This window comes from Argiope bruennichi, chromosome 6, assembly GCF_947563725.1.
Source record: "Argiope bruennichi chromosome 6, qqArgBrue1.1, whole genome shotgun sequence".
In the NCBI taxonomy this organism is placed as follows: domain Eukaryota; kingdom Metazoa; phylum Arthropoda; class Arachnida; order Araneae; family Araneidae; genus Argiope; species Argiope bruennichi.
This window is the reverse complement of record NC_079156.1, coordinates 110,903,049-111,047,227: the sequence shown is the minus strand read 5'-3', so window position 1 is coordinate 111,047,227 and position 144,179 is coordinate 110,903,049. Positions and strand designations below refer to the sequence as shown.

Here is a 144,179-nt window from a genome sequence, read left to right as displayed (position 1 = left end):
GTATTTATAGCAATAAGAATCATCGGAAGCAGTCTCTTCGAAACTTTCTCACATAAAATTGTTTTCTTTTTCCCACATAAAATTATGGACCTCAGACAAGGCCGTAAACTCTATAGCGCTGCTCAGATTTTTATTTTCAGAACTCGGCATTTAAGTACATAGTGCTTCGAGCATAATAAATAATTTTCTTTATTTCGGACATAATAAACAATTTTTAAACGCCTTTTTCAACCAATTTAAATCAACCAAATAACCGATTTCTATTAATATTAACACATAATTACAATTTTAGTATGTTGTGTTGTGATTTATGGCACTTTTCAAGCCCGGTGACAGTTATCTGTCAGCGATTTCTGCCCAATGAGCGTCTCTTGTTTTTTCAGTAGCGCCAATTAGGGCCAAGAGTACAACTTAGAAACTCACACATGTCATAACTCTTTTTACGGGGGGGGGGACTTCATTCATGGATTTCATTCACTCATCCACAGATCGTAATTTAGACCCAAATCAGAGAACGATCATCTCTGAGCAGTATCCTCAGTGGTACTCTCGACATGGAGGAATTTGTGATTACGACAGATTTAAACGTGCGCCAGCAACCACACACACGAAGAGTCTTCGGCCGACGGGGTTCGATCTCGCTACCCAGAGGATGAGAATCCAACGCCCTACCAACCAGGAAATCCCGGCCTAAAAAAATGTTACAATTTTAGTAACACAATCATAGACAAGCTTAGATAAATTTCATCTATTTAAGTAACTGTGTTCTCTAATTATCACATTTACAAGCTTGTTGATGGACAGATAGACAGACACTCAACTCTTTCACAGATTTACTTCAAAATTTGATGGTTGTCTACATTTTCCATGCCTTTAAAACTGCATATCATATTTCATTTATCCAAGTTCTACGTATCTTCGTGTTACTGAGCTTATCCTTATGCGAAAATACAAATCGATAGTTAGTGAACAAGGAAAATTTGATTCAAAATTTGATACGAGTTTATATTTTAGATGCTAAAAATGTATTCGATGTTTTATATATATATATCTATTTCTTTGCATTTTGTAATTATCTTGTTCACTTGTACTTGTTCAAAGACATGCAAAGAAATTTCTTTGAATTGATTTCGTTCAAAATGTGATAGAAATCTATAAATTTGTTGTAAAGACAGAATTTCATCCATCTAGTTTAAAGCATTTTTTTTGTGTGCTTGTGTGTTACCATATTCATGGATGAATGGAAGGCAAAACTTCAAAAATGTATTTTTCGAACTCATTGAATTCTAAAAGTGAAGATTCATTAATCTCTTCTGAATTTTTCGACTATTACTATGCTTTCTCGTATACAAGAAAATGAAAAAAAATAATAAAAAATAGTAGGTAATGCGAAAATATAAATTGACAGAACAGCCAACATCGAAAATTTAGTTCAAAATTTGATGGAAATCAAATTTGGCATGAAGACGACGCATTAAATTCAATCCATCTAGCTTAAAGTGATTCTGAATCATCATACTCACAGAAAACAGATAAATAAAATTCCAAAAATATATTTTTCATACTCACTAAGGTCTACTCCTGTAAAGATTTGTCAAAATTTAAGTTCGAATCTTTTGATGATTCCAATGCTTTCTCTAAATAAAATGAAATGACAATACAAGAAATCATAAGCCGGTAAGGATTAGAGATTACTTAAAATCACGTAAAAATTTGTCGAAACGTCAATATTTGTCAAAATCTAAGTTCGAATCTTTTGAAAATTCCAATGTTTTCTCTAAATAAAATGAGAAAATTAGCGAAATATAGTAACATATAATGACAATACAAGAAATCATAAGCCGATAAAAGTTAGAAATTCTTTAAAATCACGTAAAAAATTATCAAAACCTGAATATTTGTCAAAATCTGAATTCCAATCTTTTGACGATTCCATTGCTTTTTCTGAATGAAATGAAAAATTACCAAAATTTCGTTATATATAATGACAATGCAAGAAATCATACACCGATAGATTCCAAGTGGATTTTCATTCCTTAAAATCACCTTGGAATTGTGGTTAAAATGTGTTTTACTTAAACCTTTCTAACAAACCAAGTCTTCGATTATTGTTCTCTGATCATTTGAATATTAATATATGGTGCTCACCCCTTTTTGTGAGGAATAAATTGACGAGCGGAACACCTGTTACCACCGAAATATCATCACAGGGCTTCCGAAACCCTAAACAGTTTTATCTGCCCCTAGCACTTCTTAATTGTGGGCTCAGCTGGCTGCAAAAAGCCGCCCATTAGTCCAATACCGACCCGACCAATGGGAGCAGAGAAAAAAGTGGCTCACAATTTAAGGTTGCTTTTTGCCTAATATTCCTCTCTATTTTCACTTAGTCAGCTCTTTCTTTTCAGCTACGACGAAGAAAATCTGAAGCGCTTGTAATTGTTGTTAGTATTTTTCCTTTTTCCAGCACAGACTATTTTTTTGGAAAGGATTCGAAGTTTTTTGGTGAAAGCTATGCGGAAAAACTAAAATACAGTTGAAGACAATGGTTAAAATGAGCGATATAAATTAAAGACGGTTTTTATTCAGATATTTAGAACACGAAATTGAAATCAAATGAATAAAAGTTCTTTTTTAAATAGTTTTTAATTTAATAGAAGCACATATTCTAAGATAACTTTAAAGTTTTTAATGTAAATATCAGAAAAATAATTTTGAGAATTTTGTTAAGTTTATACTGTTTTAAAAAATATTGTATAGTTTTATTATCATAACTAGCCGCCTTTGGAGACCAGCCGGTTTGACAATTTTGATGCTCGTTAAAATTTTCAATTAGATATTTTATGTAACTTCAGCTCCCATAAAATTTCTACTTTATATTAAAATGGAAATTATTAAACTGTAATTAATATAAAAACATTCTTTACTGAAACCAAGCATTTTTTATATGATTACAAAAAAGCAGAGTCGTTCAGCATTTCAATCTTATGTGCACAACAGAATATCTTTCATAATTTATGTAATATCTCAAGAATTAGTCAAAAAAATTTCTTAGACTCATCATAAAATTCATCTTTTTTGGGGCGAGGGGTTATTTTCAAAAGGATTTCAATGACGTGAATAATAATCTTTTATTTTTTTCGGTCTATAAATATATCTCAAAATGTCTAACATATCTAAATTTTACACAGTCCTCTGGTACTAAGAAATCGTATTTTGCAAAATATTTTTGACACTACTTTTAAATAAATAAACGAACGTTTCTATTTTTTTTCTATTAAATCTGATCGCTTTATCATATTTTTATATTAGCTTAGAAGAATCAACATTTTTGTAATCTTGAGAAACCCTGGGCCCTGATTGCAGTATCATCTTTGAAACGGTCGATGAAGTGCTCTAAAATCACCCCTTTTTATTGAATAGTGATATACAAATATTCATAAATCAGTCAGTTTAAGTGATTGATTTTCTTCATTGGAGTGCAACTCTTTTTATTTAAAATATAAGTGTTTCAAGAATATTTTGCTAAATATAATTCACAGCCCACAGAATCTAGATAAAAGCTAAACATTCTTCATTTATTGGAGCATTTATAGACTCAAATTACATATAATACAATTATTTACTTCATCTGGACCATTTTAACACATATATTTCTATTATTATAGGTTTACAAATTAGCCTTTGGGCCTTGAATTGAAAGGATATATATATTAAACCATGTTTCCCTTAAATAAAGCTGATTTATTGAATTGATAAAGTAGGTATTGAAAAGTATCATAGAAAACTTTGTCTTTTATTTTTTATAAAATATTATATTTCTTATTTATTTCGTTTCATTCAGACATTCGTGCTGAAAATGACACTTTTCTAGATTTGCAATAATATTTAACTTATTTTTTAATTTGAGCTTTCGCCAATGTGATGGCAACTCGTTGATAAGAGCTAATTTTTTTCCATGCACTCGTAACATGCTCGAGCAGATGAAATTTTATTTTAATTCTTTATGCAATAAATTGTTAAAAAATATAATTTAATAATTTTTTTAAAATTTCATTAAAAATCGAAATTTAATTTTAAAAAAGACATTAGTATCATTGAAAAGATTATTTTTTGAACTTCAATATGATCTAAAAATCAATTTTGTGCTGTAATATTTTCGGAAGTTATAGCAGAAAAACGCCAAAATCTCGCCTAATTATTAATGAATTAAAATTATAATTAAAAATTTTAAAAAATCGCTCCTACTGGCAGATTTCCGACTTCCAAGGTGTACGCGTGGTAGCTATAAGGTCGACCATCTGGCCTGTAGAACGCCAACACATGCACATATATTCAGCTTCATTATAAGCATAGATATAGATCAAATTTTTTTAGAAAATTCAGATTATTAAAAAGCGTGCTGAAATAAATTCTTAAGTAATTTACAAAATATTACAGATTACCAGCATATGTGTAATTACCACTAAGTTTGTAATAACAACCTTATGGTTATATTTAGCATTAAGTATTACAACGGACAAATAATTTTTGTATTTGAAATGGAAATGGATACATTTTAGATGCATAATGTCATTACTAAACTCTTCATTACAAATTTTATTAGAACGTCGGAATCTAGCTCTGCATTTAAAACAAAATGAAAAGGAGTTCATTTAATATAAATGAATTCCACACAATGTAGCAACTATACTCAATGACTGCGCTGTTATTAGACACTTTCTAAGCTAATAAAATGAATGAAATAAAAAGAAAGTAAGAAAGTTTAGGAATGCGACTTATGCAACATTCTTATGAGTCAAGAATGAACAATAAATCTAATTATTGAATCAAATTCTATTTCAATTTAAAATCCAAATGCATCAATAAATTGCTTTGAAAACTGAACTATGATAGAATGAATTATTCAGCTTAAATAAGTCAAAATTAAGCGGCATGTTACTATTTAGATCGTTCTGCCTTCAATGGATAAAAAACATCAACACCGCTATGTTTTTTAAAATATTCAAAGCTACTGTATTCTTTATACTCTTTTTTTAAAATATAGTTTTTTATAATCTGTAAAGAATAGTAAAGGAAATCGTAATTTGGGAATAGTTTATGAAACTTTATTATAATTGCATTACTATAAAACAAAAGTCAATGGTGCAGTTATGAATAGGGTGTAATTTAGAAACTGCGGGTTGGAACTGTGGTAATAGGAACTGTGGTTGAGTCCTAAAGGTCATCACCGGCCACGGTACAACCCTTCCTGAAGGAAGTACGCCCCGTCATCGATGGGAGAAGCCAGATCCTCCTTCTTTTTTGTGTACCCTCCAGGGTGGGGAGATCCAACCATCATACCGAAAACATCTCATCCTCATTTCGAGGTGCTCCCCCCCCCAGGGGTATTGCATTATTATAAAACAAAATTCAACAGCGTAGTCAATAATAGGTGAAGAATTAAGGATATCACTTTTAAAAATTTATAAAATATTCACGAATATTATGCAAAGTGATACAAATATAAAAATATAGCACAATAACAGCGCAATAATATTGCTTTTAAGCAACCAGAAAATTGAAAGCAAAATTTCTCTTTTTTTAGTGGATGTTTTTTTTTAACTTTTTGTTTTTGTTTCGTTTTCTATTTTCCTGTTTTGTTGCATGTGTTCTTGCGTAAAATAAGACTCGTTATCTTTTATTAAGTTAGACTTTTAAATGTACCGGCACCCACCAGATTTTGGATTTTTTCATGTGTGGATTTCACAAAGAATGCACTGACCCAGTAGCGCTGACGTGAAACAAAAGCGCATTAATCACAAATTTACAAGTGACTAGGCAGCAAAGTATGCATGCGACGACATAAGTTAACTCGCGAACGTTCAACAATGTGTTTCTATAATCCCTCCTTCATAATTAAATTTTTAATCGTATTATCATATAGAAATGGTCGATATTACAAGAAACTATAGTGAAGTATTTATCGCGCATTATAACATGCTTGGCGTAGAAAGACTGAACGATCGCCCAAATTGTAGAGAATCTCAAAATTGGCACCTTAACAAAAGTAATCCAGTCAAGTTTCAAATTTTAATTTTTTCTGAAACCAAAAAATATTAAAAGAAACATCGAAAATAGAATTTCCTAAAATATAAATTTAGAGCAAAAAAATATAAAAAAAGAGTTAAATTATGTCTCTACTAATAGTAACTGTGTGTGTGTGTGTGTGTGTGTGTGTGTGTGTGTGTGTGTGTGTGTGTGTGTGTGTGTGTGTGTGTGTGTGTGTGTGTGTGTGTGTGTGTTTAAACTTGGAGAGAGAAATGTGCTCGCCGAAACTATTTTTTTTTAATTTGTATTTTAAAGTAAACTGAAAGAAGCTTTTTCACCGATAATTTTTGAAAATATTACGAGAAAAATTATTTTTAACATTGTGCAATAAGAATCTTTGCTGCAGAGCAGAAAAATAAAATGAATGAGTGAAAGTCGACAGGTAGTTAAGCAGGTTCTCGCTTTTCTCAATATGTAATGTACCGGTACTAGGCAAATTCAAGCATTTGAGGGATGTAGTTAATGCAATGCATTCGAATTACCTGTCCTGAAGAGGTTCTCATGGCTTTCAAGAACAGAACACTCATATTTGTTCGTTCTTTAATATGATTTAAAATATGGAACATTATAAACATAGTTTATATAACAGCACTACCAGAAGCTCTCCGATAAGTCTGTAACACAAATGACAGTGTGGGAAAGGAACGCAGTTTAACGTTATTGAAAGAAAGTGATGCAAAAGCTTGATAGCAAGCATTCGATGTACTTCAAATATTGACCTTGTATCTCCTTTTCTTCATGATTAGCAACCATCAACTCTGCCTTCAATCAAAGCCTTGGGAATGACAATGCTGCACTTGTAGGTATGAAAAACAATGATATGGACTATGCAATAGAAGGCAGACGTATATCTGAAAACAATTTATCTATCATTAGGGTACAGTGTTCGACAGCTTTAAAAGAAATTGCTAAGCTTTTCTTATTGTTATGATACGCATCACAGGTACTGCATAAATTATATGTTTTGTACTACTTAAGTCATCTTACATGAAATAAACATATTTAAAGATATTTGATTAGAAAAAATGCATTTAATATTTACTCCGAATTCTTTTATTTTTATTCTAAAAGCTCTAAAATATTTTTTTTTTCAAATATTCTTTTTCGCATTGTAGCCCTTTTATGGAGATGGTCCGTCTTGGAGTTCAATCGCTTCCATTCAGATGACACTATGAAGTCTAGGATGAATTAAGACCCATAGGGAAGCAAAAGTAATTCACTTTTGGGACTCTTTTTCCAGTAATAATTAAATTTTATCAATTTCAAATTATTCTTTTTGTAAGCAGTTTAAGTAACGGTGTTCCCACAAACAAAGAACAAAACATTTGATTTAGGGTCGCCTTAATGTGAAGTGACTTCAGCATTTCGCCCTTAAGAACATTTAAATGCAAATTTTAAATAAAATGCAAGAAAAAAAATTACAAAAATTGCGCAATCAAAATATTTCAGCAAAAGGTGCGTCAGATTGAATTATGATTTAGCAATTTTTTTTTCTGCAGTTAAGTTTCTGTCTAACAAGGAAAGGGCAAGGGTGGGAAATCTGATTTAGGAATGACTTTTAGTATAATAATAGTAGGTGTTTAAAACGTTCTTTCATTCATTGAAGTTTTAAAACACAATAGCCAATCAATTTAGGGAAAATGGACCACACATTTTCAGCATAGCTTGTATGAAAATAAAGTGTCGCTGCCGTTGAGCGCCCAAAAAACGCTATTCGTAATTCATTGGATTAGCCTTCATGAGGCTTTCGATCCTGGAAATACCTCTTTTTTTATTTGTTTCTTTTTCGAAATTAATTTAACAATTTCAAATGATTTTAATTAAAATGCTTTTCACTTTTTATCAAAAAATAAATATTTATTCTCCTAATTGTAATTTAATTTTTAAAAGAAAAATTATAAATTTACATGCGTTTTTGAAAAAAAAGTATTCAAAATTACTTAAATTAACAATTTAATTCACTCATTTTTGTATGCAAAATAAATGTTTTATTACTTAATACTTAATTTTTATTTAAAAGAAAAAATTTTTATGAACATAGATAATTCATTTATATTGATAACTGAATGAGAAGAAGCATATAAAAAATGGTAACATTTTAAGAATAATTAAAGATTTCTAAAGTTTAAACTTCAGAAAATGAAAAATAATTTTCAAAACATTATAATAATTTAAAACTTATAAAACTAATGGAATTATAAAAATTATAAAAGTAAATAAATTATAAAATAATTAAATAACGCAAATTATTTCAATAAAATCAACAATTTACAGATAATTTCAATTAATATGTTACTAATTTTTTATGCAAAAAATATATGTTCATTTATACGGTACTTAAATTATAATTATAATTTCATTTGTAAGTGCTAAAATAATTATAAATTTAATCTAAACGATGAAAATTATTTAAATAACTTTTATAATTATAACTTTTATCTTAAAACTTTTAGCTTTTATAAATGAACTTGACTCTTATCTTCTATAAATAACTTTTATCTCGAAATAATTTTAAAAATTTAAATTTTATTAATGACAGATTATTTGCCATAGCTCAAAGTTGTATTTATAAAGGAAATTAAAGAAAGCAGCAGATAATTTATTTAAATATATTGGCAAATATTCTCAATATTAATTATTGAAAAGAAAAAGTAGAAAGCAGGTGTTAAGAGAATTCGGTACACTCAAAATTTCTTTTTACAGTTTCGAAAGAATCTGCTTTATTTTGCTGCAATTAAATGTAAACTGTTCAGAAATTTAAATTTTCAAAATATTTTTCCTATTCAGAAATGTAAAGATTTTAAAATTTTCTTTAAAAGTTACCATACTTTTAAGTGCTTCTTATGATAATGTTGTCAGTATTTGCTGACCAGATTTTTTTGATGAATCCTCTTAATAAACTTAAGGGAATCAGACATCCGATTTTAGATAGATAAATTAATTTCAGAGACAGAAAAAACGTTTACTTAAAAAATATCAGATTTTTTTCACTTTTGCTATTTTTAATTTTTTTTCTGATGTTTTAAAAAATAGATGCCTAATTCTATTAAAATACTGCCTAATTCTATTCGATATTTGTGAGTTCAAAATCGTTTCAATAAAATGTGTTTCAGCAACTCAGAAAAACGGGTTTAACGATTCAACATAGTAATATTATAACTAAGCGAGCTAATATTAAAACAGTTATTTTTCTCAACAATAACCAAACTTTTTTAAGCAAGAAAGAAGATATTATTGCTTTATTGATTTAAGATTATTTTATTGCTTCAACAGTTAATAATTTCTCTAGCTTGGCTTACTATTATTACAAAAAAAAATTAAAAATAATTATAATTTATTTCAATGTTTTACAGACACTATATTTGGTATTTTTATATATAATTCTTAATTTCTTTCCTTCAAATGTTTATTAATGCTTAATAATATTTGTAAACGATTTAAATAAAATATAAATTTAAAAAACCATTTGAAATAATCAAAGTTTCTATAAAAGCAAATTGAATAAGAATGGGTTTAAAAACATCTAATACGAACTTCTATAAGTACTATTTTTACAAAAAGTAAAATTTTAATTAAAATTTGGTTATCTTGTAATTAAAATGTTTTAGTAAGACACACAGTCATTCATTTCGGTGTTACTAACGAATTTGTCAACCAAATAACAAAACCATTTTTTGCAATAGGTTTATTTGGGAAATCTGATTGACGCATTTTACACCTCTTACCATTCATTACAAAATGATGTGCTTTTCTGTAAATTCGTTGCATTTCCAAATCTAGAAGAATTAAAGTAAGAAATAAATTATGATTTTCAAAAGTTGATTTCCTTTTCAAAAATGGATAGATGAACAGGTACACATAGATTAGTAAAAGGTTTAAACTTACAAACAGGCATTGAGCAAACAATAAAATTTTTATATGAGTCCTTTACCTTACTTAGAGCTAAAAAAATTGGTTACCGGTAAAAATATTGTTACGAATCTGTAATGCTGCTTCCCAGCATAGTTGGTTCCATAGGAGGTCCCAGAGCTTGGCGACAAATTTGGCGACCATTTGGTGACGAATTTGGCGACTTTGGCACCAAAATAGATTATACCCGAAACATCGAGACTTTTCCCGATCCGTCCAGTAGGAACGGAGATACGCCTCGAACGTTCCTGATTGGTTGAGAGGCTTCTAGCCCCGCCTCCTGAGACCTATAAAAGGAAGTGCCCGCAGCTGCCGGGCAGCAGTGAATTGGGTTGCGAACCAGTGGAGTTGAAGAGTAGTCGTGAACCGACGGTGAGTCGAATGGTGAACCAGTGGTGAATTGAGTAGTCGGAAGAGACAGAAAAGAGTGGTCGTGGACCAGGGAAGTCGTCGTAGTTGTGAACCGACGGTGAATTGAGTCGTGGACCAGTGGAGTCGAAGAGTAGTCGGAATCAACAGAAAGAACTGGCCTTCCAGAGATTAGCGGAGCAGCGACGGTGTCAAGTGAGTGCTGAATTAAGTTATGCGCTACGGTCTCCATTAGTCTGTTGTGTGCTATTGTCTGCACGTCTCGGCTGAAGATAATTGTGTGCTGTATATAGTTGTCGTCTTTGTGTTGTCCTGTGTGTCTTCGTGTAAATAAAAATCGTTGTTTCATTTTCTACTGCCACCTGCTGATTGAGTTTTCTCCACACCATATAACTCCGACTATCCAAACGAACCCCGGGAAAATTTCGTAACAATATATATTAAAGCAGTGGAAGAGGGCGTGGTTCTTGATATCGCATCTGTAAAAATAACTTCTTGTCTCACAAAATATTTGTCCAATCCCTTTCAAATTTTCAAAGAATTCAGACACAAGTCTAGTAATAATTTTAAACAAAAAAAATTCCAAAACAGCATTTTCATCGATTTTTATGGCACCGAACTCCCTCCCATGGAAAGCATAGGCACAAGGTCTAAACTTTTTGAGGTGTGATACTGTATGCTTCGTATGATGCCCAACGTTTTGAAGAAAGAGAAAAAAAAAATTTAGACTAAATCATATTTGTTTTCCAATCCATCCAGTTAACTTAATAAAAATTGTCTTGAAGATAATTATTATTTGCCAGCTGTGCAAGATATCAAAATGTATCTTTTTCCCAATCTTTTTAAGATAATTACTATTCTCGCTCTCGCATACAATGTAAAATTAATGAAATATTATTATGATATTAATAAAGAGAATTAATATTTAGCATCTTTTAAATTAAATCTGTAATTATTTTTCAAGCTTAAAAATGATATTATTCTTCAAGTCTTCGGAAAATGAGCATTTATTTTTGCATTATACAGGAGTTACATATTAATTAAAATTGCATGGAAATTGTTAATTTCGTTAAAAAAAAGTATGACTTTTTTAAGGAAAACGAATCCGTATATTTATTATTTTTCTTCTAAAAATTACTTTACAATTCGATGAAATTATTCTTCAAGTTCTTGTTCTTGCGTACAGCCGACCACCCCGCCACCACTGAACGTAGCAGTATCGACAGGATTTGTTGTGGCCGACTGCTATCTTGAGTATTGTCCATCTTTGCATTGACCGATTTGTCAAACTGACATTCTCCTCGAGGTAATTGGCCACAAAGTGGTCAATTTTTGTCCTTCTTCCTTATCAACAAACTCTCAAATAGTTGGTAAAAAACTGATAATTTTTGACATCATGTCCTTCAGAGTTTTAAGATTACCTGGTACCATCAGTACTGTACTTAAGTCATTATTTATAATTTTCAGATTTTTTCTTAGCTCCGAGATTTCAATACATTCCTTTAAATAGTGATAAACAGTACCGATTCCTCCACAAATGCATTTATTGTCCTGCATTCTTCCAAATCTTTGGAAATATGCAGGAAATCTCCCATGTCCTGATATAATTTGAATTGTCAGTGGATGGTATCTTCTTATTTTTATTTCTGGATTAGGAATAAAATCGAAAGTTACTCTTCCGTTTTTGGACATATACCATCTGTCAAACCATTGCAGCTTTATTTCTTCTCTTAATTCCCATTTTAAGACACCATTTGATTTGGGGACAACCATATCAACACCCTCTTTCTGTGCCGCCAACTTTGCATATTGATCCGCCTTTTCATTACCATATATCCCAATATGGGCTTTAACCCAATTCAACTCTATCCACTTGTTAGTTTTTACACTTTTTATCTTTTCTTTTATCGTCCATATTTTCTTATTACAATTGTGAGAAGATTGTATGGCTTGTAGGACGGAAAGAGAATCTGAAAAAATTGAGCACTTCTGTCCGTCCTCCACCCTTTCACAATATTCAATGGCCATCTTTAAAGCTTGCACTTCTGCCTGGAATCTTGTGGCATGGTTCGATAATTTCACAAGACTTTTATCGATCTCTTTCCCATAGTAGTATACTACTATTGCAGCTCCTACTTTATTTTCATCTTTTGAACCATCTGTAAAAATTTCTATTCCATCCATATCTGGGATTTTAATTTGAAAACCGTGAATAAACCATTCTGCAGGATGTTGTTCGAATTTGTCCAAATACATCTCATAATCTTTTTTGCTGAAGCATTTGTTTCCTATTTTAACTTTATTACCAGAAGTTCTTATTTGAAATTTAGTGAAAATTTCCGTTGCTCTGAGGTCCATTGGCAAAATCCCGTTATCACTTGAAGGGCTTCTGTAGAAATGGTTCTATAAGCCCCAGACATAATGATGAGAGGGCGCCGTTGTATTGAATTTAATGTTTCTCTGATTTTCTTTAGATTTAGCCTATGTCCCCATGCTCCGTGCCCGAAAAGAACAAATGGCTCAATGGCCCCAGTGTAGATTCTTCTTAGATGATATTTCCTTTTTCCATAAAATTTATCCGCAACTGTCACTAGTTTATATGTTAATACATCCACTTTTTTCTTGACCTTATTAAAATGTGACGTAAATGTTAATTTACTGTCACATGTAACTCCCAAGTACTTAATTTGATTTGACACATTTATATTGTTATTGCCTATTTTTATGTTAGGCGGATCTGTAAATTTTAAACGTTCTCCAAATGTAATAGGCATTTGAATTGTTTTCCTTTCATTAAACTCAAGTTTATGAATTTTGCCCCATTTTACTAGCCTATGAATTATTTGTTTTCCTTTAATTTCCAGTTCATCCCGAGATTATTAGTAGCACATCATCGGCATACGCCTGCATAAAGCAGTTCACTGGAAGATTGATTTTAAATGCAGAATTCATAACCAAGTTCCAGAATAACGGTCCGCTGCACGACCCCTGTGGCACTCCTCTATCCATTATAAATTCCCAATTATTCTCTCCATCTTGGTAAATACATTTCCTTTCATTTAAGTAATCTTTAATCAATTCAAAAAGATTGCTCGGGCAATTCATTTTTATAAGGGCATATAAAATGCTTTTCCTCCATATGGAATCAAATGCTCCAGCTACATCCAAAGATATAACTGTTGTTTTTAGTTTTTGATTCATCGCACCTTTTATTTTACTCCATAGTGCATTTTGGGCTGTTTCACAAGAGTGGTTATATCTAAAACCATGTTGATCATGATGCAGTCTATTTTGTGCCGTTAATAAGTGCTGTACTCTTTGAGTTATCAGTTTATCCAAGATTTTACTTGCTGTTGTTAGCAAACAAATTGGTCTATAGGATTTAGGATCCTCTAAGTCTCTATTAGTTTTAGGAATTAAAATCAGTTTTGCTACCTTCCACTGATTAGGGAACGCACCTAATTCTAGGCACTTGTTGTATAACTCTAAAAGTATGAATGGATTCTTTCTGTTAATTTCAGCAAGCATCTCCATTGGGATATTGTCTAATCCAGGTGTTTTCTTTTTGGCCATTTTATTAATCGTTGTTCTTATTTCATTTATTGTAAATATTTTATCTTTTTCTTTTGTTTTATATAACTCAATACTTTTCCTCATTTTCTTCTGCTTTTTACTTTCTTGTTGGGATTGTTCCTCTTTGAAAGGGCATCTCACAATAGTTTCTATAGTTTCTTTTCTATTTTTGGTTTTTGTACCATCCTGTTTTTTGACACCGTGCAAAACTGTTTTCCTTTTCATTTTATCTGCCGCTAATTTATAAGGTAGCTCAAAAGGGTTCATTCTCGTTATTTCGCTACATAACTTTTCAAAGCATTCGATACTTTTCTTTCTTAACATCCATCTGTATATTGATTCATTCTTTTTATAAATTTGTCTTCTCTTCATTCTCTCTTCAGTGTTTTTACATCGTTGGTATATATCCCGCAAGGCTCTTGTCAGTTTTCTTTGTTTCTCCAGTTCAGTGTCCCACCAGGGGACCCTGAGATGATTTGTCTCTTTACTGTTCGATCTTTGGCTAATTCCTTGAATGAATTCTGTAAATTCTTCTACCCATACTTCTAAATCTTTTTTAGTCTTTATCCTTTGCATTGTTTCTCTTATATCAGCATATTTTTCAGCCACTTGAAAACTAATTTTTCGAATTTTCCACTTGCTTAATTTAAATCTTTCTGCTGAAACAACTTTGCCACCCATATTAATTTGAAAATCCAAAAAGCCATGGTCACTCAAAGTACTTTGGATTACCTTCCAGCCCATTACTTTGTCATGCAGGTCTTTAGTTGATAAGGTGACATCAATCCAGCTTCTTCCACGTGCAGATTGAAACGTTGGCAATGAGTTTGGATCATTCCAAATAACAAGGTTCTTCTTAAAAATGAATTCTATAAACGAGCCGGCTTTATCTTGTGGTCTATGATCGGGAATTTCATTTCCCCACAGTCGACTATGAAGATTGAAATCTCCTCCAATAAGTATGGATGATGTCCCCAACTGTTCAAACAGATTTCCAAGTTCTCTGCAGATTTCTTCTTTATTGTGAGTCGGTGGGAAGTATGCCGATACCATAGTAATTTCACTATTTCCCACTGATAAATTGGCTGTTACTATGTTTTCGCTAGTAAATCTTGTCAAAACAGAAATATCTTGGTTTCTTACTGCTATAATCGCCTTCCCGTAAGGGTGAGAAATTATTCTCCATCCAAGGGGAAGTCCTATTATTTTTCCTTTCATTGTATATGGTTCTTGTAACAAGTAAACATCTGGAATATTGTCCCCAAACAAATTTGGGAGTTCCTTTGTTGCATATTTACCCCGACCTATATTATGTTGAATAACACGCCAAGAGTAATCATTGAAAGGCTTATTATACATAGTTCGTCTGTTTAATCAACTGATCTCTCTCCCTGATAAATACAGGGCAATGTTCCGATGTTGCAATATGATACGTTCGAATCATAATTTTTGTTCTTTTGCGATATTCTTTACAGTTTCTGCATTCTGGATTTTGCTTTGTGCAATTTTTATAGTTATGCATTTCCAAGCACTTGGAGCAGCTATCTTCTTTTTGCACACATTTAGATCGAACATGCCCAAATTTGAGACATTTGAAACATCTAAGGGGTTCCACAAATTCTCTAAATCTATACGATCCGAAACCACACTGTAATCTTGCTTTATCTTTAATTATTCGGAACGCTTTGGGGTCCAAACTTATAACCCAGTGAGACGAGCTGCCTCTTCCTTTTTTCCTAAATAGAACCCGCATATTCCCTACTATGTCATTGCTTAGCTTGATTTGATTGAGAAAATCCAATTCCTCCTCCTCCCTGGGTCTCTCACTCTTTTCCACATCATATATAATGATTTGAGGCATTCTTATCTGTGGAGTAGTAGCCTTGCATACATTTTGCAAATTTGTATGACTGTTAATAGCATCTTTTAACTTTGTTACCATTTCTGGTGTTTCAACTTGAATCAGAACTCCATTTCCCATTGCTGGCTTCAAACCCATAATTTTAATTTCCATCCCCTTTGGGCTGATATTCGCTTCTAATGTCTTTCTCATTTTAATCGATGAGTCTATTGACTCTGTAATTGGTCTAACTACCAGTGTAGGCAGGTTTGCTTTAGGTCTTAGCAATGGTGTTGTTTTATTATCGTTTTCATTCGCGTTAATTATTTTTTGTTGAATTTGATTCCTTTCTTCCCCCAACAGCTTTTTAGAGGCTTGGATCCTTCTAATAAACGTTAAGCCTGGTTTTAATGGAATTTTTTTCCCGCTATACCATCACTGTTAAGATTTTTCACCACATTTGCGAATGCTGGTCCATTATTATCATCTGTTGAATTCATTTTGCTTGCTGAAGAATTTGACAAAACTTTCAAAAATAAGTCTCTCAATTCTTCTGCCGCGTTACCTTCAATCCTATATTTACTGATAATATTTTCAAATGTTTCCAATATTCCCAATGGTCCAAAGGGTTGCTTATTTTCCTCTGGTATTTCGTTTTCACTTGCATCCACATTCTTTGCTTTTTTAGCATTTGCAATACCATCATTTCTTTCTTTCTCTTTGCCTTTACGAGGAATGCACGGTCTTTTATCTTTAGGGAGATTTTCCCCTGTTTTCATTTTTACATTTTTCTTTTTCCGTTTTGTGGCCATTTGCATTTTGCTGTCCGTCTGCATTGACGGTTCAATTATCTCATTTGAATCAGAATCCGATGATTTTTTAAAGTCTTTATATGTCAATCCTTTAAATCCTTTAATTGGAGTTGGTGTATCGGGGATTATCATTCCCGCTCCTTTTGGTGAGTAAAATAAATTCTCATCATCAGTTAGAATATCGCTATCATCAGCCAAGTGTTCCCTATCCGTCTTGTTTATGTCTGATTCCATTTTTTTTCCCACAAAGTCTAAATTTCTAGTGCAACAGAGAGTAAAGCTTAAGCAATCTTTTAACGAAATGTTTGGAAAGCTTTCCCAATTTTAAATTTGAATTATAAGAAAAGAATGTAAAAAAAAAAAACTGTCCAAATAAAATCTCAATAATTTTTTTTGCACCAAAAAACTATCAAAAGTGTAACAAGAATTTCTTCTAATTAGATGCACTAAAGAGAACTGATATTTTCCAAACAATTTTGTTGTCAACTAATAATCAACACATTTAAGGACACTTTCCATAAATTGGAATTTAAAATGGGTAAAAAATCACAAAATAAGAGTCTGCACAATAAAGAAATCTTTCGATACAGAAGAACAATATCCGAGTTCTGCAAATAGTTCATGCACTGAACGCAGATATCGATAGCAGTTTCTAAAATGGTAAACAAACAACAAAATGGCTACGCAAACAAGTGGGCGTTTCTGCCACAACTACACTTCAGAAAGTCAAAAACTTCTAAGATGCTAAAGAATTTTGGAATAAAATTCAAAAACCTGTTACTCCAGGGTTTCAGCTACACTTGATCATCACATTCAACAGAAATTATCCATCATTTTTCATTTTATAGCCATATTTTGAAGAGCACAAGAAAATATCAACCACGCCGATCACTGCGGATCCGAATCCCATTATTCTTCAAGTATTCGGAAAATGAACATTTATTTTTGCATTATACAGGAGTTACATATTAATTAAAATTGCAAGGAAATTGTTAATTTCGTTAAAAAAAATTATGACTTTTTTAAGGAAAACGAATCCGTATCTTTATTATTTTTCTTCTAAAAATTACTTTACAATTCAATTTAGAGGCAAAATTTTTTCAAAAACAATAAAACATTAATTAAAATCATTTTTAAATTATTAATTTAAGCTATTTTGAATATTTTTTTAAAAAAAGGCATGTTTCTTCTAAAAGTTAAATTATAACTCAAGAATCAGGAGAATACTTATTTATTTGAGCATCCATGCCCTCCCTTTATAATTCATATTAATCTATAAGCAAAACTGGAAACTTGTGCAAAATTTAATGTTTTAAAATTTGAGTGATACTTGATTACAATTAATTTGAATAAATTCAGGTACATAATCACCTAAATCAAGTGCAGGTACAAAATTAATTTACTGAAAAATACATCAAATAGGGTCAAAGACTTCCTTCACATTCTACAATAGCTTCAAAGCAAATATTTTAGAAAGTTGCCATAAATTAAAATTTTATAAATAACTAAACTGAAACTCGAGATTGCCATGATAATTAGTTATTCTATGAATTGAAGGATTTTCCGAAACTAGATAGGTGAAATCTTCAACTCAAAATCAACTAAAGAATGGAAAAGTGAGGTAAGCTTTAAGAATCATAAAAATTTTCATAAAGCTTAAATTTTGAGATAATTTTACAAGTTTAATCTATTCAGGAGGCACAAATAATGAATTTTAAAAATTAATAAATATTAACTACAGCAAAAAAATTGAATTATAAGAAATCCTTATATGCAAGTGCATCATACAGAGACTGAAGCATGATTTACAAGAACATTTTAACATTCAAAATTATACTATATGCATGTATAATTTGGAACGAAAATTCTATACCGATAATAAAATATTAACAACACATCTTCTCACCACATTTCACTTCATAAATATTTACATAACATTACATTTTTATAAACTTTACTTTTCTCTAAAGATGTAGTAAACATTTAACAAAGTTCAATAGGTAATACATTAAAATGAATTAGTACACGATTTTTTAAAAAGTCAAGGATTTTTGTTAATGAAATTTATAAGTTCGTTCCATTGAGATTCACTACATTCATTCGACATTTTCCTTGAAAATAATGATTTTATAATGATTTTTCTTGAGAATAATGATTTAATTTTATTCCTAAAGCTATCTGAAAAATTTTTTACTCCTAAGAAGTTCATAAAAGATACACGTCTTTTCGTAAAGCGTTTCGATTACCATGATGATCATATATGATAATCAAATGATGCTTGTTAGAATTGGGCGAATTTCCGAATATGAATCGGTCGGATTTATATTCGGTGGGAAGTTTTTAATCATTTAATTAATCATTTAATTTATCAATTAATTATCATTCATTAAATCATTTAATTTAAAGATCATCGGGTGGTGGGAAGTTTTTAAAAAAATTATAATTAATCCAAGTTTTAAAAAAAATTTAATAAGCAAATACCAAAGGAAAATTTTAAAAAATCCTAGATTAGAATTTACGTTACATTATCTTTAGATTTAGCTAAATATCTCTACTAGACTTGAACAGATTTAACGAAGAATTCGATGACTTGGCAATATCTTTTACTGTATAAAAGTAAACTAAAAAAATTAATTATAGTAAATCTTAAAATACATTTATTTTAAATTTTAATTATCGAAAGAAATTTATTAATGTATCAGAGTTTCAATCAATTGTTCATTACGAGATTAAATAAATATCGAATCATGAAAGCTCGTGTAAGTTAAAACCATTGAATAGCACTAATAACAAAAATAAATTACTTTTAAAATACCAAAGATTTACAAAATTTAAAATATTTTCCAATCAATATTTTTACATTAAAATACAACTAAACACATTTTAAGAAATTTCCTACTCATATGTAAAAAAAAACTTTTATATTTGTCGATATTTCTGTGCTAACAGATATAATGATTACCTTTAGAAATACTGTGACAATAATATAAACCAATTATAGCATGCTGTTCGTGTTATGCAATAAATATAAAAATTGCTTAGAAATTAAGTAGCAATTTTAATTCAAAAAAGTAATTTTAGATTAAAAATTCATACAGACATGTGAAGCATTTGAAAAATTTCTTAGCAGTGTCTTCTTTGTATTGGATTAGTCTATCATGGTGATTCTTCTAAAAATATATATTTAATTTTTACTATATCATTAGAACTATCTTTGGTTCTATTGCATAGAAAATTATTTTTAACAAATTTCATAAGATCATAGTCACTATTTTATTAATTAGATCGGTATATATTTAAGGGTTATTTCCTGCCCTTGTTTTCCAAAGAAAGATGAATTTGGAGCTCCATATTTGCTCATTTTCCGCTTGAGAGCGCCATCTATTGCTGTAAAAAGACATTACTGAAAAAAAACCCTATAATTTTTAGACTAAGAAAGAACATTAACTAACACTGCTTCAAGCAAATGTATGTGGGCTTTCTGAAAGGCCTTCTATTCGACATGTTACAATTTATTTAATATGCTATAATTCATTGCTTTTAACTCATTTTATTTTAACAAATCTCTCACAAAAATAAAACTTTACTCGGGTTTATTTATTTATTTATTGAAAAGGCATGTCATCTGTATTTGCTTGGATCTTTCGATTACGTTTTCAAAACTTAATTACTGATCTATTTTTATATAACTAATCGACAGTGAAAATTTAATCAATCCATCTGTAGCTGTTGAGGAAAGGACATACTTTCTGAATTTCTTCATCGGTTTCTTGAGATAACATTTACTGGGTTTTTATTTATTGAGTTATGCCGTAAATATAAATACATACTCTCTGAATTTACACTAGATTCAGAAAAATACGCTTTCACATCTTTTAGTGATCAAGAGTGTATATGCTACCGTTAAAACTTCAAAGCTGTCAATGTGCAGCTTACATAGCTAATTAACAAATTTGCTCCATTAAAGTGCGAAATCAACAAGGCAAGGTGCACATTTTCGGTTTTCGTATCGTAAAGTTCAAAAGTTTGTTTCACCCATTTCCTTTCCCTCGGGCAGAGTTTCAAAAAATGTGACTCCAAACCTAAATGTACCACAAATAGGTGTGCTAGTCGAAAAAACCAATTGCTATGCGTCTCAAAATGTCACCAATACTTAATTTGCGCTTATAAGTAAACATAATTTTATCATATGTTTCGTAGTAATTTTAAATTATTTTCCCCCTATGTAACATACTTACCCCACTTACTTACGAACTATTTCTGTAATTAAATCAATGTCATATGATTGTATCAGGACTTTATTTATTGCCAATCTCTTTTCCACAAGTCACATTCTTTTTTTCCCCCCAATTCAACAGTACATCAAGTTGTTTGCTATCAATAGATATTTCGATATACCAGCATTTCATGTGATAGATTTTGACTTTTCTGTTGTTGCTGTTGTGTTGTGACTTATGGCACTTTACAAGCCCACTGACAGTTATCTATCAACGATTTAAGCCGAGCGAGCGTCTCTTGTTTTTCAGTAGCGCCGAATAGGGCCAAAAGTACAACTTAGATACTTCATGCGTCACATCCGCTTGCACAACCCCTTTTTACGGGGAGGCACATTCACACACCTCACAGATCGAATACAGAAGAAGAACAACCGTGCCCGAAACGGGACTCGAATCCGGGATCTCAGATTAATGGTTTAGTTGATTGATTGATTTAAACAGAAAAAAAACCATTAATGTGTGAAAAAAATTCTTTCTTTTTTTTTTTACATTTAATAAAAAATAGGATAATTTCTTCATACCACAGCTTCCAAAAGCTTTCACTTTCAATTTTTAAATAATATATATTTTTATTACTATGTAAACTTATCTTCTTATCCATGAATAGAAACTTGTTTTCCAAAACATCAACCATTTTCATGGACGGAGTTACTAGAGTGTTTTTATAAAAATTAATGCTAAAATAGATATTCTTTATTCGGAAGTCAAATTACTTTTTAAATTTTTGGAGGATTCACAAATTTCTGTAGGGCATGTTTTAATTTCTTGTTTGAAGAAAACAGATTTTTGAAATTATAATTTGAAAACTCCTGAAAGATTAAAATACATTTAAAAACTAATATATCGAAATGATAAACTCGTATTCTCCTTTTAGTACAATTATAACTAAAATCATAAGCATAAATTACTTTTAATTTTTTTTTTTTTTCCTTTACAAAATAGTTTTTTGAAGCAGAAAAGTGAAAAATATTTCTGAAACCTTCTGTAAAACCTTAGAGAAATTTAAATTTTAAAAAAGAAATATTTTCCGTTAAATAAGCTTAATTTATTTTTATTTTTGATATGAAAGTATTTTAATGTCATTATTATATGATTCTTATAAACAAATTTTCCAAAATCATGCTTGATGTCAAAAAGATTCATATTAATTTGATACATTTTGTTAGAACATAACTTACAGTCGTCAAATACGATGTAATTTTTCTCTTTTGGTCAGTTTTAAAACAATTACAAAATCAGTAATTGTCAATAACTCTTTCCCAAATTCTGAACAGAAAATTTACTCTAGCGTTTACTCAAAATTGTGAACAAGACCAGTATCGATCATGCTGTCATCTATCGAAAATATTATAAGTAGAGAATTAAATAAATCATCTACCTAAAGGCAGATGGCAGCACAATCTACAATACAGATTCTATTAAATGAATTTTGTCTTATTTATTTTTAAAACTCACAATCATCTCGATAAATGCAAGTGACTAGATAAATTTTGAGAATAATTTTTAAATACTGAATATTCGGAATCTTGTACAACATAAATTTTTAGAGCCCATAAAATAGTATTTTGTTTCATTATTAGATGAAGTATGAAAAAGATCAATAGAATATCTTCGATCGCTTTCATTATATATTTGTAGAAGCAACTTGTGACAACCGATGGCATGTGACCTTACTTTTTTTACCTTTGATAAATGAATGAAGTGTTTCATATTTTTCATTTACAGATAATGCGCCTATTGTCAGATAGACATTTCGAAGTTTTCATTATTTATTTACCTTGACTTTTAAGTTGATATGTTATGAAAGTTTAACAGAAATAGGATTGTAATTCGAGTTCATGACACTAGTATTGTTATTGTTGCAACACTAATTAAGCTACCAGGATAACCAGAAAAATCCATGAACCAAGGAGTCGTGATCCTTCTCCTATAAGCGCGTCTTCTCTACTTATATTTTTAAAAACAATATTATTACGCACGAGAAAACGGCAAGGTTTTAAATATTGTGAAAGTAAAAAACTCAATATAAAATTTTTCGCCTTTTTCTTTTTTTTTTTTCTTCTTTTTTCTTATAAAGTATTCATATTTGTCAATTCTATTTTTTCTGACGTGTTTAACATGTACCTTGACTATATCTATATGAAGTATGGTAAGAGAAAGCGTTATCCTCGATAATAATAAAAAAAAACACGACTGTGAATCGTCTCATTTTTGACCAAGATGTATCTGTTTTTGGAATTGCGTCTAGTCATTTGTCTGTGAAGAAAAACGATTGTATAAAAGCACAACTTGTTAGACATGAGGATTCCCCCCCCCCCACTTCAAGCATTTTCTAACTTTAATAAGGAGTTTTATTTATTTATTCATTTATTTTTTTACTTTTATAGACCATTTTTGAATTCACTAGTATTCTGTTACTGACTGAAAAAGTCGTTATGGGGTTTACTTTATCATTGACTGGCGTATTTGAAATCGCATTGAAATCAAGTCTCTTTACATCATAATCGCATAACAAACACTGTCGAGCATACCATTTTAAATTTAACTGCCTATTAAATTACGCATTGTCAAATCCTTTTTGTCTGGAAAGACAAAGGATGCACTGGATTTAAAATTAAATTGTTGCGTCATTAGTCTAGCTTCGAATTGTCCGAATATAATTTTATCATCCGTATAAAAAAAAAAAAAAACCTCCATTTTAGCAAATTGCTTTTTTTTTCTCCTTTCTTGAGTATCTCTGTATCATATACTCTGTTATTTTAAAAATCGTAATGGCTTCTTTTAAAAGTTATGTTTTGCTTACACTGCAAATATTCCACAATAATGTTATTTTATTTAGATGGATTTACTAATCCTATAAGTGCGACTAAGCAGTAGCAAAATAGGTCTCTTTTACTATAATGAATAATTCTATAAATATATAACCTAAAATAAGCCAATAGTAATAATAATTCTCGTAAAATCTATCCTTTTACCGAAATTAACAGGAAATCTTCGAGTTTTATATTTTTTGAAGAAGTATACACAGGGCATTCAAATCAAAAAGCACTGATTATAAACAATAATTGAACGAAAATAAAGTAAACGTAATATAGTATAAAGTTTAAAATTTGTTTATGCATATAATAAATCGCTCTCTGTGACTCTCCTTGATCACAATGGCAACATCTATATGGTAGTGCATTTCACTACAACGTAAAGTATTCGCAGAGCGCATCATGAGTCCACTATCAGTCTACTATTGTCACTATCGGACACAAAACAGGCATTAAGATGCAGTTACCGACAGTTTCAAAGGAAGTGAGGACCCAAGAAACGATTTCAGAAGATTTAGATATGCAAAATACGCATGTGGCTATCGAGTGTACATTGGTTGTTGAAAGCATACTACGAGGAATCCAGGGTGAATGAAATGTTGCCCAAATGACCAAGGGAAATCGCATAGGACAACACATTTTAAAATTCGTAGCATATTATGTTCACAATGTTTCCGTATTCACAAGGCAGATGTTGCTTCTTTCTTTGTCTACAAGGAAATTATAGCCATTTATAATTGGTGCGACTGTTTTCAATTATCGTGTATCTATACTCATAATAAAGCTCAATGTGTGTGTGTGCGTGTTGGCGCTCTACAGGCCAGACCGTTTAACCTACAGCTACCAAATTTGGCATGTGTATATCTTTTAGGCCGGGAATGTGCACCTCGGAACGATTTTTTGAATTTTTAATTAGAATTTTAATTAGTTAAAAACTAAGCAAAATTTCGGCGTTTTTACGCTATACCTTCCTAAAATATTATCGAACAAAAAAAAATTTACATCAAATTGAAGTCCAAAAAAATTATCTTTTTAATGATACCAGTGATTTTGCTAAATTTCCATTTAATGTTTTAATGATACCAGTGTAAATTAAATTTCTATTTTTAAGGGATTTTTAAATAAATATTTTAACCATATTTTTCAACAATTTATTTCCCCTTTATTTAAGATAAACATGATTTAATAAATATACTTTCAATTCAAGGCCCAAAGTCTAATTTGTAAGCCTTTAATAATAGAAAAACATGATGTAAATAATTACATCATGTTTACCTGGTTTATTTACCAGATGAAGTAAATAATTACATTATATGTAACTTGAGTCTATAAAAGCTTAAATAAATTAGGCATGTTTAGTTTTTATCTAGATCCTCTGTGAATTATATTTAGCAAAATATTCTTGAAACACTTATATTTTAAATAAAAAGAATTGCACTCCTATCAGCAAAATCAGTCACTAAAACTGAATGATTTATGAATATTTGAATAACACTATTCAATAAAAAGGGGTGATTTTAGACCACTTCATCAATCGTCTCAAAGATAATACACGAATCAGCGTCCAGGAGTTTTCAAGACTTATTGGCCTAAGATTATGAAAATGTTGATTGTTTTAAACTATTCTAATCAAAATTTCATAAATCGACCAAATTTGATAGCAGAAGATAGAAACGTTCATTTATTTATGAAAAAGTTGAAGTGTTAAAAATATTTCGCAGAATATGATTCCTAAGAACCAACGGATTAGCTAAAATTTAGACTTCTTAATTTTTTTTAAGTATATATTATAATATATATTAAATATATATTTATAGATCGAAAAAAAATAAAATATTTTTATTCACGTCATAATTATTCATGAGGTATTGCATAAATTTACATAAATTATGAAAGATATTGTATAGTAAACATAAGATTTAAATGCTGCTCGACTATGTTTTCATTACTCATATTTTTAAAAAATGCTTGATTTCAATAAAAAAAATAATTTTGGATTAATGGTGGTTTAATCATTTCCACTTTAAAGTAGAAATTTTACGGGAGCTGACAGAAAACAAAAGAGATACATAGTACAATATGGTTTAAGGCCTTTATGAGTAAATAATATGACTATCAAAATCTGAAGCTTAAAAATATTTTGATGAAAAAACTATTGAAAGATAAATTACATAAAATATTTAATTGAAAATTTTAACAAGCTTGAAGGTGTACGTACACACAAGAAGATTTTTTATTAAATTTTAAATTTAAAAATCCAATTTTTTCACACTAGATCATAAATATATGTTTAAACTCATTTCAGTGAGAAAAAAACCATATTACACTAATTATTAATTAATTAAATAATATTTAATGAGCTAATGAGCCTATTTTTTGAAACATGATATCTTAAATTCTAATTTGTACAAATACACAATTCTAGTTGCAAATTATGCCTAATATCAGTCTTCATGTTGTCTGCCTCCATCAAATTATAAAAATATATAGTTTTCTTTTAGCAATTTTTTCATCAACGATAAATAGAAAAAGCGAGATTTTTTTCTGTCATTTTAACTTTTAAATAGCTATTAAAAATTTATTTCTGTAAATATAACTTTGATTGAGACACAAAACATCTACTGTTTCATACAGATTATTTTGATATATAAATAATTACATTTGGTTCATTTCTTGTTGAGTTATGATTGTGTGAATGAAGCAACATAGTGGAAAAATATCATTCTTCATAAAATGAATTTAAAAAACACCGAAACTAGAGTTTTTAGTGAAAATACCTAAAAAAAAGTACTTATAACTTGAAAAATATTCCGAATATTGACAACATCTTGGTATCGTTTGAAAACTAAAGAATCAGACAACATTTTGAAGCAATTAAAAAATATTCGATATTTTGAACGATTTTCGAAGTTCCAAGTGTGTATGTACACCATAAGATGGTCGAACCGGCTGGTTGTCAGAGGTGGCTAGTATGTAATAAAAGAAAAAACAGTTATTTTTTTCAAGTGACATACTTCAACATTATATAATAATTCTTCTTGCATTACATATTAATTCTTATACAGTTTAGTCAACCCTTTCATTTAAGAATTTATTTATTTTCTTTATTAGATAATAGTTCCAACTTGGGAAATTGTTATTTCAATTTATATAAAAGCATATAGAGCCCATGAGAGGCTTATTTTTGTACGAGTGATTTTTGTTTTTTAAATTAAACAGATTGTCCCTTAATTACAGATACAAATACCAAAAATTCTCATTGTATTCTTAGAAGTTAATATGCCATTAAACATTTCTTAAACCGAGTAAAAATTCTTAAACGAAATGGAATGAGCTGTTTATGATGCTGTTATTGAAAGTAACAAATAATTAATAGCAAGATCACGAGTTCGCTGTTGCTGAAATATTCTGGAAGCCATTATATGTGTGTTAAAATCCGATGAATATAATACATCTTGATTCTAAAATTATATTCTAATATTTTCATAATATTTGCAGATTTTTTATTTTTTTGAGAAACAATTACAATTTGTAAAAGTGCAGTTATAAAGTTCTCGGAAAAAGTCCTTAAAGAATAAACATAAGTTGTGTATTGCAAGAGTGCGAGAATTAAAATTGAAAATGAATTCGGAAATACCAAACGATATTCTCTTTATTCTTCGCAGGTGCAAATTTAACATTTCTTGTTTGTGATTTGAATTCTTGAATTATTACATTCGAGTTGAAATTTTAGGAAATTTCAAATGCGAATCAACATATAATATCATAATCGAAATGGCTTTTAGTGAAATAATGAAAAATCTTTTAATTCACTACATTAGACTGGATGTGAAAGCGTTAGTGCTTATCGAAGTATGATTATATAATAGTCATAAGATACATGATTACTATATGTATAATCAGGCAAAAAAATATTTTTGAAGCTACCTATATTTAATTTTTAATCAAGAAGCATAACACTCGATTTCAGATAAGCATTATTAAGAGCAATCAAATCGATATTGTTGATTTAAATATATTGGTTACTGTTTAAATTTTTAAAATGAGATCAGCGAGTGGAATTGTTCTCTCTAAAATTTTCTTGCACGTACTTTAATTAAGGTGTTATTCTTCTCACCGCTCAAAAAATTTGGATTTGAGTACGACCACAAACGCCTTACATGGCATTGGCGAATAATAGTAACAAGATATTGATTTTTTGGCGTGAATTAGGAGTTTTCATGGGATTTTTGGCGACTATTCTAACAATAAATCCTTGGCATGCGATTAATAGTACCCGAAAGTCGAATTTATGTTTTAGACCGTTTAATCCAAGATTTAACACACAACTGCAATTGTAGCCACAAAATCATACATCAAATTTCATTCATCCAGTTCATGATAGTTTTGATATACTGTAACAGTTCATATACTGATATGTAACAGTTCAAATACTGTATAGTTCCTGATATACTGTAACAGTTCGTATACTGAAACTCATATAAACTTAACCTTAATTGCCATTTAAAATTCAATGAAATAACTTTAAGGATAAATTGGTTAGGAAAATATATATGTTTCTGTAGTAGAGTAATATGATAGAAACTTTTGCGAAGAAAAACAAATAGTATTAAATAAAGGTAATAAATGCTTACACACATAGGTATAAATAATTACATACATATATGATAACGAATCCAATCACAAATGAAAACCAACTGATTAGAAATTAATGTGTATGCAAATTGACCTAATAATTTAAAGACGTTCCTGATTGAATTGGCAGGTTCTGAGAAGCTGCATAAAAACATAGCCTTAAGCGAACTCGCAGCAGGTGACGAGACACATTTATTTTGTTCAAAAAGGCGATTCTTTATATAACGTCATCCGTATTTTGAAAACACACTTATTAGACTTCTTACGAAGCGAGTCGCTTGTTTATATATTGCGTTTTTTTGTGGTGTTGTTATCATGTGACTTGATGAATATTTTAAACCCACATTACATTTTTTGCAAATTGCTTAAATTTAAATTAATATTTCAAGACATATATTGTCGAGACCCTATTTGAGAACCACTACTCAATCTTCTTGGTCAATTCTATTTTTGTTCTATTTACTTCTCTTGATAGTTTTTACAATTTACTTTGAATTATCCTATATAAAGCTCAAAAATATCTTTGTTATTTCTACCGTAAATTGTAATGTAATTTTTGCAATGTGACATATAATATAATGTTGACAATAATGTGCATGTTGTAGAAGTTGAAATAATAAACATAGTCAAAAATAATAATATTTATGGAAGGCATTTTCCGCAACAAATACAACATTTCAAAATACACAGAACCATAATTCGAAAATACAACTAAATACTATATAACAATCATTAATAAACCATTAAATAAACTACAATATCCACATATCTTTCAAAATGACAAAGTCATTCATACTTCTAACTTAAGTAGCCCTTTCCATTTCTTGACCCTTCACAAACTATAGACTTGACAATTTGTCGGCTTTCCATAAAAATATGGTTATAGTTTTCTAATATGGAACACATGCTTCCTTTAACAAGATTCAGGTAGCACCATTGCGTCATTTTGAAATCAGGAACAATCTAGGATAATAAAATAACTCATCTTCAACTTAAATAATATCTTCTCAGATAATTCGATTATACTTCATATTGTAACAGCTTTGAAAGATCACAAAATAGCTGCTAATCCACAGATATAAACTGATAAATACAGATTACAAAGCAGCCGTATAATATAGCATGTCGAAACAGCAGATATATGTATCTGGATCAATGTTTTACATTTAATGATTTATTCATCATTAACATGTTTAATCATTACATCATTAACATCAATATTTTACAGTTAATGATTTATTCATCATTAACATGTTTTGTTTGTCTTCGACGTGGGCAACAATACAGAAATTGCACAAATGTTGTGAAAGCTTCCAAACAATAGGACTGCTAATTCTTATATATGACACAAAATATCTTTTTATTTCTATTTAAAAAAAGATATTCCTGTTGAAACACTTTTAATATTTTGGAATGGCACTTGAAACATTCTGGGAAACACAAACTTCATAAACCTTGGCATGACTGTATAAAAGTCACCGCAAACAACAAATGCAAAATGAACAATCATTTCAGTCATTTCACAAGATATGGCTTTTGACAGTAACGTGCACTCGGCTTTCATTTCATAAGCAGAGTATGGTACAACAAAACGTTCTTCGTATAAATTAGGTTCATAATCTCGTCGAAAGTGATTTGTAATGTCCGTATGTCCACGTTTTGTCGTTTTCTATGGTCTCGTTGTTGAGGCCGTCCACTGAAGACGATATGAGAGACCTGGAGGACTTCCTTTTCGTCTGCTGAGTCCGAAGATAGGGCTCCAGGAAAGCCTGAAAAGAAATAAATAAAATAGTCTTAATCAAATGTAGTAATAAACCAACAGCAGTCCACCAAACTTTCTCTCATATAAAGATGTTATCGCGAGAACATCTTGCATAACATTGGTGGACACTTGTTACGAAATATTTAACCTATGGCGTGAATTTAGCATTTTTACTGAATCTATCGTGTCATCTTTGGCGAATAAGCCTTAGCATGAGGTTCATAATTTGTGTAATGACTCAGATTATTATTAAGTAAAATTCTCTGATGCAACAAAAATTTCGGTGCACTGAAATAAGAAAGCAAATTTCGATCTATGATGATGATTTCGTGTCCGCGTTACCACGGAAAGGGGGGTCCACTAGCTTCTTGAGGGTAAAGACCCTTGAGCACCCGAGGGCAGAATTCTGACTTCTAGCTCATATGAAGATGAAACTCACACATTCGCTTGCACAACCCCTTTTTACAGGGGGGAACATTCACACACCTCACAAACAGAACAAAGATAAAGAACAACCATGCTCGAGCCGGGATTCGAACGCGGAACATCCAGATCACGGGGAAGATGCGCTACCCCTATGCCAAGACGCCGGCATTTCAACCTATAAGTACCATAATATATATTTTGATACTAGTGGCCTTTGGCGACCAGCCGGTTCGCCAATCTTAATGTTCGTTTAAATTTTAATAATTAAATAGGTTCAACCGGAGTTTAATTCCCTTCTTCGCCAAGTTGCGATAACGTGCCAAAGCTGGCAATCTTTATTATGCACTATAATTGAACATCTGCTCCTTTGCTTTTGAACATTTCGCACGATTTTAAAAATTGTGCCAAGCAGAGGGTTAAACTCCGGTCGTACCATTAAATATTTTACGCAATTCCAACTTTAATAGATTCTTCAGCAAAATATTTTAAAACTTCAAATTTTGATAGTCATATAATTCACTCATAATATTATAAAGGCCTTCAGTCATAACGTGATATGTATCTCTCTCATTTTCTGTTACCCATCGTAGAATTTATGCTTTAAATTAAAATGTAAATGATTAATCTGCAATTAATATAATAATATTTTTTACTGAAACAAAGCATTTTTTAATAATATAATTACTGATAATAGAGTCACTGAGCGTTTAAACTTTATGGGCACTAAAGAATATCTTTCTTAATTTATGTAATATCTCAAGAAATTGTCAACAAAGTTTTCCCAGATTCATCATGAAGCGATCGATTCATTAACAATGTTTCATTTTAAATGCATCAAACACTAAGAAAATAAAATGAATCGTTTAAAATAATCGGTCGAAAACAGGTTTAAAAAAACTACTTAAAAACTAAACAAAAACGATGTACTTAAAAATATAAGCATATACAAAAAATATATAACTAACATAAATACAATTTACTTACAAAAGCATGCAACTAACCTAAAAATAATTTAAATCATCCGTTGATAATGGTTGTCATGTCAACAGTCAGAACACAATGCGCATGCGTGAATTTTCTCGCCAGTTACGGTAACGCAAATGCGTGAATTTTTCTACGCCAGTTGGAGTAACGCTGTGCAGATTATACATTTTTAATTTCCTTTATTCTGTGTTATTTTAATTCAAAAGTACTTCAGAATGAATCTGAAACATGGATTAATTAACAATGTTTCATTTTAAATGCATAAAACATTAAGAAAGTAAACAGAATCGTTTGAAATAATCCGCCGAAAAATGTTCACCCTAGCCTCATTACTGTTGGGAGAAAAAAAAACTGAAGCCTTACTCATTTGGCGGTGGGGGAAATGAAAGATTATTTTGGCGGAAAAGTTGGCGGTGGGGAAAATGGAAGATTTTTTTGGCGGGAAAGTTAGTTTTTAATTAATAATTAAAATTTCAAAAAAGGGACCCCAGGTGCACATTCCCGACCTCTAAGGTATACATGTACCAAATTTGATAGCTGTATGTGAAATGACATGGCCTGTAGAGCGCCAACACACACACACACACACATTGAGCTTTACTATAAGTATATAGATATACTGTTATTTATCCGGTTTTATATATTACTGAAGCTATCGTGTCATCCTTGGCGATTAATCACTGGCATATAGTTAATAGCACCTGAAAATCGAAATTTGTACTTTAGATCGTTTTCCTACCAGAATGTAAAACTCACCTAAAACTACACTCGTAATCACAAAATCATATACCAAATTTGATGCATTTAAATAATTTACGTTTTGAATTATGGCGTTTACATGTTTCTAAAAGTACTGACAGACAAGCAATCGACCCCTTGTTGGATTTGGTTTAAAATTCGATTGGTGTTTAGATTATAGGAGTCAATTCTGTGTTCCAAATTTCATCTACCTAGATTTCTTCGTTTTGTAGTTATCGTGTTAACTTAAATTCGAAGACCCGGATAGACAAACTTCATCATAAAAGATTTGTTCCAAATGTGATAGAAATTTATAAATTCGTTATAAAGACTGCACACCAAATCTCACCCATCTAGCTCAAAACGCTTTTGAGTTATCTTAGTCACAGACAGACAGACATTTTCCAAAAATGTGGTTTTTGAACTCAGGGAGATCTAAAACATGGAGATTTATCAAAATCTCGAGTTATAATTTTTTGACCATTACTGTACTTTCTCTATACTTCATATAAGAGAACGTAACAAAACACATACATTTAATGCAGATTAAAACCTCTGATCAGGTATATTATATAGTGACGATGTTTTTAGGCTTAATTCGTCAGTTTTTAATTTATTTTCAAAAAATTTCTTAATTATACAGCAGAGATAATGTGCACGGAAAAAAATGCATTTAATAATGCCGCATTACTCCAAATACAATAACAGACGGTAAACCAGAATGCATTTAATAACGTCGCATTCCTCCAAATACAACAACAGACAGTAAACCAGAATGCATTTAATAACGTCGCATTCCTCCAAATACAATAACAGGCAGTAAGCCAGAATGCATTTAATAACGTCGCATTCCTCCAAATACAATAATAGCAGACAGTAAACCAGAATGCATTTAATAACGTCGCATTCCTCCAAATACAATAACAGGCAGTAAGCCAGAATGCATTTAATAACGTCGCATTCCTCCAAATACAATAATAGCAGACAGTAAAACAGAATGCATTTAATAACGTCGCATTCCTCCAAATACAATAACAGACTGTAAACCAGAATGCATTTAATAACGTCGCATTCCTCCAAATACAATAATAACAGACAGTAAACCAGAATGCATTTAATAACGTCGCATTCCTCCAAATACAATAACAGGCAGTAAACCAGAATGCATTTAATAACGTCGCATTCCTCCAAATACAATAATAACAGACAGTAAACCAGAATGCACTTAATAACGTCGGATTCCTCCAAATACAATAACAGGCAGTAAACCAGAATGCATTTAATAACGTCGCATTCCTCCAAATACAACAACAGACAGTAGACCAGAATGCATTTAATAACGTCGCATTCCTCCAAATACAATAACAGACAGTAAACCAGTTGGAGTAATCTTCCCAAAACTTTCTTGCATACTCTCTAATAAAGGCGTTATCCCCAATCCCGCATGAAACTTGGAGCACAAGTAAGGTATAAATGCTGAAATATTCATTTTCGGAGGTCCGCAAATGAAAGCTGTGTGTTTTATAGTATAATAAAGAAGGTCAATACATATGAATTACAAACCTTATGGCATTGTTCAGAAACAGATACGGAACAGAGTAGTTGGCGATTAATCACCTAGATACGATTGACACCAGGAAATCAAATAGTTACCGAAATTGAATGTTTTGTGATTTCAGTTTGTCTTATTTATTACTTAAAAATTAAGCTACTAATAAACTGCCTGTATACATATTAAAGCACAATAAATGAAAACATTTGGTTTTGGAAGTTGTGTAGTTAGAGTGGGGGACCCAGCAACTTGCATAACAAGTCTCTACAGACTTTAATAAGGCCAGTTTTTAGATTTTGAAGAGATCTCTAAATAACTGTACACGGGACTAATAAACGCTTTTAGACAAATTAAATTACAATAAATGGAAAAAAAAATCTAGTTTTAGAAATTATGAAATTAGAGTGGGTGACCCAGCAACTAGCATAGCAGGTTCCTACAGAGTTTAATCTGGCCACTGTTTAGATTTTAGAGACCTCTCTTGATATCTGTACACGGGACTAATAAACGCTTTTAGACAAATTAAATTACAATAAATGAAAGAAATCTGGTTTTGGAAATTGGGGAATTAGAGTGGGTGACCCATCAACTTACATAGCAGGTTCCTACAGTGTTTAATCTGGCCATTATTTAGATTTTGGAGACCTCTCTTGATATTTGTAAACGGGACTAATAAACGCTTTTAGACAAATTAAATTACAATAAATGAAAGAAATCTGATTTTGGAAATTGGGGAATTAGAGTGGGTGACCCATCAACTTACATAGCAGGTTCCTACAGAGTTTAATCTGGCCACTGTTTAGATTTTAGAGACCTCTCTTGATATCTGTACACGGGACTAATAAACGCTTTTAGACAAATTAAATTACAATAAATGAAAGAAATCTGATTTTGGAAATTGGGGAATTAGAGTGGGTGACCCAGCAACTTGCATAGCAGGTTCCTACAGTGTTTAATCTGGCCATTATTTAGATTTTGGAGACCTCTCTTGATATTTGTACACGGGACTAATAAACGCTTTTAGACAGATTAAATTCCAATAAATGAAAAAAAAATCTAGTTTTAGAAATTGTGAAATTAGAGTGGGTGACCCAGCAACTTGCATAGCAAGTCTCTGCAAAGTTTAATCTTGCCACTGTTTAGATTCAGGAGACTTCTGTTAATGCACATGGGTAATTACAAAGGGCAAATAACGCAGAACGGTTCCATTCAGTTCACTTAATACCTCCAGCAAACTTCCCTTGTTTCGAAGATTAATTAGCTTTGTTAAATCAACATCCTGTTTTGACGTTGCTCGAGAATTGTTGGGGGGTGATGTTAATTTTTGGTAACTTCAAGGCCAAACAAAGTTACAAAGAAAGCTACATAAGAATCGAACGGCGCATTTATCAAAGGAAATCCATTGTCTAGTCAAACATTCTTACAAAAGATTTCAATCTTTACATCTAATATTCATTTACGGTATTAGATCTTTAATTTTAGAAATTATAAGAGCTGGAATTAAATATCAGTTCAATTGATTATTTCACAGAAAAAGTTTAATGAAATTAGCAAACGGAATTTCAATTTTATGAAGACACATTGATCTAAAAATTGTTTAAACTGCCCGAAGCGTAGTTGCATGTCCTTAAGTTATGTCTGTCCTATGTCTTGCATGATTTACGTCTTACTTGTGTCTTTCTATCTGTAGCACTTTTTGTTAAATATTTATTTGTTTGAGAATATGTGAAAAATAAATAAATCTATTTACATTGAGGCATAACATAAAAACCCAAATAAATGATAACTCACGAAATGTTAACAAATAAAACAGATCACATAAAACTAAGAACAATGAATCACAAAATAAGCATAGTAAAAAATATTTACATTTCATAGAACATTAAAAGTATGAAATAAAAGGTGAAACCAATTAATTAAGAATTTAAAGAGGTTTAACCTTTAAACTTAAAAAGATATCTAGAAGACATTATGACCTACAGAATATTTACTGAAAAAGTTTATAAAATCTGTATAAAGAAAAATTGTCATTCGCTCTAATTGTGACCAATTTGATAAATCAAATTTAGAATGTTTTATTATTAATAACCATGTTATTAATAATTTTATAATGAATTAAATAAATAATAATTAAATATTAAATAAATAATTTTATAAAAAATAATAAACGATAGTAAAATATTTAGTAAATAATTTATAATAAAATAAATAAATAATATAAAATATTTAGTAAATAATTAAATAAATAATTTATAATAAATAAAATAAATAATAAATAATTTTTATCGAAATTATTTCAAATAATTAAGAACAATTTAATACTATAAAATTTGCAGAAATTTTCTATTTAGAATAAATACACAGTACTGCGTATTGTACAGCTATTATATTGATATAGTGTGTACAGAATATAGTAGCCATTAATATATGTTTTTTCAATATGTTCCGGGTGTACACATTTAATCGATAAAGAATTTTACATATTCTGAATTCGTGGTATACTGTGTTGAAGAAAAAGTTATAGACCAATATTTATCTATTATTTTTCATTATTCTTCAATTTTAATTCAGTTTTTGGTTGCCTTGTCCATATTCAAACTTAATCATTTCAGTCGAACTTTAAGATTTCTTCATAAGAACAATTCAATGCAACCCAAATTGTTTACAAGAATAAAATCAAAATATTATCTAAAATTTTTGGAAAATTCAATTATATTCTCAATTGTCTTGCATGAGCGCTTTTTATTTGATCGAGTTAACGCTCAAATGAACTTTATTCAATCAAATTATTTTTTTTTTCCTTCAGATTACTCGTGTTATCGCATTTTTTTTCCTTTTAAATGATTAATTCACTTAAATTGAAATTAATCTTCTTGTATTTTCAGACGATAAAATCTGCAGATCTTTTTTAATGCCAAACGATATCAATATCAATTAATATAGCACGCGTCAACTCTAAGATGATTATTCTGACCCAAATCCAAAAGATCATCTTTCGCTATTATTAATTTCAAGTGGCAATACCTCGAAGACATTTGAGTTGAATTGTTTCGAACTCGGTTCGTTTCACTTGTTATGATTTGTGAAAGTATTAAAAAAAGATTGAAAATAGGTATATGTAAAATATGAAATTGCTATAACCTCCAGTTCTCGCAAGAAAGCAATTGAAAAAACGCAATGATCCGTAACTCCAAGTGAAATCAAAATTATTTTTTGATAATTTTACTAAAATTTTAAAAATTTCATCAAAATTTTCTATTTGTTATTTTTTTTATGTTCAGTATTATCAAAGTAACCGCCATCTCTAAGTTATATAAAAGTTTCATCTGTTTATTTTCATTTATTTTCTTCATATTAAATCTTTTATGTATTTATTTTATTTCATGTAGTTATCTGAAAAGTTAGCGGGGATTTTTTCGATTAAAATTATGAACTTTTCGTGACATGAAAAAGGGTTCGCTCTAAATTTCAAAAATATAATTTCCGATATTATTATGCAGCTTTTCCGAATTAAACAACGGCGAAGTGAAATTTAAGCAATGAAGAAAGTTAACAAAAATAAGATTTAAAAAATCTGAAAAATACATTTATGGGAAAGGGGTACGATACGGCACACTTACTTCCTTGACTATACGAGACGTTGTTTTGAATTTAAAGAACTTAAAAAGACTTTACCAATTACTCTATGTATTTCTTTATCTTGGATAGACAGGTCCCAAATTAAATCTCAAAGATCAAAAGCAATAAAATTTAGCATCTAGTCTTTAATCATCAAATAATTAAAATAATCATCTGATCTATATGATATTCACCATATGCAACAAAAGGAATATTGCTGACAGTGTATACACACGAAATCTCAAAAATTCAGATATCAGAAATAGAGATCTTTATTGATTTTTTTGACAAACCCAATAAATAGCAGAGTCCTAGTAACAAAAGTGTAGATATTTATCAAATCGCGGGATATATTCGACATAGAGTAGAGTCTTAATATCGGATATATTAATTGTCAAACTTCGGAATAGTATCTGCCCAACAGTCGACAGTTTATGGGCCTATCAGAATGATAGATCATAAACATATGCATGCGAATATGAATATGATAAAAACGAAACTAGCTAGACAAATCATATTGAAAATATAATTTTTAACGCTAAAATTGTAGAGCATTTCAAACTCTGAAGAAAATAGGCCTAAAAGTAGAGCTGACTCTCCAATATATAGTTTTAGTTTAATTATTTTACCCGTCCCGTTTTACAGCACTAGAGCTATTTTGGAACAAACCTCGTAATTTTGAATCTCGGTCAGATAACGAGGACGACACCTGAGCTGGCACCCCCTCTCCACACCACACCACACCACACCACACCAACGGAAGGACTTTTGGCCCGGACGGTTTAACGTACACCAGGCCCGCTTACACGACGGTTCTGAACGCTTACACGACGGAACGAAGATGAAACCCTCCGGTTCCGAAACCGAGACCTTACCACCAGGCCTTCCTCCCATATTATACTCCATGCTTTTAGCTAAAAACTTTTCTCTTTTATTTTATTCCATATTTGAGACAAAAAACACTTCTTGCAGGACACTTGTCAAAATATCTGACCTCCGGATTCCAATCAATGTTCATGTTTTAGACCCGAGACCGAAGAACACTGTTTTTCGACTTATGCCTGATGGTCTATTTGTCGGTCTGTGAACACAATTCGGAAATGCAACCAACTGCAGTTAACTATGGTGCATGAACTTTTCACAAATGTCAATTTCTATTTAATTTTGGACAAAAATCTTCTCTGAAAAGTCTCTCTGTTCACTCGTCATGTTCAGGTGACCAAAATACCTAAAAAAAAAAAAAAAAAAAAAAAAAACGCAAACAGCAAGTAAGTTATAGATTTGTCATTAGAATTTTAGATATGCATTAAATTTGGATCCAATGCGTCCAATAGTTGGCAATGCTACTCTGTATATGTGCTAGTATGTGAATACAATAATTTATCAACGAGTAACCTATACAAATGAAATCTGGTATATGGTTTTGTCCCTAATGGTATGTGGTCTTGTCCAGTATGTATGTATTACCAAATTTGGATCCAAATAGTGAAAATGAAGATACTCAAAATCCATACTCAATTTTCTTCACTGCATTAAGAAGTAACAAAATGTGCCGCCACATTGCATCAGTAAACTAGAAAGTTAAAAATATAACATTTCCATTGTTTTGTTTCTTATATTTTTTTATTGGATGTAAATAATAAGTTGCATAACTCCAAATACAAAATGAAAGAATACTTTCATTAGATATCTTGCAACTGTAAAATTCGTCGATTTCGTGCATGTAGAACTATTTCACATTTCGCATGCAAGAAATTTCGTCAACAACAATATTTTAGAACATAACATATTTTCTACCGTAACATCTTTCGCTTTTTAAATAATCCTCTTATTGAACCCGATGCTTTATCCGATTTTTTCCCCGCAGTTTCAATTGCCCGCTGTCATAGGTTAGAAGAAAAGTAATTTAAAAAGGCTATTGCTTTCTTAAAAATCACTTTCCTTTAACACGAGTTAATCTCGCGTCTTTTCATGCAGTGAGAATAATCGCGTCTAATCCCGCTGTTTTGACTTGTCTGACATTGAAGTGCATTGCTCTAGTCAGAGGGATCACGCGAAAGGGGTCGTATGCACATTGCTTCATTAGCATTTAGACAGATTTTTTTTCCTTGCATGAAACGGGATAGTGCCCTAAGGATTCCTTGGATGAATTAAATTAACGTTACATATATATTATTACTTTCGTGCTTTAGATTACATAAATTGTAATCACTACTGCATTCGTCTTTAGTATATGTACTTGAACTTATCGCTATGCATGCGCGAAAGTATTTTTTTACCTTGTGAACTTCAGTGTTCTCTCAAGAGCCATTTACATTGAAATAAAAGTATTTCTACTTCTGATATTATATAACCTAACCTTCTGTTCATGGTCAGATCGAGAATTTCAGTCACTTTAAGCCTTTTCAGGTTAGGTCGATCATTTTGCAAAATTGCTAGGAATTCACTCGCAGCAGTTTCTTAGTTTATAATGGACATACATAGGAAAACTGCCTTCTCTCTGTGTGTGCATACGTGTGTGCGTGCGTGTGTACGTGTGTGTGTGTGCATAAGACAGTGTTCGTTTGTAGATTATATGTAGAAAATCCTAATCTCTCTCTCTCTCTCTCTGTGTGTGTGTGTGCGCGCGCGCGTGCGTGCGTGCGTTTGTGTGCATAAGACAGTGTTCGTTTGTAGATTATATGTACGAAATCATAATCTCTGTGTGTGTGTATGCGTGTGCTCGTACAAGACAGTGTTCGTTTGTAGATTATATGTACGAAATCATAATCTCTGTGTATGTGTATGCGTGTGCTCGTATAAGACAGTGTTCGTTTGTAGATTATATGTACAAAATCATAATCTGTGTGTGTGTGTGTGTGCGTGTGCGAGCATAAGACAGTGTTCGTTTGTAGATTATATGTACAAAATCATAATCTCTCTGTGTGTGTGTGTATGCGTGAGCGAGCATAAGACAGTGTTCGTTTGTAGATTATATGTACGAAATCATAATCTCTGTGTATGTGTATACGTGTGCTCGTATAAGACAGTGTTCGTTTGTAGATTATATGTACGAAATCATAATCTCTGTGTATGTGTATGCGTGTGCTCGTACAAGACAGTGTTCGTTTGTAGATTATATGTACGAAATCATAATCTCTGTGTATGTGTATGCGTGTGCTCGTATAAGACAGTGTTCGTTTGTAGATTATATGTACAAAATCATAATCTGTGTGTGTGTGTGTGTGCGTGTGCGAGCATAAGACAGTGTTTGTTTGTAGATTATATGTACGAAATCATAATCTCTGTGTATGTGTATGCGTGTGCGAGCATAAGACAGTGTTCGTTTGTGGATTATGTGTACAAAATCATAATCTGTGTGTGTGTGTGTGTGAGCATAAGACAGTGTTCGTTTGTAGATTATATGTACAAAATCATAATCTCTGTGTATGTGTATGCGTGTGCTCGTATAAGACAGTGTTCGTTTGTAGATTATATGTACAAAATCATAATCTGTGTGTGTGTGTGCGTGTGCGAGCATAAGACAGTGTTCGTTTGTAGATTATATGTACGAAATCATAATCTCTCTGTGTGTGTGTGCGAGTGCGAGCATAAGACAGTGTTCGTTTGTAGATTATATGTACAAAATCATAATCTCTCTGTGTGTGTGTGTGCGTCTGCATGTGCGAGCATAAGACAGTGTTCGTTTGTAGATTATATGTACAAAATCATAATCTCTGTGTATGTGTATGCGTGTGCTCGTATAAGACAGTGTTCGTTTGTAGATTATATGTACAAACTCATAATCTGTGTGTGTGTGTGTGCGAGTGCGAGCATAAGACAGTGTTCGTTTGTAGATTATATGTACAAAATCATAATCTCTGTGTGTGTGTGTGTGTGCGTGTGCGAGCATAAGACAGTGTTCGTTTGTAGATTATATGTACAAAATCATAATCTCTGTGTATGTGTATGCGTGTGCTCGTATAAGACAGTGTTCGTTTGTAGATTATATGTACAAAATCATAATCTCTCTGTGTGTGTGTGTGCGTGTGCGAGCATAAGACAGTGTTCGTTTGTAGATTATATGTACAAAATCATAATCTCTGTGTATGTGTATGCGTGTGCTCGTATAAGACAGTGTTCGTTTGTAGATTATATGTACGAAATCATAATCTGTGTGTGCGTGCGTGCGTGTGCGAGCATAAGACAGTGTTCGTTTGTAGATTATATGTGCAAAATCATAATCTGTGTGTGTGTGTGTGTGTGTGTGTGTGTGTGTGTGCGTGTTTGAGCATAAGACAGTGTTCGTTTGTAGATTATATGTACAAAATCATAATCTGTGTGTGCGTGTGCGAGCATAAGACAGTGTTCGTTTGTAGATTATATGTACGAAATCATAATCTGTGTGTTTGTGCGTGCGTGTGCGAGCATAAGACAGTGTTCGTTTGTAGATTATATGTACGAAATGGTAATCTCTGTGTGTGTGCGTGCGTGTGCTCGTATAAGACAGTGTTCGTTTGTAGATTATATGTACGAAATCATAATCTCTGTGTGTGTGTGTGCGTGTGCGAGCATAAGACAGAGTTCGTTTGTAGATTATATGTACAAAATCATAATCTCTCTCTCTCTCTCTCTCTGTGTGTGTGTGTGTGTGTGTGTATAAGACAGTGTTCGTTTGTAGATTATATGTACGAAATCATAATCTCTCTCTCTCTCTGTGTGTGTGTGTGTGTGTGTGTGTGTGTGTGTGTGTGTGTGTGTGTGTGTGTGTGTGTGTGTGTGTGTGTGTGTGTGTGTGTGTGTGTGTGTGTAAGACAGTGTTCGTTTGTAGATTATATGTACGAAATCATAATCTTAATTCAGATCACAGGGAATTCACGTCTATAATCCGCAATGTCGTAGCATAAATAATATTTGAAGTTTGATTCGTCTTTTCTTTTCTTTGATTTGAAAATGTGTCCGTGATTGCATTGGTATCAGAAACAGTAAAAACAAGAATATCACACTGTACCCAAGAACTCTACGAGTGAAAAAAGGACAAGTTTAAATTATTGAATAATGTATTAAAAGAGTTAATGTGATATAAATTATGCCTTAACCTTAAAAACCCTGTTATATTAGAAACTAGCCGCATTTGATGACCAACTCTTTTGCCAGGAATAATTTCAATTTACTCTGTTGTGCGAAATTTAATATCCATGTTTTTTCCAACAAAATATTTAATTAAATTATGGTAGAAAAATAATGTTTCTTAATAATTAATAAGGAATCAGGTCTGTTCATAATGCAGACAAAATGTTTCTAATGGGGTAAATTTCCATGACATTATAATGGGATTAAAATATTCATCTATCTCTTAACATTATATTTAGCTGTACTATAATTGCACATTATATTTAGGTGCACTATAATTTCATTTCTTATTCCTCTCTCTTATGCAAATAATTCAGATAATAAATAGAATATTTCTTCTGTTTGGCGCTAATTTCTTCTACAGTGGAAGAAATTGGCGCCGTTAGGTATTGAATGAAACAATGATAATGTTTTAAGTTTCATTGTAATAATGAATTTCATTATTGGAAATGATGCAAAAATGTTCCCAAGAATTTATTTATCTATTATTATTATTAAAGCAATTTTTTTAAAAAAAATTTAAACATATCTTTGAAAATTGTCAAACTTTAACAGAAATTCCAGGCAACTAAATTGGAATCATTAAAAAGTTAATTTTACGAATTCATACATAAAATAAAGTTTATTTTTGCGCATCTCTTTTTTAAACTATAAAACGGAAAAAATACCAATGTCTCTCCACGCTTTTAATTAATCAAAATTTTAATGAGAGTTTCAAAAAAACGGACCAGAGTTGCGCATTTTCAACCCTGCAAAGTATATCTACGCTAAATTTGGTGGTCCTAGATCTAACCATTTATAACTACCAAAGTAGTAGTTCTAAATCCACCCTGTAAAGTACCAACACATACTAATGAAATCACACACAATACAAATCAAATCATGTGATATAGATCAAATGGTCTATCATGTAGAGCAATTTGCGCAATTTTTACATCACGCTCGTCGCTCAACATGATAGATAGATAGACAACAACAGATAGAATGTAGTTAATAAACTTTATCGTGTTAATAAAAAAAGACTATAATTACTTAATTCTAGTTCATGTCTACAGAAGAATAAAAATGCAGTCGCTAAAGGAAAAAAAAAAATAAACCATTTATATTCTAAACGGTGGGTTTTAAAAACTTCAAAAAAACAACCCTTTCTGAAAAAGAAAAAAAAATCTGAATTTTAACAAAGCATAATGCTTTATCATTCATTCAACTATGCAAAACACAATACGAGGACTTGACAGATAGCTAGCTTACTTCGAGTCACATGCCACAACTGGTTAGTTCGCATCTTTCTGAGAAATGCTATTTAATTCTGGCAAAAAATAAAAAACTCATGTCTGGAACAATGAGAGATGCTGCCGAGAGAAATGAAAGTTATTTCTTTTTGACAGCCACAGCATTTACAGAAAATTCTTTAAAATTTGATTTTGAATTCGATAATAAAGGAGAGATTTTTGTGAACAGAAGTGCGTTGATTTTTTTTTATGAATTATACGAATCTTTTATGCTGATGTGAATGAATAGAACAAAAAAAATTGGAAGATATGGTATGCCATCTTATTTCTATATCCTATTTCAGAGATTTAAATTATTGATCATTTTAATTTTATATAAAAAAAACTCATAGAATATGTAAGATTGTCAGTATTAATAATAAAGAAGAATGTGTACGTGCGTGTGTGTGTGTGCACATTCGGCAGGTCGTTTGGCTTAGAACTAAAAATTCGGCACAAATATACTTTGGAAAGTGTGAATGTGCACCCATGAGCACTTTTATAATTATTCATTTTAATTAAATAAAAATTACTTGGATAATGTCATATTTTTGCAATAACCTTCGAAGATATCATTCCACAAAAGTTATTCTTACACCAATTTAAAAAAATATTTTTAATGATACCATTTAAATGATCCTGCAATTTTTTTAAATTTAATTTAAAAATTAATTTTGAAGTTAAAACATTTGCATAAATTGCAGAACTAAACTTTACTGTAGTAATTAAATTAAAATCATTTTTCGTTGCTGCATCAAACATTTAATCGCGATTTTCTTTATTGTTTGTTATAAGTGATGCAAAAAAGATTCTGTTTAGTATCTGTGTGATTTATGTGAGGAATAAGAAAGTGAAGTTACAATCGTACGAAAAGCAACGTGCAATTAAAAGATAAATTGTCCGATCAGTTACATTTTTAATGTCTCTATGTCGTTATGGAAATTGACTTCGTTACGAAAGTCCTTTTACACAATAAACAGAATAGGTATAAAACTATTAAAATATCATGGCTGTAAAGATATTTTCACCTAAAAATACTTTTAAAAAATTTATTTATATTTAACCATTGATATCTTAACCTATATTATCATTGGTACCTAAAAATACTTTATTGAAGGAATCGTGTTATGCATAGGGCATTGAATTGAAATTCAACAAAACCAAAATTCTCGGCGGACAAGTGGCTCGCAAAGACGACCAGCTGGCTAATTAAAGTGATAAAACTTTGGGATTCCAGTATTCATTAAAGAAATAAAATTATGGGACAATTAATGCGCATATTATTTAGTTGGAAGTAACGCATGGATTAGAGGTAATTGATTATTTTTACAACTCTCGAGTATACTTGGCGATTTTCGGACTACATCAAAATCGATAAGCTCCTTAAAACTAAATTTCAAGATTTCGGTACGATGGTTGCATTCTCGTGTTTACAATTTTCAAATTACGCCAAGATTACCAAGATAATGGGTTCACTCTTAGTTCAGTTACTTCGGTTGGCGACAGTTTGGTGAGTTTTTTTTTTCCTTGGCGATACACTTCATAACATATCGTCAAAAATATATTATGCCATTCATGTATTCTTAACATATCATAAAGGTTTGGATTTTTGTACTTAAAATAAAACAATTTAATTTCATTATTATTGGTTACAAACAATTTAATTATGAATAGTGCAAGCAAGAACTTACGCCATTTCTTAAGATAAGATTTATTGTAACGAAAACGAATAAATCACACACAAGTGTCACATTACGTGTTCACTTGATTTAAAAATAAACTCTGATCCTTTTTTATTAAATAGACTGTATAGAACGTCCTCCCCTCTACTTCCTAATATACTTAGGCAACATAGCATATTCCTTTCTATTCTTCTCTATATCTCCTGAATATATAATAGGGTTGGGGCAATATAGGGAAATATGCAGCAAACCCTCGAAGGTCATGGCAGTCGGCAATTGTCAGTGCTTCTTCCTACAAATTCCGCATGCAGTGACACAGTATGGCGGGTTTAGTGCTTCGTAGTATAATGAAGTGGTCTAAAAATACATCTCAGGTGCATTTCTTTCCGCCGACTCAATCCGATCCAAAATTATAATTTTTGTTACGGTACCTCGTTCCAAATGCTATATAATATAGAATGCCCACTCGTATCGTGACCCAATTGCTAATTTCTAAATCATTAGATATCAATATATAGTCCCTATTAGTTATATGTTTTAAATGATGGGGGGAAAATGATATATTATATTGTTTGAGTCAATAGATATATAGTTCAAATTGTTAAGAAATTTAATTTTTTAAACAGTCTCTCAGTATTATCAATGTATTTAGAAAAAGTTTCTTAACAATGCAACATTTCAAATACAGAAAATCCCATTCTTCTGCAACAAAACCCGATCGATACTTAAAAATGCTGAAAATTACTTTTTTAGAAAATTACTAAATTTTACTAATAAATTCGGTATTTCTAAAGAGATATTAAGGAATTGTTTGCAAAATGAAATTATTCATCGTTGAGCTGCTTTTTCAAACTCTCCCTTAAAATAAATGTGCAAAAGACCCTTATTTAGGTTAAAAAGCTATAACTCAGTCAATTCTAGTCATATAATGATAGGAATTTTTTATCATATTTTTAACGTGTCGACATTTTTTTACAAAATATGACTTATAGGATCGGGGGACTACATAAAAGGAATTTGTATTTTTTTGAGAAATATATTTATTGATTTAAAAAGCATAATATATAATTCTTTCCGTTATTTAAAACACCTTTCCAATGCAACTATATGTTTCTCTCTGGTGATAAGAGCTATTGGTCCACGGTAAAAATGGACACCGCGTACAAGTCCCAAATAAGCAGGCCAACAAATGGTCCCCCATATTCTTTTTATCAGATTTATTTCAAAATTTTATACATGGATAAGATATTGATGATAAACCTGCACACCAAATTTCATTCATACAGAGATTTGCATTTTTATTTGCATACGGCCAAACAGATGAACTTTCCTTTCCCGGATTAATCTAAATTTTGAGAGATATCTACAAAAATATCTACAGAATACATTCTAAATTTTATCGCTTAAAACCAGTCCGCTTTTAAGTTTTTTTGTTCATTAACAAATAAACAGTATGAGATTTATACATCATTTCAAAAGGACATTTTTCAGAATTAGATAAGTCTGAAATATAAAAATTCGTCAACATTACGCGATCGAACGTTTTGAAGATTGCAATATTTTTTTCTTCGTGCACGAGAAATTAGAAAATTGGAAGAATATGTCTTTGTTAGTTTATTTTTAAAGCACAGAAAAACTTTCAGGAGACCATCTATAAGTACCATAGGAAACTTCTATACTTTATGTGCTATAACCATGTCTGTTTACGATAGAATGTTATATAATTACAAATTCTGTTTTATAGCTGCAATTTAACTAATTTTCTTTTTAAAAGTTCAATAATCTTACTTATTCTCAATTCAATTTATACATTCAATCTATTCTTCAAATGACTTTTATCAGAATTACGTTTTCTTATAAGCCGCACAATTTGTGAAGGATCCCTCTAAATCAAAAACGTATCCATTCAAGCATAAACCATTCGTAAAAGAAATGAGTACAATGGGAATAAATATTGACAGAGCTCTTCTCACCTGATTCGTTAGCTTGGTATCCTTGAATTTGTATTTCTTGTAATACAAGACAATGGATTCTAAGTACGGGAAGGGGAAGTCGTTGAAATAGTACAAGTCGTTCATCTTTACAATGGCGTAATGGGCGATCTTCTTGTCAGAAGTCCTGAAAAACAGCAATTCATATACATAAGTCATAATCTGGAATAAAGCTTTGAAAGATTTCTGAAAAATTTTAAAGGCAAATAAGCGTTTCGAAAACAAATAAATTTTTCATAGAAATACAAAGACAGCACATCATGTATTTACAGTTCAATATCCATTGTAATCGACATTTGGAAAGCTTATTTATGCTAAATTTTCTGTTACAGTTGAGTGATATCACATAATTCTGTACTTTATATCAGTTAGACAATGATATAGACCAAAAGTATCAGGCATTCAGCACTAACTTCAGTTTTTGGACTAGAGTGATACTGATAAATAATCTCTTTAGTCTCATTCTAATTTATTCGGGTGATATCAACCTGATACAAAGTATCATTCCATGCAATATCAGTTCATTCTAGTACGCCATTCTGCCTATTACTTTGTATTAAGTATTTTTAAAATACCTTTATATATTATTTACACAAAATTTTCTGTCACAGTTGAATGATATCATATAATTTTGATACTTTGTATCAGGGACACAAAACTGATACAGATCGAAAGTATCAGGCATTCAGTACTAGTATTTAGTTTTTGGACTAGATTGATACTGATAAATAATCTCTTTAGTCTCATTCTAATTTATTCGGGTGATATCAACCTGATACAAAGTATCATTCCATGCAATATCAGTTCATTCTAGTACGCCATTCTGCCTATTACTTTGTATTAAGTATTTTTAAAATACCTTTATATATTATTTACACAAAATTTTCTGTCACAGTTGAATGATATCATATAATTTTGATACTTTGTATCAGGGACACAAAACTGATACAGATCGAAAGTATCAGGCATTCAGTACTAGTATTTAGTTTTTGGACTAGATTGATACTGATAAATAATCTCTTTAGTCTCATTCTAATTTATTCGGGTGATATCAACCTGATACAAAGTATCATTCCATGCAATATCAGTTCATTCTAGTACGCCATTCTGCCTATTACTTTGTATTAAGTATTTTTAAAATACCTTTATATATTATTTACACAAAATTTTCTGTCACAGTTGAATGATATCATATAATTTTGATACTTTGTATCAGGTACACAAAACTGATACAGATCGAAAGTATCAGGCATTCAGTACTAGTATTTAGTTTTTGGACTAGATTGATACTGATAAATAATCTCTTTAGTCTCATTCTAATTTATTCGGGTGATATCAACCTGATACAAAGTATCATTCCATGCAATATCAGTTCATTCTAGTACGCCATTCTGCCTATTACTTTGTATTAAGTATTTTTAAAATACCTTTATATATTATTTACACAAAATTTTCTGTCACAGTTGAATGATATCATATAATTTTGATACTTTGTATCAGGTACACAAAACTGATACAGATCGAAAGTATCAGGCATTCAGTACTAGTATTTAGTTTTTGGACTAGATTGATACTGATAAATAATCTCTTTAGTCTCATTCTAATTTATTCGGGTGATATCAACCTGATACAAAGTATCATTCCATGCAATATCAGTTCATTCTAGTACGCCATTCTGCCTATTACTTTGTATTATGTATTTTTAAAAATACCTATATATATTATTTACACAAAATTTTCTGTCAACCAATTGAATGATATCATATAATTCTGATACTTTGTATCAGGTACACAAAACTGATACAGATCAAAAGTATCAGGCATTCAGTACTAGTACTTAGTTTTTAGACTGGAGTGATACTGATAAATAATCTCTTTAGTCTCATTCTAATTTATTCGGGTGATATCAACCTGATACAAAGTATCATTCCATGCAATATCAGTTCATTCTAGTACGCTTCTCTGCCTATTACTTTGTATTATGTATTTTTAAAATACCTATATATATTATTTACACAAAATTTTCTGTCGACCAGTTGAATGATATCATATAATTTTGATACTTTGTATCAGGTACACAAAACTGATACAGATCAAAAGTATCAGGCATTCAGTACTAGTACTTAGTTTTTAGACTGGAGTGATACTGATAAATAATCTCTTTAGTCTCATTCTAATTTATTCGGGTGATATCAACCTGATACAAAGTATCATTCCATGCAATATCAGTTCATTCTAGTACGCCATTCTGCCTATTACTTTGTATTATGTATTTTTAAAAATACCTATATATATTATTTACACAAAATTTTCTGTCGACCAGTTGAATGATATCATATAATTTTGATACTTTGTATCAGGTACACAAAACTGATACAGATCAAAAGTATCAGGCATTCAGTACTAGTACTTAGTTTTTAGACTGGAGTGATACTGATAAATAATCTCTTTAGTCTCATTCTAATTTATTCGGGTGATATCAACCTGATACAAAGTATCATTCCATGCAATATCAGTTCATTCTAGTACGCTTCTCTGCCTATTACTTTGTATTATGTATTTTTAAAATACCTATATATATTATTTACACAAAATTTTCTGTCGACCAGTTGAATGATATCATATAATTTTGATACTTTGTATCAGGTACACAAAACTGATACAGATCAAAAGTATCAGGCATTCAGTACTAGTACTTAGTTTTTAGACTGGAGTGATACTGATAAATAATCTCTTTAGTCTCATTCTAATTTATTCGGGTGATATCAACCTGATACAAAGTATCATTCCATGCAATATCAGTTCATTCTAGTACGCCATTCTGCCTATTACTTTGTATTATGTATTTTTAAAAATACCTGTATATATTATTTACACAAAATTTTCTGTCAACCAATTGAATGATATCATATAATTCTGATACTTCGTATGAGGGACACAAAACTGATACAGATCAAAAGTATCAGGCATTCAGTACTAGTACTTAGTTTTTAGACTGGAGTGATACTGATAAATAATCTCTTTAGTCTCATTCTAATTTATTCGGGTGATATCAACCTGATACAAAGTATCATTCCATGCAATATCAGTTCATTCTAGTACGCCATTCTGCCTATTACTTTGTATTATGTATTTTTAAAAATACCTGTATATATTATTTACACAAAATTTTCTGTCAACCAATTGAATGATATCATATAATTCTGATACTTCGTATGAGGGACACAAAACTGATACATATCAAAAGTATCAGGCTTTCAGTACTGCTACTTAGTTCTTGGACTAGATTGATACTGATAAATAATTACTTCAGGTTCATTCTCGTTTATTCGGGTGATATCAACTTGATACAAAATATCATATCGATACAATATCAACTAATCCTAGTACGCAATTCTTCATATTACCTTGTATTAAGAATTTTTCAACTATCTATACATATTATTTTTTACTATTTTCTAGTATTTCTAACGCATTATTCTAAACCTTTCCTTGCAATGTTTGTTAAGTACACAGAATTGATGGGATTTTCTTTGAATAAATAAATAATTTTTGCTTTGACTATTTTTAAATTCGAAACAATTTATTACCTCAAACAACAAAATTATTATTAGTAAAATTAATTTAATATGTATAAAAATTAGTAACTCTTTAATAAAATTAATTTAACAACAATAAAAATTTGTAAATTATTAATAAAATTAAAATCAATAAAAATTAATAAATTATTAATGAAATTTTCAGAATATAACATTTAAAAACTATATTAAAAAGTATGTTTCAGTGCAGTTTATGTTTCATATGTACGATTTTAAGTATGAACTAAAAAATTTTATATTTTTAAACCTAAATATAGATATATGCTGAAATATTTATAAATAAAAAGAAAATTAAATGGTCGCTTATAAAAGTCCTTACAGTTTTCCACAGCTTTTTAGTCATTTTAATCTTCATCTTGCCGCGGAAGCCTGAAGGTGGGTTTCAGTTAGGTGATCGCAAGATTCCTCATTCGAAACCCCATTCAAAGGAAAAATCGTTGGATAAACGGTTTGGCGTACATTAAATTAATCGATCCTAAATGTTTTTCAGCTGTGTGATCTGCAAACTTTGAAAGGGAGTGCGTAAATATTGTTACGAATCCTTGATGCGGCTTCCCAGCATAGTGGGCTCCATAGGAGATCCCAGAGCTTGGCGACCATTTGGTGACGAATTTGGCTCCAAAATAGATTATACCCTAAACATCGAGAATTTTCCCGATCTGTCCAGTAGGAACCGAGTTAAACCTCGAACGTTCCTGATTGGTTGAGAGGTTTCTAGCCCAACCTCCTGAGACCTATAAAAGGAGCTGCAGGTTCCGGGGAGTGACGGTGAATTGAGTTGCGAACCAGTGGAGTCGAAGAGTAGTCGGAAGCGAAAGATTAGTCGTACTCGGAACCGACGGTAAAGAACTGGCCTTCCAGAGATAAGCGGAGCAGCGACGGAGTGAAGCTAGTGCTGAACTAAGTTGTGTGATACTGTCTGCAGTAGAATCTGTTGTATGCTGCTGTGTATGCTGTTGTATGCTGCACGTCTCGGCTGAAGATAACCGTCTTCTGTGCTGTATATAGTTGTCGTCTTTGTGCTTTCCTGTGTGTCCTCGTGTAAATAAACGTCGTTGTTTTATTTTCTACTGCCGTCTGCTGATCGAGCGTTCTTCACACCATATAACTTCCACTATTCAAACGAACCCCGGAAATTTCGTAAAAATATAATGAAACGAAGCCAAAATCGTATTGTATTGAATATTTTTCATTATTTTATAACAGAAAAATAACTGAATTCCAATTACGAATCATTGAGTCCTAGCCCACACTGGAAGGCACCAAGAGCATTTGGATGCATCGCGCAAGATTGTTTACTTATCCAGTGAGCATAAAAATTTCATGGATTCAATTAAATCTTCTTCACTGACGGCACGCACCTCCCACTGGAGGGGATGTACTGCGTTTTCGTAACGGAGATCATTCATTTATCTGGTTGCTTACGTAGGGCGTGGATATCTCATTCATGGCTGCTCTAGTGTCAAATGCTATCTAATTGCAACATTGATTTTTGCTACGCATAATGCAACATCGGCTAGAATGGATTCCAGGTGTCGTTGTTCATTTAATTTCTATCACCTGAATTCAACTGCTCAAATGATATGCTTAAAGTAAAATACTACAATTGAATTCCGAAATTATTTCATTCTTTTCTTTGCGGTGCATCATCGCATAATGTGAAACAATGTGTCATTGGATGCTAGATAATATGTGTAATGACGTTTATCGCGTAATTTAATCTTGATTCAAATTGATAAAATAAAGATACGTTTGTCCTTTTAGCTTTGATATCTGAATAAAACATTTGAAGTTCTTTTTTAATTAAAGTTCATTAGAAATTTCAACCCAGAATGTTGGTAAAACCTATCAGGGAAAAATAAATTCATCCAAATCACTAATATTAATAACAAAAAAATGAAACAATGGGATGACAAACGAAAATAGATAATAATTCAAATCTTATTGAAAAATTACAATAACGCTCCATTTTCATGCAAATGCATTCATTGACGTCATAACACGTCACCGCGCATATTACCTAATGTAAACAACCTTCTCTTTAAACATTGTTTCGTACTATCAATTTTTAGCTTAGGATTTTTACTTATCATTTTCAGATAATTTAAACTATATGTTTGGTGTACTTTTAGCAAAAAAAAAAAAAAAAAAAAAAAAACTCTTACTGCATTAAACTCCGAATTTAACTTATAATTTTTTATATTTTCCGTTGGTGCTTTTTTATATATTACAAGAAATTGACAAACATTGATAAAAGTCACCGACATGTGCGAGTGGTTTTTATCATGAGATATTATAAATTGTCCTCATAAAATAAGATGATAAAAAGTAAAGAAAATTACGCGCAATTATTCAAATATATACAATTTTAATGTTTTTAGAATTGTATTATCAGTTAAAAGATTAATTTAAATAAATTTCATCTCCTTACTTATAAATTACACTAGCATATCTTTCCCACATCAGCTCCCTTTGGGAATAGTTCGGTCCATTATAACCGCAGGTGCGGAAAGAGTGAAAATGGAGATTACGCGAGCGAGTTTTCAACATTATATATATATATATATATATATATATATATATATATATATATATATATATATATATATATATATATATATATATATATATATATATATATATATATATATATATATATATATATATATATATATATATAATGTTTTAATGAAATATAAAAAAATAATGTTGATACCAACTGTATGTTTTGATTTTCAAATAACAAACACCGCATGCCGCGCGCGCAATCTCCATTTTCCCTCTTTCCCCACCTGCGGTTATAATGGACCGAGCTATTCCCATAGGGAGCCATTGCGGGAAAGATACGCTTTTATAAATTACGTACTCCTTACTTGTTGCCATCTCGTAAAGAATCTGAGAAAAAATTACTCCGAAATTTCATAATATTTATAATAAAAAATAATATAATAAATTACATTATTATATTATTATTTATAATAAATTACATTAATATATTATTATTTATAATAAATAACATATATAATAAGTATAATAATATTTAATATTTATAATATAATATATTATAAATATTTATAATTTTATTAATAATATAAAAATATTTATTATATAATGAATATAATAATATTCATAATAAATTTTTGTATTTAATTATTTTCTAATTAAAATTAGAAAATAATTAAATACAGAAATTTATTTTCTAATGTTCCGAGTTTCTAAAATATTGATTTAATTATATTTATTGTTAAATTAAATGATAAATAGAAATCATACTTTTCATTTTTTTTAATATACCATATGTAGTAAATTTCATTTATAACAATTTTTAAAAAAAAACAGTAACAGAGTTTTTAAAAATAAAACAATCGAATATTTCACAATAAGGATATAACATTAATGCACTCAAATATTTAGCATTATTAAAAAATCATAACATAAACGGTAGGTGTGCTTTCCCCAAAAGTTAACTCGCTAATGAAGGTGTTATTACCCACTCCCTGCAAAAAAATGTGGACCATGGGTAAGGCAAAGGCGCCATGCATGATACTGATATACAATAATTACTAAATAATTATCTTCGACGTGAATTCAATATTTTTACCGAATTTATCGTGTCATCCTTCGCGAGTGTGAGGCCTGGGATGTGGTTAATAGTAACCGAAAATCGAATTTGTGTTTTAAGCACATTTTTCTCAACCTATTAAAACAAAAATCTGTAAAAAAATTACAATTGTACTCACAAAATAATATACCAAATTTGATAGATTTAAGTCCTTTTGCTTCTGAGTTATCCACTTATATACTTTTAAAATTACATAGGTCAATTTCCAAGCGGAATTGGTCCTAAATTTGATAGATGTCTACACTATAGATGTTAAATCTGTCTACCGAATTTTGTCTATCTAGTTCTCTTCGATTTGTAGTTATCGTTTTAATTTATCTTCGAACAGTTGGACAAGCACGCTGTCTTTAAATGAATTTTACTCAAAATTTGATAGAAATCTTCAAATTTGATGCAAATGTTCTATACCAAATTTCAGCAATCTAGATCAAAGCGTTTTTTGAAGTTAACTTTGTCACAGATTGATAAATAAACAAATAATTCCAAAAATATTTTTTCGAACTTATTGAAGTTTAAAACGTGGAAATTGGTTGAAATTTAAATCGTTAAAAAATAAATTTTTTGTCTATTACACTGTTTTCTCTATATTTATTAGAGCAGAAAATAAAAATGTACCAAGTATTTACCAAAATTGTACTTATCTAAACTTAACGTATAAAAATGTACTAAATGTTTACCTAAACTGAACCTGTAAAAATGTACTGAATGTTTACCTAAACTGAACCTGTAAAAATGTGCAGAGTGTTTAGCTAAACTGAACATTTAAAAATGTACTGAGTGCTTACATAAACTAAACCTGTAAAAATGTACTGTGTGTTTACCTAAACTGAACCTGTAAAAATGTACTGAATGTTTACCTAAACTGGACCTGTAAAAATGTGCAGAGTGTTTAGCTAAACTGAACATTTAAAAATGTACTGAGTGCTTACATAAACTAAACCTGTAAAAATGTACTGTGTGTTTACCTAAACTGAACCTGTAAAAATGTACTGAGTGTTTACCTAAACAGAACTTTTTTAAATGTTCAGAGTGTTTACCTAAAGTAAACCTGGAAAAATGTACTGAATGTTTATCTAAACTGAACCTGTAAAAATATACAGAGAGTTTACTTAAACTGAATTTGTAAAAATGTACGGAGTGTTTACTTAAACTGAATTTGTAAAAATATACAGAGAGTTTACTTAAACTGAATTTGTAAAAATGTACGGAGTGTTTACTTAAACTGAATTTGTAAAAATATACAGAGAGTTTACTTAAACTGAATTTGTAAAAATGTACGGAGTGTTTACCTAAATTGGGTCTTTTTTTCAGTAAAAACATTCTTTTACTTGGAAACTATTTTTAAAAGTATTGTTCACACGATATCTACGCATGAACGAATGATCACTTTCGTTTTTTTTACGCAATGATTTCCAAACTGTCCCACGAAGACTACCCGAAAAAGGAAACGGTCTTACACATCAACGAACACAGTCCGATTTTGTTCTTTTATTCTATCATGATAAATTGCAACCATAATCATAAAAAAACATAAATTATTTTCGCATAAATATCTTTTTTTTTTTTTTCATTTAGAAATTTAAACAACTATATTCTTATGACCTTCACGACCAAAATACAGACAAATTTTTAAATGAGTTCTTTCCCAAAGTTGTAAATATGTGAGATAAGCATAAAAAAAGGCAACAATTAAAATCGCTTTATTTGATTGCGATAGGATTAGTATTTGAATGCAATAATCGGGCGTGGTCTTAACACTTTTTTGCACGTTTTTTAATAAAAGTGTTATTCTAGAGAACGCCTTGCATAACATTGACGTATAATAGTTTAAAAATATTAATTATTGGCGTGAATTTAGCATTTTTACTGAATATATCTTGTGTTCCATGATGAATAATTCTATGTTTCTGAAAGTGCAGACCTAAAGACGGATACTCGTTGTTGAATTTGTCTCAAAATTTGGGCAGGTACCTGCACTATAAATGTTAAATCTGTGTACAGAATATTATCCATACAGCTTTCTTCATTTTGTAGTTATAGTGTTAACTTATAATTCAAACAGCCGGACAGACAGACTTCCACTGGACACATTTTACTCAGAATTTGATAGAACAAATTATCCCCTTTTTTTTTATTTTGGAGTCGGCTTTCACAGTACAGCTTTTGAAATAATATCTATCGTCTGCTAATGTAGTTTTATTTTGAAGTCGGCTTGCACAGTATAGTTTTTCCATTATCTATCGTCTGCTATTGTAGTTTTATTTTGGAGTTGACTTTCACAGTATAACTTTTGAAATATCTATCGTCTGCTAATGTAGTTTTTTTTTATTTAACTTTGTCACAGAAAGACAGACATGTATATTTTTCAAAAATGTGCTTTTCGAACTGCGGGTGAGCTTTGTCAAAATCTCTAATTCGAATTTTTTGACGAATGCTATACTTTCCCTATACAACGTATACTAGAAGGTAGATATGATTAAATCAATTTTAAAAAGTTAAACTATTCAATATAAACATGAATTATTTTCGTAACACATGTTTATATTGAAATAACAAGAATCAATTATAATATATAATTGATTCTTGTTTTTAAAACTGAATTCCCGGTTGTTCTTGTTGGGTTTTTTTCTTTTTTCAAAATAATTTACTGTAATCCAAATGAAGAATAGATTAAAAACAGGAGTATTGACATAAATAATTGAATAAAACTTGAGAATCAATTAAAAATGTTTAAAAAACACTTTATTATTTATATTTTTCCAGAAAATTTACCCATAAGCTACAACCTGCATTTTTAAAAATTGCTCTCTAAAAATAATGATTTTATTCCAACAATTATTGTAAACTGTTTTTAAATTTTTTAAATCTAAAATAATTTTAAGTATTTGCTTACAAAATTTGAAAGAATAGTGATCTATTATTATTAAAACTGAAAAAAAAAAAACTCAATGATAATAAATAAGTAGGCAGCACTTCGTTTTCTATATATCAAAACAGACTGTTATTTTTATCTCAGAAAAAAAATTGTTTGAAAAACAAAGTATTAATCTTAGAATCATATATTTCCACAAAAGAATTAATTCCAAAATGCACAAATATAAATTTATGCCGAAAAAAAAAAGTTGGAAAGCGCCGGAAATACAATTTTCTGGTTCAATAACTTCATTTAAATGCAATATTCATATAAAATTATAGCTATTATTTCAGAGAAATACAGCTGAATTTCTGGAAATATTGATGACTCAATAAGTTGAGATAAAAATAAAGAAATAATATCAATAACAGAATAAGGTGAAAAAAGTTGTTTTTGCGCAAAGACGTTAAAGGTTTGTGTGTTCGCTGTAAAAACTACGAAAATAGGAATATAGCAATTTTTAATCCTTAAAATAGCTTATAGTCATTTTTTAATGATTTCCTAAAACTTTTCTAAAACAAAAATTATTTAAATCTACGGTTGAAAAAAAATTCTATACGTCAAAGTTTTATACTCAAGGTAGAAGCTAAGTTTTTCCCAATTTTAAAACAATATATGCAAATTTTTGTATTTATATATTGAAAATTGTTTCCAGTAATTGTTTCCAGTCCGTTTATGTACTGTTCATTCTTGGATTCGAAGACATCCGCGCTTTTGCGCATGCGTCAGAAAATGTTTATTTCGTCAAACAAGGGGTGAGAGGGAAAATGAAAAATGATTTTTACATTTAGAAATAAGGTGAACTCGGATTCTTCATGCAAATAAGATGCGTAACAATTGCTCACATTTCTATATACCAACCCTTAGCGAAGTAGAATCATTGAAAAGTATTAGTCTCGAGATCCTGGAACGAACAGTCTCTTTCTTTTGTAACTAGCAAACTCTCAACCTAAAATAATATCAAACTGAAAAAAAAAAAACACAATCAAGAATGATTATGACTGCTAGGCGCAAATAGAAATCTAACTTTTAAAATGAATCTATAACGTCTAAAAGTATCTTTTAATGTGATTTGTCTTCTTTAACACACTTTGCTCTTCCATTTATTCTGTTCTTTCACGTATCTTTCCGTTACTGGAATGGATGTGGGATATCCCATTGTGGAATTTCTTAATAAATCTATGTTTTACAGTTTCAAATTAGGAGAGTTTTAGATAGATTCTTACAAGGAGACTACCTATTGCAATAGTTCTCATGACAAGACTTCGGGAAAATTTCTTGAGTTCTTCACCGTCATGGTCGTCCTCAGATATCTAAACCACTCAAGAAACTAATATGTATGAATATAACGCTTTGCCTATATTATCTCGTAACAGGATAACTAGAGTTATTTTTTTTTAATTTTAACTGACGTGGAATATGTTGATAGAAATATAAAAATTTCGGATGATTTCATAGATGGCCCATCTAGCTCAAAGGGGGTGGAAATGGATTGAAAATTTCATTCCGCTTTAACAATATATAAGATAGAAAAATAAATCCAATTAATCAAATTAGCACCTCATTAAAACGAACAACTTTTGTATTAAAAGTGTCTCTATCTCTAAGTGTAAGTGTCTGCAATATCTTAGAATTTAGAGGCTGAAACGTGACTTTCAAGCCCTAATATTGTTTGTTCCTAACATTAACAATTTATGTTACCAGATAGTAACTTTGATGTAAAGGAATCTACGAGGGGTGGTCCAAAAAAAGTTTACAAGGAAAGGAAAAATGCTTTATTAACAATAGACACGGGATGCAAATGGTAATTAAGAGACATATGTGCCGGTCACTTCTCTACATAATCACCAAACCTGTTGAGGCATTTATCACATCGCTGGACCAATTTGTTTAACCCGTCTTGGTAATAATCAGCTATTGAGCCAGTTCTCGGCACCTTTTTGAACATCACCGTCTGATATGAACCTTGTTTCCGATAACTGTTTCTACAATGCCGGGAAAAGGAAATAGTCACTGGGTGCCAAATCGAGGCTGTATGAGGGGTGGCTCCAGACCTCCAACCTAAACGTTTCCAGCAATCGCTGAGTCTAGTGAGCTGTATGGGGCCGGGCATTATCATGCAGGAGAATGACACCTTCCGTCAGCTATCCAGGACGTTTGCGTCGGATGGCTTCACGCAATTTTGTTAAGGCGCCACAATAACGGTTGGTAATAATGCGAGACTACTTCTCTAGACGTCTTGCCATTACTGTCGCTATGTCAGGTCTCAGTATCTGCTCGAACGACCGGTCTAAGACAACTAGCGCCATCTGTCTCCATTCTGGGTAACAATATTCCCATCCACAATTTTTTTTTTTTTTGATCGCCTTTTGTACATAGGGATTGCAATACCGGACCAAAAGTTCAATACCGGTATTCGGTATTTTTTAAATCTTAATACCGGGATACCGGTTTTAATACCGGTATTAGAAATTTTAGAAAAAGAAAGAAAATACAGGTGTTTCTTTGTTTTATTTGCCAGTTTTGTTAGAGAGTGCAAATATCACAAAAAATAATTTATAACTTATAAATTATAACAGTATATAATCACAAAAAAGTAAAGAAACATCTTATTTATTTAAATCACAAAAAAGTGTAAATATCACTATTCAGTCTGGAGTACTATTACAACTTTTTGAAATGTGATCTTAAAAAACATAATGCATCAATTGTACTGTCATTAAGCCTGAAAAGTAATTTTGTGTAAAAATTACCAGTTGTCGAAAACGCTCTTTCGGCATCTACGCTAGTTGGTGGTACCGTTAGCAATGCGCAATATACTTTTTCCAAGTATTTACCTCTAAATCCCTCATCTTCAAATAAATCGATTTCTCGTCGGATGGTTTTGGATATAGCTGATTTCTGTATTGTATTTTGGTTCGTTGAAATTTTATTTATTTATTGCTAATTCTAATTTTTGTTCAAGAGACAATTCCTTGTCACTATCGACAGTAGTGACGTCATAATCTTCGAAATTGAACCGAATTCTTCTGAATGTGGATAGGGCTGTGGGTAAAAACTTTTAAGAAACTTTACTCTAAATTTAATCAGATTTGAATTGGTTATTTTCTTTTCTTCTTTTTCATTTTCATTTTTAAAATCATTATAATTATGTAAATACCGTAAGACATTTTCTATTTCGGTATGCCTTTCTTCTGTGCGATTTTTCAATGTAATATATAATTCTTCGGATAGTGATGTGTGCTGTTCTTTCAGTGACTGCAACATGAAATTTATTGTTGCATTAGCTGTTAATAAATTAGAATATCTCCGACACAATGCCTCAATAGTCAGTTTTATTGGAAGTAGAGCTGATATAGTTCTGGATATTAAGTCGAATTCACTATCTGAAAAATTAATTTACAAATTTAAGTCGATTATTGCTTTTTGGATTGGACTTCTCAGTTTCAAAAATCGTTCCATCATTAGGAGTAAACTATTCCAACGTGTTTTAGAATCTAATATTAACATATATTCTGCTTTATTTTCAGTTAGTATATATTTTAGTAAAATATCCTTTTTAAAGGGGAACGTTTAAATATCTTAACAATTTTTCGAACTTTATAAATTATAGGAAGCAATTCTTGATAGGTTAATATTTCATCCTCATTAGCAATATCTTCTTCAACAATTACATTGTCATTATCTTCATTGTCAATATCACTCTCACTCTTACTCTTTTCAAACTTAGAATCCGAAATTTCTATATCCACAGTATTTGGATTCTTCTGTTCTTTATTTTTTTAGTATAATACATCTATTACTCCTAATTGAATTCCATGTGCATAGCACAACTGCTGATTTGCACCAATCAACTTTCCAACTTTTTTCATAATTGTTACTCCACAAATCGTTAAGGATACAATATTTTCTTTCATGGATAATCCATGTTTTACTAATTTAGATTTAAGCAATTAATTAAGCCGTTAATTAGCTAATTAATTTCGCCCGTTATGGAGACATAAAAACAATAACGCATAATATTTTGCTATGTTCGCGATACCTGAACATATAGTGGAGAAATTTAAAAAATTTCTAGTAAATACCGAAAAACCGGTATTTAAACTTGTGAATACCGGTATTACAAAATTGTACAAATGGCTCAAAATACCGGTATTCGGTATCCCGGTATACCGGTATTGCAATCACTACTTGTACATTTGCCTTCCATCTTGCAGAGAGGAATTTTTTTAAATCCAAAATTGTGATTGTTCCAGTAATAGGATTCATATTTTGTTCAACTTTTCTAAATGTATTTTATATTTAATTCATTCTTGTACGAATTAGCAGGGTTTTAGAGACGATAAAGCAAAGCAGCATCATTAACTTTCGAAAATGAATGTAATGCAGGAATATTTATATCGTTTATAAAAGATAAAATAATAATTTTTCATTTTCTCAGAAATTTAATTTAACTGACATCACTGCAGCCTGTCAAAACAATAAATATATAAGACGCAAATACAACATACAAGCTAACGAAAGTAAATATGGATAAAGCGTCATTTTATCCAACTGGTTGATTATGCATTAGTGTTATTTTTCCTTATAAAGCGAATAGATCCCATTAACATTGACGCACATCGTGACTTCAAAGACTGATATAAACACTTTGTAAAAGGCACTTTCTGAATCTCATTACATCGTTGAATACGAGCTTTCAAAAGGATCTGAAGATTCTAGATTTGAAAAATGAGAATCCAGATTGGTGAATAATTTTTTTTACTGACTTCTGTGAAAGATCATCGATTAAAAAATTCTTCCGATATTTTAATCGTGAGTTTCATCATCATTCCTACACAGAAAGCATGCATGATTTTAAACACTAGAGACGGAAGAACAAAAACAGCTACATTGTTCAGACCAAATGGATTTACATTCATTACAATAAGTGGTTCTGAATTAACGAATTGTTTTTTTTATGTATTTTTAATAACGTACTCATATGAACACTATCTTCCAAAATGAATTTTTTTAAATGTATTTTTAATAACGTACTCATATGAACACTATCTTCCAAAATGATTTGTAGAAATGTTGAAACAATAATATCCAGTTGTATATAACTTAGAATTATCCCTATACCAAACCAGTGAAAATCTGGTTATCGCCAATTCAATATAATGTTTCTTGAATGATCAATGATAGCGATTTTTCAATCAACAAAAATTTAAGTCAGTTCCTATCATATCAAAAAAAAATCCTCTGTATATTAATCTATACTTATATAAAGCTCAATGTGTGTGTGTGTGTGTTGGCGCTCTACAGGCCAGGCCGTTTGACCTACAGCTATCAAATTTAGTACATGCAGAGGTCGAGAATGTGCACCTGGGGTTCATTTTTTTTTTAAATTTTTATTAGAATTTTAATTATTAATTAAAAACTAACTTTCCCGCCAAAAAAATCTTTTCATTTTCTTCACCGCCAAATGAGTAAGGCTTCAGTTTTTTTTCCCAACAGTAATGAGGCTAGGCTTAAGATTTTTCGGCTGATTATTTCAAATGATTGTGTTTATTTTCTTAATGTTTGATGCATTTGAAATTAAACATTGTTAATGAATCGATCTTTCAGATTCATTCTGAAGTACTTTTGAATTAAAATAACACAGAATAAAGGAAATTAAAAATTTCTAATCTGTATAGCGTTACCCCAACTGGCGTAGAAAAATTCACTCATTTGCGTTACCGTAACTGGCGTTGAAAATTCGCGCATGCGCATTGTGTTCTGATTGTTGACAATATTATCAACGGATGACTCTTGATTTAAATTATTTTTAGGTTAGTTGCATGCTTCTGTAACTAAAGTATGTTTATGTTAGTTATATATTTTTTGTATATGCTTATAGTTTTAAGTTCATCGTTTTTTTAAATAGTTTTCTTAAACCTGTTTTCGACCGATTATTTTAAACGATTCGTTTTATTTTCTTAGTGTTTGATGCATTTAAAATTAAACATTGTTAATGAATCGATCTGCTCAGGATGAATCTGAGAAAATTTTGTTGACAAATTCTTGAGATATTACATAAATTAAGAAAGATATTCTTTAGTGCCCATAAAGTTTAAACGCTCAGTGACTCTATTATCAGTAATCATATTATTAAAAAAAATGCTTTGTTTCAGTAAAAAATATTATTATATTAATTGCAGATTCCTTCTTTCCACTTTAATTTAAAGCATAAATTCTACGGGTGCTAACAAAAAATGAGAGAGATACATATTACGTTATGACTGAAGGCCTTTATAATATTATGAGTGAATTATGTGACTATCCAAATTTGAAGTTTTAAAATATGTTGATCATCAACATTGCTTGAGATAAAACGATTTAATACCTTTTATTAATAAGAAATTAACTTTAAAATAAATTGTAATAAAAACCTTCATTTAAACCTTCTGTAGACTTGAGTATTTGTAAGAAAAATGTGAACTTATAAAATCATAAAGGTTGCCGTTATTTAATCAGCTGTTGACGGCAACGTGATTCCAGCGCCATGTGGAAGAGAGTAAAAATATTTTTCATATTAGCGCTTGACGGAACTAAATAAACGGGCACTTAAATAAACTCATTTTTGTAATTAAATAATATAATTTAATAAATTATATTATTTTATTAAATTATTATATGCAATTTTCAATAGAATAATTATCTGTAAAGCACAGGAATCGCGTTTTTTTGCTTATTGTGGAATGGCAACATTAAAATGTAAACAAACCATTACATACATTTCATACTGTTTCATTGATCGTTTTTACAACTGTATTGATTCAATACTTCGCGCATTTAATTAATGGCGTTGCAAAATAGTATTAGAAATGTTCTTAAGATGGCTCGGCGTGTTAAAAAAAAATCAGTGGATAGAAGACATAAAAGAAATAAAGAAATGAACTTGAAACAAAAAGTTTAATCGAGTGCAAAAACAGATTTATGAATGAGGAATAGTTATGGCTTGTTCTATGGCTTTACAGTTCCAAATGAGGAATAGTTATGGCTTGTTCTATGGCTTTACAGTTCCAAATGAGGAATAGTTATGGCTTGTTCTATGGCTTTACAGTTCCAAATGAGGAATAGTTATGGCTTGTTCTATGGCTTTACAGTTCCAAATGAGGAATAGTTATGGCTTGTTCTATGGCTTTACAGTTCCAAATGAGGAATAGTTATGGCTTGTTCTATGGCTTTACAGTTCCAAATGAGGAATAGTTATGGCTTGTTCTATGGCTTTACAGTTCCAAATGAGGAATAGTTATGGCTTGTATTATGGCTTTACAGTTCCAAATGAGGAATAGTTATGGCTTGTTCTATGGCTTTACAGTTCCAAATGAGGAATAGTTATGGCTTGTTCTATGGCTTTACAGTTCCAAATGAGGAATAGTTATGGCTTGTTCTATGGCTTTACAGTTCCAAATGAGGAATAGTTATGGCTTGTTCTATGGCTTTACAGTTCCAAATGAGGAATAGTTATGGCTTGTATTATGGCTTTACAGTTCCAAATGAGGAATAGTTATGGCTTGTATTATGGCTTTACAGTTCCAAATGAGGAATAGTTATGGCTTGTTCTATGGCTTTACAGTTCCAAATGAGGAATAGTTATGGCTTGTTCTATGGCTTTACAGTTCCAAATGAGGAATAGTTATGGCTTGTTCTATGGCTTTACAGTTCCAAATGAGGAATAGTTATGGCTTGTATTATGGAAATTGAAGTCCGTATATTTCAAAACAAGTAATTATCTTACAAAAATACGCTTTGTATTATCTTAAAACTAAAAAAATATACCTTAATATATCATTTATCATATATAAAATAGATAATTTTTATTTCGGTAAAATTCTCTCCTTCATTTAAAAAATATTTTTAATTCAACTTGATACACTGTAAGTAATAGAGTTTTTAAATGCTGTGGTGAAATTCAAAACTCATCCATTCAAACATTCAGTCGCACTTTTTGCCAGTCATTAATTCCGTAGCAGGCCTTTTACTTCCGCTTTTAGTTCTTACGACATACATTTTTTTTTTTTTTTTTGAATTTTCAGTAAGATGATTCAATTGAATTCGTGTTTTTCAAATGTATCAAATAACACGATGAAATATTTTTAAAAAATAGCATTCCATAAATTATTTGATAGACTAAAAAGACAGTAATCTGGATGAATCAACTGGTCGCCAAAGGCTGCTTCATCGATTTCAACATTATTTTTAATTAAAATGGGAATGTCGATTACGTTACCAAAAAAAAATTAAATCTCGCATTATTTGAGGAAATTATTTATCAAATCAAAACAGTTATTTTTATAAATCTCCGAAAATTAATAATTTTTTATAATTTATTATTAATTTTTTTAAAAATACCGATGGAAGACTTAATTTAAAATGTCGACGATTTCCTTGAAGGTAAATAAATGGAAATATTTAAATCATCTGTAAAAATATGTATATTTTCATTCAATAGGAATGGCAATTCTAAAGATAAAATAATCTTTTTTATATAAGGAGTTATAGTTTTTTAATAAATTAAATATAGTTTATAACATTTATAAATATATTTTTTTAAGAAATGAAATATTTAATTGAATGCCAAAAACACTTCCTCATACCTCAGAGTACTTATGATCAATTTTTTTTTAAACTCTCCGAGTAATTTGTACTAATCTTTATTCAGTCTAATCTTTATTATTTAATTATCTAATTATTTGTACTAATCTTTATTGAATTTTTTTTAGAAATAATGAAAAAAATTTAGAAATTGAAAAAGAATTTCATAATGTATTAAAATAACTTATTTAAATTCATTTATCCAGGAAAAACATTTCTTTTTCTAGTTGATAAAAAGGTAAACTATATTAAACAAATTTTATCACTTTAATCAATTTTCGAGAAACCTGACATCATAAATATTATATAAAAGCCAATATTTATTAATGATAAGTGGAAGACTTCATAGATATTTTTAAATATCTCTAAATAAAAAAAAATAACAGCAACTCTAGGTTCTATTACTTTTGTAAATAAAGTATAAATTAAACATGAAATACATCAATTAAAATTTTGCGAAATAAGGCATCGAATATTTATTATTGCATTAGATCATGCATATTTTCTTTTTCTATATGTCTAAATGATATTGGTTTTAGTATGGTATACTTTTTGTAAATTGCGTCGAAAAAATCATTCTATGGACCAAATCTTGAACCTAGAGTAACTAATTTTACCGCGTAATTTCTTCTTAGATAGTAAGTATTCAAAATGAGAGTATTTTCAAATACTCAATTAATTTGAAATTAATAATAATAATTAACTAATAATTGAAATTATTAACAACAATAGCAATAATTTAAAATTCAAAAAATTAACTGTTTAGGTATACCAGGTTCATTCATATATAATCAAATTTGAGTTTAATATTTTTTTATTTTGTTTTACACAAATTTATCTGTGTTTATAAACCTGTCTCTGCCGTTTTTATTCGATGCATTAATAACACTGCTTGTCTGCATGCTAATAGGAAAGTTTCATTTGAAAGGCATATTTTTAGCTTAGAATACATGTAGAATTTTATGCCAAACAAAATGCATCCACGGGAGATTATGATACAATATTTCGTTAGAAACAAAACTGCAGCAGAAAAATATCGGTTGTTGTTGGATATTTATAGAAAACATATCTCATCTAATGCAACTTTTAAAGAATGGTTTCTGCGATTTAAAAATAATAATTTCAATGAACATGACATGGCAAACTACAAAAAAAATTACAGGATGCAGATTTAAAAGCATTGTGTGATGAAATCAACAACAAATGCTATAAGCAACCGTTGATCCAATTTTGAAAGAAACATTCAAAGAGAAACGTTTCGAAGTTGTTGAATTTGAAGAGCATTTTTGCTGGCTTATGCTCCAAAACAAAACAGACTTTGCCAATGATTCTTTGAATAACATCCATATATTGCATAAAATATTACAAGTTTGTTTCACGACAATGCTCGCTCACATGTTATCAGCTTAGGAGGAAAGAAAAAGAAGAAGAAGAAAATGTTAGAATTACTTCGCTGAGATGTGTTGCCACATTTGCTGTATTCGCCAGTTATTGCTCCTTCAAAGTACTATTTATTGTACTTCATAGAGAATGCCATTTTAGGAAAGAAATTTTATTCTCAAGCATATATCAAATATTAACTTATATCTAGATTACATCTAAATAGCTAGATTATTTTCCTTCGTGGAATTCGCTTGTTGCCCGAGAGAAAAGTCGGAGTTTGAGGGAAAATATTTTGAATAAATTTATTTTTAATTTTTATAAGTGTGTTTTTTATATGTGTCAGGACTGAATCATATTTATACATCCAATTTAAGCACACTTTTTATATGTATGTTACAAAATAGCAAGATTTTGAATATTTTCACAATTCTTGTGCAATTTAAGGAAAATAAATGCGAGGTATTAGTAAGAAATCGCACGGTATTGTCCGTGACATGATGAAAGTTAAAGAAAAATGAAACTAAACAAATATTATAAAAAAAAAAAATAATTCAATTCCTACTTTTGCAAGAATTGAACTCGCATTCTTCACCTTCACGTGAAAAATACTGAAATCCTTGCATTCTACCGATTGAGCTACTGCCTGTTGATTTCAATTGTCATTACAAACTGCTAAAACTCTATTTAAAGTATTAAAAATGAATTAAATTTAATAATTAATGAATTAATATTTGAAAAACTGTATTAACATCAAGTGTCATCCACTACAAGTTTAAAAAAATGTATTTGAACTTGAGTGGATGAATAAAAAGTATTTTATAAACGATTGAAAATTTGAACAAGATATATAAATATATATAGGGAGAGTGTGAACTAATAGTAGGAATTGAAAAAAAAAAAAAAAAAAAAAACGGAGCAAAAAAAATATTACAGATTTTGCATGTTTATTTTTCGGCATTGAAATGATATCATTCTGGTGAGCTATTGACAACAAAAATCGAAAACAAATAACTGGAAATAAAAACGTGCGATATGCATTATTATTTTTTTATTATTATTTAGGGGCGTGCTCTCTCTCTCTCTCTTTCTCTTTGAAACAATGAAATTTGGTATTTCTAGCAAACAAACGCCGTTAAAATTTAAATTGTAATAAAAAATATTAATACTTCTTTATTTTCTTTTTGGCAGATTCTTTTTTTTAGCAAAAAAAGCTTTTTTAACTAATCATTAAAATAATTAATGAAAAATCAATAAATAAAAGTATTTTGATAACTTTTGTTTTAAATTAGAGAGATGTTAGTATAAACACCTAAATAAAACTTGAAAATACTTTAAAAATTACAAATTCAAATGTGCAAACGTTTCGGAAAAAGTGACTATTTTTCAGAAATTTCTTAAAATTTAGAAATTTTATCAGAGATATGAAACAATTTTCTTTCTAGAAATAAATATTTGTTAATAATAACCACATATTTTAACTATTATAATAATAACTACATATTTTCCTACAAGGCTTTTTTAGAGTTTTAAATATAAATGCACAATATAAAAATATCTAATCATTATTTTTCAAGTAGAAATAAAACTCGAAATAAACTCGGAAAAAATTAGTGAGTTAAAAATTCTGAAATAAAACGATCTCCAACATCTTTTCCATTTTTTATTTATTCTCTGAAGGTTGATATAAAAGAACGATAAAACTAAGTGAACAAATTTATAGGATTTTCTCTAAAATCAGTCTTTGAACGAAAAAAAGGTATTTTTTATACTGTTATTCGTTTGCTACACCGCAACGAAAAGCAACACGCAGATATTTAATCACCATTAAAACATTTCGAGCTCGTATCATAAAAGAAAGCAGAACATTACTATGCATTTCACCTGTTGGCGGAATTTTCATCCGAAATTACGAACACCGGAATGGCAGCCCTCTGGCATCATGCAGAAATCGTTTGCTAATTCATGACGGCAAATTCCGTCTCGTCATTCTGACCTTCATGACTTCACGAGATAAAAACGGAGTTGTTGTAACAGCTTTAGCTCGCGGGAAATTTAGTAGGGTATTTTCTTATTTCTCCATTTTGTTTTTGTTTTTTTCACAGTCACAATCTAGAATTATTTACCTGCAGCCGAAATATTGATTGGGGAATTCAAACTTCACTCTGCGAGGAATTGTTTTACACCTGGACTGACGTACATTCCAGACGCTGTCATTTGCACGAGAAGAGACTCAGTACTCGTGTGGATGTTCTATTTTTATGGTCTTTTCGAATTAGTGTTTTCTGCAGTGTCAATATTGGCATTGGGAAATAAATTCTGTTGGAACCTTGAAAGGTGATGTCGGTTTGTTCTGATGACTCAGTGTTGAAAATGAGCTGAGGTCTGGTACTTGTTCCATATTGTGCAAACAGGTCTTTAAAATATATAGATCAAGTACGATAGTTTATAACTTTTTAAAACGGTCCTTCAGTTCAGATTTTGCACAAATATTGGCTTGGATCGTTTTATTCATTTGTCCTGGTCATTACTGTAAGCAAAACAAGAAATAATATTATGTTTAAATATCCAACATATAACTTTTTAAGTAGTTGTATATTTGAAGATATCGTGTTTCAAAACAATTTAGCGAAGTAATGTCGGTAAAATAATTTGTTAAAGCTTCAAAAGTATACTTTCAACACTTTTTAAGGGAAATGGCCTTTATAATGAAATTAGTTGAAATCTGAGTTAAAAATAGAAAATATTTTTTTTCCAAATAAATGTTATGATGAGCTACATACTTTCCATTATAAAAAGGTATAGAAATAATTATTTCTTAATTATTTCTTATTAATTAATCAAAAATGTATTGCGAAGCAATAATTTTCAAATTCATAATTTCATATCAGTACGCTCTACAAAAATAATACAGCAAGAGATACTTTTAAAAAGATTTATATTATTTGATTGATATTGAAAAAAGATATTTTTACTTAACTTAAATATTCTTTCGAGATTTTTCCCTTACTAAAAAGCTGATTCAATTAAACCTGACTATTAAAATTTTAAAGGTGAAAAAAAATTGAAATTCAATTTTAAAAATGGTTTCAATTAGATGTTGTAGAAAACATAATTAAGTTGCCACTCACAATATTCCATCAAATTTTATACCAATCTTTAAAAATTATTCATAAATTATGGAAATATTTAATTTTTTTTATCTCTTTCTAAAAATCTTTTGGTACAATCTATTTATAATCTTTAAAAAAAACAACCGAGATTTTAAAAATCCTAGATGATATTGGATTCTTCATTTAGATTTTTTTTTAAATTGCAGACGATAGAAATATTTTATGTATTATTATATTTTTTAAATACTTTATTGCCTTAAATATAAGTTGTTTAACAAGCTCTTGTTTATGGAAGCTTTTGGAACCCATCGATAGCGAATATTAAAGAAATTTATATTTTTTTCGCATGAAAGGTTTAAATCAATGATGTTTGCAACAAATGATATATTTTTATGTTATATATAATTCATTTTTTTCACAAATATTGCTATTATTAGGAAACGTCGCATTCCAATCCTAGAGCATAGACTGCGATATTGATACATTTTTGTGATAATTAATTAAATGTCAATGTTTATTAAAAAAAATATGACAATTTTATTTAGTCCTGAAGAATGCAGGTATATTAGTCATAAGTAAAAAAATGAGCTTGAACAAAAAAAATGATCACTTGGGTGATTTCTTTGTAAAAATGTAAGCCAACATAAACACACAATTGTAATGCTTATTAACCTATACCTGCTTATACCTATATGAGTAGGATCTCAATTACAAATAAAAATGTTCAAATGCCTTTTTATGCAGGCGTTTGAACATTCTTTCCTTTTGAGTTTATGACAAATTATTTTGCAAATTAGAAAAAAAAAAAAAAAAATGTTGACAATTTCACGAATAATTGGAAATGTATTTGAAAGCGTAATCTAATTTTTTTAAAAGCAATATTTGAATTTTGCCTTTGACTTTTGAAAAAAAAATCTATATCTTTAAATGTCTATTTTGGAGATGGTTTCTAATTACATAATTGCGGCCAATTAATTCTCATTAATTATTATGTATTATTAAAGTCGTAAATAATGCATAAATAAAGGCGTAAATAATAAATACCACACTGCAATTATGTCTTTTGTTTACAAACGTTTTGGCATATATATGCCACCACAGCACTTTTTTTTTTCAATTTGTGTTTTATTTCATTAAAAAAAGGTTACTTTTTACCAAATATGTGATTAGAGGGATTCTGGTTCAGCGCTTGAAAGATTGTAAAAAAGGGAAAAAGTAACGAAGCCGACATAATTACTAGTTCGTCTTCAATGCGTGAATGTGTTCGGTTCACACAAGACTAATTTCTTAAGAATCGGAGAAATATTGAAAAAAAAGGGGATGTAAAAAATAGAATTGTATAAAAAAAAAACCCAACGACATGCCGCAGTAGAAAGTCTCCTTAGAATGAAAGAAAACCTATTCTTAAGGGAAATAATAGCAGCTATTATCATTTTACGGTTCTTTGCTTGTAAACAAGTACTTTTGACCGCCACTTGTTGAAAAAAAAGAGTGATAACTACGCTGCCTGACAATGGGGATGTTGTACTGAAAGGATTTTATTTTGACAAATAAAATTTATGTGCATAATGTGAAGCATTAAAAGAATTAAAAGATTTATTAAAATTCGTATTATAATGATAAAAAAAATGTTATAAAACGAAAACAACAAAAAATTTTAAAGCTTTTAGGAGATTTAAATTTTTAATAAAAACATTATAACATTGCAATGTTGCATTTTTTTATATTATTTTGCATAGCAATCCTCTGAGCGGTATTTGCTCAAAATTTGACAGAAATCTAAAAATTTGTTGTAAAGACCACGCAATCAAATTTCATTCGACTAGCTCAAAGCATTTTTGAATTATCTTTGTCACAGACAGACAGACAGGCAGTTTCCAAAAATGTGTTTTCTAACTCAAGAAGATCTAAAACGTGGAGATTCGTCAAAATTTCGACTTCGAACTTTTTGTCGATTTTTATACTTTACTTTCTCTATATTTCCTGTACGAGAAAGTAAAAAAAGGACTAGATGAATGTAATTTTGTACAGTCTTAGTAATCAAATTTGTAAATCTGTGTCAGATTTTAAAATTTCCAATTCTATTAGAAGATGATTGAATTAGTTATGACAACTAAACTGTTCTGTTAGAAGATAATTGAATTAATTATGACAGCTAAATTGTTCTATTAGAAGATGATTAATTTAGTAATGACAACTAAACTGATCTGCATCAAACTTTTGTCAAAGAGATGAGACTCCACCATAAGTTTAAATCTTTTTTAACATGCTAATATTATAGACTAGCATGTTGTCTCTGAACTCCGTGATCAAGCTTACGAAAACCACTCATTGAAATATAGGAAAAAAATTAGTGCTATAAAGAACTACTGGAAGATGGATGATGGACATTGTTTCTGTTAAGCAACGGCGGATGCAATCAAGACAAGTAAATACAAATGAATTACGCAAAACATATTTTCATGCTACAATTTTTCGAATTAGAGGTTCGAAACTATGTTTTTTCATAAACATAATTTCAAAAAGAAGAATATTTCCTATCATTGAGGGGTATAATTTATAGATATTTTGAAAATATTCTTCATCTAATTAAAGAAATTTAAGAATGAATGCTTAGAAATAAGCAAATGAGTATATAAATGATAAGTGCTTATTAATTTCCTTATTTTAACAGTTAATTAATTTGCTGAATGGTAAGAAATGGCACGGAGTTCCTAGAATCTCTATTTCAATTACTTGCAAACGATAACTGCTGGTAAAAGGTAAATTAAATATTTCTACAGTCAATCTGTTCTGAAAACAAATTTTATATCGTCTGAGCGGGAAAAAAAATATTGATTTTTAAGAAAATGAAATTTATATTAAATTAAAATCGTCTGATCTAAAAATAAATTTAATATTTAATAAACTATGATGTTATAAGGGCCTCTCTTGCTTTATGTAAATCTATAAATACAAATAATATATGGTGGCTCAGAAATTGGGCGTTTCGAATTGACTGTGGGAATTTTAGAATTTTTGGGAATATTTCGAAAATTAGTAGGGGTATGCTCATAATTTTATGGATACTGGCATTTTTATATGCCAGCTTTGTTCCCACGCAAAGAATTTCACAATATTGATATTCACATTTTTTCACACATTTATGTTTAAGAATTCATAAAAGTATCAAATTTTAATTATTTATTTTGTGATTTTATGAAAAATGATAATTTTTTCTAAGTGAGTGAAAAAAAATTTTAAGAAATATATAATAGTTCCCGCTATTATTGCAATAAGTTCATAAAATTCATTTAACATTGAAAGTACCAGTTTTCAAAGCAGCATAACTCTCAAAATTATCATCAAAATTCCATAGCATTTTATTTCTGGGACTGGTTAATTGCATGAGATAAATCGATTGACCAATAATAATAAAAATACCTGTAATGGAAAATTTCGAGAGTGGTTAATTAACTATGTTAATAAACTCCGTTAATGAATTTCTTGTTTATATCAAATCTGTCATCTCGAGTCACTTCCACCGACATCAAATTTGTGAAGACGCAACTATAATTTTTTTAAAAATTACAGACATCGCCTCTCCCCTTTTTTTGACGATTGTAATAGAGCGTTTAATTTTATTTTTAAATTATCTTTGTCAGGAATTAGTCATTCTAGAAATAAATGTTTGAAATATAGCCAAGCTACAAAGCTTCATTTGAATTTTATTTAATATATTAATTTAAAGTTCATCCTTAAAATTTAGAAATTAAAATAGAATCAAAATAGCAACCAACATCAGATTGATTTGTCCCTTTTTACTTTTTGTATTTTAATTTTTTTCTTCTTTAATAAACAATTAATAGAAGCTCTGCTTACAATTTCATAGTTCTGATAATCTTTTTATTCGCTTATTTATAAAATTAATCATCAAATTAACCAATCAATTTCATTGGCCATTAAAAAAATCTCTATCGAATTTTGGAATTCCTGGATTAACACTTAACCTGACTAGGTAAAAACGGCCGCTGAATATATATATATATATATAAAATTAAAAAAAAATCTCGGCTTCCCTAGTTTTGTTAAAACTCGAATGATTTGATAATGGCATTGAAAAAGCGCAATCAGAACTCTAGTCACGTTGATCTAGAACCTTCTGATTCTTATTTTTATTTTTTAAACAGGATCACCGTTGGAGAGCGGGGCTGTGTTTTCAACCTGAGAGGTCAATTCAAATTTCATTCCTCTTCAGACACCCCATGCATAAAATCGTCTGCCGCGGGTGACACGTGAATGCCGCAGACGACAACGGAACCGGTTCCCAGCGGTTCCAGACAACTCATCGTCCGTTGGAAAGTTTTGTTCTGGTTTAAAAAGAGTTCTTCCAAGTTTTATTATTATTATTCGTCCTTCAACAACAAAAATGAAGTTATTCGTTGATATTACATTAGAAGCTATGAGAAACTAAGATCAGGAGTAGCATTTAAAATAAAACTAAATTCCATAAAATTTCTATTTTTATTCACAGCTGTGTGTTGGTAATATAGGCTAAATAGACACTGACCCGATCCTGATTATTGATAAAGTTTTGTCTTCATCTAAAAACCTAGTTTATCAAATAAGTAAGTATTTTCAACATGCACCAAGAAATGAAAAGATCTTGACTGCCGTTTTGAATAAAGATGAAACGCAGTAAAATCGTCAACACATTTCGGATTGTTGATGTTGTCCTAATTCTTTGTTTCTACAATTTTCAGCAACATGTTAAAAAATACTTTTGTTACACTGCTGTTAAATAACTCATTTGTTTTGAAGAAAATTTATGGGTCTCACGGATTTTCTGTTAACAAAATCTGTTGCCCAAACACTCACATACAAAAAAAAAGGATAGTATGTATTATATCGTTTCCGGAAATATTACACATATTCCATATATCTACTCATTAGCTCCATATAAGTTACAGTCTTCATATATAGGTCATAGCCTTCATATTCAAAAATTACTTTTTTTTTCTTTACTTTCTCGTATAACTAGAAAGAGAAAGTATAGTAATTATCAAAAAAATTCGAACTCGAGATTTTGACGAATCTCCACGTTTCAGATCTCCCTGAGTTAGAAAAACACATTTTTGGAAAATGTCCGTCTGTCTAAGACAAAGATAACTCAAAAACGCTTTGATTTAGATGGATGAAATTTGATATATAACCTTTACATCGAATTTGTATATTCAAAAAACACATTTTTGGAAAAGGTCCGTCTGTCTAAGACAAAGATAACACAAAAACGCTTTGATCTAGATGGATGAAATTTGATATATAACCTTTACATCGAATTTGTAGATTCAAAAAACACATTTTTGGAAAAGGTCCGTCTGTCTAAGATAAAGATAACTCAAAAACGCTTTGATCTAGATGGATGAAATTTGATATATAACCTTTACATCGAATTTAAATTCAAAAAACACATTTTTGGAAAAGGTCCGTCTGTCTAAGACAAAGATAACTCAAAAACGCTTTGATCTAGATGGATGAAATTTGATATATAACCTTTACATCGAATTTGTAGATTTAAAAAACACATTTTTGGAAAGTGTGCGACTTTCTATCTTTCTGTGACAAAGATAATTCAAAAACACTTAAGAGCTAGACAGTTGAAATTTGGAAATACGATCTTGAAAATTCTATCAAATCTAGAGTAAAATTTGTTCCGTCCATCCGACTGTTCGAATATAAGTAAACACGATAATTACGAGCTAGATAGATAAGATTCTGTACACAGATTTAACATCTATAGTGTAGACGTCTTTCAAATTTTGAGCCAAATGCAACAACGAGTTCACTGCCTGACGGTTTATACTTTCAAAAACATGTAAACGCTATAATTCAATAAAAGCAAAGAATTAAATATATCAAATTTGGTATGAGATTTTGTGATTAGAAGTGCAGTTTTGTCCTAGCTTTTTGTTTCAATTTTGTTTGAGAAAAGCGTATCTAAATCACGATCCTAAAATTCGATTCTTGGACACTATTAACGCATACCAGGTCTTAATCGCTAAGTAACTCGCCAACTTTGACCCGATAGATTCAGTTAAAATGCTGAATTCAACTCTAAGATTAATATTTCATAACTATTGTACGCCAATGCTATGCAAGGCGACTCTGGGATCTCAAATTTATTAGAGAGTATGCGAGAAATTTTTGAGGAGACCATTTCCGCTGGGGTTTTTTTACTATATATCGGCTCTAAAAAATAAATTTGATTAAAACATCCAATGTCTGTCTTGATTCTTAATAATAAATAGTTAAACAATAACGCTTCAATAGTTTTATGTTATTAATTACCGTTATGTACTGATTCGTACAAGCATTTTTTTGTTATATTAATGAAAGTTCAAATCCAGAATATTTGTAATGAATTTAATTAAAAAGATTTTGCCAATTTAATTAAAATAATATTTTCAGAATTAGTTTTCCGTCTCTAAATGTTCTGGCCGGAACGAAACAGGCACTTTTCGTGCTTTTCCATTTTCAATCAGTACAGCGCCAGCACACTCCCTTATCTCTTCAAAAGAAAATGTGAGGCACAGTACAGGACAGACTATTTCATCTAGAGCTACCAAATTAGGCATAAATGTACATTAATGGATATGAATGTACTTCTCGAAGTGATTTTTTAAAATTTTAATTAAAAATTAAGAGCGTTTCGAGCATTTTTCTTCACAATAATTTCCGAAAATATTCCTGTTAAGAAAAAAGATTTTTGCATCTATTTATCTTTTGAATCATATCAATTTAATTGCTATCAAATTCTTTAGTATAGATTTAATCAGGTTTTAAAGATATTTTTAGCCCTATTTTACTATAATATTTCCGAATGAAACCCAAATCATTATCATAATTTCGTCACTACAACAGTATCATCAGATTTTCAATTACTAACTATTTTTTAAAATAGGTGTTTGGATCCAAGAAAGTACATTATTTATTTATTGTCGCGCTTTAACTTTTTTTGCATTTAATTCGGACAGAAGATTCTTGTCTTCAGCTGGCAACAATTCATTTCCCGATGCAGCTAGCGTGCATATCAAAAGAAATCTTTGGAACTCTGTACCACTGATTAAATTTTACTTACTTTTACTTTTTTTCGTAGTTTATAAATCAATCGTTTGTTATTTCTGCTTATATTAAAAGAAAATGTTCTCGCATTACCTGGAGAGTTATTTATGTTCACAGACGATATGAAAAAGCACGGCTGTTGAAATATTCTCAAAATAAGATTGAGATGAATTGATATGGTTATTCAAAAACATAAAAAATATTAAAATTATATAAATACAAATAAAAAAAAATATAACAATTTTCGCTTTTGGAAATTCGATCATTCGTTGAGAAATGTTTGTTCTTTAGAGGAATACGTTTTAAAAAGTAAACGTACATCTCCAAAGGAAATGAGATAAGATAAGAAAAGCATAGAAAGATGTTGAAATTCAATGCTATTTTAACCTCATCACTCATAATAGTCACATATCATGGAAAACAATAACTACATTTTCAGCCATATTATTTCCAATGCGAATTTAAATCCAAACAATCAAATCTTATAATTACATTTGTATAGGTGAAAACATTTAAATGTTGCGAAATACGTAAATCTATTTATATTTCTGTTCACTTTCATATCACATATGCGCAATGTTTAACAAAAAACGCACAAGTTTATACAAAAGTAAAAAGGGAAAAAAGCTGAGAATGCGGAAGTTCGATTCAAAAACCATTGTTTTGAAATTTTAGTTCTCATAAAGCGATTTCTAGAAAATGCATGTAATAGTGCTTATATTTTAGATTGCATGCTTTGAGTTCCACAATCATTTAGCATCAGACATTGGTGGATTACCGACGAATGAAGACAAAACTTAGGATTTTTGAAATATGAATGGGTGGTTCTGTGGGTATACAAGTCGATTAATATATTATTAGCCTTATTATCAAATAAATAAATATGTAAAATCAAATAAATATATAAGTAAACTTCTTCTTTTATGAACGGGGGCTTTCCAGACAAAAAAAGTAAATGGAAACAAACTATCTTAAAAATGTCACGAACCAAAAAAAAAAAAATTAATTTAAAATTTTTTAAAAATAAATATTTTATTTTAGTTAAAATCTCATAGTAATTATTTTATTTTAGTTAAAATCTCATAGTAATTATTTTATTTTAGTTAAAATCTCACAGTAATTATTTTATTTTATTTAAAATCTCATAATAATTTTAACTTTTTCGGTAGGAATGAAGAATTAAAACATGGAAATAAAATTTTTTAACAAATTAAATAAAAAAAAATTCATAAAAGCGTTAAAAGATATTTACTAATATAATATTTATTTTGTAAAATTTTAACTGCTTTAAAAAAATCTTTTTAATGCTGCCTACTTTATCTCCTGTATTCTAATTTCAGCTCTATATTTCGCTCTGGACAATGCTCTATAGAACTGACTATGTGAAAATATTGTACTTTGATCATTAATAATCAGGCCAAATTTGGCAAAACTCTGATCTTCTGATTTCTTGATGGTCATGGCGAAAGCTAGCCTTTTCGGAAGTTGCAACCCTTTCAGCTTTTCTTTTAAAAAAGACAGATTAAAATAAGCGGTCTTTCTTCGCATTTTTTCTTCTTTGGATATCGCTGGACGCTCCACTACTATTTTAAAAAGCAATGCAGGGTTGATACTTGTTTTGCTTAGTTATTCAGACAATTGCTAACCGGGAGACGAAAATTTTCTGCTACACAGAAATTGCAAAGCAAACCGGAAAGCTATTCAGTGTGTTGCCACAAATGATGTGTCTTAAAGTAGAATTAACAGATAATACTAAAAAGATTAGCTGTTAATTTGGTGTTAATTAAAGCTTTATTGCCCCTTTTTAGTTCCCATTTCACGGTCAAGTGCAATATAAATGCTTGCTATGATGTAATAATAATTTTCATTAAATATTTCAAACAATACTTTAAAACAAATCCCATATGTCATGGGCCAAATGACTTGCTATCTACTAATCATAAAGCGGATAAAACGCAATGTTTGCATTAAAAATATTCATAATAGAAAGTTTATAAAATTCTGGAATTTCAAGGTATGTCTATATAGAACTAGTAATCACTAAATATATTAAAATGTACTTAATTACTTATTTGTTGTTTCTAATGGCACTTGCCATGGACAAGCTCGCTGACGATGTCAGCGACTTTAAGTCAAGGAAGCGTCTCTTGTTTTAGTAGCGCCAACTAGGGCCAAGAGTACGTCTTAGTAGGGATAACGAATATTTTCAGAGCGGTTATTACGTAACCAATATCAAAAAGTTACAAATACAAGTGATCAATACTTTTCAAAGAGGGGTGTGATTCAAATCCTTGATACGATCTTACTGATGATATTTCGATTACAGGTTTTGGATCACGGTAGAAAGTAACAATCGATACGATATCACTGAAATTTGCCGGAGCGGTGACTTTACTGGAAAGTAAGAATCGATACGATCTGTCCAATGAAAGCTCTCGAAAGAAATCTGTGATTGGATTGAAAAGTGAACGGACCGGTTATAGGAATTATCGTATTGTATCATTGAATTGCATATCACTGAAATTTATCGGAGCGGTGATTTCACCGGAAAGTGCGAGGCTTCACTGGAAAGTGCTGGGTCACCACTCCACTTTACGGGAGTGACCGATGAGTAACAGAACATTTTAAAGAAATGACATATATTTTTAACTCATCTTTTCCAGAAAAGGGTTCACTCTAATAAATAAATTAAATAAATAGTTTTGAGAAAAAATAAAATTTAAGAAGTAAGCTGAAACAGATAAATGAATTCAATCACACGTTAATTAAATTAGTAAATTAAGTATTAATTACAATTAATAAATTTTATATTTAATACTAAGTAATAATTTTTAATTAATAATATGATTGAAATATATGATTGAAATAACAGATATTTGGAACGCATATTTAAAAATAACAATAGCAATATTATTTGTTATTCAAAAAATCGTGGATTATGCATCTCTACGTCTTAGCTACTCACGCATCACATTCGTTTGCACAACTCTTTTTTACAGGGGGGGGGGGGGGCACATTCACACATCTCACAGATAAAATAGATGAAGAACAACCATGCGCAAACCTGGACTCGAACCCAAGACGCCCAAATCACGGGGAAGACGCGCTACCCCTATGCCATGACGCCGTCAATTACTTATTTATAATGCATTATGAAATATTAATTATTCATTTAACTGCTTACATTACATACCATTTGAGAACTCCTATAAAATAATAATTTTTGATATTATATTTCTTTGAAGTTTATTGCTCTTTATTAGAAGATGTGCCCATTTAGACGGGTTATTATCGTTTTAACAATATATCAGATCTGATTCCACAGATTAGCTAATGAAAGTTGTGGTAGAAAAATCTCTTGTATATTGGTAGAATCTCTTGTATATTGGTTTAAGATATTAAAAAAAAAATATTTGTAGATATTAAAAAAAATTATTTGTAGTACATTTTAGATTTAAATATGTAATAACGTTATAAGTTTTGTTTCTTTGCATCGGAACCATAATGTTCATATCTATAATGTTGAAAGAAATAGCAACCCACTAACTGAAAAAAATTCAATTTCAAATAAAATATCGAAAGAAAACTCAAGCAATAACCTTCAATTTGATCTGTTAAGGAAGAATATAATGAATCAGCATAAATATAAAATAATAAAAAATTAAAGACCTCAGCTCATTGATCTTTGCTATCTATTCGTGGTTAATCTTATTCATATACCGATAAACTAGTCGATTTAAACGTAAAATAACCCTGACTCAGTTGCTAGACTCAAAAACTGAAGATGCGATTTTCTATCTGATAATAACGCAGACCCAAAAGACGAGGATATTTTTAATTCCCTCCAGCGATACAGTTAGAGGTGGATTATTATATTACGGCTAATTTTCTAATCTATCAGAATGGTTGCTTTTGTTTCTAAATAAGGAAGTGATTAACCAATAATTAAAATCAATTTTTCAAGAATTTTACTATTTAACTAATCTTTTAATGATGCATATATTAAAAAGTAAACAAAAATGTGCATATTTTCGCAAAGTTACTAAAATAAACTATGAACAAATTAAATTTTTTAAAAAATTCATTGAAATATGAAACTAAACTGATCAGATAGTAAAAGAGGAGTCGCAAAATGCCTGCAACCGCCACGAAGACGTCCAGTTTGTCTGAACAATTCTATCAAATCGCCACATTCAGTAATACGGATACTACCCTCAGTCTCTAAATGTGTTCTTATTTCAACAAAATGGTGGTTCAGTTATATATTTCAACACGTTTTTAACTTAATCAACATGCTAATTATTTACTTTAAATTAATTTTTTTCATTTTGGTAATTTTGTAAGAATGCAAATATTACAAAAGTTATTTATTTGAGACTCATGACTGAGAGTAGCAATCATGTTTATAACAAAATAAACGATATGCTTATTGTTTTTAAATAGTGTATTAACAAAGTGAAAGAAACAATTAGGAACCTGAACAATTGTATTTGATGAAGCGTAAAAATTGTATTATAATTTTATAATTTATGAAAATTGCTCTTTTTACAAACCTATTTAGCTTACAATTAAGCTAATAACTTTATAATCGACTTGTCTGCACTCTCCTCTTCACCCAATGACTCTAGGAAGTGGTTATTCGGAAATATCAAAAATAATTACGAAAGAGCGTGTTAACGTGTCAACTGGCGATTTTTTTCCTTGGCAATTAATCGCTGGAATACGAGTAGACAGACCTAATTACATAAATGTATTTTCCGAACTCAGTGAGGTCTGAAAAGTGAAGATTCGCCAAAAATCTCAAGTTCGAATTTTTAGACACTACAATACTTTCTATTTGTAAAATTCCATACACGAGAGAATAAAAACATCTGTACAACTCGACATAGGAAAATAATTAATGGAAATTAAACTGCTAGTCCGAAACATCATGACATGATCATGTTATAGAATTGAATCGCCTTTCTTGAATACTTTAAAAATTAGTTCTTAATTATAGCAAAATCATAGCAACATTATAATGCGTATACAAAATATATTTGATATCCCTGCAATACGCATGCGTATAAACGCATTTATTAAAACAATGAAAATCATTGCTGTAAAAGGCATATAAATGTTTTGAAAAAAGTTTTTTAATCAGAGAGAAAAAATATGCTAAAATAAAACTGGCATCATCTAAAAGTTTCTTTGAATTTCAAATTGATGCAAAATGTTTTTGTATAATTTGTGTAATAATATACTCCGAAACAATTGATTAAACACTTAAAAATTTTAATTCATTTTCAATTATAAATCTAATTAAAATTTTGAAAATCCTTTTCTTAGTGAACATTTATTACCCAAAAAGTAACTACATAAATTAAAAATAATTCTTGAAAAAAAATATGCTTCGAAATTATTGAGTAAACACTTCAAATTATTGATTAATTTTTAATTAAAAATCTTATTAAAATTTTGAAAAATCTTTTACTAATGAATATATACAACATTATAAATAACTAAGTGCCAAATTTGTTAGCTCTACATCCAACTGTCTAGTCTATTGAACGATTAGAGTAATTTTTGAATCCACATGTCAATTTCTTGGATTTCATAATTCACGAATATTGTCCAACCTACAAACATTATCCTAATAAAAACCCAACCAGTTCAAAATCTATACTGCACCTTAAGGAAAAGTTATAATCAATAGAGTTACGTCAATAGATTTAGTGTTACGGTCAATAGAGTAAGTGGCGCATAAGTACAAAATTGTCGTAAGCAATGTTGATGTCCAGTCTCACATTTGACAGATTTTTATAGACTCAAGTAAACGAAAATGGAGAAATCAAAGAGGTGAAAGCAATTTTTAAAAATAAAAGAAAAGGAAAGACAAAAATTTTCGTCGTCTTTCACCACACACATCTTTTCCAACACTGGTGACAAAAATAAGGTAACGCCTGTAACATCACAAGATTAGTGGGTCAACACAGTCTTGCCGCAACCTTTCACAATGGGCAACCTTCACGAAAGGCACGTTTCGCGCGGGCTTTATTGGCACGCGCCTCAAATAACCCATTTCACTCCCTTGCGAGTTGTTTTCACCTTTTGCACGGAAATGCAATAAATAGATCCGAAATAACCGCGTTACGTATCGGAACACATTCGGAAACATGCGTTGAGGAAAATAAGAACAAAAAAAGAGTCAATGTTGCTAAAATAATCTAGATCGGAAGAAAAACTAGGGCTGTGGTCATAAAAATCTGAAAATGATCTTTGGCTGATTTTCTTAGTATCAATACAAACAAAAGAATAAAAAGGCCAATGGATTGTTAAATGAAATTAATTTATAACACTGATGTGAATATGTAAGAAAACAACAAGCCATCAAGGTGCAACATTTCAAAGTCGTTAGATTTTATACATGCTAAATTGTCTGGTTACAACATTGGGTATTTTTCCAATAATTTAACAGCAGCTAAATGTGCGTCAAACACTCAAATGAACAAAAAAATGTCCGTTAAGCAGCATAAGTTGCTGGCGAAATTGTGCATGATTAGCTCTGATAATTCAACAACAGCTAAAATGTGCGCCAAATTAAAAAGAAAAAAAATAACTGTTAAATGGCTAAGTTGATGGCGAAATTGTGCATGATTAGCTCCCATAATCCAACAGCCAAAATGTGCGCCAAATTAAAAAGAAAAAAACTACATGTTAAGTGGCTAAGTTGCTGGCGAAATTGTGCATGATTAGCTCCGATAATCCAACAATAGCCAAAATGTGCGCCAAATTAAAAAGAAAAAAATACATGTTAAACGGCTAAGTTGCTGGCGAAATTGCGCATGATTAGCTCTGTTAATCCAACAACAGCCAAAATGTGCGCCAAATTAAAAAAAGAAAATGTTAAACGACTAAGTTGATGGCGAAATTATGCATGATTAGCTCCGATAATCCAACAACAGCCAAAATGTACGCCAAATTAAAAAGAAAAATAATTACGTTATGCGGTTAAGTTGCTGGCGAAATTGCGCATTAGTTGGCAGCCACAATTAGCGCCAACCTTTATACTGAACACTGCTGTCAAGCTATCTAGTAAATAAAAAAAATGGCGATATATTTCCTTTTTGCGGCAGCCGGTGGTAGTTTTTGGCTTTACGTAGTACACATTACGCAATCTTCTCTTAATAAACTGATCTATTTAGTATCACATTCTAATAAATTTTTTAACGGTAATGATCCATTTTAGGTCAATCTCTTATTTTATTAAATTTGTGAACATGTATTTGCTTTTATTTACTTAATGATTGCAGACTGCCCGACATACACATTTGTATGCAATATTATTGAAGTAAGTATTAATGAACATTTCAATAGGTAAATGTACGTAATGAAATATATATACAAAGACCTGGCAAATCTTATTTTATTAAATGTTAATATATGTATAAAAGAAAAGAAATTTTTTAATTGACCTATTTGTAGTTTTCCTTGCTGCCTTTGGCCATTGTCTAATTTTCCCAGTTGGAAATCCTCCATTGCCAAGTGGGACCCAGCTTTAGAGCACCTCCCGAGTTTTCAAGAGTTGCTTGCTGTATTTCCGGGTGTTCTTGAAATTATTCAATCGATTTTAAGTAATATTTAAATTTTAGGACATTTTTCTTAGTATTGTGGTGGACCTGCTTTCATCAAAATGACGTCACGGTTAATGTTGCGTGATCCTGTAAGCGCATTTATTATACGTGCACGAGATATTATTCTACTGCATTTTATTATACTGCTCCTGTATCTTTTTTCTTTTTCTTCTTAATGTTTACGTTAAATAAAGATGTTATTTTTGTTACGCCGTCATTGAATTTAAATATTATAAACAACATCCACATTGGTGACCCGGACGTGATTTGAATACGCAACCTTCTGACGCAGCAACAGCAACCACTCACCCACACAACGTTCGCCATATCGCTTGGCGCTCTCAAATGGGTACAGGCACATTAGACTCAACAGCTAATACATCACCACTCAACAGCCATATCTTTCGTCTCACCTCCGACTCACTTGAGGGAGAGTCTGTGGTGAATAGCTTATAAGCTAGTTAACAGCTACGTTACCCGAGCAATTGCTTTTGTATCGTGATCATGTTAGTGGACTGCGCACCACAAGGTCCCATGTTCTATCTTCGCTCATATCAATCCGCCACAGTACATTTTTTTCCAATGTCGCTAGCAGATCATGTGATCCTTTGTGACTTTTTATAATTCATAATACTTGCATTTTTTTAGAAAATTATTTTATTTAACAACTAGAACAATTAATTTTTTAAATCTACGTGCTTTCTACTCTGTCAACTTAACGGTCCTAAGCAACTGCCTAATCTGCTTATTTGAAAATTCACCAGGACCCCAGAAATTAACCACCAAGCTTGAATTTTGACGCTATTCTCTTAATGACAAAAATCATTGCAAAAATTTGACAGATTTTCGTCCGGATCTTTCTAACGAGAAAATAACCGGCTATCATAGAATCGGAAATATTAATTGGGTAATAAAGAATAAATACTAAATACTAAAGAATATGCAAATAGTTAGTAATGGCAACTTACTTGAAAGCTAAATACATTTTTTCTTTTTCCAAATCCTCGTACAGTATATAAGTCCCTACTTTATGAGAATCATCTTCTAGAATTCCGTCCACTTCTCCGCGGCTTAATATGACGGGCTCTAACCTGTAAAAGAAAAGAAATAAAATTAAGCATATGCTTAAGAAAGATTATCTCTTTGAAGCTGTTCATTAATTATAATTTAAAAATACAAAGAGAAAAATAAAGAACAATATGCATTGTTCACATCAGTAAAATAGATCTCAGTAAAAAGTTTCTTCACTTCAAAAAAAAAATTTCAATATGCTTTTAATTCATGTTTCTAAGGATTCAATTTTGCAATCGTTTTTTTTTTTTTGTTTTTTTTTAATTTCTTAATGAACTGGGGTTATGAAATTTTGTATAGATGTGTGTCCCAATAACATTATAATATTTTAAAATGATCAGAATAAAATAATTTTAAAATAATCAGAAATTTTTCATGTAATTAAATTTTAATTATTTCAATGTGCTAGTGAGCTTTGAAAAGTTGATTTAAGATACCACATAATGTATTTATATAAATAATTTATGTATTATATATTGTGTAAATATATTATGTATTAATGTATACATATTGCGCACATAATGTATTTATATAAAAAAAACTATGTATAAAAATTATAAATTTAAGATTAAAAAAAGTAGAAAATAATCAAAATTACAAACTAAAAATATTTTATAAAAGAAAATGCTTTTAACAATTTTTTTCCTGTTTTATTTCTTTTATGTATTGAAATTGCAATAGCATATTTTATGGACAGATTTTTAAATACAAGTTTTCAGCAGATATGAGGACGATTTGGAATCTTTATTTTTCCACGGGAGAGCATGATTTGTACAAGGGGGCAAAGGTGGAATATATCTGTTCATACCAAAAGAATTTTTTTTCTTTTAGTGTTTTTGCTAAGAAATTTTTATAGGCATTTCTTTGACAAGTGTCGATCCAGGAAAGGGAATCTTGGGTATCTTTGGAAGGTATGCCGAAGCGTTAGGGATTTTTATCACTTAATTAATTAGAGTAAGAACTTATAAGAACTTAATTCATGAGAGTAGTATTAGTCATTCAGTTTAGAGAACTCGAGTTGGAAATAATTAAGTAAAAAAAGTGAGATTTGGATCAGGAAATAAAAGAAAATTTTAGAATAAAGTGTTATGGAATAAATTAAGATAAAAAAGTAGGAAAGAAATTAGAATTTAAAATAGATTAAGAGATATCATTACACACACAAACACACGCATATCATATATATATATAACGATATTATATATTAAAGGTAACTGCCTAGAGATTTTTTAAAGGTAACTAACTGCCTAGAGATCATAGAACAAAAACATTTGGGTCGTTATTACAAGAAAAATCCATATCAAATTCGGTTTTGATTACCTATTCCAAAATAGAATACATGAATTAAAATTATCATTAGATTATAACTGTTCTCTAATTTTACTCGAACTACGTGATCACACTGATTAATCTATATATTTTACAGTTAAGCAGGAAAAATCACAGTTCATAGCGTGAGCAATAGAAACGGAAATGCGTAGCATCTGCCACCACTGCAGAATGCACCTGCCTTTCACATCACAACAATTTACACAGAATGAAGGAAAGTGGAGAGTGGTTAAAACAAGAAAAAGGGAAGGAAGCAAATAATAGCCGTTATTGTTTTTTTATACTCATAACGGTAAAATATCGGCAGGTGAAAAGTTTCATTAGTTCGATACGCTTAAGATCTTTGCAATGATTTCTGTATATATTAACTAATTAATACTTATTTATATTATTATTTTTATATAATTAGTTTCGCCCTCCATATTTATAGTATTAACTAAATCCTATCAACAAATTTTGATGAACTATATCTTATCACAATAAATGAAAGGTATATTTTAAATTATACTTGTACAATAAACATAAAGTATAATGATTGGTTGTCTATGCATGTTATGAGATGAAATTACTTGACTGAATAAAATTGGTCACTTCTAGAGATTAGGGGCTATGTCAAAATCTATTATACGATACGATTTTTGGATCATTCAAAATTTATTTTGAAATGAATTCGAAGACAACCATTGATAACTTATCTTAGAATTCACTAAGGCTTTCATACGAAACAAAAAAATGGCGAAATCGGACCAGTGGTTAGGACTGAATATTTTATACAAATATATTAGTTTAGTGTAAGACCGCATATCGAAATTACATTTATAATTTGTTGCCTTTTTGACCTATTGTGTCATCAAATAAACGAGCAGAGACATGAACTAGCAATCAATCTTCTGACCCCCCCCCCTCCGAGATAATTCACCAAGTGCTGTATTCGGCCTCAGTTCGTGCAACGATCAGAACAAACATAAGAAAATAGAAACGGACACATGCATATATACCAACTACTTCTTATATAGATAGATATACTATAAAAAACTTTTTTATTTTTATATATTCATAGAAACCAATGGAAGCTTCTTAAAGAATATATTTTACGTACTGTACTGTACCTTGAAGAATATATGTTACGTACTTGTTATATGCAGTAAATAAATTTATTCTTTAAGAAGTTATATGTATATATATATATATATATATATATATATATATATATATATATATATATATATATATATATATATATATATATATATATATATATATATATATATATATATATATATATATATATATATATATATATATATATATATATATATATATATATATATATATATATATATATATAACATACTAAATAATATGTAACATTATTTTGCTTGAAGCAGAGTGCAGGTTTGAACACATAGACGAGACCTTATATTTTTAATTCTCTTTAATATCCATCTCGGGAAAGCAATTTATTTGCAAGCAGACGCAGCGCACCACAAAAGCAGAAGTAAGAAAAAAGGGACTAACAAATGATCACTAGCCTTATATAACATAGGATAGGCAAAAGTATCACTTTCATTTGATGCGTAGTACTGATGGGGCATTATTTATACAAAGGGATTAATTAAACGGAAAGTGGAATTGGATCAGGAAATAAGAGAATATTTTAGAATGAAGTTACGATGGGTTAAATTGATAAAATCTTGGAAATTAATTAAATTGAAATTAGAATTAAAATATCATTACATATATATATATATAATGCAACGAAGCTAGCTTAAAATATCATTACATATATATATATATATATATATATATATATATATATATATATATATATATATATATATATATATATATATATATATATATATATATATATATATATATATATATATATATATATATATATATATATATATATATATATATATATATATATATATATATATATATAATGCAACGAAGCTAGCTAGCTACATGTCTCCGTGGCTCGTTGATAAAACATCAGACTGCGGGCAAAGAGATTGCTGGTTCGATCCTCGGGAAAAAAATTTGTTATTTATTAATTTATTTTCCTTTCAGTTCTTCCAGAAGTTTCTGGAATATTCAAATTATAATTTCCTTAATCCTTGTACGTCATTTCCTCTTTAGTTAGTTCTAGGAATGTTCTAGAACATTCTACATGTATATATAAGAGCTTCATTTGTAGTAACCGAGGTCTTTGGTTGACTTCAAATAAAGTGATATTGTTCAAAAGTGTTCTCTTCTTAAGCCTATAAACGTGACAATATATATATGTGTGTGTGTGTGTTGTTGCCTGTTTACGAAATATAAGCACCAGAAAAAAGAATCAGTAATGGAAAATCAAATACTTTCAAAGCAAAATGAATATAAATTTTTTCCATTATTCACATATCTTTTGCTGAGAGACTATATTGGTAATCAGTTAAATATAGTAGTACGTTTGTGAATGGAATGGGTTTATGTCAGATTTATTACGAATGAATTAATGTCACAAAGAAAGAGGAAGCTTTTAAAGAAGATAGCAGCTTGCAAACTTATTGAAGTTTTTTAAAAAGTGTTTAAAGAGATGAAAGCTATGAAAATAACTATACAGCATTAGTATATTTTTGAATAAAATTTTTTAGGATACCATTCTTCTAGAACTTGATGAAACAAAACAAAATAAAATATACTTTATTATGATATTGGAAGTGGAAGTTTTAGTCATTTTGCAGCCCTCAGCAGCGCACAAGACCTCTTTTTTAAGAGTCTTTTAGTTCCATATTTCCGCACATTTTTATCATAGCAATGATATTTGTTAGATTATTTTTTAAATTTATTAACTTTATTAAGTCTTATAAGTCTTTGCTTATTACAGTATCCCAGTCTGTTCAGCATCTACGCTTGCGCACAACATAACTAGACGAACAAAATGTAATAACATACAGGATTCTGAGCAATTATACCTAATATTTTATCACTCACAGAATTGGTAATTTTTTTTTTTTTTACAAAATTATTTGTTTGGCATTTAGAAGATAAAGTTTTTTTTTAATTGACTTGCTTCTCTCCTTCGCGATTTCAGGCAGCTGCCTAGGCTGCCTAGTTTAAAAACTGTCACTGGTAAAGATGAAAAAAAGTCAAGAATACATGCAAACATGTATATTACTTAATTCGGTTTTATGGTACCCAGGCTATGCCTCGAAAAGCCAGAATTGCAAAATCTGGTTTAAAGCAATTTTTATTTTACAATAATTAGCGGCCTTTGGCGACCAGTTTGTTAGCTTAGATTATTGAATTTTAGATCGTTAAATTATTAATAAAGGATGCATTTCTTTAAAAAAATATTTAATCATATTATTTGATATGATTAAATCACATGAATTCAATTAAAATAATTTACTGCAATTTACAAAGTGTAGTATATATTGTAAAATGAAAGCGGAAACAAAAATTTTACTATGGATTTAATAATTGGCAAAAACACACGCTTCAATGTTTTGATGGAGAGTTTGAATTCCATCATAGTATTTAAAAACATTGTTTCAGATAGTATATCAAATTGAGTTAAAAAATATTTTTGAAATTAAATGAAAAATTGTACGAAAATGAAATTTATATCATTAAAATGGTCACTTTTTTTATCTTGAGACAATACAAGAAGCTTTTTTATAAGATAGTTGTTTTGGAAGATATGAGTATCAATTTCCATAGGCAAGTCATAGCGATTACGGCTAGACTTCAGATTAATATACGGGCGCCAAATTTGAAAAATTTTAGAGCGATTTCTCGCCAAATATAATTGCGATAAATTTTTTTTATTGCAACTTTAAAAACCGTTTTCTTTATATTTCTGATATACACCCAGGATTGCAAACTTTTAGAGAGAGCTTGGGCGATTGGCAGGATTTTGGCGTGCTTGGAGAGTAACCATAAATTAATAGTAAGTCTTACTATGATTACTTATGTGGCAATTGTGAAGACTATAGACTTGATAGAACTTGATTAATTCTAAATAATTCACATACTCAATTTAAAATGGAGCACGTGGTTTAAGAGCTACTGATGTACATAATTACGGCACAAATGAAGTAAACAAATATGTCAGATTTAACGAACCATTCACGCAGGCAGACATGTTTATGATGCCTTAAATTTGAGCTGCACTTCAGATTTCAAACGAAAGCTTCTGAAGACGAGTTCGGAAAAGAAAAGAAGAAAAAAAAAAAAAGCACGAGAGAGTATCGTGTATCAAAAAACGATCTCACTGCTCTATTTCCTGCTTTCGTATCAGGAAATGAAAAGATAAACAAAGAAACAAAACATCATCTTTCATTGACTGAAAATGAAATAGAATCATAATGGATTAGCCCTAAATACCTTCATCGAGTTTCAGATATATTTGTATTATGAAATATATTTTTGGCATATTTGAATTATAAATGTTCAGAAAGTAAAAAAGTCAAAATTATTGAAGGTTAGAAATTAACAATATATTTAAAGAAAATTCCGAAGCAATATGTAGTAAATAGTTAATAACAGTGGTCTCCTCTAAGCGTTCTCGCACACTTTCTTATAAAATTCTTTTTTCGTTTTTTATGCATAAAATTGTGGTCTTTGGGTCAAGCCACGCATCTCCTTACGGAATATTGATCTTTGGTGTGAATCTAGCCTTTTTAATTAGTCTATCGTAAGAATATGCATTTTGAACTTTTTTTTCATGTGAGAACATGATGTTGTTTTGATTTGAGGTTTTTGAAGCCTCAAAATGCGTAGGCAACAAATTGGCAATTTATCGCTTTTGAGGCATCCAGTTTTCGCTTTTAAGGTTATTAGAAAATAGTGCAGAAGGTTGTCACAATTGGTGATTTATCGCCAATTAAAGTTACAACTTGATTTCCATATTATTCATTCTCTGAATTCTTACGAATTGTCTTAATTCATTTAAGTCATTAACCAGTTTAAACCGGTTTGAAACAACCAAGAGACTATCAGATTACGCATGCGTCGATATTTATAAAACGAGTGGTTTTTTTTCGTCTCAAAATCGGTCGAACTCCAAAATTTTGTTTGCCAGCTAGAAAAATTGAAAATAAAAGTTTTAAAAAATTATTATTTTTTATATAGAGAGAGAGAGACAGAGAGGGATAGTGACCGATAGAGAAGTCTCGTGATTGTTTCAAACCGGTTTAAACCGGTAATGACTGAAATTAATAAAGACAAATAATGACTTAAAAGTAATAATTTTCTCACGTGATAACTTGAAATTTGCGATCATAGATTTCATTTTTTTTTTTTTTTTGGCAATCGATTGGCACCAACATTTGACACGAAATTACAGTTATAGTCACACACATGAGCATCGATGATTTAAGTAATTACTTTTATAAGCCATTGCATTTAAGTGCAGTGAAAATACAGCACAGACGGGTCACCTTTTTAACATAATTGATTCAAAATTTGATAAGAGTCCTAAATTGTAGATATTAAATATGCGTTCATTTGTACTCAAACAGACAGACAGAACAACAGACAGACTTCCACTGAATGGATTTCGTCCAAAATTTGATAAAAATTTACAAATTTGGTTAAATTTTATACAACAAATGAGAGCTTTTTTAGCTCTAACATTTTTGTTTTATCGTATTCACAGACAAACGTAAAGCCCAAATGTGCTTTCTGAAATTCAGGAAGGTCTAAAACGTGAAAATTCGTCAAATTCTCAGGTTCGATTTTTTTAAAATTCTTATAATACTTCTTCTATATTTCATATACAAGAAAATAGGATGTCTTCTGATCTTGTCTTGCCCAAGATAAAAAAAAATAATTAAAATATTTCAGAAACATTCTTTAAAAAATTTTTACTCATACATTTGAATAGAATAGAATACATTAATAATATATACATTAAAAAGAATAAAATACATTAAAGCCATTTAGTCATTGCCGTGTTTTTTTTTTTTTTTTTTTTTTTTTGCTAATTTTATTACTTATCTAAGAAAGCTTCGATAAAAAAAAATTAAAATTATTGGCAAAACAAAAATATTTACTTTGATGTATAATTCTTAAATTAGTCCATGCTATTATTAATATATTTTTTAAATGTTAGTAAAAGAAAAGAAAAATCTATAAAAACTAACCTACGTGGCAAAAAATCTCTCTTATTACATATTGTCGAATGGCAACAATCAAATGTAAACAAATACATATACAAATGTTTCAGACTGCTTCAGTGAATGTTTTCGCAGCTGCACTTAATTCGACGCTTCCCTAATTAATGTAGTTGCAAAATATTGACAGAAATGCTCTGGATAAAATTCACCAAAAATTCTATTCATTCAGAGGAAAGAAAATTTAAGGTATTAAGAGATAAGCTTTAAACGATGTTTAATCGAGCACGAAAATAGGCCTAACCATCACTAATTGAGTAATCGTTACGACTTAGCTATTTGGAAATTGAAGACTATAGCATCTAAAACTATTGTTTCACAAAAAGTGGTTTTTGCATTAACTTAAATCTTAAAAATTACATTTCTAATGATACCAAATTCAATCCTGAACAATATTTTAAATAATTTTTAAATGCAATATATAATTTGTAGAAATTAATTTTCAATGTTATGAAATTTAAAAACTCATCAATCAAAACATTCAATCATGTGCTTTTGCAAATGTTAAAATTAAGATTCGAAAATGCTACCCTTAGGCATTGGTTCCAAAATAGGAATTTTCACTCTCATTTTTATTTCGTAATAAACGTTTAATTTGCAGGCGTTTTAATTTGAATTCATGTTAATCGGTCTTAACAAGTAACAGGGTGAATTTTGTTTAAAGAAATATGCATTTCATGTTAATGTTTAACAGCCTAAAAATCAATAATCTGACTGAACATGTTGGTCGCCAAAGGGGGCTAGTATTTTAGATATTATGAAAAACAAATTATGCGACAAAGAATAAACTAACTGTTATTTGTTTGAATTGCTATAGTAAAATTTAACTGACCAAAAAAAACATCTTTTGGGAAAATTCTTAAATCAACAATTTAATTAAATTAAGCTTCGTAAAATAATTTAAATTATATTCCAGTAAATTTATTTTTATATATTTTTGTTAAAATATACAAAAAATAAATTGAGTATCTTACTATTATGAATTCTTATTTTATTTTGGAATAAAGGAATTTTTATGTTATGTAAAAATTATATTTTATCTAAGAATTTTTTTTGTCTTCTCTTTTTGATTTTAGGATTGCCAAGAATGTAAGAGTATACCGTTGTTATTTTTTTTTTAATTTTACCGAATAACTTGTAATACAAATACAGTCAGTAGATTTGAAATTAATGATCAATATCAATATCTTGAAAGTTAAAAGAAATACAGTCATGAAAGCAATAAATAAACTCATTATATAAAAAAATACTTTAAATTTTCAATATTTACTTACGGGAAAATAATATTTTCAATATAATGACACGTGAAAATTAAAGACAATTTCTTCTATCACATTCGACAAATTACTAAATCTACATTCACAAAAATAAACTGCATTCTAATCTAAACTTTTTACAGATGCTTTCGATGCAAAGACACTTGAAAAATAAAGACAATTTCTTCGATCACATTCGGCATATTACTAAATCTACATTCCCAAAAATAAACTGCATTCTAATCTAAACTTTTTACAGATGCTTTCAATGCAAAGACACTTGAAAAATAAAGACAATTTCTTCGATCACATTCGGCAAATTACTAAATCTACATTCCCAAAAATAAACTGCATTCTAATCTAAGCTTCTTACGGATGTTTGAATACAAAGACACTTGAAAAATAAAGAGAATTGCTTCTATCACATTAAGCAAATTACTAAATTCGCTTTCTCAAAAATGGAACCGCAATCTAATGCAAACCTTTTACGGACAAATGACAAACAAAATTTTGAGACGATACCATTTAAAAACATCAAGAAGCCATGGAAGAAACGGGAACATTTTACGATATGACGTAGAAATAATTCATAAATATTACTACGCCAAGCGAAGAACAAAAACAAGCGTGCAGTCGAAAATGACCACGAAAGTTCTCAGAACTGACCGTGAACTTTGTTCCTACTTCACTTAATGGTCCGTGAGAAAATCTGACTCATTGCTTTATCAGCAGAAAGCATATCAGTGAAATCAAGTGTTATCTGGAGGTACTCGCTCCGAGATGTCCAGCAATTAATTATTGCATTCAAAATTTCAATGTTTTTACTTTCTCGAATATGTAGTACTCTCTGGATTTTAGTAGCGAATTTTCAAGAGACCATGGATGCAATTGCTGTGTATATAATGCATTTTCATTCAAAATTCTGTTTGTTATTATGTATTTTTACTTTCTCGTAAATGTAGTACAGAGAGAATATAGTAATCGTCATAAAATTCGAACTCGAGATTTTTATGAATCTCCACGTTTTAGACCTTCCTGAGTTCGAAAAACACATTTTTGGGAAATGTCTTTCTGTCTGTCAATCTTTGAGAAAGATAACTCAAAAACACTTTGAGCTAGATGAATGAAATTCGATTTCTGATCTATGCACTAAATTTGTAGTATACTGTCAAATTTTGAGCAAAATTCACTCAGAGAAAATCTGTCGATACGACTGTTCAAATATAATTTAACACGATAACCACAAAATGAAAAGATTTAAATAAAATTCGATACACGGAATTAACATATATAATCTAGACACTTATCAAACTTTAATTGAAATCTAATAAAGGATTAACCGCCTATCGGTCTGTACTTTCAGAAACATATACATATGATAACTGAAAATCGCAATGACGTAAATATATTAAATTTAGTATGGGAGTTTTTGACTGAAAATGCAATTTTGAGTCGAACCTTTGTTCCACTCGGTTGAGAAAAAACGCTTCTAAAGCACAAATTCGATTTTCGGATACTATTAACGCATGTCAGGAATTAATCGCCAAAAGACCCGCCAAGGATGAGACGATAGACTCGGTAAAAATGCTAAATTCACATTCAGTTAATATTTCGTAACTATTGTATGCCAGAGCTATGCAAAGCGTTCTCTGGCATCACAAGATCATTATAGAGTATGCGAGATTATCTTCAGAGAGACCACTCCCACTGGTTTAATGTAGAACTAGAGAGAATTTTTGGGTGAATCGGAGTTTAACACCCTTCTTCGCCAAGTTGTGATAACGCGCCAAAGCTGGCAAACCTATTATCTTTCGCCTTTATTATGCGCTATGATTGGGCATCTGCTCCCTCGCTTTTGAACATTTCGCAAAATACCGTTGTTGGCAATTTTTGAAAATTGCGCCACGCAGAAGGTTAAACTCGCAGGAGGAGGCTCTTACTTGAGTCGATCTAAACATTTTGCTGTAGGTGTCCTCAATATGACCATCTTTCTTTATTTGTATCTCTCTGTTACAAAATCAAAAATTTCCTGCGTCTCTTTAGAAGAATTTTTTTAAATTTCTTACAAAATTAAAGACGCTTTATGTTCGTTATCGCTATCTTCACTGTTGGCCAGTGTTATGAGACCATAAAAAATATTTTACTTCCACTCCAACATTTAACTATCAGGAGTAGTCATTCCAAAACTTTTTCCCATACTCTCTAATAAAGGTGTTAACCCAGAGAGCACTTGGCATGGTAATGGTGGATAATAGTTACGAAATATTCACCTTTGGTATACATTTAACATTTTTACAGAATCTATTGTGCCAACCGTGGTAATTATTTGGCGATTCATCTCAAGCATGCGGTTACTAGAATACGAAAATCGAATTTGTGTTTTAGATACGTTTTTCCCGAACCGATGAATCCAAAATTTGACACAAAACTACATACTAAATTTGATACATTCAAGTTATTAAGTGTTTGACTTATCGCGCATACACGTTTCTGATGTACAGACAGACAGTCAAACACTATTGATTTTGTTTCAAAATTTGACAGGTGTCTACAATATAGATGTACTATGTTAATTTATATTCGAGAAGCCGAACAGAAGGACTTCTTTTGAACAGATTTTACTCAACATCTGACAGAAATCTGCAAATCTGGTGTAAAGACAGTAAACCAAATTTCAGCTGTCTAGCTCAAAGAATTTTTTTTAGTTATCTTTGCCACATACAGACAGACAGAAATTTTTCCAAAAATGTGTTTTTCTAACTAGGAGAGCTCCCAAACGTGAAGATACGTCAAAATTTTGTGTTCCACCAACTGCTTTTGCAATTTATACAATTTTTAGACTTTATAATTAATGAAACCTTTCTCGACACTTTATTGCATATGGCGAATGAATGGGAAATTCTAAAATCGAACAATTTAAATAATAATTAAATTAATGCATATGTGAAAAATCGCGTTTTTTGAAGGTTTACTGTACTTGATAATATGGTGCATATTGTGTTTAACTTCATATTATAATGGAAATAATCAAGAATACGTTTTGAATTGTTCTCACTGCATGACTATGGCCCCAATTCGACAATATTAAACAATTTTACTACAAGCCCATTTTCTTCTAGTTAACCAATAATCTGTTTTTGACGAGTATCCTTCATGGAAAAATTACAACAGTTTGCGTTAAGATGAGTTTATTTAAAGATAATTATTGTATTTATATAATAATTGTTTAATTATTATACTTATATTTAATTGTTTATTATATTTAAATTAAATATATATATATATATATATATATATATATATATATATATATATATATATATATATATATATATATATATATGACAATTTAGATACGCATTTTCCAAAGAGGTCGGTTAATGGTTAATTATACTTTTCAGTTGTAGTGTTCCTATGCTCAAGATAGCCAAATAAGTAAACGGATTTATGGATTGCTTGCAGTATATTTAAAGTAAATATCATAACAGAAATTTTCATCGTCATCTTTTTAAATTACCCTCGCATTTCAGCTAACTTATTTTGTTGTTCATTATTAGCTTCGTAAAAAATGTAAAATCAATATTATTTCAATACGAATTCGGGGATTTTCCCGAAATCAAACCACTATTTTTATTGCACCATTTTCTCTGAATATTAGACACAACGGTTGAAATAAACAAACCTTCCTATTGTTATTGCGGTGAAATTTCAGATTTACATAATTACATGCAATGATACCGAAAAAAAATATTTTAAAAACAGTGTTCGATTAAATTGGTAGTACGACAAAGACATTTGATAGCTAGCTACCTATGAGAATTATCATAACAAAAAGAAGAAAAAGAATTGAATTAAACTAATAGCGACTATAATTTTTATTTTCGGATTATTTTGATTTAGTGAATGTTATTGATGCCTTGAATATCGGGATTTCTTTGCCTTTTCCAGAACTGGTTATTACTGGTTTTTTTTTTTTTTTTTTTGGTAGGAAAAAGGTCACAATCGCCTTTTCAATTATATAGTATTTATATTTAAACAAACAGTTAAAAGTTACGAAATATAACGTTATTTAACGCAATTATTAACGTATATGAAGAAAGCATTTAACAGGAAAATGGCGAAACCCCCCAAAAAATTTAAATAATAAAATAATAATAATTATAATGATTATTGTTAATGAATTTGAAAAAAAACATGTTTTTTTTTTACTGTTGCTGGATTTGTAATAAATATTCAAGAATATCTGCTACAAAATGTCTTTTTATAATTTGCAGATTAATTTTGCATTGAAATTAATTGAACATTTGAATCCCTGATGTTGCATTTGAATCCTTGATGTTGCTTTTGAATCCGTGACGTTGCATTTGAATCCTTGATGTTGCATTTGAATCCCTGATGTTACATTTGAATCCGTGACGTTGCATTTGAATCCTTGACGTTGCATTTGAATCCTTGATGTTGCATTTGAATCCTTGATGTTGCATTTGAATCCTTGATGTTGCATTTGAATCCCTGATGTTGCATTTGAATCCCTGGTGTTGCATTTGAATCCCTAATGTTTTTCATTACTGCGGTTTAACGACATATGAAGGATTATGTCGTTATATCTTCAATATTTCGATCGTTTTTAATCTTTCTTTAAAAATATAGTGATATGATGTTTCCATTATTCTTTATTATTTCCAGGTATCCTCAGATGGAAAGAAAAAATTTTAATAAGGTACTGGAAAAGCAAATAATACAAATGAATACTTATTTGCCATAACTTTCACTTTTATTTGTCCAACTAAGAGTTGAGTAGTAAAATAAAACAAAATAATTACTTCATTTAAAAGTAGATCTGAGATTTTAATATTCAGTCTGTCATTCAATTATTTAATTTTTGAAACCAACATTTCAATAAGCATAGTTTGCGAATTAACAAAACAGTAGACCATCAGTTATTAAATTTCTTCAACCAAGGCCTCGATTACCCGAGCAGATATAAGAAAACTGAGCTGTGATTTTTTTAATTTTAAAAAAAATCTATAGAATTTTTCCGAAAAGTATATCAAAATTGTCATTGTTGACGAATTCCACAATGCAGATGCTTGTAAAAGGATGTTATCGGAAATTGGTCTTTTATAATTCAAGAATTTATTAAGAGGAAAAACAGTGGGAGAGGTTTCTCCGAAACTTTCTCGTATATATCTAATAAAGTTGTTAACTTCCTCCCCCGTATGAAATTACTGATGTTGGATGAAGCCAAGAGCACCACCACAGATTTTAATTTTAAAATCCTGCAGATGAAACCTTTGTGCTTCACAATACGGAAAAAAACAAAAACAAATATGCATTTTGCATGTTTCTTTTCCAACGGATTGACACTAAAATTTGACACAACAACAATTTTAGTAACAAGATACCATACTAAAGTTTATTTAATAATGCTACTGCATTTTTGAATAGGGTGCTTACATGTTTTCAAAAGTATAAATCAACAAACGGTCTAACCCACGACGAAATTGGCTCAAAATCGAATACGGAAATATACGTTAAATTTGTATACCAAATTTTATTGATCTAGTTCCTTAAGCTTTGTAGTTACCGCGTACATTGTTACTTGGACAGCCAAATAAGACTTCTTGTGAATGGATTTCTTTCAAAATTTGATATAAATCTACAAATATTGGTGTAAAGACCGCATATCGAATTTCTGAGAGTCTTTTTGAATTATTATGTCCACAGAGGGACAGTTCGACAGACATAATTCCAAAAATGCGGGGGGGGGGGGGGGGGGTTCAGATTCGAAGAGGTATGGAACGTAAGAATTCGTCAAAATTTCGAATTCGATTTTTTTTCCTGACTATTATTGTAAAATACCTCAGCATAATCGTCACACGAGAAAGTCAATTCAAGACCATTATTGAGAACAATAGTAATATTAACGAATTCCATGCATTGTCATGTAATAATGTATTGTAAATGTGTCAGAAATTCAGTGTTGTTGAAAAGAAAAAAATATTCTTTTGAGAACATTCATAAAGAAACTCAGAGAAAACAGATAAAATCAGTAATATTCGCGAATTCATTTTGAAAAGCTTCGATTATTAAAATGAACTAAAACGTTAATGCATGGTACGACTTGTACAAGGAATATACAAAAGAAAGCATTGTATTCGTCTAAAAATTCGAACTCGAAATTTTGACGTGTCTCCCCATTTCAAAGCACAAAAAACAAATTTTTGAAATGTTGCCGATCAACATAATATCTCAAAATCACTTTCATCTAAATGAATGGAATTTGATATTTAGTCCAGTTTTGAAGTTTCCCTGAAATTTTGAATAAAATCTATGTAGAAGAAATCAATCCGTCTGGCTGTCCGATTGCAGGTAAATACGGTTAATATAAAATTGAAAAAGCAAGATAGATAAAATTTGGTATATTGATTTAGTCTCTAAAGTACAGATCCGTACCACATTTTGAATTTAATTGACAAGGGATCGTTCATCTATTGATACGTGCTTTCACGTACAGTCAATCTAACAATTTTGCAGAGAAAAATTTGCGATTTTTTTTTGATAAATCAAATTTTATATATCGTTTTTAGCATCTAAAGAGTCATTCTGAATGAAATATTGAATGAAATTCGTCAAAGGGTTGAAAGGTTGACGTTCCAATCTTTAGCTAGGTAAAAGAGGGCATATTATTAGAGAATATGTGAGAATGTTTCAGGGAGATTACTACCGCTGGTTTTTATAATTTTAAGTAAACAGATTATGAAACACAAAACTCTCATGTGGGACTATAAAAACAAACATCTGAGCACTCGTGACATTCCAATCTTGTGTAAGACAAAAGGGGGGAGGGTATATTATTAGAAAGTATGTGAGAAAAAAAGTGCTATTAAAATTCATTTCCGTTTTTTCTTTACTAGATTATAAAGCACAAATCTCTCATGTTTGTGGGTATATGGACAAAAATCTGAGCACCCTTGATTTTCCAATCTTTAGCTAGGTAAAATGGGGTTTATCATTAGAAACTACCTCCACTGGTTTTTGCAATTTCAAGTAAATAAATCTGGGTACTTTACCAAATGAAAAGTGGTCATTATGAGCCCAGTCAACTCAATAATCGACTGATGCGCATTTCGAAGGAATAAATAAAAACCAATCTCCGAAAAATAAAATTGTCATTAGGTCATCCCACCAATTTTATAACGATCTAAAGAAGTCAACCTCGGACTTTTCATGGAAAGTATAAGGTCAAGGCTGTAGATCCCGCTTTGCAGATGTTGAAATTATTTTGCAGAAGTTAATGAGGGAGTAACATCACTGGAAAAGCGTTTCGCTTTTGTCGACAGGTTTGCCTCCAATGGCCGGGTTGAAAGGAAAAGTAATGATCAAGGGCATTGTCATCACTGCTCAAATTAACATCCAGATGCAAATGACTTGAAGAATGATGTTTCCCTCTTCTTTTTTTTTTATTCGAAAAGAAAGAAAGAAATATTGGATTTTTCAAAATAAGAAGTCGATGACGCGAATGAATATTGCAGTGCAGCAAGTTCGGGATCCAGCTATAGAAATGAATACGATGACAACAGACTTCTGTCTTTATGCAGCTCTTTCAGATCGCATGCATTTGATAGCAATTAAAAATGCAGGGTGTGACTTGGCTGAAACGAAAGATAATCATATTTTTGGAAGATAATGTGTTCTGTTTCTTGTTCATTTTATTATTCTGATGATTCATTTATATTTATGTTTGCCCAAATAAATAAAAGTCGGACGGAAAGATAGAAGCGCAGTTAGTATTAAATATATAATTTATGAATATCTAAAAGAAAATTATAAATATATTCAAAGATATTAGATTGTACCGATATGCAGGGCCGCCGCGTGGGTATTAGGCGCCCTTGTTCAAATGGAAATTTGGCGCCCCTTTATGGGGTTCTGTTGCACTGCTGCAAATTATATGTGCTGCATCATATGATTTTCTCTCAATATACTATTTGAAAGTTGAAAGCCCATTTATGTCCTTTGCTACTAAATAAAGATCCAGATAACGAAACTAATTTAACTAAAATGTTAGAAACATTTTTTTTTTTCGGAAAATTTATTTCTGAGAATTTAATGTGAAATTTTTTCTTCTTTCTGCTGATTCAAAATATTTAAGTAAATTAAACCAATATTAATACAAATTACTAAAAAGCATTTGTTATAAGCAATTGAAATATTGAAAACATATCAGTTACATTATAAACTTTTAATGAAAAAAAGCTATAATTATTAGTAATTTTTTTAGAAATTTTTTTTTCGATTATTTGGAAATTGTAATTGTAAATCAGAAATAGATAAATCAAATTCTGCCCAATTAAGGGTAAGATTTATCTGGGTTTTATAGAGATAAATAAAAAGTTGCTTCTTGAATTCTTTTGTTAATTTCAAAGATAAAAGTTTTTCTTAATGAATTGTTTCTTTTTATGAATATTTACTGCTATGAAAATAATACTAATAATATATTTAGATTGTTCATTTACCTCTAAATAATAATCCTATTTTTTGGAGCAATTATAAACAAAAAACGATTTGAAAACAATTAATAACAGTACTTTGCATCCGAAGCAATTCACAGAATGTACGCACTTTATGAGCAGCGACTACGCATATGGTTAAAAATAAAGGTATTCCCTGTTAATTCAAGAGCACACAACGCACGGTGGCGCCGCCACCATCATAAAAAAAAAGCAAACCAAATAAGGACGTTGAGCCGCAACAGCTTCACAGCACGTAAAGAATAAATATATGCCGATACAAAACATTCCTAATTTCTGTTGTTACATGTTATAAATTCTTAGATTTTTAACACGTTCCGTGTGGTAGCGTGAACTCCACACGGAACGTGTTTTTATTGTTTGTATCGGCAATCAAATTTTGTTTTACACAAAAGAAAACAACGCGCAGAAAGGAAAACAAAAGTAAAATAATATTAAAATATAAAATAAAATATCATTTTATTGCTTAGAAAATATAAAACATTCAAAATTGCAAGCGTATAATTAACAACTTTATTTTAAGTAACATTAAATTAAAAAACTATAAGTACTATAAATTTTGGCGCCCCCCTTGCCCAGGCGCCCTTGTGCCACCCTCACGCGGCGGCCCTGCCGATATGTACCAAGTAAACAAAAATGTTTGAAAAACGGTTGCAAATACAACATTGGGTCATCTTTATTTTCACATTCCCGTCTTTAACATTTTCCTGTTTTTTATATTTCTTGTTGGATCTTTCGTGTTTTATACGTTTATAATGTATTAAAATAACGAAAGGAAAGGAAAATTGATGAATATATTTAAAGTACTAATTTGTGCAGACATTCATTACGCAAACATAAAATGTTTGAAAAACAATTGCAAAAATTGTATTATCCGCTTTTTGTACCTATTTTTAACATTATCTAATATTTGCAACAATTTTTGTTAGTCATTTCGTGTTCCTATGTTTATTATGTATTAAAATTCACAGATTTACGTTTATGAAATTTTATATCCACCATTTGAAACAGGCAATTCAGATGGAGGAAAATCTAAGTAGTAAAATGGCATCGTAACTAACCAAAAACGCAGAGAGTAATCATAACTTCATTTATAAAGGAGGGCGGAAATAATAATTAATTTTGGTAATTTCTATGGACGTGAAAGACATGCAATATTTGATAATTTTTGTGAACAAGAAAGACATGCAAAAGAATAGGCATGTACAGACAAAACAACTTTGACTGTGTATTTATAATAAATCGATGATAATATAATATTATCAATTCATAAAAATAAAATAAAAACGATAAATTACAGCGCAATTTTACCCTTCTACAAGGCAGCTGAAAAGCAGAAGAAGAAAAGCTGAGAATAGTATGAGCAATTCATTTATATTGGCTATTTATTTGAATTACTCTGAATAAGAATGGAGATATGAATGGAATACAATAATACTGAATAATACAATCAGTGAAATATTAACCTTTTTTTTTTCTTGAATATTTTACTAATGCATGTGGCTTCTCGCCATTTTAACCACTTTCCGTAAAGTTACTTGAATATTGTAAAAGCTGAGAATTACTGTATTTAAACGATTGTTGAAAAGGCCAAAAATAAAAGTTAATCGATTTAAGAAAATTACAACATACTTTTCGAAAAAGTACTACTAATATAAGGAGTAGGTAATATTGCATGGAATGCCAAACGATATTTGTAAAATTCAAATCATATATTACTGTTTCCTTCTATTGCATTGAAGTCCACTCGCCAACCATTCTATGTCACTCCTCTTAACCTCTCATAAATGGCATAAGGAAATAGTTGTCTGCAAACTAAAATGAAGAGGTAACAGGTAATATTTGCATTTGATCTGAAGTGGTAAGAAGTAATGTCTCTATTTCACCACTTCCTCAGTTTAACGGCTCTTTGTTGATTGAAGACGAAATTTCCGTTCGTAGCCTTAACATAGAATGTTTGACCTACCTTTTGTTTGTAACATGACTTATATTGCCAGTTTTGATAAATAAAAATAAAATAAAACTTTATGCATTACTTCCTTTCATTATTTTGAAATTATTTAAATGCACGTGGACTAAAGTTTAATAGATCGAAGAAAACTAATTAAATAAAAATAAAGAAGCAGAAATACTTATTGGCAACATTCTGAAAAAATGATCAGCCTTAAAAATTTTCAGAAGCTGTGCGTGTTTTTGTTCTTTTTAATATCTCATTATGATCATTTATTTCCTTAAATGTGCCAATACAGATCATGTTGAATATTTACTTTGCAATAAGTGCCAAATTATTAAGTGGGAAACCATCTTCTTTGTTCGTTATTGATCAAGATTCTTCTAAACACAGCATTTCTTGTTAGGAGTCGAGAAAAATGAAGATAAAGCGGCCGAATGGCAAGCATAAATCTCAAAGCACTCCTGAACTGAACTGAATTAATTGGAAACTTTCCAGACATCACCACCATCACTAAATAGACTAGAGGCAGAGACTCATTGCACGTGTTATTTGTAAAACGATCCTAACTCCAGATCTTTTATATCGATTCAATATTTCTGACAACCCCTTATACATCAACGGCAACGAAGACAGTTACATTTACCGTCTTCTATTAAAGTCATCAAAGTAAACAGTTACAGAGTTGAGCTTTGGAAAAAAAAATTTATAATTGAATATCCGAACATCTCATTTGCATTTCTTTTGTCTCTAGGTATCGCAAAAAGCATCATTTAGGCATCTTTATTCAAACCCTCAAATATTTTAATATCCACTAATTGTAAACTCTCACCAACTAGGGGATAAAAAGTATAGTAGCCTTTGTAGCTATATCTCACTCTGTTTGCATTCAAGTTCAAGATCAAATGCCGAATTATGCGATTTCAATAAATTCGCTTCAATATTCAATATTTTATTATTTTTGCTTAAGACTGAAAGGAATCAATAAGTATTTAGATGATAAGAAATCTAACTTTGCCTTCCAGTTAGCCAAAAGAATTTTTATTTTTATTTTATGACTGTGGTAAAGAAAGAGTTAACGAATCGAATGACACTAAAATCATCCATTAAGAACAAGCGAAAGAGTCAAATAGTGATGGAAAAAATGTGTAGATTTCTTTATATTCGATATCAAAAAGTTGCTAAAATATGTAAAGACAAGATAAATAAGGAAGAGAATTTTTACTTGTAAAGTCTCTTCTATTAGATTATCTTTAGCAGTAACAATAATTTTCATCTTGGAGATGATTCTGATTGGTATAAAAACGTAATCAGAAATCAAAATGACTCTTTTTCTCCCATACTCCCTAAAAAAGCTACAATTCTTTCCCTTCCCCCGCATAAAATTTCGGATCTTTCACAAGGCCATTAATGCCACAGGGGTTATTATTTGACAAGGATTTTTATTTTCAAGGAGTTCCACAAATAAGAGCTTTGTGTTTTGTAATTTAGTGACGGAAACCGAATATGCAATCTGGGTGCTTTTTTTTCCGACCTGCTGAAATCAAACTTTGACACAAAAGTACAATGGTAGCAATAGGATCATACATGAAATTTCAATAAGTTAAACGGTTGGATTTAGGCGTTATAGCGTTTACTTGCATGCGAATGAACAGTTTTACAGTTGGCTAATCCTTGGACAGACACACCTTCGATATAAATGCACTCCTTAGATGCTAAAACTGCATACAAAATTTCATTCATAAAACTGGTGCGAGGTTTTCTTTTTCTTTTTTTTATAGTTATCGCACTTATATACATTAAAATGTATAGACAGATAGACAGTAATTCAGAGAGGGATTTGGTTAAATATGAATGAAGAGTAAGTACTCAATCTGTCATCAAATTTCATTCATCGAGATCTTCACAATTTGGAGTTTTTGTATTTCTTTACAGTTGGACAATCAGGTAGACAGACAGACTTTAAAAAAATTTGAAGGAAATCTACAAATTCAAAACGTATTTTTCTGACTCAGTAAACACTGCAGTGAGAATGCTCTTCATAATCGCGAGTTATAGAGTTACAATACTTTCTCCTTGCATACTTCTTAGACAAGAAAGTTAAAAAAACCAGCAGGAATGGTCTCCACGAAACTTTCTCATAATAAAGATGTTATTCTGAGAACGCTTTGCATAGCATTGGCATACAATAGTTATAAAACATTAACCTTTGACGGGAATTTAACAATTATTCTGAAACTAACGTGTCATCCTTGGCGCATTTTTTTTTTTTTTGGCGATTAATCTATGGCATGTGATTGATGCTACCCAAAAATCGAATTTTTGTTTTAGATGTACTTCTCCCACCCGATTGTACAAAAATTTGACAGAAAACTGGACTAGAAGTCACAAAATCCCATATCATATTTGACACATTAAATCATTCCATTTTTGAGTTATCGCGTTGGCACGTTTCTAAAAAGACGGAATGGACAGACATTCAACCCGTAGTTATATTTGCCTCAAAATTCGATAGATGTATGGAATATAGATGCTAATTCTTCGTACCAAATTTTATCCATCTGGCTCTCTTCTTTTTGTAGTTATGGTGTTAACTTACGTTCAAGACAGACTTCCTTTGTACTGATTTTGCACAAAGTTCGACAGAAATCTACACATTTGGTGTAACGACCGTATACCAAATTTCAACCGTTTGGCTCAAAGAGCTTTTGAATTATCTTTGTCACAGACAGACACTTTCCAAAAATGTGATTTCTGAAATCAGGGTGGTCTAAAAGTTTCTGAAATCAGGGAGATAAAAAAGTCAGGAGTTTCGCTGAAATATCGCGTTCGAATTTCTTGACGATTACTATACTTTCTCTTTATTAATTATACGAGAAAGTAAAAAGAAACCTAACATCAATCATTTTATCTGCCAAATCCAATGAAAGCATGGAAGCTAAGAAATCCACCATCCATCAGACAACCCCAGCCATATCGCCGTAAGCACTGTCCAGTTCCGCCATCATTAATATTGCAACGGTTGCTTCAGGGAAAAGTGCCCAAAATGATGGACCCATTTAAAATTGGCGCACGTGATGAAATTACCATGTGCCGCAGGGTAGGACTTATATCGAATCGAATGACTGACGGCTTTCAGCTTTGCTCCGATTTTTCTCACGCTGTTCGATAACTGATACTTCTTTGTGTTTGTTTATTTTTATATCGCGTGAAACAAGTTTGCGAAGCTAGAATTATTGAGCATTTTTTATTTTTGAGCAACAGATCTATATTTACCAACAGGGCGATTTAGAAAGAGTGTTAATGCATCAGAAGATGATAAGTAATGTTATTTCGGATTGTCTATTTTGATCGATCCATTTAGGGAAAACCGCTGGGCAAGAATTAATGCCTTAGCTGTTTCAGCCTTTATCTGTAATCAGTTCGCTCAGACAAATTTAGAAAGTGATTATTTGTGACGGTTTTAAATAGAAAAAAAAGGAATGGAAAGTAATTGGTATTTTGATTTATAAGAATTGGGATAGAATTCTACCTTTTATATTTTCAATTGTTGCAAGACATTTTAAAGCCCTTTTTTTTTTTTTTATTTTAACCCAATATTTCACAGTGGATCATATTTAGAATGTTTCAATTTCTGCTTTTTACTTTTGAAAAAATAAATCATCAGAACATTTTATGTCGAGATTTTTGATGGATTTACACATTTCGAAATTCCGGAGTCTTTATATACATTTAAGAACTATGCAAATCTATGAATAATATAAATTAGAAAATTCAATTCGAAAGAAATATGCATCAATGAATGTACATTAGATTTTTATTTCCAATATTTTCTCCAGAAAATTCTGCCAAAATATAGAATTTGAGAAAATATCGCTTAAAAATGTACCATTAAAACATGTATCATGAAGTTATAAAAAGCAGTATACCTTTCCAAGAATAAGCTTATAAATAAAATTCGAATGCTTTTATGAAGTAGGCTGTTTAAAAATATAAAAAAACACTTGATATGTGCTAAAAAATCGATTTTTTTTTTTAACATAATCATCTATTTTAAGCCGGCGTCCTGGCATAGGGGTAGCGCGTCTTCCCCGTGATCTGGGCGTCCCGGGTTCGAGTCCCGGTTTGGGCATGGTTGGTCTTCTGTTGTTCTATCTGTGAGATGTGTGAATGTGCCCTCCTGTAAAAAGGGGTTGTGCAAGCGAATGAGTGATGCGTGAGTGGCAACGTCGTACTCTTGGCCCTAGTTGGCGCTGCTATAAAAAATAAGAGACGTTCCCCCTCAGGCTTAAATCGCTGTCTTCGTAACAGTGGGCTTGTCAGTGGCAAGTGCCATAAGAAACAAACAAACAATCTATTTTAAGAATTCCTGTTAGACATTAAAAAGAATCTTCATATTCATTTTAGATTTCCATATTTGTTTTATTAATTAAAAATCAATTTTAGCCAAAAAAAATCAAAAAGCCAAAATTCCAATGAAAACTCATTACGTTTGTAGAAAAATATTTTCTGCAGAATAACTTTAAATTAAATTACAAAATTATATCTAGTTCCAGATTTATATTTATTTTATATTAAACGTAACATATGTCAAATGAATTAAAATAATGAAAAATTAAGTGAAAAAATAAATTAATTAAAACAAAAGAAGCATTAAAAAATTTTTGAAATTAAAATTTTACTATGCTTTAAAAAAAGCAATGCATTAATTATAAAAAGTTTTATAAAAATGTATAATATATTCTAATGTATATGTATACTAAATTTCATAACTTTAAATCAATAATTTTCAAAAAAACTTAAAAGAGCATAGTAAATAAACAAAGCTTCATTAAAGATGACTTATAAAAAATAAGATTTATTCGAAATTTATGAGGCCTGACCTCAAGCACTGCAAGCAAAACTCAGCTGTTTTGGGCGTATTTCCGCCTACAACAGCTTGAATAGAAGTGTCAGATGATATTTTTCTATTTCCTTTTCTTTGTGTATATTTTAATTAATAACTAAAAACAAAAACAAATCCTAAACCACTCTTTTCGACGAACTTCTGGCATATCAAAGTTTATTTAATGATTGCCATAATGTAAAGTGGGTGTTGTATATTAATAATTTTGAGGCTCGGAAAACAAACTGTCACCTGATCTAATATTTTAATATTGCGCAATGTTCTTTGCGCAGATTTCTAGAATTCTGTTTTCTGATATTTCAGTCTTTATAGTGGAGTCAGAAAAAAAGCAGAATTTTTCTAAAAGAAGAAGAAAAAGGCCTTGAAAAGTGTTCTTGGTGCTAAAAGTGTTTGCATATTTTATTGATTGTTTTCTGTACTGGTAAAAAAAAGACAATAAAAGTACTGACGTCATATAACCGAGTCTGGCGTGTTTCGAAAAACATTGATGTCATACCAAACGATTTTTTTTCGATCTTTTTGCTTCGTAAATGTATTTTTTCAATTTTATTTATTTAAAGCTGAAATATAATACTAATTTTTTAAAGATAATGCCACAGTTTTTATTTGACAAATAGCATACTAACAATTTTATGAAATCGATGTTCATTTTGAGAGTTTCTGAGAATTTTTCAAAGACAATGATATATTTTTTTATCGAAAAATAGCTTATCAATGAATTATATGAAAACGATATCGATTTGGAGAATTTCTAAGAATTGAAGAATTATAATACAAATAATTACAGCAGATCCGGGTTATTTTAATTTCATCATTTGTGTATTTTAAATGAAATGCACATTTGTGGATCGGTTGCTTAAAACTTGGCACGTGTTTCATGAAAGCAAATAATATTTTTAATAAAATCATCATACTGATTTTTTTTCAATACAGTGTTAAGGTTTCCAAAATTTTATTTTCGGAAATAATTTAAAACGAATCAAATAATACGTAGAATGCTTTCATTTTCTTATCAGATGTGCAATGTTCGATTCATTAGCTTTATTTTAGTTGCTGTATTTATATTCACATATGTAGGGGCAATAATAAAAACATTTATCTTGTGCACATTATAACTGCCATATAATTGAAATCAAATTTTGAAATTAAAATATAGACAAATTAAGTCCGTCATCAGCACGGTATCATGTTTCGGATTAAACATTTGACTATCGATTAATTTTTACTTTCTTGTATATGAAATACAGAAAAAGAAAAAAAAATTAATAAACAAAAAAAATTCGACTTCGAAATTTTGTCAAATCTCCATATTTCAGACAATCCTAAATTCGAAAATTCTATCTGTGAATATCATGACTCAAACGCATTTTGAAATGGACAGGTAAATTTTATTATGTAGTTTTTAAACTAAATTTTTAAATTTGTATTAAATTTTAAGCAAACTCTTTTCAGTCTGTTCGAGTAAAAATGAATATAATAACAAAACATAAGTAGATAGATGAATAATATTTGGAACACAGCTTTAGAATTTAAAATATGGATTCGAATCAAATTATGAATCGAATCCATCAAAAAGTTGACTGTCTCTCAATGTGTATATATTCATGCAGGTAAACACAAGGACTTTAAAAAATGAAATTTGAAGTGATCTTGTTACTAAAATTGCAATACCGTCTCCAATTTTGGTTTCAGTCGGTCAGAGAAATAGCCAAAATGCAGACTCAATTTTCCTCACTGTACCACATAACATAAAATGCTTATATGCGGTACTCTGAAAATAAAAATTTGAGCTCTCGTAGTGTTCATGGCATCTCCCGAACTCCACATTAAGGGTGAAGGCGGATTTAATATCTTCACTACAGAAAATTTTGGAGAGATCACTCACGGTGGGTTTCTTCCATAATCTCCTGAGCCAACAGCTCTACTTGAAACCTTGATATGATAAACTTGTCAGATATTTAACAAGCGATCAGATATTTACTGATAGATAAAGGGTGTCCAAAAATTAAAGCAAGATTTGAGTTTGCCATCATTCGCGCAATAAAGTGTTTGGCAACCCTATTAAAAAAACCATTTGACAGCTGATGGTTTGGGGTTAGTAAAAATGGAGTGACTTGCTTTCATTGTTGAACAATATTTCAAAAATAATGAAAATCTGGCGGCAGCAGTTTGAAAATTTGAGAATTGTCTCTCTAAATCACGTGATTTAACACCACTGGGCTTCTTTTTATAGGATTAATTGAAGTCAAAGGTCTATGCCAACAAGCCCACAAGCATGCATGCATTAAAGGAGGAAATTCAACGCTGCATCAACGAAATTCAGCCACATTTATGAAAAATGTCATGGAAAATCTCGACAAAAGAATGTATATGTGCCAGCAAAGCCGTGGAAGCCATTTGCGTTATGTGTTATTCCATGTATAACCATATCCTGTATAAGATTCAATAAAACATAACAATTTAAAGGAAAAAATATTTTTTTATTTAATTCAAATCTTGCATTAATATGTTGTTTTATCGTGCAACGTTCCATTTTTATTAACCCTAAACTGTCAAACGGTTTCTTTAATAAGGTTGCCAACACTTCACTGCACGAATCGTGGCAAATTCAAATCTTACGTTAATTTTGGGACACTCTTTAGATTGACAAAAAGTTCATCTTTTGACAAATTTGGAAGAAATTTATCAAAGGATTTGATTGTTCATAATAAAAATTCTACAGCATTATACTGAATGGCTTTTTCGTAATAATTTTTCGTAATCAAAGAAAGACTTTCTGACCAATTTTCTTATCGAATTTTATGCGTCTAGAGCAATGTGCTTCCAAATTATCATGTTCATAGACACAATTCGGGCATCAATTTTACAAAATGTAAAAATTTATCAAAATCTCAAATTTTTGGAAAATTGTAATGATATTTTCATTTTATAAACTTAAATAAATTAATCAGCTTCACAATTGCGTTTATAATTTCTTCAACTATTTTCAAATGTTGAATTATGAAACTTTCTTTTATAGTGGAGATGCTTGTACAAATCTGTTTGTTCATTAGAGGATAAATTAAAAATAAAGTTTATAATAACTCAGCATTCAGTATATAACAGAACGATTTTTAAAGACATCGGATTTAAAAAAAATCAGTACTAAACTATTTATAAAACCTTTTATATCTCGATTCAAATCATAAAAACTGAGCTCAAAAAAACTATAAAAAAATTGAAATCTCGCAAATATTTAGTAGAAACAAAACTGATCCAAATAAATCTATTGCTGCAAAAGTGTGACAATGAAAAAGCAGCCCAATGACACAAAGATAAGGCAACGGTACGTGACTAAAGAAAAGAAAAAGAAATTAAGGAATTTCGAGAATTCTCGAACGAATGAAATGATATCAGCAGTAGAAGTTTTTTTTTATTATTATTCTTATAAAAATCCCCCAAAGCCTAAGATAAGAAATGAGGTCAACCCCAATATAATAAATAATTCTCTATATTATTATTTTGTTCTACAGAAAATGTTGGATCTTTATGTTTCATTTATATTTTCTCAGCTGGCCCATACTTATTTAACATCGGTTTCATTTAATTTTATATTGTTGTTTTTATTTATTTTTTTCCCTGATAAATAAATGTACTCATGGGAACATAAATTGAAGTATGTTGTTTTAAGATTCTGGGGAATTTTCAAAAACGTTGTTGACTAAGGAATGATAGAGAAAGATTCTATCATGTACAAAAGACAAAAATATGATTTCGAATCTCCTGGGCTCTTAAACGGTACCATTTAGAAATTTGGTAGAACGAATATGCATGCTAGTAAAATGACCGTTGATAGATAGATCTGACTCAGAACAAATTTCCTGGTTTCTTTCCATTGGAAAGCAAAAGTGGACCAACTTCTCATTAAGAACATTTCAGAAAAATCTTTCTTTTAAAAAAAGAGTACGATGAACTAACTCCATTGCTCCTTCATAAATGACTCTCTTTCATATTACTTTTTATTGCAAAATTTCAGATTGTTATTGTCGGAGGGAAATAGTATTTGCTATATATTAAAAAGATTAATTGCTACAAGTTAAATATATAAGTTTAAAATAAAGATAATTATTTACTTCAAATAGGCAATAAAAATATCATAAATGCAGCAATAAACGTCAGTAGAAATATAACAAAATTGCAATTACAAAAATAGCCAAAAAAAGCAATATTAAAAAAAAAAAATTATAGTCAATTCCTACTTTCGCAAGAATTGATTTCGCATTCTTCACCTTCACGTGAATCCTTGAATTTTACCGATTGAGATACTGCTTGTTGATTTCAATTGTCATTACAAACTGCTAAAACTCTATTTAAAGTATTAAAAATTAATTAAATTTAATCATGAATTAATATTTGAAATTACATTATGAAGTCAATTTTTTATCTTATTTATGATCGGGTGTCGCGTCAGTAATCTCAGAGCTTGGCGACAAATTTGGCGACCATCTGACGACATGGTGATGGATTTGGCGACTTTGGCGACCAAATAGAAATAACTGGACAAATTTAATTAATTAATTAATATTTGAAAAAAACTGTATTAATATGAAGTGTCATCCACTACAAGTTTACAAAAATGTATTTGAACTTGAGTGGATGAATAAAAACTGTTTTATTAACGATTGAAAATTTGAACAAGATATATAAATATATATAGGAAGAGTGTGAGACAATAGTAGGAATTGAAAAAATAAGTGGATACAAATTTAACTCGGATATACATAACTTTGAAAAGTAGCATAAATTTTGTTATTAGACGTTTGAGCAAAAACTTAGCAAAAAAATTCTCTAGATTTGGAAAAAAAAAAAAATCTCTTTTTTTTTACTTTAGATTTTTTAGAAATAAAATAATAAAATCAATAGAATCACTTACGTGGCATTATAATCGCATAAAAAACATAATTGGTCTTACCATTTAATTGCACATCATTTGGGATATGCGGTGAAATAAAGTTCTCTTTAAGTAGGTAGGAATTCAAAATCAAATAGGAATCGGGCACATTTACTTTAGTTTAAGTGCAAACTGATAGACTTCTTTCGACCAATATTTCTAGTTATCACCTCTTTCGCGTCTTCTTTTTTACATCATCCATTAAATATGATAATTACTCAAACACCCTATTGTGCAAGCTTTGGAGTAAATAAACCTGATCATATTACCCAATAAAATTGAAAAGCACCATGTTCATTTTCTTACAGGAAAAGAAATATATTTCTAAGCGCAGATGCAAAATTTAAAAGAAATTTGTGATAATTGTAACATTTCAAATTTTATTAAACATTATTATTTCTTAATAAAAAAAATTTCTAAATCAAAAAACTAAGCGTTTACTAAAATTAATAATATAAGGAATACTAAAATGCATTATTTAAAGTATTTTAATCTAACATTATTCAAGTTAATATTAATGATTTTTCATTAATTTTTATTTTTAAAGAGAAAAAAATCGTTTGCATTATATGAAAATTACACTCACTAATACTTATTTTTTATTGATTTAAGTTTAAGATTTTTTTTTGTCGTTTTCCTTTTTTATCGCTTTTAAAAATGTTTATTCATGTTCACAAAATGTTTATAACAAATTATTTCATTCTTGCAGCTGAATCATTTTAATAAATTTAAAACAGAAGCACTGTAGATTTGTTTGTTCAAATGAAGATTATCTACAGATAAAAACGTTACACATTCTTATCAACGAGCACGTCTGTGGAAGTGTCATATTTACAACCATTTTTCTTTTTTTATTCCATACCATTTTAAACTTAGCTCTTATGCTGAAAATAAAATCTTGGATAACACCAGCGGATTTCCGCTTGGTAAATACGCCAAGGAAAACCTTTTAACTTTATTACTTTTCTACACATCTTGATTTTTCTGTTTGCTAAGTACATTAAATGACACGCAGACTAAAATAAGTAATACCAATAGGAATAAAAGTCATAAAAATATAATAGGAGATAAAAAAGTTAATATTTTCTAGCACTTATTTTCTGGTCATGTTTGAAAAACAGAGATAGTAAATAGCTTCAATCAGCAATTTTTCTCACAAACAATCCAATGCTTAAACACCATAATACAATTTTATTAAATAAAGCCATATAATGATTTTATTATACGTTTTTTAAAATGTATTCTCATTAGTAATATTTTTAATTAAATCCATTCAAGATAATATCATATCACATCAATTTCATTTTGGAATTCAGTCAGAACCTAATCGTATGAATTCACACCACTGAATGATCCAAAATCTGACGTCATATCTTTTTATTAATAATTTAAAAGAAACTTCATTATTAAGATTGAGAATTTGCTTCAAATCGCCGATGCTTCGTTAAAAGTTATAATCTAAATATTTAATGAAAACTAATTCATTTATTCATCAATTCATTTTAGAATTCAATATGTCTTTTGCTGATGGAAAAAAGATCTGGTGTCATACTTTAATGTAAAATAATTTGCAGTAAATTATTAGAAGACATATGCAGTTAGCTTTAACCAGGTGGATTTATACTTTATAGATTTAAAATAATTAGGAAAACAAAAGAAGCAATTGTTCAACTGAAACAACTGCATCACTTCGATAATTTCTATTTTATAAAGAAAGTTCCTGGCCCCTAGATAGTCCATCAATGATCACGTGCCCTCTACCATTTTCTATTTTCGTAAAATATCGCAAAAAAAAAAATCTTTAATGAAAATTCCAACTTCAACACCTGAATAAACTGCGGCATTTTCTTTCGTCACTTTGGCTAACCAATCAGAATACTCCACATTTACTGTACAAGTAAAGATTTTAAGTACATTAAGAAATATATTCTGCAAACTGAATAATTAGGGTTGCCATATTTATTACTTTTTATGAACATATTTTAATTCAGCTAACTTGTTTTTGGATATATAATAATACACCATAGCATTTTAATGGTGAAATCTATCGCTTATTTTTATTTTCTCATTTACAACGTATAGAGAAAATATTGTAATTGTGAAAAATTTCAACTCGATATTTTAATGAATCTTCATGTTTTAGACCCTCCTTGAGTTCGAAAAACACATTTTTGGCATAACGTCTGTCTATGACAAAGATAACTCAAAAACGCTTTGAGCTGGATGGATAAAATTTTATATATGGCCTTTATATCAAATTTGTAGATTTTTATCAAATTTTTCACAAATTCCCTTCAGAGGAAGTCTCTCTGTCCGAATATAAGTTAGCACAATAACTACAAAATGAAGAGAGATGGATAAATAAAATTCGGTAGACAGATTTAACAACTCTAACGTAGACAATAATTAAATTTTGAGCCAAATCCAGCAACGGTTTGATTGTCTGTCGGTCTGTACTTTAAAAAACATTAAACACGATAATTCAAAAAAGCAATGACTTAAATATATTGAATTTGGTATAGGATTTTGTGACTACAAGAGAAGTTTTGTGTCAAATCTTTGTTTCAGTCGGTTGAGAAAAAAATGTCTAAAACACAAATTCGATTTTCGGATACTATTAACGAAATGCCAGGGCTTAAGCGCCAAAAACCTCGCCAAGAAGGACTCGATAAATCAGTTAAAATGCTAAATTCACGCCAAAAATTGATATACCATAACTATTGAGCGCCAATGGCATGCAAGACGCTCTTTGGCATGATTAGTTTATTAAGAGTATAATAGAATGTGTTGAGGAGACCAATCCAGCTGATTTCACAGGTAGCTGACTAACATGCATGCCATTAATAGTTCATGTATTTTCAAGTTACTGAATCTAGTTATTTTGCAAGTGGGCCTCAATTAAATGTACAACTTTACAAATTCACAAAATTCAATTTTACAAAATGTGTTACTTAAAAAGCGTTTAGAGATTCAAATTAAAGCAGTGTGTGTGTGTGTGTGTGTGTGTGTGTGTGTGTGTGTGTGTGTGTGTGTGTGTGTGTGTGTGTGTGTGTAATGATATTTTAAGCTCTTAATTTCAATTTATATAATTTCCAAGATTTTATCTTAATTTAGCCCATAGTAACTTCATTCTGAAATATTCTCTTATTTCGTGATCCAATTCCACTTTCTTTACTTAATTAATTCAAAATAGGCTTTATAAAACTGCTGAATCGACTAAACTCCGATACTTTTACACGCTCGGCGTGAAGGGGTAAAAAATGTCCAGTAAGCACATTCTTTCTTAAAAGATCCCTGTGTTTCCCTTACATGTGATTGACATGCGTCAGAAATCCCTATCAGAATCTTAATAATATATTAACACTATGGAGAAATATTTTACCTATCAAAATCTAAGGTTATATAAGGCGAGGGATAATTTATTTCGTCCCTTCTTCCCCACTTCGGCTTTTGTACTGCGCTGTGGCGGACATCTAGTCCGCGTCTCTGCTTGTAAATAATTATGCTTTCCCGATGGGTATTAAAAAGAATTTAAAAATGTAAAATGTTTCATCTATGTCTTCAAACTGCGTCCTGCTTCACAACAAATAATGTTACATATTAAAGAGCCGACAGGATTCCAAAAATTGTTACATATATATATATATTTCTGGTTTGGGAAGTAAAGTTCAAGAGAATATCCAAAACTTGCTTTGTCAAACGACATTTACTCAGCTCAATTCTTCCTTGATTAAATATGGAGAAAAAATTGGCGTAATTGGAATTTTTGGCGTAATCCCTTTCATCGGCCGACACCAAAATGTGATGCAGACCATCAGGTATAATATTCAATGCACAAATATCAAATTTCATTTATGCCGCTGATTAAGTCTTTATCATTTTCTAATGAATGAAAAACAGTCAACCCGTTAAAAGATTTAGTTATGAGATTGCGGACACCCTGGCTAAAGTGGAAGCTAGTGATGCTTCTGTGCCTTCTGAAACTCTTAACTTACATGGAAATTTTCAAGAGACCTAAAAGTCGAAATAAAACCGCGTGGCTTGTCACACCAGTGCATCACTGATATAAGAATAGTTGTCCGGGGGGGGAGGCACTTTGAAGCACTTCTAAGCACTTTGAAGTCTGTCCCAAGTGCTTTATGGAAGAGGCTTCACCTGATCACATTCTTATTTGTCAGGGCCTCTCCAGGCAGGATATTATTGACAATTTATCGTTAGTTTTGGACTTCTTCAGATTTCAAAATTTCATAGATTTGATATAACTCTGCTGTTTTTGAGACTGTGCAACAACAAAGATTTGACAAAAAAATTAACATGTGATACTTATCTATCATTTTGAGGATAAAATCACACGTCAAATTTCATCCATTTCTAATGTGTGTTTAGTAATCATGTTCACATGCACACAGACGGACAGACATGTAGAGACTCTATGATCACATATCCTAATTCCATGTACAAATCATGCATCCAAGTTTGTTAAAATTTTACTCATTTGATACGATTCCACATATTCTAGATTTATTATTTATTATAGCTATTTTCATTCTCTTATTATCCAATTCACAAACTACAAAAAAAAAATTTATGAAATTATTTTTTAAACATAGGAAGATCTAAATCGTAATGATTTTTCATAATCTCGAAATCGAATTTCTTAATGGCTACAATCATTTCTATGTACTTATATCACACAGGACAAAGTTAAAAGAAAATTAATAATCAAATATAATGCGGTAGAATTTCAGTAAAAATCAAACATCCATACCATAAAAAATTCATAACTCAACTTAATCAAAATCTAACCTCTCACTTCCTATTCAATACCTCAAGAACCTGTTCGCGAAGACCTCCAACCCTTTAACAGAATGTGAAAACAAAACCACGGCGAGGTTTTAATCCTCACCGAGAAACTTGTTAAAACAATAAGCGGACAAGTGGATGCCACGAGAGGATACGTTATCTTTCCCATTGTCACATTCTCAACCGCCAGATAGTATCTTTTGGATGAGGAACACTTCCGGACCGATGCCGGTTAATTTGTCGACGCCTACACGAGGAAGCGGTGCAAATCAGATCTGACCAGTGATGCGACCGATTGGAGTTAACTGTAGGGTGCAAGGAAGGAGTTTCGGACTAGATTCATAAAACCATTCAACCATAAGTGCTCAATTAAAAGAATGCAGATGATTCCATCTGATAATATTCCAGTAAAGGGATATTCGAAAGTAAGAATCTATTCATCAAATCACTCTCTGAAGCACTGTGATAAACTTAAAGAATGATAGCTGATAAATTAGACATGACACTACCAAAAACGACAGACTAACCAGAGATCTGAAGTATTGGTTCGAGCAGCGGGAAATTTGAGTTTATAAATACAGTTACAAATAAAACTGTACTTTAGTTCTGAGTTATCCATAAGAGCAACATCATAGAATGCAAATTCAGAATAATATTCAGAACAAACTAAAAAAAAAATGCTTATATAGAAACAAATTATCAATTCTTGTTACAATATTAAATCAAAATATAGATACATAATATATCTAATATAAAAATAAACACTTAAAATAGACAAAAATATATATTACAGAACTGAATGTCTAAGATTTAAAATTTCAAAAGCTTAAAAAAAAGAAATCAAAATTTCTACAAACGTTAATTAAACAAAATTGTACTGCTTTAACTAACTCACTATAGAAGTAGCTGAATATTTCCTTCAATTTCTTCAGATTATTTGTATTCTTAATAAAAAATTTTTAAAAAAACACTTTCGTTGTCGTTAGTAGGTGTATTTAAATGAAATTATATTGTAAAAAACATATGATTAAAAAAATGATAATATAAAACCAAGAGAAACGCACTTTCAGTAAATAACTGAATAACATGAAATTATATATTAAAATGTACAAAATCTATTTATCGTTTGGAACTTTTTGAAAAACAATAATGAGAATATCAATTGCACCAAACGATTTTTCAACACCATTAAAAGGCAATATTCTCTCAAAGCTATCAATAATTTTTAAAGAATAACAGAAAAATTGAATTGAGGAATGCCCTTGACAATTCGAAGGCAAATAAATAAAATAATTTAAAATATCTATAATATTATTATTCAAAGAAAAGGCAACACTAAAAATAAAAAAATTTCTAGGAATGAAACATAAGTTTTTAATTAATAAAAAAATAACTATTTAATTAATTTTCATGAAATCTTTACTAAAACTTTCTTTCTGCTACGTAGATTTTAAAACAAAATTGGAAGAATATATTTAATTAATATTTTTAAAAACCATCATTAAAACTTTTTTTCTTTTTAACACAGTTTGTGTGCCAAAATTTGAAAAAATTCCCGTCAGTAATTTCAAACTCAAGAAACATACGAACTATTTTTTTAATTTTTTACTTTTATTTATATAGACAAAGGTTTTACAATTGTGTATTCAATATCGTAAAAGTATGGAAAAATAAAAATGACAATAAGCAAATGAACACCAGTTTCAGAAAAAAAGGTAGAATACTTTATTTGAAATTAATAGATTATAATGCAAAAAGAATGAGAGAACCTTAATCCATCAAAGTATCTAACTCGGCTTTTGTACAATAATAAATTGTTGGATAACAAAGAAAATCTGAGCATTCTTAATATAAAAAAGCATGTCCTACAACTTTGTGAAAAACAATTTTGATTATTCTTCGAATGAATTTTGAATTATAACCAAACTAGTTTTGTTTCTTCGTACATGCTCTAGATGCGTAACACTATAATGACGATTGATAAGAACACTTGCAGAAATGATAACTGAGCTAAGGTATGGAAAATAAGACCTTTTTTGAATATAAAGTTTCTCCTAACGCCAGTCCTTTGCAGTAGATCATAGACGAAGTACAGAAAGCAAAAATATTGCAACAGTTCAAAAACTTTTGATGATTCTCCAAGTTTTTGATAAAGAAAAAAACATTTTTAGGATTATGTCTATCTATTGGTTGTTCGTGGAATATAATAACTCAAAAGTCCTATAGTTAGAGTCATGAAATTTTACGAGTACAGGGGTGTTTGTGGGACCCCAAAAAATCCCCTGAAACTTTTAGGGACTTACTACCGACATTTTGGAGTTTCGAGAAGGGAGGGGGGGGGGGAGAGAAATGAAAAATTACGATTATGAAGTATTGAATGACCTAATTATAAAAGTTCAATGAATTACTTTTTTTGCAAAATTAATAACCATTAATTTTGCAAAATTAAGACCTTTGAACCCAGGTCACGTGATCGCACATCTGGTCGAACGAAGTCTCTCCCTTTTTTTTCTGCCGCGCCTACTTGCCGAAAAGAATCCAGAAGAGAATGTCCGAGAACCGGGGGAATGAGCCATAACTCGCAATAAGGAAAGAACAAAAAAGAAGTTTTTTCCCCCTTTTCACGCATTATCACTGCCTTTGGAGAAAGAAAGGAAAAGTTTTCACCACACACACTGACCTTGCGTTTTCTGCTTTCAAAGCAAACAAAATTACCCAGATCAAAATAAATAATTCATTATTATTCCTACTTCCTTTTGAACGACGATCCCCGGAATTTCCGGGTATCGAAGTTCAAAATCCCCGGAATTCCGGGGTTTCCCCGGAGCACAAACACCCCTGCGAGTATTCTTTACCCCCAAAATTGTTTATTTCTGTCAAAATTTAAATGATTTAAAAATAAATCTGTCTATGTTTATGTACGTGAACATGGCAATTCAAATGCGCAAGTAGCTATATACATGAAATTTGCCATTCAGTTTTATCATTAAAATTTAAGATGTGTATCAAATTTTGAACCAAATCCATCGTCGAATTTGATTGACAGAAAGCGATAACTGAAACGCATAAAAATCTAGATGCATGAAATTTAGTTTCTTAATTTTATACCATAACTGTAGTTCAAGAAAATTAATTGGTGAAAGGAAAGATTATCAAATTGCATACTAGATTTTTTTCAGAGTACTACGAAGCTGAAAACAAAACATATCATAGCATGAGAGTATACAAAAAATTTTGATCAGAATACTCCTGCCAGCTTATTTTTTTAATATTTGAAATCCACGGAGAAATTCGTCGAAGCATTTGAAGGGGGGGGGGGTCACTGGTTTGAAAGCGATCTTATAACGTAGAGAAGAGAAGGCGAAATACAAGAATTTGACTTTATATTATAGACTTAAAAGAATTATTTAAAATAAACCAAGTACAAACTTTTAAACCTTTTTCTTGCTGAACAGATAAGTATTCAGTAATTAATTGTTGAATATTTATTTCCAACAAACATATTTAATTGAAACTAAAATGCACAACGATTAAATTTTCCTTCATAGTATAAGAGAAAAAGTATGAGCCAATTGGCGATATTGGTGGTAAAATTCAGGATAACAGTAATTTAATGGAAAGAAAATTGGTCCAGGTGTATTCAAAGTTTGATCAGAAAAAAAAGAATGAAAAAAATTGAAATTAATAAAGAAAAAAAGTAAATGATAACTAACAAAATAAAAAAAATACAAAACAGAATTATTCGAAAGAAAAATTAAAATGGCAAAACAAAACAAAACAAAAGGCAAAAATGAGCTATCAAAAATAAAATTTTGTATAGCAAGAAAAAAAAAGAAATTATAAAAAACAGAGGCAGAACTTTTGAACAAATCTAATGAAATTTTTGAAACTTCCTTTTCTTGATGACCACCAACTAACCATTTGTCTTATATTATCTACATCTAATAGTTTTTCACGCAGGGCATTTTGAACGATTTTTTTCAATATGCATGTTCATAAGACGTAAATTATTGACAGTAAGTCAAACTAAAAATATTATCGTGTCTATAAAATCTGAAAAATTCGAATTAACAAACTATAATTATAATACCGAAGAAAATTTAAACAAAATAAAATATTTCAAAAACTAAAAAATTACTCTTATTATTATATACAGAGACTTAATTTGCTCAATGGATCTAATGAAGATTTCTATACGCTTATCATGCGAGCATCAATTAATACCATTACAATTATAAAATTAATCATACCTTATAAGAATTCATATAGTATGTAAAATTTAATTCAATAAGCAACTTTTAAAATAACACTGCAATAAGCAACTTTTAAAATAACACTGCAATAAGCAACTTTTTAAATAACACTGGATAACAATACATAATTAATTCACAATTCATTCAAACTAAAATTGTGTAAGACAGCAGTTGACAGATAAATAGATGCAAAAACCTTAACCTTGATTTGATAAAACATTGATCCCTCTTTATTCAAACTCGTAAAACGTAAGCGTCTGATTTATGGCGCTGTAAAAAAAGGTCATTGTTTTTCTTTTGAATACGCAAAAGAAAGGCAGGCTTGATGAGGTTTTAATCGTAAAAATTTTATTTAATCATCTTCCGCTTTACCAATGAGTGAATCAACTCGTATACAAAATATACATAGGAAAAGTAAAAATCGACACACAAAAAAAAATCTTTCTCGAGATTTTAATAAATTCAACAACTATTTTAATAGTCGGTTTGTCCATGTGAATATGGTTGATAAATGTCTGGATTATGTAATCGTACACTAAATCTGCAGTAGTCCAAAAAAAGTTTTTTAAAAGTTTGATTCTCTTTTAGACTACTTTTCTACAATATATAATTCTTTTTATCAAGATGCGCGGCTAGAAAAATCGAATATTTACAAAAACGATTTAAATATGTGTGTTACATTCCATCCAAAGAAAATACATTATATTTATTTATTGTTGTTACTGTGCTAATTTAATTTAATTTATTGTAGTTAAGCACAAACCTCATATTGCTACTATTACTATAATGAATGCTGGCATCCAAAATATAAATGCAAAACATAGCGCAAAATTTAAAAAACAAGATTTTTAATGATACCGCTTTAATTTTCATACGATTTTTTCTCTACTTTTTAATAAATTTTTCAGAATAATTTAAAGTATATTATAGAGCATTTAATTTTATTGTTTAAGTTACAGTATTTTTCTCGCATGTGCATTGGGTTCATATTACATACATTTTGTAGGGGAGTATATTATTACTGCTGCTTTTATAATTACAAGAAAACTGTAAAAATGAAATAAAGAATGGTTATTTAAGACTCAAAGATTATAATGCTGTATAATATTTGGGGATAGAGGTCCGAAATGTTTCGCAAAAAATGATTTTCGAAATTATAACTGAAAAATAATTAAAATTATTTTAAGAAACAATATCAAATTATAACTAAAAAAACATTTAAAATATTTTTCGAACATTTTCTTTGAATGCAATATACTTAACTAAATAATATTCCAAAACGATGGTCATCATTAGTAACGTTCTCAAGTGTATTAAAAATCTATATCGAACGTGCCAACGTGAAAACAATCTTATTTTTATAAAAAGAAATTAAATACTATAAAGTTGTTTAATAAGTTATCACTACTAAACTTATAAATATCAGAGAAAAACTTTTATTTATTTATTTTTGAAAGTAAGGAAAGAGAATATTTTTTACAATTCATTCCCTTCATTCTACACTGAAAAAATTAGCATTACATCAAATTCATTTGACATTTTCTATGTCAAAAATTTTTTCAAATTCAGAAAATTGGCAATATTGGAAATAAAATTAATTTAATAATTCAATATAAATAACTGACTAATTAATAAGATTCACTATACATTCAATACAATTTTTTTAAAGCTGAAATCATTTATATAAAATTTTTATAATAGCAATTAAGTTATTTCTTTATTGTGTTTACAAATTAATTTTATTTGCATATGGAAAATTTTCTCATAAAATATTTTTTGTTAAAAATTTCAAATTTTCCGACTCTATTCTTTAAATATTTTGAAAAAAAGAAAATGAAAAAAATAAATAAACAGTAGTTTCAATAATCATGTATATAATAAAGAAATAAATCGGGGGTGGGGGGGAATGGTTTTGAAATACCATTGCCAACCTCTATTTTTTTTTTTTTTTTTTTTTTTTGTACACAATATCTTTTTAAACTTTAAGCAATTATACAATGAATTAATAAAAGGAATAAAAAAATATCCCTGTTATATAAAAATTTGTTTCACCGAATAAAATAAAATAATTTTTATTACTATTGTTATTGAAAAACGAGAATAGCGACTCGTTTCTCAAAATTGTTTGCTCTACGGAATAATTTAAATAATAAACTGAAGAAAAATAGAAAAAGTGGCTTACTTGAATTGATTTCTATTGGAGTCAGTTCTGTAGCATTTATCATTGGTCAGTTTGACCGCGGCTCTGGATGAAGTGGAAAGTCCTGAACCCATGACCCATATGGATGGGGGGAGAAAATGACCCAAGAGAGATTCGATTCCTTTCTCCTGTGCTTCAATCCGCGGCGTGGATCCAAGAGAGCAAAAGTGAACGCGCGGGTTTTCTGCTCTCGATCGCGAGAAAAACTGCTGTTATCGTTCAACTGTTAAAATCCGACGGATGAGGAAATTTCCCGTTTCGTTAGGTTACCATATTTGGCAGTTCATCGCTTGCGCTGCGGGAACTTAAAGTTCTTGGAGATTTATTATAAGGTGTTTTCGGTGTTTCACAAAATGCATTTATTATTATTCTTTTTTTTTTTTATTAGACTGCTGAATCGATAGAAAATAAAGAAAATTAATCAAAACATTCACAGCATAAACAATAGAGTAAACATATATATTTATAAAAATAAAAAGTATTCTTTTGTTAAAACCATTCTATAGGAATAGTTCTTGATAAATTTTCTTCTTTTTTAGTTTTCTTTTAAAAGTAATTATGTAATATAATAATTTATTATTATGTTTGGATCATTAGGCTTATTTTTTGCATTCGGTAGTTTTGAAAAGATTTATTTTATTTTTTTATTGATATATTTCAAAATATACAATAAGTGGTATATTGAATGTATAATAATTTTACAGTTTTAATTATTTTTAATTTATTTTTTATTTATTTTCTTATTTGAAAATGAAAGGCGTCTTCAAATTATGTAGTCGAAATATGGAGCTTACGGAGTTAGTTATAATAGTTACATTTGTATATATTCGTAATAACTTCTACGAATATAAGCAAAGTAAAATGAAAGTGTTAGTTTTCAAATGCTTACAACTTTGATTAAGAACTGAAAAGATAATTTACTATTAACTTATATTACATTTCAATTTTATATTAAAAAAAATGGACACAGTCAATAGAATATATCCTTGAAACAATTTTATGCATGTTCATTTTTCGAATCTCAGTTAATATATATACATCCCATTTATATCCAATGAGATAATAATACTCTGATGTTGCATTTAAAAAGTCCTTAATTAATGTTTTCAAATAGCATAATCAGTTCTCCTGACTTCAAAATTACAAAACAAAGGTATAGTCACTTGCCATTTAATGCTTAAACTCATTTAATGTTAGGCAACACGCGCTTTACTTTTGTAACATGAGCAAAATTAAGTTGGCCGACATATTCCTGTGAATATGAAGCGAATTTATTGAATAATATTTACTGAATGATGATTCAAAGCCTAATCCTTTTGTAAAATTTTTCTGATCAATATATTCTTCTATCATGGATCTCGCTCATTATGGTGTAAACGAATGGATCTGTTACAAATGTAACATTAACCCATTAGTTGCCATGATCACTGTTTGTGGATTTTAGAATTTTACATACTCTAAGTGGCGCGAAAAATATATTTGGTACGCCTGGCAGTTTATCTCATTTTATGGATATTAATCAATATTGTGTGTAGCAGAGATAGTTTAATCTGTGCTTCGTTTCTTTACAACAAGCGAACAAATTTGAAATTCGTTTGTAAGTTGAACTGATCAGTATTATCATATTTTAAGCATTATATTTTTGGTTTGGTTTTTATATTATAATGAAATACCATACATAACTATGTAATTTAGAAAATATAGTAACCATCTGTTACTCACCCAGTCTTTTGTTATTTTTATATTGATCATTTTATAAGGTAACCTTTTCCAAAAATATGAAATCGTTGAAATGATTTTATAGATCATTTTATAACGATATTCTTTTTCAAAAATATGAAATCGTTGAAATGATTTTATTGATCATTTTATAACGATATCCTTTCTCAAAAATATGAAATTGTTGAAATGATTTTATAGATCATTTTATAACGATATCCTTTCTCAAAAATATGAAATCTTTGAAATGAGTTTATTGATCATTTTATAACGATATTCTTCCATATTAACATATTTTTATTGCCTCGTTAAACATATTTTTATTGCCTCGCCAATTCATGCAATAATACTTTTTGGACAATATATTCTAAGTTCCTTAACTGTCAAGCAAAAACAATGAAAAAACATATATGGACGTTGAGTCGATTCGCGGAAAAACTTATAATGTATACCATCCGAGATATAACAGCATAATGTCTTACAGCAAAAGCAGCTGGTGCATTTTAACCGTGGAGAAATCGTACTACAATGCATAGTGATGGTTTTCATCATCAAATAAAGTTTATAATTTCTAATTAACTTTGAAAAAATATTAAAATTTTTTAGAAACAATTTTTAACTTTAAATAATTAATTAATTTATTTATTTTTAATTTATCATCAATTTTTCTTAATTTTTAAAAATTTATTTTTCAAATTTTGGGCCAGCGAAAAAATTTTCTACTGAAGAAAAACAACTAAAACATCGCTGACGATGTTTCGGGTCCTGTATTTCTGATGCACATTCTTTTATCACAAATTGTTTAACGGAAGGAATGGACTTTGTTACTGCACATGCGTAAAAACAGAAATCGGCAATGAGTTAAAATGCATTACTTAGGGAAGTTTTATTCCTCTGTAAAGAGAAGTATACCTTTTTCCCATTGGTTTTCTTTAAAAGAAAAAAGAAAAAAATTTCTAAACTCAATTATTTTAAATATTTGATAAATACATTAGATGCATTAGTGTTTATATTTAAACATTAACAAATTCTGAAAATATTATAGTTTCTCATGCGCCATCTCCATCTTACACTATAAAGTGATGTTGTTTTATTGCTAATTGTAAAATGCCCAAAGAAATTCCAAAATTAATTTGGTGTAGAATATTTGGCTCTTACGATCTGAGCATAAATTTACTTTAAGATACTTTTATCCCTAGTTTAACTATTCTTATTTGTTCTAAAACTAAAATTTGTTTTAATACAATTCAGTTCTGTAACATTTCACTTAGTCATCTTCGTCTATCACAACTGAAATTAGCTGTATTGAAAAAAGAGTACATATTTGCAGAACTGGTCCTGAAAACAATAGCTCATAAATTCTTTTATGAATGAAAGTGTGTTAAAAAAAAAAGTAGCTAAAGGCTACATTGTGTCGCTAGTCTTCTTTTTCTTTTAAATCTCCCATAATCGCCTTAAGCAAAAATCAGCACTATCAATTCACGATCAGACTCAAAATTTCAAGAAATATAGGATTTTTAACGGTTTTAGGCTAGAAAAATAAAAAAGAAGGAAAAATCTTTTCAAAAGATTAAATACAAAAGAAATATCGGGCTTAACATTTTCTTCAGTGGATGTTTAGGTCTAGTGAGAAAGGAAAGTTAGTCTGAAAGAAAATGAAATTTCGCAACAAAAATGTTCTACTGTAGTAAGATATAATAGTCAATTTTCAAGGTCAAATCTCTCTATTCAGGTTGTTAAACCATGCTCAAAATAAGATATTATCCTAAAACTCTTCTTAATATCCAAAAGAAAAAAATTCTAATCTTGAATAATGGAGCTAGTGACGACTATTCACCGCAAAAATCTATTAAGTGAGGGCCTGATTATTCAATAGCTTGAAATAGAATAGAGGTTTGCAAGAATTGGTTATGAAAGTGAAAAGTTTGCGTAATCCTTTTTAGTTCGTTGTAAAGATTTTTTTAACATGGGTAATTATTTGTAATTGTATTAAGTTGAATAATTTCAAGTTTTAAAATTATTGTTATAATGCAAAAAATTACATGTCTTGTGTAATTTTATACAAGCGCATTTTCTTAAAAAAAAAAGGGGGGGGGAAAGGAATTATTCTGCTAAATTAGTTTTATTAATATGCTACAAGATCTAGTATTATTTTTATATTGTTCTTTTAAGTCATATTTATATTCGTAATCATTTTTTTTTTCGAAATTGAGCTTTCGCGGTGTTTTTTTAAATAGTTGATTAAATATTCTTAAGAATTTAATCTTCTTTTAATTCATTTTTCCTTCTCTATTTAACACGAATATTTATCGTTTGGCAGCATTTATTCGCTTGGATTATTTGCAGCTTCGCATTAAATTCTGCTTTAAACAATATGTTTATCAAGTTTAAAAAGAAGAGAATTAAATTCTTATATTTAGAGTTTAACAACCGAACTGTTTTTATTTACTCTTTTGTTTCTTTTTATTTTAAAGCTTCATATTAACCATGTGATCTTCCTCAGAGGAGAAAATAACCCCATCAAGTGATTCTTAAGAATAAAATGAAAATAAAACTAGCATTGTGGCATTGTGGTTCTAATAATATATATTGTGTTTTTTTTTTGTACCTTTCTTTTAGATTATTTAAACTTGCTCAAAAACATCCACATTTAGAACCAGTTATGGTGATAGACAGTAATGAATTTATACAAACGATTCTTTTATATTTATTAACACTTCAGGTACTTTAATTAAATCAGCATTTTAAGTTAAAAAATTATCTCCTAATAAGTCTAATTCTAAATAAAATAATTTGATTATACACTTCTTTGGTTATAGATAATTTATATACAGCAAAGTTTATATACAGCAAAGTCATTTTTAATACAGTTTAGTCCTAATCAGACACGACAAAATTTGGCAGATATCCTACCAAATTAATTAAAGTGCCGGAAAAGTAGAAGTTCATTTTTACAAAAAACGTATTTAATAGTAAAACCTATGATTATTGCACTAAATACAAAATATGCTAAATTATACAAATAATAGGGTAGGGTTACCCTGGTTGGTAGGGCGTTGGATTCGTGTCCCTTCAGTTGCGAGTTCGAACTCCGGCGGGCAAAGGCTCTGCATGTGTGTAGTAGCTGGAGCACGTATAAATATGTCCTGGTCACAAAGTCGATGTCGAGAGTAATACCACTGGGGGTACTGGATCAGGGGTGATCGTTCTCTGATTCAGGTCTAAAATACGATCTGTGAACGAAATTCATGAATGAAGTCCGCCCCATAAAAAGGGTTGTGACATGTGTGTAGCTAAGTCGTACTTTTGGCCCTATGTGGCGCTACTGAAAAAACAAGAGATGCCTCCTTGACTTAAAATAACTGACTTCTAAAGGCAGTGGTTTTGTCTATGACAAATACTATTAGAAACAACAACAACAATACAGATAATTATACTATATATAATGAAAATTACGCATTATATTTATAATTAATTGTAACACTGCGTAGTTATGTATAATTACAATGCAGTAGCATAGCGAACTTTAACAGTATTTTTCTTCAGATTTTTAATTTTATAGCAAGCTTAAATAGTATTAAAATTTTCGCACTTACCCCTCCCAACTTTCTCAATCGTCGACTTCTGCTATTAAAAATGCAAAGAATATTCTGAAACAATGTCTTCTACAATGATGCTCGGGCCTCGGATGCTGTCCTCAGAGATTGCTTACGGCTCAGTGGCGTAGACTCGTCGCTATGCCACTGTTTTAAGTCTAATATGCAGTAATTTATAACTCCCCCCTGCTGCCTTTTTTTTCCTCATTTGCCCTTCTAAAACCACAAAACTTCTGGCTGCTCCAGATCAGTGCAGTGTCGGATTATTGAGAATCTGAGTGATACAGTATTCAGAATATATTACTTTTTCTATATTTTGAAGAGAAAAAAAGAGCTGATTTATAATACAGAAGAAATGTAACGAAACAGAACTTTTATGTACAGAAGAAATGTAATTATTAATCTTTCAACAAGATGTATCATTTTATCGTATAAAAAAATCCATGAATCGCAAAATATGTATGAGAATTAATTAAAAAGAAGCTTAAACAATATTTCTTGCTCCAAAGGAGGATACTGTAGTCGTTTCACATGACCTCACAAAATATGATAAATGTGACTACACACCTCCTTAAAACATGTGATTAAATATCATTCACCAATTATAATATCATGGTAACTTATTATGTTATATGTTGTCTTGTTTACACTTAGTGCGAAAAACGAGAATATAAAAATATAAGTCTTTATGCTGAATTTGAGCATAATTCAAAGGATCCTAAGAACGAAAACGCAGTAACAGTGAAAATGTCACAGTCTAATTTATTCCAAGCTTTATTATATATATAGTTATAATGCAAAAAAAATGCATTATTTCGTTTCTCAGGCTTATTTTATAATGACGATGATACATGAATTTACGTCACATGATTGACTCATGTGATGGTATGAATTTACGTCAGATGATGGTGAGAATGGCTTACGTCATCTTTTTGAGAAAATAAAAAGTACAAAAACTTTTAAGAAATGTAATAGATATAGAGATATTTGGTAAGACATATTTCATATATGCCTTTGAATTTAAGAAATTCAGACTCTGTATAAGTTAAGTGGCGTTTTCACTTTCTATTATATGAAACATGAAAAAACGTTTCATCATCAAAAAATTTGAACTGGAAATGTTGACAAATCTCAATGTGTCAAAATTCCACACTTCTGGCATTCTATCTGTCTATTTGTGCGCACAATAATTTAAATATATTTTGACATAGATGGACAAAAATTTGGTGCATGGATTTTACATCAAATTTGTTGATTTAATCAAGTTTCGAACGGGACAATGTAGAAGTCTGTCTGTCTGATTGCTCCAGAACAAATGAACTCGATAACGACAAAACATAAAGAGTCCGGGAGAAATAATTTGTTACGCAGATTTAGTATCTAAAATGTATATTCTTAAAAAAATTTGAATTAAATCTGTCAAAGGGTTGGCCGTCTACTGGTCCGGGCTTTTTCATGCACGTAAACGCAATGATGAACTTATATAAATGAAATTTAGAATGTAATCATGTGAGGTCTATTGGTCGGGAGAAAAAGGCATCTAAAATACATATACGATTTTCAGGTACTCGTGTATTAACCGCATATAAGGGATTAACCGCCAAGATTCACTGAAAGTGTTATATTCACAGCAAATATCCATATTTCGGAATTATTGTTCGCCAGTGCCATGCAAGGCATTCGCGGCCTTCTCCAAAGTTTGCATGAGGAGAGGGGATAGTACCTGTAATTAACAGAGAGTTTGCGAGAATGTTTTGGAGAATCGTCTGCTGCTAGTTTTATAATATGATTCCTTAATAAGTATTTTTGTAGCACTATTAATTTCTAAGATGAGGAGACGTCACTGCACGAAAGTTTGAACTGATTCCTGCAAATTTTTTTTCAAACTTTTTTTTTGTGTGTGTGTTCAGTTTATTTTTTACATTTTCTTACACAGAGTAAATGCAGAGAAGCATTACTATTGTTAAAAAAAAATTGAACCTTAAAATTTTGTCGAATCTCCGCTTAGCAGACCTCCCTCAGTTCAAAAACACATTTTTTTTTTTTTTTTTTTTGAAAATGTCTCTTTCTCTCCGTCTGTGACAAAAATTCACAATTTTTTGTAGGAGGTGGGAGATAGTACCTTTTTTAGACAGCATATGCGAGAAAGTTTTGGTGAGCCTACTTCCGCTGGTTTAAATCAGATGAACATATTTCTGCATTTATGTCTATCTATCTATTGGTGAGCCCACTCATTGAAAAACGCAATTAGATACCGACATAAAATTCGGAACCACATAATCAGCCTTTACATAAAATTTGCAGATTTATTTTAAATTTTGGTGAAATCCGTCTTTGATAAACTTTTTTCACGATTTATTAGTAATTACTCTCCTAAATAATACCTTTAATTATCTAAGCACAAAATCTTACTAAGTAATCACATTGCCATGCAATTATTCTATTCGCCTATTATGTCCGGAGATTAAGAACCTTGAGTTCGAGAACTCCGTGACACTCCCTTAAAATAGGTTATTGATAAGTTTGTTGGTTCGTCCATCTTTGTCCTTGTGAACACGCTGATTCAGAAATGCAAATAGCTTGGTGGAAAGTGAATGATATTTATCAAATATTTTTCATCAAAACTGCACACCTTATCAAATATTAGACTCAATTCGTCAGAGGGTATGTGTTGTCGGTAAGTATATCTGCGAGTATATGAACCATATAATTCGAAAATGTAAAAAATTTATATAAGTGAGATTTGATAAAAGTATTGTCACCCAAACATTGTAAATCCGCATAAAATTTTGGGACCTATTTGGTAACTAATTGGAGTGTTCCCCCCAAATCTTTCGCACACACTCTCCAACAAAGATGTCATCCGTCTCTCTCAAAGTATTTTTGAGTTACTTTTGTCACAAACAGACAGACAGGCTGACATTTTCCAAAAATATGTTTTCGTACTCAGAAAGGTATAAAACATAGATATGCGCCAAAATCTTGAGCTCAAATTTTTTGACGATGACTATACTTTCTCCATACTTCATATAAGAGCAAATAAAAAGGAAAACATTCAAACTCTACACTCAATTTTTGTCACTACGAAGCTTAAACACGCCATACTGTAATGACATTGAGAGGTCACATTAATTATCGAACAGAAAAATTAATGTGACCCATTCGAATGCGAAACAAGATTGTGCAGCTTCAAAAATTTTAACTGAATCTTTTGCTCGCAAAATATATAGCTTTACATATTTCCGCTCTCGAGAGACTGAAAGAAAGGATGTATTTTTTTGTAAAAGTAATAAATCAAATCTGATGGTCATATTTTTTCCTTCTGTCGTTTCCTCTCTTTTTATGCTTATATCTGATATATGACTGAAATAAAAAGAAGCATGCAAATTCAAACTTTTTTTTTAATTTATCGCATTTTTCCTTTCTTGTATACGGAGTATTATACGAAAAGATAGCATTGTAATTGTCGAAAATTCGAATTCAAGATTTGGTCTAATCTCTGACTTTCATTATCACCTGAATTCCAAAAATGCATTTTTAGCATTATATCTGTCTATCTATGAATATAATAATTTAAAACCACATTGAGCTAGAACAATCAAGTTTAGAATATGGTAGTTACATCAAATTTACAAATTTCTGTCAAATCTTGGATTAAACTCAGTAGAAGTCTGTTTGTCCAACTGTGTATATATGAATATGAAGCACAAGCAGCCATATTAATAAAACTAAATACGCCATTTTATTAGTAGAATCATAGATCTGTAGCATTGTAACTAAAAAAATAATTTTCGAATTTTAAAATAAGGTAAAAAGTATTTGTTTATTTATTTTTGAAAAAAAGGAATTCGAAAATTGCACAGGGAAAATGCCAAAATTTCGCTTAGTTTTAGTTAATTAAAATTTCAAAAGAATCTCCCTACATCTCATTTTAAATTCCCAAGGTATATTTATGCTAAATTTGGTAGCTGTAATTCAAAGAGCCTGAATTACAGAAAACAAACAGATTGAAGGACAAACATATTCCCGTTTATTAATGATATAAATATGCTATTAAATGTAAGACTTTTAGTTTCATAAAAATTAAAAAGCAATTTTTTTAAAATTTCCTTTCTGTGCCACTTTTATCTAAAGAATTGGTCATACCCCTCGATACTTTCTCTTTTATTAGAATACAAATATTTTTATTCCTTGTTTTTAAATATAATTATATTAAGAGCATCTTAGAATAATAATAATATATCACTTCTTAAAATGAAGTTTAAGCGAGATCTGTTCCTACCATGTATAAAATTAATCATACATAGTCAAAATGCTCTAATTTACAATTTAAAATGCATTTACTCAGTCAGGTTTTCATTGAATTTATTTTAAAGATTAAAGTTCTTGTTCTAACAAAACATAAGATCAAAATACATGAAATTTTCAAAAAAATGAGTTATTAAATACATTTTCTTTAAATTATTTTAATTAATAATCTATTTAGGTTACTTATATCCATGTATTTGTCTATATAAATAAAAATGAAAATTTATAAATGTTTTGTATGTTGTAAAAATCCAATCAAATAAATAGATTTTAGCCTAATTTTAGTAACTAATAATATAAAACATCATGTTGGTTTTTGAGACTATCTATTATACAATTTATTTTTAATGATTAAAAATTCTTATTCCAAATGCAGAAAAGAGTATTTTTCTTTAAGGTTGCCATTCCTAGGAATCAAAATATATAGATCTATTAAATCATTTTATTTACGTACTCCGATAAGAAACTGGCATTATTTATTTAACAAAATTTCTATATTCTATTAAAAATTTTTAATAACTGATAGATAATATTAACTTCAGGTATTTTTAAAACTCAATTTGTACTATCTGCAGCTTTTTGAAATTTTAATATTTTTTCATGCTACTTATAATTTTATTTTAAATATTAAAAAAATAAAATTCCAGTGATATGAGATATTTCTGCATAACGATATTTTGCATAAAAAAATATATTTAAAAAACATTTCTTAGATTTACTAAAAAGGGTTTTATATGCATGCGTGTTGGAATCCAGCCGAGTTATAATAAATATTTTTTTACTTTCTCGCATATATCGTCTATACCATATAATCGTCATCAATAGATTTAATATAATATAAAATAACATTATATAATATATTATAATATTGCATAATTAACAATTACCAGTTTGTAAATACTTGAAACTTAGACCAATAACTTTCTGGAGCATTAAAAAATATTAATAAAGTTTTTTTTCAGTCATTAATTGTAAATAAGCAAATTTTTTTATTAAACAAGAGCATCAAAACATTTTTTTATCTAGAGTCAGCTATATTAGTTATTTACCTATAATTTCACAGAATCCGAAATTTCCAGCAGAAACCACATGAATCATAAGATTGAAAAAAATACAAATGGCGTGATCACCTGTTGATTTATCGTTTAAACATTAGATTCACTGTGCCAGCTGTCAACATTTTTTGTTAAAGGTCAAAAATGGGAAACCTAATTTCCTGTAAATAGAACTATGTTCGTCCTAGAATTCTCTTCTAGTTTCCAAGGTTCACTGCAGATGGTATTGTAGATTTGCTGACTATAGACTAATTTAAAATCGTTTGCGAAAGGAATATTTTGCATTCTTTATGACATTTGTAACTGCTTTCTTTAAAAATCGTTTGTAAACGAAAATGAGAATTCGTTCTGTAAATTTTTTTTCTGATTTGTGTAATTTTTCCGATCAAAACATTTTACAGAATAACGACCTATAACAAGAAGATATAAATTTCTCGCAAATTATTTCATGAGAATCGTTTCGAAAATAAAGTAATACAGCAGTATTTCACTTTAATAAAAAAAATAAAAAAAAGAATTAAAAGAACTGTTCCGGGTGCTATTTACGCTTGCTTCTGCATTAATTAATTGCGGAACGCAAAAATAACATTTATTAGTAAATTTCTGAGTTTTACAACGTAATTAATAATAACTGAAATTTTAAATATTATCAATCATTTTTTAAATTTTCAATATTTATTTACTTTAACTCTTTATTTACCAAATTATTTTACCATCAATTTTACAATTTTATTTTTGTACCATCAGTTAAGTTTTGGTGTATAATAACCCAGGAAAAGGGGAAAAAACTTGTTTAATTAATTAAAATAAAATAATTACTTTAATTAATAATTAAATATTTTTAACTTCTGCCTTTAGCTGATATTTACTGTTTGTTGTCTGAGTTACGTTCTTCATGCTTTTTTGAATATCATAAGAAAAATAGTCGTATTATGAAGATAACAGTCTGATTTTAAAAGTACTTTTAAGTACCGTTAGTAATTAAAGGGTTAAAGCAATTTTCTGCTCCATTTTGTTAGCGTTTTTTATATCAACTATTGATAACTATTAATAATTACTTATATAATTACTTATATTATTATTGATAATAACCTATAAACTATTGATATGTTTAAAAACATTGTATGAATAAACAATATAAAATGGCTCTGAATTATTTCATCGGAAGATCTCATGCATCTATTCAAGATTTGAAAGTTTTGAAAACAAAATAATTTCGCATAGAGAACTCAAAATGTATCGTGCAAAGGTTTAACAAACGTCATTCTTATTCTATACTGATGCATGCGACTGGCTGTATCTAAACAAGTAAATTTTTTTCTTGAAGTTTAATTATTTGTATTCTTCTTAGTTTCGCTTCTCTCCTTTCTTCTTTTTTTAATAGCGTCAAAACCAACATGAAAAAGAGCTGTTATTTTTTTTTCTTCTTTCCTTTCATTACAATAAAAAAGGAAAAAAAAACTTTACAATAATTTTTTTAATTATATCTTACATAAATTTTTAAAAAACCGTAACATGCCACAACTATTTAAATATGATTAAAAATATCACATTTTGAGATTTATTATGAAAAGGCGAAATAAAATCATATCCAGTCTTTTTGGCTGGTAATTTTAGATAGTTTAAAATTTTTGCTATACATTTTTATGAGTTTTAAAGACAGGGAGAGTTTTGTTAAAGAGACATTAACAGATATTATTACATCCAGCAATTTATTCATCCTATGTAACAGATATCTCAAAACGAAATAAGGAAGAAATCAGAATAAATTAAAGGCATAAATTCCTATTTTGGAATTTATTTTCATTATGAGTTCATTAAATTCTGAGAATTTTTCATCAGATTCCAATTAGGTAACACCGAAATTCTTTTATAGAAATTTAAACAACGCGGTAAAATTTGCGCTTTAATAAAAAGAGTGAAACTTCCAAGACATGCTATTTTTCTTGAGAAAACAATGGACATTAAAAATGTAAAAAATCAACTTTAATTGCAATTTTCCTACTTGGATACCTTAATAATAAATAAAACATTGACGATAGGGTCATATCGTTGCCAAAAGTGTGTATTTCTAAATTGCAGTAGACTCCCGATTATCCGCGCCTGCCGCACAAAGGTTTTTTTTTTTTTTTTTTTTTTTTGCTTCCAAGCAAAGAGAAAATGCTTCCAAAGCAAGAAGCAAACACAAATGACTGATTTCTTCAAAAAGGTGTAGTTTTGCATTTATGCTTTTGTAATTACATAATACATTACAGTATTAAAACAGTACATATGTATTAATTTTTCTGTGCATCCTTGACGCCTCTCGTAAGTACAAAGCACTTTTCTGTTTTCATTCACAAAATGCATTTTAGGTTAGTTTTGAGTGATATACTAAAATATTAAGCGTTAGTTAAACATTTCCTGCTGTTTATTTTACGTTTTATTGTACATAAAACGATTTTTCAAAGTTGGAATGACTGTTTTCTCTTTTGCCATACCCATTTTTAGCTTTTTTCGGATTATCCACAATTTTTGTTATCCGCGGCGGCCGCGTCGCCCAATTCCGCGGATAATCGGGAGTTGTTTCATATTACCTGGCATATTTTTATATAATTTTATGTTAAAAAACAATAATAGTTTGTATATTGGAAATTCTATTTCTGAACTGAAAGTTATTTAATTTTATGGAATTCATTTCTGTAATGCCAAATCTCTGTTTCCCAATGCAACATTCCTTTTTCATAATCCCATGTCTTATCAATTCAAAGTGTCATTTAGTCTTGAATCTATATTTAAAGATAAATGCTTCTTTCTGCATGCTTATTTTTTTATTTTTATTGCATGAACGACCCCTAGAAAATGAGCTTCCACATCTAATATAGCATCAGGAAATATTTTTAACTTTTCATAAATGTATTTTGCGTGAGTCTGTAACAAGCGTACCCTGTGATTTTTAACGCACGAATCTGGCGATCCATTTCTGTTTTTAATCCGCCAAATGGCAACCCTGCAGATGAACAAGCGTCAAACTTAAGATTCCGTTTCTTTCTCCTTTTTTTGTTGCTATTTCTTTTTTCCCCTCGCTCTGTGCAGGTCATCATTATTTTATTTTGCTTTGTTGCATTTCCTTAAAGTGATCTTTCTTTGAACTTGGCATTGACCACTGCTTTTGGGAAGATTCACGCTGAAAAATTTTTTCTTTTTTTTTCTCACCAACCCGTTTTGAGAATACCTGAGTTGAAAGTGAAACTCGTTTCATGCCGGTGTTGGAATGTTATCAAGGGGTTCGTGCATGCCGTAAATGTTTCGTTGCATTTTTTAATTGCATCATAACCTGCGTTTATTCAAAACATGCGTTAAAGGTATAATCGAGAAACGGAATGTACGCAAATAAAATTTACTCGGAATGCTTTATTTTTGCTTTTTAATTGTGCAGTTGCAAGATGAAGGATCCTTTTTGCTTCTTTTTGGAGAACTGACAATTGATATTTCCATTTATTTGAATATACAAGTAAACTATTCACCGAAAAAAAAAAGGCGATTCAAAGAAATTAAGAATTTTTGTCAGAAGTTTCGTCATATAATAATATTTTTGGCTTGATTTCTTTATTTTTATTTTCAATTTAATTCTTTTTTGGCGATTATGTGCCAACACAAGCGTACAAAATGTATTGTAAACAGTTTCACTCCGCCGAACTGTAAATCAAAATAGCGGAAATCATGAAAAATATTGTAAAATTATATATAAAACTAATTTTAAAAATTTATAAAAAGTAGATAAAAATTGTATTTCTGTATTTCAATAAATTTTACCGAAAAATGTTTTTAAATGTTTAACTGCTGTAAAAATAGTTTTTATGCAATTATATACTTGTAAGTCACTGAGTTAAAAAAAATTTATTTAAAAAAATTATTTTTATTATTAAAAATTATATTTTAATAATTATTAAATTTTAATTAAAAATCTAAATTAAATTTTGAAAAGTCCATCTTTAGAGAGCCCATATTGCCTAAAAATACATTAAGTGGGGTATTCGATTGCTCTAAATCGAACAATGTGTCTTATAGAGTGTTTTGAACTATTTTTTGAATTCTATATATTTTAATCAGGCTGTTTACAAATAGCATGCCAGCTTATAAATATCATCATGATAAAATTTTATTTTTACCCAACCGATAATTTTGATATATATAATATTTTCAACAGTTTCAATTCAATTTTATTTTAAAATCAATATTTAATTGCAAATCAATAAATACTGATTTTAAAATGAAATTTTAAAACATGTAATTAATAATTTAAGAAATATGCTGTATAGTATAAATATTTAAATTAGTTTTAAACGTCTAACATTTTAAATTTGCAAACTCGGTTAAAATTTTTGTGTTCTTAATGTATTCTCATTCGGAGTTAATACTGTGTTATAAGTTTTGTAGTACTGAAATTATATGTAAAAAAAATGCATCAAAATTTCACTTTTCAAACTTTTATTTAAAAAAAAAAAAAAAAAAAAAAAATTCCTGTTTTTCTGCTTTTGAATTGTTCTCGTAAAAGGGATATTGCATAGTTGCAATTTTAATTAGTTAATTTAAACGTCAATTAAACAAATCCAACGAAATATGGAATTCTTTATACACAGAATCAAAATCTATCACAATATGATAAATATTTCAGTAGCTAAAAAGTTATTTAATATTTTTCATTCTGTCAACAATTTGAATTTTATAATATTCAATTCTTAAAACAAAAAGATTCAATATTTTATATGGCTATTTAGAAATTTTATATGGTTATCTTTTTCACGTAATAAAAAATCTTTCTTTTAAATTTTCAGCAAAAACAGAAGTATAATAAAAGTAAACTGGCAACAAACTATTTTTACTAGAAAAATTCTGTAAGGACGAAATGGAAACAGCAATAACATGTCTTACAAATAATTATCGGCGTAAAATTTTAAAACTATTTCCTATAACTTCACAAAATGTTTTTTTTTAATTTGCTTTTGCATAAAAATTATTTTTTATACCACTTTAAAATTAAGAAATTGGCCTTTCAGCCATCTATATTTTATTTCCTTACACTTTTTACTTTCTAATGTGTGAATTATGCAAAGAAAAAAATACTGTAATCTTCAAACATTCGAAATTTTTGTGATTCTCCATATTTCTGACCTTTCTAAATTCAAAAACTACATTTTTGAAAAATATGTCTATTTGTGAATACTCTACTCGAAAAACTCTTTGCGTTAGACAAGTGAAATTTGGTTTATAGATTTAACACTGCATTTGTAGATTTCTATGATATTTTGAACAAAATCTATTCAGAGGAAGTCTGTCAGTTCGTCTGTCCAAACACAAACTATCATTGCAACTACTGAATAAAAAGATTCAAATAGCCAAAATTTGGTACTTAGATTTAACAACCAAATTATAGATATGAGACAAGTTTTGAAATAAAAACCATCAAGGAATTTTTTGTCTGTCAGTCTGTTATTTTGCATACGTGTAAACGTGATATTTCAAAAACACAATGATTTAATCAATTAAATTTGGTATGTAATCTTGTGATTATAACTGCCGCTCGGTAGCAACTGATCGGGGAAAAAACACCCAAAATGCAAAATGCATAATCAATTTTCTAGTACTTGTGTATTAACCGCATTTCAGCTATTAATTGCAAAGAAAAAAAAATCGCCACACTTTAAGGTGTACGTACACACTAGAAGATTTTTTTTCTTTTATTTTAACTTTAAAAATCCAGTTTTTTCACGGTAGGTCATTAATATATGCTTAAACTCATTTCAGTGAGAAAAAACCATATTACACTAATTATTAATTAATTAAATAATATTTAATGAGCTAATTAGCCTATTTTTTGATACATGATATCTTAAATTCTAATTTGTACAGACACACCATTCTAGTTTGATATTATGCCTAATATTAGTCTTCATGTTGTCTGCCTCAATCAAGTTATAAAAATATATAGTTTTTTTTTAAACAATTTTTTCATCAACGATGAATAGAAAAAGCGAGATTTTTTCTGTAATTTTAAATTTTAAATAGCTATTGAAAATTTGTTTCTATAAATATAACTTTGATTGAAGCAAAAAACATCCGCTATTTCATGCAGATTATTTTGATATATAAATAACTGTATTTGGTTCATTTCTTGTTGAGTTATGATTGTTTGAATGAAGCCACATAGTGGAAAAATATCATTCTTAATAAAATGAGTTTTGAAAACACCGTAACTAGAGTTTTTAATGAAAACACCTCAAGAAAAATAATTATAATTCGAGAAATATTTCGAATATTGACGACATCTTGGTATCGTTTGAAAGCTAAAGGATCAGAGAACATTATTAAGCAATAAAAAAAAATATATTCGATTTTCGAACTTTCAAGTGTGTAGATTCACCTTAACAGACCCTTTTGTACTGTCTGTTAAAGTGTCTTACTGTTAATAATGCATCAGTTTCTATACTAAAGTTGGGTTTACACTCAGCCAGTTACAAGATGCCAGTAACATCACGCATGCGCATCTGGAAGGTTGGGCATGCTCTGAGAGAGCGGACAGTATCAAGTTCTTATCTTGACGAGACAAGTATTATACAATTTCTGCATTATACTTGTATAAGACTATTATATGCTTACTTATATACAAAAATATTATTATATACTTATTATTATACTTG

General features: G+C 29.7%; 1 protein-coding gene across 1 annotated transcript; it reads right to left on the bottom strand.

The window, feature by feature from the left end:
- Nucleotides 1-28,944: 28,944 nt before the first annotated feature.
- On the bottom strand, nucleotides 28,945-127,022 carry LOC129971083 (uncharacterized). Its single transcript, XM_056084554.1, has 4 exons — nucleotides 126,804-127,022; nucleotides 86,390-86,512; nucleotides 47,437-47,581; nucleotides 28,945-30,087 (listed from the first exon to the last, which is right to left on the bottom strand). The coding sequence occupies exons 1-4, from the start codon at nucleotides 126,893-126,895 to the stop codon at nucleotides 29,932-29,934; spliced, it is 516 nt and encodes a 171-aa protein (XP_055940529.1). The 5' UTR covers nucleotides 126,896-127,022; the 3' UTR covers nucleotides 28,945-29,931.
- Between the last annotated feature and the right edge of the window lie 17,157 nt (nucleotides 127,023-144,179).

Bases quoted from the DNA above. Each gene is read 5' to 3' on its own strand.
- LOC129971083 (XM_056084554.1), bottom strand. From the start codon at position 126,895: ATGGGTTCAGGACTTTCCACTTCATCCAGAGCCGCGGTCAAACTGACC. The intron at 86,513-126,803 runs GTAAGCCACTTT...TTTCTTTTACAG, and splicing joins TCCAATAGAAATCAATTCAA to GTTAGAGCCCGTCATATTAA. The intron at 47,582-86,389 runs GTAAGTTGCCAT...GCTGTTTTTCAG, and splicing joins AAAATGTATTTAGCTTTCAA to GACTTCTGACAAGAAGATCG.